The sequence below is a fragment of the Miscanthus floridulus genome, chromosome 19 (assembly GCF_019320115.1).
Source record: "Miscanthus floridulus cultivar M001 chromosome 19, ASM1932011v1, whole genome shotgun sequence".
Classification (NCBI taxonomy): Eukaryota; Viridiplantae; Streptophyta; class Magnoliopsida; order Poales; family Poaceae; genus Miscanthus; species Miscanthus floridulus.
In genome coordinates this window covers 112406490-112537498 of record NC_089598.1, presented here as the reverse complement: position 1 = coordinate 112537498, position 131009 = coordinate 112406490, and the positions used below count along the sequence as shown (strand labels likewise).

The following is a 131009-nucleotide window of genomic DNA, read 5'->3' as shown; positions in this document are numbered from 1 at the left end:
GCGTGTGAAGCCAATTAGCGCGTGAACCTCCAAGTGAGTGAATCGCCACAACGAGGAGTAGCTTGCCGACAAGCAAGTGAACCTCGGTAAAAATCATTATGTTCATCCTTTGATTCCGAGGTGATTGGTCTTCATTGTTATTCATCCTTGTGATTGATTGGTTCACTCCTCTACACGGCGGTATAACTATCTTGATCACTCTCTTTACATTATCGCAAACTAGTTGACAAGCTCTTTAGTATAACTAGTTGTGAGAGCTTGCTTGGTTGGTTGGTGTGGCTCTTTAGTTAGTCTTTGAGAGCACACTAACATAGGGTAGTGTCATACCTCTTATGTGAATCGACACTATCTAAACTAGAATTGTGGTAGGTGGCTTGCATTTTGAGTAGGCTAGCGCAACACTTGCTTCGCCTCATAATTGTCTAACCTTTTGTTAAGTGTTGTTGTAGAAATTTTTATTAGGCTATTCACCCCTCCCCCCTCTAGCCATTAGGACCTTTCAAGTGGTATCAGAGCCGAGGTCACCGTTATTTGAGGCTTAACAACCTTCGGTGTTAAAATGGCTCAAATCAACAACACTAAGAAACCACCCCAATTTGATGGTACAAATTATCCTTATTGGAAGTCAAAGATGACCACACATATCAAGTCAATCAATAGAAAGGTGTGGAAGGTGGTAGAAACCAAAATTGAGATTGATGATCTGGAGAATCCCACCGCCGCCGAAGAAGTGCTTCTCCAAAATAATGGCATTGCTCTAAGTGCCATTCATGATGCAATTGATGAAAGAACATTTGAGCAAATCAAGAATATTGAGATGGCACATGAAGCTTGAAACAAGTTGGAAGAATCATTTGAGGGCACTCAAGCCGTGAAGGGTGCAAAGGCTTACATTCTCAAAGAAAAGTTTGCAAGCTTCAAGATGAAGGATGATGAGAGTGTATCGGAGATGTTCCATAGGCTTCAAGTGCTTATTAATGATCTCAAAGCACTTGGAGAAGAGGTGAAGGACAAGGACTTCTCCCACAAGTTCTTGAGATGCTTACCTTCGAGATTTGGCACATTGGTCACAATTCTAGTGAGGAGTGGTTTGAACACCATGACACCAAACTAAGTATTGGCAGATATTATGACCGATGATACCTATAGAGATGATGATGAGAAGGAAGAAAAGAAGGAGAAGAAAGATGAGAAGAAGAGCATGGCATTCAAAGCCACATCATCCGAGGGCAAAGCAAAGCAAGAAACATCAAGTGAAGAAGATGAATCATGGGATGATGATGATAATGAGAAGATGGCTCTATTTGTCAAGAGATTTGGCAAGTTTATGGTGAAGAAGGGCTACCGTGCTAGAAGAAAGAAGTCTTCATCTAAGAACAAAGAAGAGTCAAGAAGATGCTTCAAGTGTGGAAACAAAGATCATCTTGTTGCTCAATGCCCATACAATAGTGACAATAATGATGACAACAAGAAGAACAAGAAGAAGGACAAGAAGGAAAAGAAAAAGAAGAAGGACAAGATGGCCTTCAAGAAGAAGGGTGGTTCATATGTAGTCACTTAGGATAGTGATGCTTCCTCAAGTGATGATGATGATGATAGTGATGATCACAAGACCACCAAGAAGAAGGTTCTTGCAAGCATTGCCATCAATGAGAAGCCTTCTCTCTTCGAATCTTCATCACGCTTCATGGCTAAGGCCACTAAGGTACAATCTTGTGATGATGAACATGATGAAGAACATGTTGATGATAATGAACATGAAAATAAAAATGAAAATGATAGTGATAGTGATGATGATGAACCTACTAAAGATTAATTAATTAACATGCTAGAAGATGCTAGAGAATACTTTGATATCAAGAGAAGGGAATGCAAAAGCTTGCGTAAGGAACTAAAAGCCCTTAAGCAAGCCTTTGATGAGCTCAATGCATCTCATGAGAGGCTAGAGAAAGCCAATGAGAAGCTTGGCAAAGCTTACAAAAAGCTTGAAAAGGCTCATTCCACTTTGCTTGATGAGCAAAATAAAAGGAAGCATGTAGAAACTTGCAATGTATGTTTAACTTGTGATATAATAGATGAATCACTATCTATGCCTATCATTATTGCTTCTACTAACCCTTCTTGTAGCACTTCCACTTCTACCTCATCTAGTAGTGATGGTCTCACTTGTGATGCCTGACTAGTGATTGAGAATGAGAACCTCAAGAAGGAGGTCACTAAGCTCACTCACACCTTAGCTAAGGCTTATGGTGGTGAGGACCGCTTGCTTATGGCCTTGGGTAGCCAAAGAGCTTTTCTCTACAAAGAGGGATTGGGCTATACCCCTAAGAAAGGCAAGGCAGCCTTTGCTCCTCATAAAACAAGTTTTGTGAAGAACAATGGTCAGTTTTACACTAGTTGCAAGCAAGTTGGTCATAAAGAGCATGAATGCACCAACAAAAGCAAAAATACTAATGTATCCTCCATTAAGCTTAATTCTTCCTATATGCTTGTTAAGGGTACAAATGATGTGAAGGCTAAGTTCATTGACAAACTATGGATAGACTCAAAGAAGAAAGTCATTTGGGTGCCAAAGAGTTTGGTTACTAACCTTCAAGGACCCAAGCAAGTTTGGGTACCTAAAAAGAATTGATCTTCTTTTGTAGGTCAATTACAAAGCCAGAGGATGGCATTGGGTTCTTGATAGTGGGTGCACTCAACACATGACCAGTGATGCAAGAATGTTCAACTCAATCAACACCAATGGCAATGATGGTTATGATAGTATCACATTTGGTGACAATGGCAAAGGCAAGGTCAAAGGGCTTGGTAAGATTGCAATATCCGATGACTTGAGCATATCCAATGTGTTGCTAGTAGAAAGCTTGAACTTCAATTTACTATCTGTGGCACAATTGTATGATCTTGGATTCAAATGCATATTTGAAGTAGATGATGTAGAGATCATAAGTGTAGATGGCTCTAACTTGATCTTCAAAGGCTTTAGATATGAAAATCTATACTTGGTTGATTTCAATGCTAGTGAAGCTAGATTGTCAACATGCTTGTTTAATAAGTCTAGCTTGGGTTGGTTATGGCATAGAAGGCTTGGTCATATTAGAATGAAACAATTGAGTAGATTGATTAATCATGACTTAGTTAAAGGCTTGAAAGATGTTGTGTTTGAAAAGGATAAGCTTTATAGCTCTTGTCAAGCCGGCAAACAAGTTGAAAACACCCATCCTAAGAAAAGCATGATGAGCACTAGTAAAGCATTTGAGTTATTGCATATGGATTTATTTGGGCCAACATAATACACTAGTATCGGTGGAAACAAATATGGATTTATAATAGTGGATGACTACACTAGATACACATGGGTATTCTTTCTAGTGGACAAAAGTGATGTATTTGCAACATTCAAATTATTTGTCAAGGGCATTCATAATGAGTTTGAAACAACCATCAAGACAGTTAGAAGTGACAACGGTAGTGAGTTCAAGAATACTAGAATTGATGAGTTATGTGATGAATTTGGAATTAGGCATCAATTCTCGGCCAAGTACACACCTCAATCAAATGGCCTTGTTGAGAGGAAGAATAGAACACTTATTGATATGGCAAGGTCTATGCTTAGTGAATACAATGTGAGTCAATCCTTTTGGGTCGAAGCTATCAATACGGCTTGCTATTGTAGCAACCGTCTCTATTGTCATCGATTAAAAGAGAAGACACCATATGAGCTCTTGAATGGTAGAAAGCCCAACATTACATATTTTTGGGTCTTTAGTTGCAAATGCTATATCTTGAAGAAAGGCACAAGATTGGGCAAGTTTGACAAGAAATGTGATTAAGGATTCCTACTTGGTTATTCCACTATAAGCAAAGCATATAGAGTTTGGAATTTTGATAGTGGTACTCTTGAGAAAGTTCATGATGTTGAATTTGATGAAACCAAGGGTTCACAAGAAGAAAAATGAGAACTTAGAAGATGTTAGAGGTATTCAACTTTCAAATGCCACGAAGAACATGGATATTGGTGAATTGAGGCCTAGGCAAGTGATTGATGATGAAGATGATCAAGTGCAAGTGCTCTCCAATTCAAATGTGCAAGATGATACAAATCAAGTTAGTGCAAGTGACTCTCATGACTATGAACAAGATCAAGTGGCTAGTACATCATCTCAACCCAATGATCAAACAAGTGCAAGCAATCAAGTTCCAATACTCCAACCAACAAGTATTGCAAGAGATCATCCTTTGGATACAATCATTGGTGATATTTCTAGAGGTGTACAAACAAGATCAAGATTGACATCATTTTGTGAACACTTCTCATTTATGTCATCCATTGAACCAAAGAAGATAGATGAAGCTTTGATGGATGTTGATTGGATGAATGCTATGCATGAAGAATTGAATAACTTCACAATAAATCAAGTATGGGAGTTGGTAGAAAGACCAAAGAGACACAATGTGATTGGAACCAAATGGATCTTTAGAAACAAGCAAGATCAAGATTGGATAGTAGTAAGGAACAAAGCAAGATTAGTAGCACAAGGCTATACACAAATTGAAGGTCTTGACTTTGGAGAAACATATGCCCCGGTTGCTAGATTGGAAGTAATTAGAATCTTGCTAGCCTATGCTTGTGCCCACAACATCAAGCTCTATCAAATGGATGTTAAGAGTGCATTTCTCAATGGTTATATCAATGAAGAAGTATATGTTGAGCAACCTCCTAGTTTTGAAGATGATAAGAAGCCCAACCATGTGTATAAGTTGAAGAAGGCATTGTATGGCTTGAAGCAAGCACCTAGAGCATGGTATGAGAGATTGAGGGACTTCCTCCTCTCTAAAGGGTTCACAATGGGGAAAATTGACACCACTCTTTTCATCAAGAAGATTGGAAAAGATCTATTTGTTTTGCAAATCTATATTGATAATATCATATTTGGATCAACAAATCAAGAGTTTTATAATGAGTTTGGAAAGATGATGGCTAATGAGTTTGAAATGTCCATGATTGGAGAATTGAGTTACTTCCTTGGTCTTCAAATCAAGCAATTAAAGAATGGTACATTTGTGAGTCAAGGCAAGTACATCAAGGACATGATCAAGAAGTTTGGAATGATTGATAGCAAAGTCATTAGCACACCAATGGGAACCAATGGCAACTTGGATAGTGATGCAAGTGGAAATATGGTAGATCAAAAGTTGTATCGGTCTATGATCGGAAGCCTACTCTATGTGACCGCATTAAGGCCGGATGTCATGTTTAGTGTATGCATGTGTGCAAGATTTCAAGCCTCACCAAGAGAAAGTCATTTGAAGGCTACAAAAAGGATATTGAGGTACTTGAAGTATACACCAAATGTTGGTTTGTGATATCCCAAAGGAGCAAAGTTTGAGCTAGTTGGTTACTCCGACTCGGACTATGCGGGATGCAAGGTTGAAAGGAAGAGCACCTCGGGCACATGTCAATTGTTGGGAAGATCACTTATTTCATGGTCATCAAAGAAGCAAAATAGTGTTGCATTATCAACCGCTGAAGCCAAATACATAACCACCAGTAGTTGTTGTGCATAAGTACTTTGGATGAAGGCCACTTTGAGTGACTTTGGAATCAAGTTCAAGAAAGTGCCATTTCTATGTGACAATGAGAGTGCAATCAAGCTAACCAACAATCCGGTGCAACATGCAAGAACAAAGCACATTGATGTCCGCCACCATTTCATAAGAGATCACCAACAAAAAGAGGATATTTGCATTGAGAGTATAGGCACCGAAGATCAACTTACCGATATATTCACCAAGCCATTGGATGAGAAAAGGTTTTGTAAGCTAAGGAATGAGTTGAACATATTGGATTTCTCAAATATGTGTTGATGCACCCCCATTTACATGACATGCCTCTCCTTCGAGCAATCCAAGGTAAAAGTTGATTGTCATGGCATACATCCTTATTAAAGACATGTTTAGTGCATCTAGTCATATTTTCAATCTTATTGGGACCTTTCAAATGGTTCTATTTTATTAGGCTCATTCATGCGAATCAAATGATTTTGATGTTTATATGATATCACTATTGCTTCTATGCTTGATTTGATCTAGTGATAGCATATGACATGTTTATGGGCTTGTAAACCTAGTGTTTAATCTAGAAAATGAGCTATAAGTGTTTAACTCAATATGGTACAAGATAACCCTTCTTTGGAGGTGTGAAGAAGCTTGTCCTTGGGTCAAACCGAGTTAAATATCTTTGGCAAATGATCTAGATTAAACCAAATTTGGGAAATGATCCTCACCCCATTGATTAACATTGATAATCTCAACCCTACAAGTAATACTATCTATATTTAGAACCTTTGTGGTCATTGATGACAAAGGGGGAGAAAAATGGGGAGAGAAACAAACAGAAGAGAAACAAAGATAGTGAAAAAGGGAAAGAAACATAAAGATATCTTGACATATGACATAGGGGGAGAGATATGAAAAAGGAAAGGGATCAACTAAAATTTTGAGCACACAAGTAGGGGGAGCAAGCTCATAAACTTGTATGGTGCATTTAAATGTGCATTTCATATGTTTGCTTGCATGGCATAAGTATTAAATTTAAAAGATTGAATGATGAAATGACATCACTAGATAATTTTTAGTTTTTCATGTAAGCCTTTACAAGTGGTATCTTTCTAAAGTATGTTTCCAAATGGTATTGAGCTAACCATGGTGCTAAGGATGGTATATTGGTGCACTTCGATTGGTATCATGCTTCAAAGGTCCATCTCTTATACCTTAGCATCATGTGGTAGACATTGACTCCTATATTTCCTATCTAAGCATATGTGCAAGCTACAATCCAAACTCTTAGCACATATGTAGGGGGAGAAATTGCTATCATTTGGGGTTCATGAAACTTGTTCATATCCTTTTACACATGGTAAATATGCTTGGGCAAGCAACATGGATTCAATTGAATTTCAATTCATATCTTTGTATAAGGGTTGTCATCAATTACCAAAAAGGGGGAGATTGAAAGCTCTAGTTTAGTTTTGGTGAATTAATGAAACCCTAAGTGCTAACCTAGTTTATCAAGTAATCATGAGATAGGTAGCACACTTCAAGTGAAGAAGCTAATGAAGATCATAACATGACAATGGTGATGACATGGCGATGATCAAGGGCTTAAACTTGAAAAGAAGAAAGAGAAAAACAAAAAGCTCAAGGAAAAGGTATAATCTATAGGAGCTATTTTGTTTTGGTGATCAAGACACTTAGAGAGTGTGATCATATTTAGGTTTTATAGTCATACTATTAAGAGGGGTGAAACTCGTATCGGAATACGGTTATCAAAGTGCCACATGCTCTAACTCATTGCATATGCATTTAGGATCTAGTGGAATGCTAACACCCTTGAAAACATTTGTGAAAATATGCTAACCCATGTGCACAAGGTGATACACTTGGTGGTTAGCACATTGAAGCAAGGGGGAAGAAGTTAGAAGTGAAAACGAGTTGGTCACGAAGACGCTGGTGTCGGTCAACTAACCGGACGCTGGGTCAGAAAGCACCAGACGCTGGCAGCTTGTGTCCGGTCAAACTGGTCGGTCAGCATAGTACCTAGGGTATTGCACCGGATGCTGGTCTGTGTCCGGTCAAGGTGGACCGGACGCGTCTGGTCGAAGAAATACGCCTTGGGGAGCTTACTAGAAATGACCGGACGCTGAGGCTCTAGCATCCAGTCAATTTTGTCGGAGCGTCCGGTCAGGTTCATAGCTGTTGAAATCTGACAAACAGCATTTGAAGCCGATGACGCATGAACCGAACGCTGAGGCCAGGGTCCGGTCAGTTGGACCAGAGCGTCCGGTCAGAGCGTAGTGTGCCCAGTGAAGGGGTACAACGGCTCTATTTCGTGGGGGCTTCTATTTAAGCCCCATGGCCGGCTATGGCTCACATCTTTGGTCATTTTCATTGACATAACAACCTTGTGAGCCTAACCAAAGTCCTCCCACTCATCTCCATCATTGATTCATCATCATAGTGAGATTGGGAGTGATCCAAGTGCATTGCTTGAGTGATTGCATCTAGAGGCACTTGGTGTTCGTGTTTCGCTGTGGATTTCGCTTGTTACTCTTGGTGGTTGCTGCCACCTAGATGGCTTGGAGCAGCGAGGATCATTGAGCGGAGGGTGGTGATTGTCTCCGGCTCCAATCATGGTGATTGTGAGGGGTTCTTGACCTTTCTCCGGCGGAGCGCCAAAAGGTACTCTAGTGAATTGCTCGTGGCTTGTGTGATCCTCATCTTGTGTTGGTTGTGCAGCACCCTATTGAGGGTTTGGCATGTGAAGCCAAATAGCGCATGAACCTCCAAGTGAGTGAATCGCCACAACGAGGAGTAGCTTACCGGCAAGCAAGTGAACCTCGGTAAAAATCATTGTGTTCATCCTTTGATTTTGCGGTGATTGGTCTTCATTGTTATTCATCCTTGTGATTGATTGGTTCACTCCTCTACACGGCGGTATAACTATCTTGATCACTCTCTTTACATTATCGCAAACTAGTTGACAAGCTCTTTAGTATAACTAGTTGTGAGAGCTTGGTTGGTTGGTTGGTGTGGCTCTTTAGTTAGTCTTTGAGAGCACACTAACATAGGATAGTGTCATACCTCTTATGTGAATCGACACTATCTAAACTAGAATTGTGGTAGGTGGCTTGCATTTTGAGTAGGCTAGCGTAACACTTGCTTCGCCTCATAATTGTCTAATCTTTTGGTAAGTGTTGTTGTAGAAATTTTTATTAGGCTATTCACCCCCCTCTAGCCATTAGGATCTTTCAAGTGGTATCAGAGCCGAGGTCACCGTTATTGGAGGCTTAACAACCTTCGGTGTTAAAATGGCTCAAATCAACAACACCAAGATCAACTGAACTAAGAAGCATATGGTCCTATATACCAAAATATATGTAGCTTTGTCCTCTGTTGTAGTTTGTAGGCCCTCTTTTTGTCTGCTTATACCTGTCAGGCTATCACCATAAGTTTGTTGCTATTAGCTATCCTAGAATGAAGTCAGTGTGTAGTGTTTTAAGCATAGTCAAGATTGTGCAGATCAACAACGGGAATGGAAAACTTAGTAGATCTTGCCTATACCTATTAACTTTTGTCGGTATCAATGGATATGAAAACTCGTGCTAGGAGCTAGTTTAATGACTATTGTGCACTTTTCTTAAGAAATATGTTTTCTATGCTCATTTTTTAAAGTTTTTGCATGTTCAACAATGCAGCCACCTTAGTTTTAAAGTTTGTCAACAACTTTATTTTTTGGAAACATTTACGTTCCCATAGTGAAAGGATCTAACAATGCCTAGAGGGGGATGAATAGGCATATCTAAAAATTTACTGCAAATGTTAAGTTCAAATATGTCAGTCAATGTCAGAAGTCCCAGCGTTTGGGTCAAAACTCCCGACGTTGTCAGAAGTTCCGGCGCAAACATCAGCAGTTCCGACGCCTACGTGAACTATAAAAACAGTGCCAAATTTAACTTTGCGCATAAATAATCTTACAACCTCACTTTCTAGAGGTTTGGTGAAGATGTTGAGTCACTCCCTTGACGCCGTAATGCTTCCAAACCGTAGATCAAGTCTAAACCCTAATATGGAAGTTTGGGAGAGAGAAAGAGACAAACAAATATAAGTAATCTCTAGCAATCACAACAACAACAACAACAAGCATGCAGGACATAAGGATTTATCCCTAGGTTTGGTAACCCCACAAAAGGAGCTCCTATGTCCTCGTTGTTGAGGTGACCACCAAGGTAGGAGTCTCTTTCACCTCCTTACCTCTCTCAAAGCGACCACAAAGGTCACTTGAGCTTTCCACTAAGAAATCGAAGGGTGATATAAACTTCCCAAGGCTCTTCCATAAGATGGAAGCTCTTGGGCAACGCCTAGCTGGCTAGGGGCAAAGCCCCAAGAGTAATAGATGTAAAATCAACCGGCTTGATGAAGAAATCAAGTGTTCAAGCTTGCCAAAGTGATGCTCTCACTTAATCCACTCTCCTTTCACTCAAAACCCTAAGGGAATCAAAGATTAGAGCAAAGAGGGAAGGAGAGGGGTGCTTTAGTTGCTTGGGAGCTGTTTAGCACAAAGTGGGTCAACTGTGAATGAGTCCATAATGGTTAGAAGTGAAGAGAGTGGTATTTATACTCAAGTGAAAATCTAACCGTTCAGATCTACGTCGGAAGTTTCGACACGGATCTTGGGACTTCCGACATTAACAGAAAACATTATTCACACAGGGTCAGAAGTCCACGTGAGTAAGTCAATGTTAGAACTCCCGACAAACGTCGGGACTTCCGACGATCAAAAGTTCCAACGTACGTCGGGACTTTCGACGAGTGCAGTTAAACAACCAGCCAACACCGCTGATGCCGGGACTTTTGGCTTAGGTCGGGAGTTCCGATAGTTAGAACTTTCGATGTACGTCGGGAGTTTCAACGAGCGCAGATAGCTAGCCAACAGAACCACCAACGTCGGGACTCCCAGCTTGGGTCGGGACTTCTGGCTCACGTTGGGACTTCCGACGTCCACAGTCATCGCGCAGTCTAAGTGACTGGGAGTCATAACTTTTGGCAAGAGTCATGACTTCCGACTGTCGGGAGTTCTAGCTTATGTCGGGACTTCCGACATCGACAGTCATAGAAAAATAATCTACATGCTCGTGGAGTGCTAGAGTGTCTCTCTTTTGATTTTATTATTATGCTTGAGCACTCTATCTTCCTCAGACCAACTAAATTTGTATCCCTCTTTATAGTGCGGTGGAACTTAAACTCAAAAACAAAATTAAAACCTTTGGAAAGCGTCTTGAGTTCGTCCGCCTTTTCAACTTCAAGAATTGAGGGATACCATTTCATCTTTATCAACTCTTTGATTCTTTTATGGGACTAATAGCTGCGACATGTCTCATTAAGATCACATTAGTCCATAATTTGGATGTCATCAATACACCAAAACTCACATAGGGGGCAAATGCACTTTCAATCTCTCCCTTTTTGGTAATTGATGACAACTAACTTAGGCTTTTATAAGAATGAAAGAATTTAAAGCTTTTGAACCCCAAAATTTATGAAGAGCTCCCCCTTGATGTATGCATGAATTTGAATATTAATTAGAATTATCTATACATGATTTGCATACCTCAAGACAAAAGCTCCCCCTAAATTTTGCAATCTATGGGGTGCAACAAGTGTGTGTGAACAAATAGATATCCGTGAAAAGAAATTGCAATATGACATGTTATTTCACACAACAAATAAAAAGAATACGATGGCCAATATTTCAAAGTAGAAATTTGAAGCAACACATGGCCATCAAAATTCATGCACCATCACAAGTAGAGATAAGCACAAATTAATAAGCTAGATAGATAATCATGACTTGTCCTACAATCATTTATCATAAACATATGTAGATATTTGTCCATCACAAAGTGGCCACCACATGACAAAATGCTTACATGCTAAGGGTTTAAAAAGTCTCCAAACAAAATAACCAACTAACTTATTACAAGATATCAAAGCCTAACACTCCCCCTTTGTCAATAAGTACCAAAAGGGGTAGGCCACATGAAAAAAAACAACTACACATCCTCATAGTCATCATCCTCATCGTGGTCACCGTCGTCACCACCGTCATCGTCTTCATTATCATCGTCCTCGATGTAATCCTCATGTTCTTCCGTTGCCTTGCCCTTTCCATGAGGGCGAGAAGTCGCATCATCTTCGTAGGCTGCACAAGCCTCATCATATAGAGCCAACGGATCATGGGGAGGCACAAACAATGGCGGAGGAGAAGAGACAATCCCTGCGTGCTGTTCCAACCGATATAGCCGCTCTTGCATATCGTGCTCACGTTGAGCACTAGCACAACACTATCCAAACATGTATGTCATTAGGAACTTGAACTTGTTGGCTTCTTTCTAGAGGAGGACAAAGAGGGGCTCGGCACTAGAAGAGCGAGCAGCAGCAACAGTTGTTGAAGCACCATGGCAAGAGCGAGAACCCGAAGCACCTTTCCCTTTAGCTTTGGCTGCATCAGATTTCTCCCTCAGTTCTCTAGCAGCAATGATGGAGGTCTTGTTGGATATCTTGAGGAGCTTTTACTAAGTGTCATAGGGAAATCGGATGCTGGATACTTGCTCAATGACATGCATAATGTACAGTACATAGGGAAGATGCTTTACCGGATCCTCAATAGCATCATGTATCTTGTTCCAAATGTATCTGTTGATGGAAAATTTCTAAAACTCATTGCCAAATCGCTGAAGCACCTTATGTAAATCATCACGACGGTAGGTGGAGTCACCTACCTTCAGATACAAGATCTGTCGCAAGATGTTATTCAGAACATAATAGTAGGGCTTCAGAAAACACTATCTATCCATCAGCTGTGTGTCCATCAAGATACATATGTTGGTACTCCTCCAAAGCAAGATCCTCATACTCAGTCAACTCAGTAGTAGTGCAGTCGCTGTGACTCAAACCAAGAAGGCGAGAGAAAGTGATGAAGTCCACCTTATAATGCTTGCCTTCAGTGGTCCAATGAATAATGTCAACAGCATCGGTAGGGTCCCGCTCATGATGATAAGAAGCATAAAACTGACATATTAGCTCGTTATTCCAACGCTTCCTAAACTCTAGCTGGTAGGACAACCCTATTGATTGTATATCCCGAACCATCTGCTCCAGCTCGGGTTCCTTGTACTTGCCAAGAGAGTATGCATCAATGCACTTCATTTGATGGACCGGTGGCTCCCTCTTCTTCAAAAACTTCCGATATAGAATGGAATCATAAAAGTCATAATGGAAGGGGTGCTAGAAATGATACTCAAGTCATAGATCCTTCTCGTCCTCAGCATAAAGGTTCCTGCCCCTCTGGGACCTGATGTCCTTAACCCAGTGATGATAGTCCACTAGAAGAGGAGGAGTCCATCCACCAGCAGGATTTAGAGCCATGGTGGGCTCCCGCATGATCGATGACACACTCGTGAATGGAACAAGCTGAGAGACAAACCCTGAACCACGAGTCGAGGTGTGAGTCGGTGGAGCAGCAATGGTGCATCCGGCATGGTCAAGTGCTTCCTCTTCTTCATCGACCATCGACACATCCCCAATAGGGGCAGGAGCAGGAGGAGGAGCGGCAACCAACAACCCTTGATCGACACAGCGACGGGCAGCACGGGAACCACCAGCACCACCACACTGCTATGACGCCTTGGTGCGACCAGACAGTCTAGGGACAGCGGCACGGTCCTAGTTTGTCGACGAAATATGGTCGGCAGTCTACCTAGGGGTATACCTAAGGTAGTAGATTGTCGGTAGACAGATGCGCAAGCTACAAACAAGACGGTGACGCAAGACAGACATGAGGTTTTATCTAGGTTCGGCTACCAAGAAGGCATAATACCTACGTCCTGCGTCTGATTTGTATTGCTGTATGTCAATGAGAGATATTTTTTAGAGGGGTCCCCTGCCTGCCTTATATAGTCCGGGGGGCAGGGTTACAGATCTGGAAACTAATCCTAGCCAGTTATAATTGCCATATGTGACCGGATAAGGATTCCTATTCTAACCGACTAGGATCTTGCCCGTTCGCCAAATCTGCCTTGACTCCTTGCGCGGGACTCCAAACAGGTTGGCCGAGCCGCGCATCGTCTTTTGGTGGACCAAACTCACCAATCCGAGCCGGCCCAAGCTTAGCCATAAGGGTATAGGGGTTAATACCCCCATAGCTAGTCCCCGAGCACCATGTATTATGCTGCGACACGCCATTTTAACCTTCTCCGACAAGTAAGGCTTGAGTCCTTGACATCTCTAACCACTGTTGTTGTAGGAGAAGTAGGTTGTCCGAAGAATGTATGGTGCTCTTAAGAAAAAAGAAAAAGATTTCTGTCCTGGGAAGTGTGCCCACTTGTATTTCTGAACAGAAATGTAAGTACGTCTTGAAGCGTAGCGCCCTTGATCATCAGAGGCATAGGAGTCGAAAAACAAACACATTCACCGCAAGGTGAAGTGTGCCCACTTAGTCCCCGAGCCTAGTAGTAGGTGACGTAGGCACGTGGTGCCAGGGTCTAAAAAGAATTCCCAGTTAAGTTGAGAACCCAAGTGTCGTACAAGCAATACGAGATGCACCGGTAGTTAAGTTGAGAACCCAAGTGGCGTACTGATGTAGTCCCTGAGCTTGCTGGAAGGTGAAGTATGAGCCTTGTAGCAAGGTCTAAATAAATGTCTCTCAACTGTATGTGAGTACAAATCACATGTAGTCGAGGAAAGCAATTTCCGAGCAGTGGTCAGGACAGTCCCTAAGCACGATAGTAATCCTTACAATCAGTCAAAGCATAAGGGTCGATTAAATAAACACATTCACTACAAGGTGAAGTGTGCCCACTTAGTCCCTAGGCCTAGTAGTAGGTGACATAGGCATGTGGTGCTAGGGTCTAAAAAGAAGAATTTCCATTGAAGTTAAGAATCCAATCATCGTGCAGGCGATACGAGATGCACCGGCAGGTGCATCGTATCGATGTAGTCCCTGAGCTTGCTGGAAGGCGAAGTATGAGCCTTGTAGCAAGGTCTAAATAAATGTCTCTCAATTGTATGTGAGTACAAATCACATGTAGTCGAGGAAAGCAATCTCCGAGCAGTGGTCGGGACAGTCCCCGAGCACATTAATAGCCGGAGCAATCCCCGAACACGGCAGCGGTCGGAGCAGTCCCCGAGCACGGCAGTGGTCTGGGCGGTTCCTGAGCACGACAGTGGTCTAGGTAGTCCCCGAGCATAGCAATGGTCTGGTCCATCATTGGGCACAAGACATGCAGCGAAAGGAAAAAGAACGCCGCTTGTATTATTATTTGGTGTATTTATTTATCTCCTTACTCTATCAAGTCCAAACTGCCACGTCTGGTCAAAAAAAGCAGACGAATATAACATGTCACTCTGCCTTATTACTCTTTCTAGCAAATAGTTGCTTGGCACTTGTATGGAGGTGCATTAGTGTGGGCCCTCTCACACTATCAACAAAGAGGCGCGTACACTGGTAACGAAGGGGCACGTTTATTGGCATAGATCTCGAGGTTGTGAAAACAACCATCTGTGTCACGTGCGCACGTCTCCTAAGAATCTTAGGTGGACAAAACGACGGAGCTCTTGGTTATTTATAATATAGAACTAGTAAGTTACTTTTTACCGATCCCCATTGTCATTCACCGCCGCAACCTTCTTCTTCCTCTTGCCGAATCCTATTCCTCCGAAAATCATCACCAATCCCTCCACCACCGCATCCACCCCCTTAGTAAGGACAGATTAATGGCAAAGAGAGACGCCTAGAAGAAAGGTGGAGTCATGGCGAAGGAGTGGTGGAAGTCAAGGAGCAATGAGCAGACCATCGAAGACCTTGTTGCCATGGGAGTGCTCCACAACAAGGCACTCGCGGGATGGCATGCGCCGGAAGGAGAAAGCTTCCCCGATCCACAACTAGGTGAGATTGTGGTTTTCAAGGATTTCTTCAAACGGGGTTTTGGGGTTCTAGTGCACCCTTCCTTTAGGGTCTCTGCTTGTATTACGAGATTGGGATTTGCAATCTGTATCCCAACTCGATTCTTCTTGTCTCCACCTTCATCCATCTTTGCGAGGCCTATGGTGGCTTCCAGCCCCATTTCGACCTCTTTCGCCACCTATTCTATCTGCGGAAGAAAGGGAGCAGCGGCTCAAATATAGCCGGAGGCGTCTACCTCAATCTGCATGATGGTATGAAGGCCCAGTACTTGCACTGCCCCTAGAACACCTCGCTGGACGAATGGTACAAGAAGTGGTTCTACATCCGCGAAGAGCCGAACACAATCACCCTGTGTGACATGGGGTTGATTCCAGAGAAGAAGAACAGCTGGTCGGAGAAGCCCGAGCACTTGGAGCAGATCACAGAACTGCTCAGGATGATCCCGTGGGGAAAGCTGGATGGTCCAAGTGTGGTTAGGAACTTCATCAGCCAAAGGATCCAGCCTTGCCAGAAGAGGGTACATCCTGGCTTCGAGTACTAGGGGAGCACAGATCCAACGAGGACTAGGAAAGAGGCACTCGACAAGATAGAAGTCAAGGCCAGGATTGGGGAGCTATTCAACCTAGCCGATCCCAATTATGTCAGGTTAAACGACATCGAGCACGCCTTCAAGCTAGCCCGACCTCCCCCAAAGGTAAATGATGCTTTCTTGTACCTGTAGAATCATGTTGTAACAAGAAATTAACTGTTGTCTCCTTTATGTTTCCTAGAGTAACGGTCGTGACTGGGCAGCAGTGTTCGTGTCTCCGCCCCCTGGTGTGGATTGGCCGCAAGTTGCTAGCCCAGCCGCCCAGACCAGTGCCAGGACCGAAGACGTCCACTGGGCGGCACTCAAGGTTGTGGAGGATGCATCGGCCAGAGCTGCTGGCAAGCGGCCGGCTGCCAACAAACATCGCCAGGCCATCTTCCCCCTTTCAGACGATGAAATAGAGGATGCAGACATCTTCCGACTCATCCCTCAAAAGAGGAGGAGACAAATGGGGTCGACGGAGCAGGGTGGCTCCTCTGTGCCAGCAGTGATCGCATCACCGACCATTGCAACACAGAGGACAAGCGGGGGAAGTGTCGAGCACCAAACCCCGTCGCTAGTACCGGTCATGGAAAAAGACCTGGTGGAACCCGCCGAGCACGTGGAGCATGCACGATCGAAGAGACACTCCTTCACCACATCATTCCGTGCTTCCAAGCTATAAGTATCTGTAACTTTGATGTAAGCTTATAATTTGTATTGAATACTATTGTCTTCTAAACTTTCCCTGGTATATTAGGTCGGCGTCCACCGAAAATCCTGACCAGCTAGCCGGGTGTGGCACGGCTTCGCCAGTACTGGCAGAAAGAACTGCTCAACAGCCGGTTGTGGAGGAACCTATAGAAGAAATTCCACCAAAACCTCAGCAGACGAGCAGCCAGACATCAGTCCCCGAGCAGCTGGTCGAGAAGACAGCTGAGCAAAGTACAAGTGCTCCGAGCACTAACCTTGCTGAAGCAGGTACCTTGGCGCCAATGGAACCGGACCAAGCCGAGGAGTAGCAACCGGAGTTGGCACATAGCACGCTAGCCGATGCTACGGCTCATGGGAAGGCCATAGTGGTCGTGGAGACTACAGACTCCAGACCGGCGCCACCCCCTGAACAAGAGGCTGAAGAGGACGAAGTAGAAGAAATCCTGGGCCATCCCCAAGATAAACGACAACATGTATATGTGTCGCGCTGGCGGAACGATGAGTGGGTTATGCACGAAGAAATCCTAGAGGTCGAAGTGTCGAGTACCTTAGAACGGGGTACCCCAAGCGAACATCAAAGGGGTCGCTAAAGTCCCATAAAAAAATAAAGCTAGAAGGTAAGCCGTGGGCCCCTCACCCGCCACGTCCGAGCCCACCAGGCCCTCCGCCTTGCCTCGAGCCTCACGTAGGAGGTCTCAGCATCCTGACACAATCTCCACCTTGCATGAGGCTCTCCATGGGAGGCCTCGGCAGGGAACACAATCTCCGCCTCATGCGAGGCTCTCTCGCGGAAGGCCTCGGCAAGGAGTCTGATCTCCATCTCGCGTGAGGCCTCATTCTCCGTGTCACTCGAGGCCGGTTCGTCCACAGCCCGTCGCCCCCCGCCTCGACTAACCCTCCCGACAACGCGTCATGTCTCATTAATACTTCAACCACTCCCGCAATCTCAGCCGGACGATGGCTCGACGCCACAGAATGGCCGACGGGACCCGAGGTTGCATCAGTGCCATACCGGCTGGGACAGGGCACGGCGGGGATTACCGGCCACTGTGTTCTGACGCTGTGCCCACGATCAGTGCCCACACTACACTATGTCCCACGATCCCCGCCTCAAAAACAACATCGCATGGACAACTTGGCCCGGGTCATCACCGCCTCCAAGCTGACACACCAGATCAGTCGCCCACTCGGGGCCTCGGCACTATGCACCAAGGTTTTGGCTATCTCGGGGTTTGTGCCCGTCGAGACCCCTCACTGCGGTGCAGCCTTGGCACCGACCAAGCCTCGGCCTCACGCACAGTCCGTCCACAGCGGCTTGCACGTTCACCGCCGCACCCACTCCGAGGCAGCCCAGGGGCTCCCATGACGCATAGGGTCAGACGTGACCAGCACGTCACCCCAATGCTCTAAGGACAGACCACTCCGACGACCACGCCACCATAGGAACAGGCCATAGGGCTTGGACACACCGCCCCTATTGGCACGACGCCATATAGTCAGCACATATACTGTCCTTGTCCTCCCTTCAACTATAAAAGGAGAGGACTTGGGCCACTTAGAGGGGGACGGGAAGAGGAGAACACCTTGTGACACACACACGCGCACATCCCAGCCACCTAAGAGCAACGTCTCAAGTGGCCCACACGACACCTTGCCAAGACCTAGGACTAGCTCCCTCTCTCCCCTAGCTTGTAACTCCCTACTACAAGCATTTTGGTGTAGGGAATACAAGATCGATCTCTCAGACTGGACGTTGGGCATCGATTGCCTAAACCAATATAAACCTTATGTCTCTTTGCATCATCATCTGGGATTAGGGGCACGTAGTTCAAATTCACTGGTTGGTTGAGGACCCCCCGGTCTAAAACACCGACACGAAGAGACCCTAAAAGTTGAACGAGCGGCAAAGCATCTAGTGACATAAGTCCAGGTATGTTTGGCTTGACCACTTGACCCTGTTATGTAGTCAATCTATCTGACTTAGCTTGTTTATATGCAGGACTTGATGAAGACCGCGAAGTACCGAAAGAGGTGCTTCGACCAGATTGAGGGAATCACGGCGAACAATATAGAACTGGCGGCCGAGGTGGAACACTTGCGCTGCCAACTTGAAGCCACTGACCAAGAGAGGATAGAGCGAGAGGCGCAGAACCAGAACCTGGTCGGCCAGCTCAATAACAAAGAGCAGGAAAAAACAAGTAAGTTGTCATTTTATCACAGCAAGTGTATAACACGTGTTGTTGGTAGTGACAGCTGTAATGCAGGCTTAGAAGCTGAAGTAACCCGCCTCCAAGAGGAGAATAGCCGCGTGACTATAGAGTGTGGTCATCTGAAGGAGGACAACGAGAAACTGGCATGCAACCAGTCTTAACTCCAGGACCACACCACCAAAATGAAGGAGGAACTGAAAAGTAAGTATTCCAGACCACCTTTCTCATTCTGTTGCTTGCCTTGTCTTGTCGTGCCATTACATTTGATGTCTTATACGGTGTGCAGTTTTAAAAGTCAATGCCAAGAGACATCTAGAAGCCGTGATCAAAGAGCGTGATGACTGGAAAGCATGATGCCTCGAGGCCACCGAGGATTGGGACACATGGAAGAACCGGTGCCAGGAAGTGGCAACTGGCATTTTGCCCGTCCTCGACCTTATCGACCCGGCGCTCACAGAGGAAGAGCCAAGGATGTCCTAGCTCGGACTGGTCAAGAGATACAGACAAGCATGGGGATGGTTCCAAGAGTTCGTGAAGGAGGCGGGTGAGTACACGGGTGCCCATGTGCTAAGCATGGTGCGTGCCCACTACCCCCTGATCGATCTCAAGCGCCTAGAGGCTGGATACCCGAAAGAGGTAGACCCAGAAAAGGCGGAGGAGCTTCGGATGGCCCAGCTAGACCTATCGTCAAAGATAATTGGTGACATTAATCTGTGTGGAGGTGGGACAGCACCTGTACAGGGGACGCCATCGACAAGTCAGCTAAAAATGCCATCAGTTGCAAACCAACCGACTAAGCCTACGGTCTCGACCAGCCAGGCATCGGTGGGGCCATCCCCTTTAGCTCAACTAGCACAAGAGTCCCTGAGACTCGAGTAGGATATCGGAAGCAGTGAGCAGTAGGCGCCGCGCGCCCCGACCATCCAATGTAATAGGCTTAGAGCTGTAGAAGGAGGACATAGTTGTGTTATTGTAAACTTGGGCCTCTTCAGGCAAGCTTGTAATAACGTAACTGTATATCATTATAAGCTTGTTTGCTTTGTATAAAACATTTTAAGCTTGAAACTTATATTGGTGTAACTAAGTGAGAACATGTTAACGTTCTGTTTAGTTGTACCATTTTGCTCGACACATCATTCCGAAAAGTTTGTACAGCCCTAGTTTGCCATGTGGTCGGAGTGTGAGGTGCGTGACCTATGCACACGTAGATGCGGACAAGTCAAACTAAGGGGGACCTACCGATCACCCATAACGTAGAGAGCGGATCCCATGCATGTGTTGGGAGGAACTGGAGACAAGGCCTATTCCGAAAATCATAGGAGTGGTGGTCGGCTTTTACCGGCTAAGTTAGAATAACCATAAAATTCGAAGTAACACATTAGAGTGGTCGGAGAAATCATAATAGATTTATTGAAGTAAATCGAAAGTACAAGAGGAGTACATGTCTTAGTAGTTAAGCATAGAAACGTCTAAGCTTGTCGATGTGCGATGAGTTTGGTACATCAGTACCGTCCAAGTGAGCTAACCTGTAAGACGTTGGTCGTGTGACTTCCTTGATCATGAAAGGACCCTCCCATGGGGTTGCAAGTTTATGGACACCAGCTTGGTTCGTCTTCCACTTCAGGACCAGGTCCCCGACCATGAAGAACCGCTCTTTAATGTTCTTATTGTAGTACCTGTGCAAAACAGCAAGGTATTTGGCCATACGTACACAAGAATTGAGCCGCTTCTCTTCTGTGCTATTCACTTCTAGTTCCCATACTTCATTGACCCTTTTTTCATCGAAGTTCTCTACCCATGTTGATCTAAAAGCTATATCTGCTAGAAGGACTGCCTTAGCGCCGTAAACCATAAAGTACGGTGAGACGCCGGTATTACGACTGGGCTGAGTTCTGAGGCCTCAAACCACGGCTGGTAACTCTTTGAGCCATCTTCCAGGAGCTTTGTCATTTTCTCTGTACATCCTCTTCTTCAATGTGTCTAAGATCATGCCATTGGCCCGCTCGACTTGTCCATTAGCTCTAGGGTGCACCACCGAGACGTATTTTACTACTATGCTCCTTTCATCGCAGAAGTCCCAAAAAGCGTTCCTGGTGAACTAAGTACCCAGATCAGTGATGATGCTATTGGGTATGCCAAAATGGTGGATGACCTGGTCGAGGAACATGACAGCCTTTTCTGAGGATGCCTGTACTAGAGGCATGTATTCTATCCACTTAGAAAATTTATCGATCAGCACAAAGACGCATGTAAATTTCCCTGGAGCCGGTTTGAAGGGCCCGATCATATCCAGTCCCCAGCAAGCGAATGGCCAAGAGGCTAGTATTGTCTGGATCTCATGTGCTGGTACATGGATTCTCTTGGAGAAGAACTGACAGCCCTCACAGTGGCGGACTAGCTTCTCTGCGTCGGCTACTGCTGATGACCAATAGAACCCTGCTCGGAAAGCCTTACTGACCAGTGTTCTTGAGGCCGTGTGGTTACCACCAGAGCTGCTCCTTGGATGGTGACATGAAAAGGACTCGTGCTCCCACACCGTCAATGTTGAGAGAGCCATCGAAGTACATCGTCCAATATTCGTCGGATCCTGGAGAAGCAGGCGTTCTTAAGTCTATCCACTCGACAATGAAATCAACGAGTGCCTAAGACTTGATTGTAGTATGGCTTGCAAATTCCAAGGAGAAGGGGCATAGCTCCATTGCCCATTTAACGATGCGCCCGTTCGCATCCTTATTGCTAATGATATCTCACAGAGGGTACTCAGTCATGACCACCATACGGTATCTATCAAAGTAATGTTTCAACTTTCAGGATGTTATCAGTATGGCATAGATCAACTTCTAAATCTATGGGTACATGGTCTTGGACTCATTAAGTACCTCACTGATGAAATAGATTGGCCGTTGTACCTTGTAGACGTGGCCGGGCTTGTCTCGCTCGACCACCATGGCCGTGGAGACCACTCGATTAGTAGCCGCAATGTAAAGCAGGAGTGTTTCGTCTTCTCTGGGAGCAGTGAGGACCAGAGGTGATGTAAGGTATTGTTTCAGCTATGTGAAGGCAGCGTCTGCTTCCTCCGACCACTCAAACTTTTCGGATGCTTTGAGTAGTTTAAAGAACGGTAATCCTTTTTCACCTAATCTTGATATGAATCGGCTGAGGGCGGCCATGCATCCGGTAAGCTTCTGAACATCCTTCACCTTTTTGGGTGGCTTCATGTCCAAGATAGCTTTGACTTTCTCTAGATTAGGGTGTATGCCATCATGACTGACGACATTGCCGAGTAGTATGCCAGAAGGAACACCAAAGATGCACTTCTTTGGGTTTAACTTCCACTAGAATGTGTTAAGGGCTGCAAAGGTGCATTCCAAGTTGTCAACAAGGGTATATGCTTCCTTGGTTTTGACAACTATATCATCAACATAAGCCTCGACGAGGTCGTCTTTTATCTCGTCTTTGAGGCAAGCTTGTATAGCGTGTTGGTAGGTAGCCCCGGCGTTTTTGAGCCCAAACAACATAGTCATGTAGTAGTAGGCGCCAAAGGGCGTGACAAAAGATGTCTTGATCTGGTCGTCCTTTTTAAGAGCGATCTGGTGATAACCAGAGTAGCAATCGAGAAAGGAAAGCAGCTCGCAACCGGCGGTTGAATCTACGATCTCATCTATGCGAGGTAAGCCGAAGGGGTCCTTAGGGCAGTGTTTGTTGAGATCAGTGTAATCAACGCACATTCTCCATTCATTATTCTTTTTGCGTACAAGAACCGGGTTGGCTAACCACTCCGGATGATACACCTCTTTGATAAATCCAGCTGCCAAAAGCTGTGTAACTTCTACCCTAATCGCCTCCTTTTTGTCGCGAGCGAACCACCATAGCTTCTGTTTGATAGGTTTGGCCTTGCCGTTGACATTTAAGGAGTGCTCGATCAAGTTCCAAGGTACACCAGGCATGTCAGTAGGTTTCCATGTGAACACATCCACGTTGCTCCTCAAGAACCCGACGAGCACGTCTTCCTATTTGGGATCCAGGTTGGCCCTGATAAGGGCCGTTTTGCTGGGATCACCGTCGACCAGCTAGATCACCTTGTGCTCCTTGGACTTGATGTTCTTGCGTGGGGCCTCGAGCTCTAGGATCTCCAGGTGGTTAGTCGAGGTCTTCTTGGCATCGAGCATGGTCTCGGCCATGTGAATAGAGAGGTCATGAGCCTTTGCTATTTTGAAACTGTCATCTTCGTAGGTATAAGCTGCGTATATGTTGCCTCAGAGGGTTAGAACTCCTTTCTCGGTAGGCATCTTGAGCACCAGATATCTGTAATGAGGTATGGCCATGAACTTGGTGAGCGATAGTCGACCAAGAATAGCATGGTAGGTGCCGTCGAAGTCAGCAACCACGAAATTGACGTAGTCGGTGCGAAAGTGGTGCGAGGTCCCAAACTGCATAGGTAGCGTGATCTGCTCGAGAGGTGTAGAGCTCTGTCTGGGGAGAACACCCCAGAACTGTGCCTTGTATGGCTTGAGGTCCGCCTAAGCTATCTTTAGGGCGGGCAGACTATTCTTGAATAGTATATCGATGGAGCTGCCGTCGTCGATCAGTACTCTGTCGAACTGAACCTTGTTAATACAAGGATCGAGGACCAGGGGAAAATGCCCTGGCTCAGGTATTGTGGCCCACTGGTCCTTTCTGCTAAAGGAGATTTCATGGTGAGACCACGGAGGGAGCCGTGGATCAGTGAGGAGGTTGTCGGTGTTGGCAACGTTCAAGCAAGCGCGAGCAAGCAGCTTGCGTTCTCGTTTGGTCTCGATTGACACTTTGCCTCCGATGATGGTGTGTACGTGATCGGTTGGCTTGATGTACTTGTGACGAGGGTCTGCATCGTCGTCGTCATTATCCTCGTTGCGTTGTTCCCCTACATCGTTAGGCTTGTTGGATGTATTCGGAGCCTGTTGACGCGTGTAGATAGACTTGAGAACACAGCAATTCTCCATGGTATGGTTTGACTTAGGATGGAGCTAGCAGGGCCCTTTCAATGCTTTGGCATAGTCATCTTCGTAGTTATGATGTCCGCCACCCTTTTTAACGGTATTGACCTCGCCGTCGTCTTCCCGAGCACGCTTGCTCCTGTAATCATCACAGCGGTTATGCCGCTGATTATGTTGGTCACGATGGTCGCGGGAGTCGTTGCGCTGGTTGCGGTGGTCAAAATTGTCATTCCAACCATGGTTGCCATGGTAGTCATTGTGGTGTGGGAGGTGGTCGGAGCGTGGAACCCTTGCTGCTTCTTCAATAATTATCTTTTTAGTGTCGTCGGCGTCCGCATATTTCTTAGCGGTGGCTAGGAGCGTTGTGACTGATTCCGGTCTCTTGCAGAGGAGCTTGTCCCTTAGGGCATCAGGGAAGCGGAGGCCAGTGATGAAAGCCTTGATTGCCTTGTTGTCGGAGATTGATGGGACCTTGATGCGCATCTCCGAGAAACACTGAACGTACTCGCGCAGTGGCTCGTCTTTTCGATCTCTAATCCATTGTAGATCATATTTGTTGCCTGGTTGTTCACAAGTTGCAATGAAGTTGTCGATGAGGGCTTGCTTGAGCTCCTGCCAAGAGTCAAAGTAGTTCGCCGGCAAGCTGACCAGCCATTGGTGACCTGCATGGCCAACAGCGTTTGGGAAATAGTTGGACATGACGTGCTCATCAGCCATGGCTGATCTGCACATAGTCTCATAGAGCATGACCCATAATTCGGGGTTTTCCTTGCCGTCGTACTTCTAAAGTTTCTCGAGCTTGAAATTCTTGGGCCATATGACTTGGCGAAGGTGTGGAGTAAACTGCTTCAAACCCGGCGGGCCGTGGGTAGTGTCATATTCCATACGGCGATAACTTTCGTGGGATGCTCGATCATTGGCTCTCTGGTTGATGCGAGCACGCAGATCGCGTCCACCGAGGTAATGGCGGAGATCGTTATTGCCATCACGGCAATCTCGATTGCCATCTAGATTAGCCCTGCGACCGTGGTTATCGTGGTGATTGTCACGGTTGTCTCGGCGATTATCGTCCCGGACGTCGTGGCGGTTGTCGTCCTAGCGGCGGTTATCATCCTAGCCACCATCATGGCCACCGTTTCTGCCTTGATGGTTGTCTGATGGGTCGTTGTTGCTCAAGCCACGTTGGTTGAGTGGCTATGAGCGACTTGGGTGCTGGCGGCTGTGGCTTGACTCGACCGAGACGGATGGGGCTCGGGCTTGGTTTACAATCTCTGTGGTCTGAGCCATAGCAGCCGTTAGATAGGCTTATATTTCATCGCGAACTGCTTGGGTTTCCGGGGTGTTGGGTAGCCATTGCATTGTCGCCATGGCGACGGCTATGTTGGCGCTTGGAGTCCTGAAGACCTATTTGTCCCCCACCCTATCGAAAGCATCGTTGAGATCACGTGGCTAGACCCTTATGCGTTGTGCCCCCTGGTCTGCTTTGGCTTCAATTTGTCGGCGATTAAACTGGTCAATATTGCGTGCTTCGCGTGTAGTCCTTTCTTGTTCTATTTCGCCAACCGCTGGCGGTTCATCATTACTGACAACATGGATCAAATCCCCTCATCTTGGCGGGAAAGACGGGAATTGTGAGTACCCCGGGGCATGGTCTGGGATATCTAGATCATACTTGATGCCTTCATCTTCGTGATGCTGAAGCTCGGTGTGGAAAGATGCATTAGATGCAATGCCAGACAAGGAGCTGGAGTCACCCTCTTGGACTATGTGGACAGATCCTTCTTGATAATCTTTAATCCGAATCATGTTGATGAAGTTGCGTTGCCTCGGGCGAGGTTGGTGCATAAAACATAGATCCAAACGGCGGTGTAGGTTATACGCATAGCTGGAGACAACGTTTTGCAGGCCGTAGGGCTGGACCTAGTGGTTCTCCATTGAGGCTTCATACTCGGAGAGCTGGATACCCGTCACGGAGGCTGGCCGGTGATGAGTGGAGCGCCCTTCAGGAGTAGATATGACCATGAGATCTATACCAAGTCATGTAGGGCGACTGGTCTGAGCTGGTTGGGTAGATCTGTTGTGGGGAGCGGCTACCTGCTCATTAGGTTGACTTTGAATCGTACTTACCAGAGCTAGGGTTTCAGCGAGTTTGGTGCCGACCCGATCGATGGAGTCGAGCAGGTCGGTGTTGTCGATCTGCTTCCCTTTGTAGTAGGGAAGCAGATGATGAGTTGTTGGTGTGGCTAAAGATGATGCAGGCATGGTCAGAGCTAGATGTACCATGGTCGGAGCCAGATCCATCATGGTCGGAGCGGTTTCTACCGTGGTCGGAGCCGTAGCCGATGCAGGTGAAGCAGTGGTCGGCGCGGACTGAATCCACGCCTTCTCTGGGGCCATGGCGATGAAGCCGTCAGAGCTAGTGGTCCAGGTGATCTGGCCAACGGTGAACGTGAGGCCATTCGGCATAGCCATGGAGCCAGAGATGATGACCATCTTGTTTGCTTGGAGAGCAGTACGCACACCCCCTACCTGGTGCGCCACTATTGACGAAATATGGTTAGCAGTCTACCTAGGGGTATGCCCAAGATAGTAGATTGTTGGCAGACAGATGCGCAAGCTACAAACAAGACGGTGATGCAAGACAGACACAAGGTTTTATCCAGGTTTGGCCGCCAAGAAGGCATAATACCTACGTCCTGCGTCTGATTTGTATTGCTGTATGTCAATGAGAGATGTTTTTTAGAGGGGTCCCCTGCCAGCCTTATATAGTCCAGGGGGCAGGGTTATAGATCTGAAAACTAATCCTAGCCAGTTACAATTGCCATATGTGACTGGATAAGGATTCCTATTCTAACCGACCAGGATCTTGCCTGTTCGCCAAATCTGCCTTGACTCCTTGTGCGGGACTCTGAATAGGTTGGCCGGGCCACGCGTCGTCTTTTGGTGGACCAGACTCATAGATCCAGGCTGGCCCAAGCTTAGCCATAAGGGTATAGGGGTTAATACCCCCACATGGTTCTTCTTGGAACGCTTCTCCTGATGATGCGAAGGACTTCCGCCATCCATGACTACGAAGAACATGAAGTGGAACTTAAGAAATAATATAAGGAGATGCGAATGAACATTGAGAAGTGAAGAAACAGGAATGGAGTGGCCACCCTAGGGTCAGGAGTTCTAGACACGGTCGGGACTTTTGACAGTCGGGAGTTCCGGTGAGGCATCGGGAGTTCCGACGGTCATAATCTCTGACGGTCTGTGGGACCTCCGATGCCTAAGGTGACCATCCCATTCATGGGGCTTCAAATCGTGACATGCATTCATACAAGGGAGATAGAGGAGTAGAAAGGAAGAAGGAATAGATTCAAAACGCAAGGTACATTGGAGTTAGGGTTAGGACGCCATGGTAGTACCTTGAATTGAGAAAGGAAGGAGACGAAGAGGAACTAAATCCGTAGGCCACGAAGAAATCAACGAACGTGAACACCTCCACCAACAGAATCTCCACCACACAAACTAAATGTCCACCATGATCCAAGGAAATAATAGGGCATGGGCGGTGGAACAGGGATGGGGAGGTCGGGACTGCCGGCAAGGCCTCTGACGGCGCAATGAGAAGGAATAGGGCCAGAGCTCCCGGTAGGGTAGAGGTGCAGGCAGGGCACGATGCGGTGGCACAAGGAGAGGCGATGACAGCGCGTGGAGAGAGATTGAGGACGACGGGAGGGAGGGAAGGGAGAGAATAACCGCAGGAGAAGGGACCGGGCTGAGTAAATGAGACGGTGAAACGGTGCGGCATAGTCAAAACGGACAATGCGGCAGTCAAAAATCTAGATCTGCGTCGAAACTCCCGGCTTACGTTGGGACTTCCGGTGGTCGGGAGTTTTGGCTCGAGCCAGGACTTTCGGTCGTCAGGACTTCTAGCGTATGTCAGGACTTCCGATGTAGGGAAACAGAAAAACACATCAACCTGCACTCACTCTACCATGTGGGGCAAAAATATGATGGACACTAACATTTTCACAAGTGACTAGATTTCATTCAACCAACACAAAGCAATAGTCACTCTTGAAAATTATAAAATAGATTTTGAAAGGGTCACACAATGTTTTCTTAATTCTTTTCTCCTAACTAGATCAAACAAAATGTGTGTGTAAGGGATCAAGCCACGTTACGAGAATCAGTGATATTTAATTCACTCCTCAAAGCACAAAATCTTGACTCGTCTAGGGGCTTTGTGAAGATATTGGCTAATTGCTTTTCGGTGCTCACATGATGAATGGCGATATCTCCTTTAGCTTCGTGGTCTCTCAAAAATGATGCCGGATGCCTATGTGCTTTGTTCGAGAGTGGTTTATAGGGTTGTTTGCCAACTTAATGGCACTCTCGTTGTCACACATAAGTGGAATCTTGGTTAACTCACATCCAAAGTCCTTTAGTGTTTGCTTTATCCAAAGTAGCTGGGCACAGCAAGCGCCGGCCGCCACATACTTGGCTTTGGTAGTGGACAAAGCAACAAAATTTTGCTTCTTAGAGCTCCAAGACACCAAGGATCGACCAATAAATTAGCAAGTCCTAGTAGTACTCTTTCGAGTTACTTTGCAACCGGCATAGTCCGAATCAGAATAGCCAAGTAACTCAAAAGTGGAGCCCTTAGGATACCACAAGCTAAGATTAGGAGTGTGCACTAAATACCAAAAAAATCTCTTAACAGCCATCAAATGACATTCTTTCAGATTAGCTTGAAATCTTGCACACATGCACACACTAAGCATAATATCGGGCCTAGATGCAGAAAGGTAAAGAAGTGATCCAATCATGGAGTGATATACCTTTTAATCGACGTCCTTTCCTCCTTGATCAAGATCAAGATGTCCATTGGTTGGCATGTGTGTCTTGATGGGCTTGGCCTTGTCCAAGTTAAACTTGTTCAACATGTCATTGGTGTACTTGGTTTGATTTATGAACATGCCATCCTTGAGTTGCTTGATTTAAAATCCAAGGAAAAACTTCAACTCTCCCATCATGGATATCTCGAACCTATTTATCATAATCCTACTAAATTCCTTACAAAAAGCCACATTAGTACTACCAAATATTATGTCATCGACATATATTTGGCAAACAAAGATATTATTATTGACTTTGCGAGTAAACAAAGTAGCATCGGCCTTTCCTATCTCAAAACCTTGTTTGAGTAGGAAATCCTTCAAATAATCATACCAAGCTCTAGGGGCTTGTTTGAGCCCATAGAGCGCCTTGTCGAGCTTGTAGACATGGTTTGGATACTTGGGGTCTTCAAAGCCCGATGGTTGCTCTATATACACCAACTCGGATAGGGGGCCATTGAGAAATACACTCTTCATGTCCATTTGATATAACTTGAAGTCATGATGAGCGGCATAGGCAAGTAGAATACGAATTGATTCTAGCCTAGCCACCGATGCATAGGTCTCCCCAAAATCCAAGCCTTCATTTTGAGTGAATCCTTGAGCCACCAACCTTGCCTTGTTCCTTGTTACCACGCCATGCTCATCTTGCTTGTTGCGGAAGACCCACTTGGTTCCAATCACATTTTGCTTGGGCCTTTCCACCAAGGATCAGACTTCATTTTGAGTGAAGTTATTCAACTCCTCTTGCATGGCTATCATCCAATCCGGATCATCAAGTGCCTCTTCCACCCTATGAGGTTCCAAAGGAGAAACAAACGAGTAATATTCACAAAAACTTGCTAAACGGGAACATGCAATTACCCCTCATTGAATGCTCCCCAATATGTTATCAACGGGATGATCTCATTGAATGGATTGATGCACTCTAGGATGTGGCACTTGAGTTGATCTTTGGATAGGGCCATCATCATCATCATCACGGTCATGATCGATAGGAAGATCACAATCATGAGCTTGTGGAGGGTTGACTTCACTTTTTTCTTCATTGTTGAGTTAAGGATGAACTTGCTCATTGTTGACACCATCTTCATGAGAATGACCTTGTGCTTCATTTGATCTCCCATCTTGATTATTTCTTGTTGTGGAAGCTTCACCATGTTCATTTGATGGAACATGATGAATAGTTGGATCAAGATCATCATGCACAACATGGTCTTCATCTTCATCTTCAACGGGCTTTACTTCACCAATAGCAAGCTTCTTGATTGCTTCGTGTGGAGCTTCTTCATTACCTACATTCTCAACATTGACTTGCTCTTTTTGAGAGCCGTCGGTTTCATCAAAAGTTATGTCTACCGCGATTTCAATCAAACCGGTGGTTTTATTGAAAATACGATATCCATATTCGTTAGTACCATAACCAAGCATGAAATCTTCATCAACCTTTGGTGCAAACTTAGAGCTTTTGGATTTCTTGTTAAGTATGAAACACTTGGATCCAAAAACTCTAAAATAGTGCACCTAAGGCTTTTTACTGGTTAGAAGTTCATAGGTGAAGCGACCCCAATTTCTGCGATGGGAAATCCATAGAGCCAAAGTGTAATAAGACCGTTGTAGATCATATTACCCAAATTTCTAGTTGAATACCATATCCATACAATGATAATATCATAGTACAAATAGTGCAAAATTATATAATTTATTACATCGCCGCATTGGCAGAATCATAAGTAGCATTCATTCAGAACAGCTTGAAAATAAGATCGCCAAACTCGAGCGTAGGCATGAACCCCTCAACAGTCAAACTCCTCGGAGCTATACTCCTCAGCAGAACCTGTGTGCCAAAATTTATAAGTATGATTTGTACTAGCCACTCCCACCCTATGAGCATTGCTTTGTGGAAATTAGATGCAAGTTGGATATATTCAAAAGGAACCTATAAGGCTGGGGTTTCCTATGTTTTAGCATATCAAGTATATAATAATAGTTGGTCAAGTTTTAACACCATTCCCACACACATTCCACCCTATTCCCTTTCCTGAGCCAGGTTTCGATCTTGGGATCGATGTACCACCATCTCCACTAGCACCATACCATCGCTCAGTCGACAGGCCAACTCCCTCTCGGCACTACCTCAAGGCCCATAGCCCCTGGCTACGACCGACACTCTCTCATGGGGGAAAAAGAGAAGGACTCATCTCACTATCTAGTTTAAGCGAAACCCAGGAAAGGTCCATTGCCAACAAGTCAGCACATGTATCGATCGATCAACCATACACTCTGCAGAGGTTTTACATAACCATAAGATCTGCCTTCCTCGCTGACCGTCGTCAACTAGGCTGATTCCGACCGCTTGCTAGCCTAGGATAATGCCACTCTACCATTCAGCCCTGGTACACCCCAAGTCTAGTCTGGGGTGGCTGAAACTGTGAGTCATGAGCTAGGTCCACAAGGTCTCCATGAAGTCTCGAAAGGGTGTGGGGGAAATCCTCTGTGCCCCGTACCTCCTTACACTATCCGCTATCAACCTAGCAGTAGTGGCAATATCCTACCAAGTAGTCCAGCCGTCCTGCACCATATAGGGCGAGTGGTACGTAAGGCTTCCTGGTGAATCTGAGTACTAGTAAGTCCTTAGGGTTGACCAAGCTAGAATGTCTTCATCAGGGTTTCCATTCATCGTGCCACCACAACACCTCCACCCCGGGCTCCTCCCATCATAGGTTCACACCCAAGGCCACCTCATATACAATTTACCCACCACAGGTATCCAATTCTAGGGGTGCCCAGGTAGCACCCTATGGCAAGACTTGCCCTAGGCTCATCGTATACTCCAACTTGGTCGACTCAACCCTCACCCTCCACACACCCAAGTCACACACGCAGCACTCTCCCCATAGTCCAGATAACGCATGAAGTATAAGCGTAGTAGAAGTATAAGTAATGAAAAATATATAGCAGTAAGCGTGTGTCTAGCCTAATAGCAGGGTATGTAGGGGTAAGGTTGCATCAAGGTAAGGTCTTCAAGTAAGCATACTACCATGCAAGTCCTATCATAATATGACTGTAGCAGTAAAGTAAAGCAATAGCAGTTCTATATTAGCCATGCGTAATAGGTGCTACGAGATTGGGTGGGATGTGGCACCTTTAGTGTAGTCGTCTCCGTACTCCTCACGGTACTCACGATCCTTGTCCGTCTGGTTCTCCTCCAAGTCTACAACGATCGTATTATAGTCGCGTTAGCGATGTCTATAGAATAGCACAAAGAAGCAATTAAAATTCAAAAGAGCCAAATACACTCAAACATGGGTTCATTGTGTAAAGCTCGATTTTAGATGAATTTTGGTCCTAGTTTCATATTTTTTTGAGGTCGTATGAATTAGTTATGAATTTTCAAAGTTTAAATCATTTCCAAAAATGGAAATGGCCGAATTAATTCTGGGCTGACACGTGTCATGCTGTGACTAGTCCACGTGGCATGCTGACGTCAGCATGACATCAGTATCTTGGTTCCGAGCTAGCAGGTGGGGTCCAGCTGACGTCAGTATGACGTCATCAACGTCATCAGTTCCGATAGGTGGGTCCAGGGGCTCTTAGGTCACTGACATGTGGGTCCAGTCAAAGTCAACGTCAGTCAACGGCGAGTCAACAGTCAATGGTCTACGGTCAACGGTTAGGGTCACTAACATGTGGGGCTAGGGCTACTGACGTCAGCAGCTGATGTCATCGTGATGTCAGCATGACATCACCTTGGCTGTGTTGGCTTCTAACATGTGGGTCCCGTGTGACGTCAGCATCTGACATGTGGGTCTAGAGTGTCAGTGCCACTGACATGTGGGGCCAGGTCAACGGTCAACGTTGATCGGTCAATGGTCAACATGGGCTAGGTCTCAAACAGGCTCTGGTGGGCTCGGGTTGGGCCGGTCTAGGCCAGGCTAACCCAGACACGTGGCAGGCTGTGATGCAGCCACGTCACAACCTTGGGCCTCCACTGGGCTGTGGTCTATGGCTATGGGCATGAGCATGGCTCACGGTGGACCAAGAGGCGCTGGTCTATGGACCTAAGGCAGGGTGCATGGTGGACCAAGCCTACCTCTCTTTCCTTGAGCATGGTCTACGAGCACTGGGTTCATGCGTGGGTGGCCAGCGAGGAAGAATCCTCTGTTTCCTCCCTGCATGCTCCCGCCGGCGGCGAGCGCTCGGTGAGCCTTGCCAGTGGTGCTGGTGCCCAATTGAGGAGGGGAAAAACTTCCCCATGCCATGGCGACTGCGATAGTGGGGTCAAAGTGGTGACCAAAGCTTCCTAGGTCTCTGGCCACGGCGAACGGCGGCTCGGCGTGGCGGTGCTCATCAGCGAGCCCCTTCCAGCGGTGTAGGTGTTCAGCTAAGGTGGGCAACAGCTCGGCCCTACTATGGCGAGTGCCCTGGTGAAGCTAGCAAGGTGGCTGGACGGCTCCAGTTAGCTGGCCACGATGGTGGTGCACGGCGGAGCTTCGGCCGAGGTCCGGTGCCCGTAGCTAGGGCACTGTGGCTGGCTATTGGGGTCTCAGTCTACACAGCAGTCCTCCAAGCATCATGGTGCTCCTCTACGGCTGCGTCCTAGTCTGGCGAGGTGGCTGGGGGTGCCAGCGGTGGCCACGCCATGACGGCGACGTTGTGAGTGCGGCAAGCGCGTGCACAGCGATGGTGTCCAGGGGCAAGGAGATGGTCTCAGCGGCGAGAAGCTCACCGTCGGTGTTGTGGAAGATGGGATGGCGGTGCAATGGTGGGTCATAGCCGTGTAGCTCCAGAAGTAGTGTAGCGCGGCGTCATGGCGACGTCTCCTGCTCCGGCGACACCGGCGGTGTCGCACGGCCTCGGCACTCCCCCTTCTTCTTCCTCTTCTCCCTCTGCTCTCTTCCTCTTCCTCTTCTCCCTCAGCATGACATCAGCATCTGACATGTGGGTCTAGAGTGTCCGTGCCACTGACATGTGGGGCTAGGTCAACGGTCAATGTTGACTGGTCAACGGTCAACATGGGCCGGGTCTCAAATGGGCTCTGGTGGGCTCGGGTTGGGTCGGTCTGGGCCAGGCTGACCCGGACACGTGGTAGGCTGTGACGCAGCCATGTCACAACCTTGGGCCTCCACTGGGTTGTGGTCTATGGCTGTGGGCGTGAGCGTGGCTCACAGTGGACCAAGAGGCGCTGGTCTATGGACCTAAGGCAGGGTGCATGGTGGACCAAGCCTACCTCTCTTTCCTCGGGAACGGTCTATGAGCACCGGGTTCATGCGCGGGTGGCCAGCGAGGAAGAATCCTCTGTTTCCTCCCCAGCATGCTCCCACTGGCGGTGAGCGCCTAGTGAGCCTTGCCAGCGACGCTGGTGCCCAATTGAGGAGGGGAAAAACTTCCCCACGCCATGGCGACTGCGACAGTGGGGGTCAAAGTGGCAGCCAAAGCTTCCTAGGTCTCTAGCCATGGCGAACGGCGGCTCAGCGTGGCGGTGCTCGTCGGTGAGCCCCTTCCAGTGGTGCGGGTGTTCAGCTAAGGTGGGCAACAGCTCGACCCTACTATGGCGGGTGCCCTAGTGAAGCTAGCAAGGTGGCTAGATGGCTCTAGTTGGCTAGCTGCGGTGGCGGTGCACGGCGGAGCTCCGGCTGAGGTCTGGTGCCCGTGGCCAGGGCGCTATGGCCGGCTATTGGGGTCTCGGTCTATGCGGCAGTCCTTTGGGCATCATGACGCTCCTCTACGGCTATGTCCTAGTCTGGCGAGGTGGCTGGGGGCACCAACGATGGCCACGCCATGACGACGGCATTGCGAGCGCGGCGAGCACATGCACAGCGATGGTGTCCAAGGGCTAGGAGATGGTCTCAGCGGCGAGAAGCTCACCGTCGGTGTTGTGGAAGATGGGATGGCGGTGCAGTGGTGGGTCATAGCCGTGTAGCTCCAGAAGCAGTGTAGCATGGCGTTGTGGCGTCGTCTCCTGCTCCGGCATCACCGGTGACATCGCATGGCCTCGGCACTCCCCCTTCTTCTTCCTCTTTTCCCTCTGCTCTCTTGGCTTGGGTGCACAGTGGATGTCCACCAAGTGGTGGCGAGGCGATGGGAGAGCTCTAGGGCACCCGGGGCCAGGGCTTTATAGCCGAACTCCAAGCTCCAATGGCGGACGGCTGGTGATCGGTGGATGGGGATCAAGGGTGATCAGAGGCGCGAGCTTGCATCCAACGGCCGTGAGTGGTTGCGTGGGCGGCGCCAAGGAGACAGGGCCATGCCCCGAGCATGACCCCCTGGCCTGCTCATGCCAGGGCTATCGGGGCTTGGTCGGAGGCATGAGCGGTCAAGGGAGGAAGACGACACTGTGGCTATCGTGTGGCTAACATGCGGGGCCCATGTGGCAGCGGCTGTAGGCGAGGTGAGAGCGGCGTGCGGGCGTGAGCGGCGTGCGGGCTGGTTGCTGGGCCTGCATGAGCTCGTGGGCCAGCCTGCTGCGGTGCGCTGGCGGGGCTGACCGGTTGCTGTGCGCTGGCGGGCTGAGCAGGCCGAGCCTGCTATGGGTCTGCTTTACTTCTTTATCTTTTTCTGTTTTATTTTCTTCTCCTTTGTTTGATTTCAAATTTGGTTTGAAATTTGAATTCCAAATTGGTGCACCGTATTCATTGGAGTTTTAGATATGAGGCCCACAACATACTTATATAAATATTAGGAATTTATTTAGCTATTTTGTATAACGTGTAGTTTTGTTATACAAAAATAGAATTAATTTTCTCTTTAAACCCTTATTCCTTGGTTTGAGTAATAATTACTTTTATGGTGTGTTTCTTTAAAGGAGTTGTTAAGCATAACACAAAGCAAATGGAAATCCAAATCATAATTTGAGTTAACAATGTAAGCAACACTTTATTTGTCAGTATTTAAATAAACATGATTTAACATATAGCATGCCATGCTTATGTGTGGACTTGGGTTGGGGTTAGACCTAATGCATCTCTTAGGTTGGGTTTCTATACATGACACTCATCATCACATGGGAGTTTTTAAGAAAAAATTTTGTAGTTGGTATTTTTAGTGTATGGATTTTTGGGTTATTACAGGAGGCGGTCTTTTCTCTTTTCTTGTGAAGATATAAGTGGTTGATAGCATGGCATGCCATGTTGATCGCTTTCGCCCAATAGTTGGTTGGAGTCTTGTATTCATCCAACATTGCTCTTGTGGCTTCTATGAGCATTCAGTTCTTCCTCTCCACAACACCATTTTGTTGTGGAGTGTATGAAACTGAAAACTCATGCTTGATTCCTTCTTCATCAAGAAACTCTTCAATGTTGGTGTTCTTAAACTCCATCCCATTGTCACTTCAAACTCTCTTGATTTTGACATCAAACTCATTTTGGGCTCTTCTTGCAAACTTCTTGAAGATACCTTGGACTTCACTCTTTTCATGCAAAAAGAATACCCAAGTGAAATAAGAATAATCATCAACAATTATAAAACCATATTTGTTACCACCAATACTTTTGTAAGAGACGGGTCCAAATATGTCCATGTGAAGCAACTCCAATGGCCTTTCGGTTGTCACAACATCTTGACGGGATGTTTAGCTCCAACTTGTTTTCCCGCTTGGCATGCGCTACAAATCCTATCTTTCTCAAAAGAAACATTTGTTAGTCCAAGGATGTGTTTGCCCTTTTGGAGTTTGGCCAAGTTCCTCATCCCAACATGGGCAAGTCGGCGATGCCATAACCAACACATGCTATATTTTGCCATTAGACAAGTCTCGAGATTTACTCTATTTGATGTGAAATCAACTAGATAAAGTTTCTCTTTTAAATGACCCATAAATGCAATAGAGGAATCCTCCCTTCTATAGACTTCCACACCCTTATCCATAAAGAGACAATTGTAACCCATCTCACAAAGTTGTGAAACGGACAACAAATTGTATCTCAACGAATTCACAAGTAAAATATTAGAAATGGAATTATCATTTGATATAGCAATTTTACCCAAATCAAGGACTTCTCCTTTTCCATTGTCACCAAACACAATATTTCCACTATGATCATGATTTGGTTGTGAAAGGATCAAGATGCCCAAGAGGGGGGGGGTGAATTGGGCTAATTCTAAATTTTCTTGCAATAAGTAAATCCTACGGTTAGCCTAATTAACCCCTTGTGCCTAGAAAAGTGTTTCTATCAATCTAACGAACAAAGGACTTGCAACCTATATTCTAAACTTACTCTAGCATGGCAATTCTATGAATGTAAAAACAAGTATTGAATTGCTCAAAGTAAATGCTCAAAGTAAATAATCAACGTAAATAGAGAGAGAGAGGAACGCTACGATGTTTTGCTGAGGTATCGGAGAGTCGCCACTCCCCACTAGTCCTTGTTGGAGCATCCGTGCAAGGGTGTAGCTCCCCCTTGATCCACGCAAGGATCAAGTGCTCTCTACGGGTTGATTCTTCGACACTCCGTCGCGATGAATCACCCAAAACCGCTCACAACTTGAGTTGGGTCACCCACAAGCTCCGCCGGGTGATCACTAAGCTTCCAATCACCACCAAGCCGTCTAGGTGATGGCGATCACCAAGAGTAACAAGCACAAACTCTCACTTGACCACGCGAAGCCTAATGAGAACGGTGGATGCACACTTTGCTACTCTTGATTCACTAATGAGGCTACTCTCTTGGATTCTCAAATCTCAATTACCTCACTAGGACCTTGCTCTTCTTGGCACTCACAAATGTGTTTCCCAGCTGTTGGAATGAGCAAAAGTGACTCCACATATGAGTGGAGCTTCTATTTATAAGGTAGCCTAAAAAACGAACCGTTATGTGCCTCTACGGGGTGACCGGACGCTCCGGTCATGTTGACCGGACGCTCCGATCAGTTCAACCCGCGCACTAGTGATTAAGTGTTGACCGGACGCTGGCAGGGTCTGATCACCACTGACCAGACGCGTCCGGTTGCATTAAACCCTCATTGGAACCTTACTGTACTCGGCCGGACGCTGAACCCCCAGGGTCCGGTCAGTACTGACTGGTCGCGTTCGGTCGCAGAATTCCTTCTCTAGAACCTTACTGGAGTCGACCGGACGCTGGCCCTCAGTGTCCAGTCACTCGACCACTCAGCGTCCGATCGCACCGAACGCAACCTCCTTGGTCAAATGAACTGACCGGACCCTGCAGCAACCGTCCGGTCCAACCGGAGCCAGTGTCCGGTCAGCATTTGACCCTCCATTCACTTCCAACTCTCAAACATATGTGAATGAAGTTTGCTCTATAGGATCATAGGGCTGTTGTGGAGCTACCTAGTGCTAGTTTTAACAAGTGTGCACCACACCTAACTCACTAGACTCATCTAGGTCAAGCTACCCATCTATACCCCCCTTAATAGTACGGCCAAAGGAAAAACAAAGTCCTAAACTACTCTAAGTGTCTTTCCAACTCCAATCAACACTTAGAACTAGTCATCCTTAACCTTGTCGTCCATCCTTTAAAAACCAAAATGATTTCTATCATAGGGGCATGACCACCTTGATTGCCCAATCGATCTCCATTACCATGACCTAACTTAATTGCCTCTGCAAAACACACATTAGTCATAGTAATCTTGTATTGTCATTAATCACCGAAACCCAACAAGGGGCCTAGATGCTTTTAGGTTGGAATGATGTGAACATGTCCTTCTCTCCGGTCATATGATTGGTGCATCCACTATCCAACACCCAACTTGTTCCACTGGAGGAATATTCCTACAAGGATAAATTAAGCTTTTGTTTTAGGTACCCAAAAAGATTTGGGTCCTAGAGGGTTAGTCACATAAAACTTGGGCACCCAAACACTCCTTATAATTTCCTTTCTCTTTTGGGCACCAACATACTTAACCACAATCTTTCCATCCTTACCCCAACAACACATATAGTCACTAGCATAGCACCGTGGAAGTGGTGCTTGTGGCTTGGGGCCATCGAATTCCTTCATCTTGATTGTCTTGTTACTTGTAGGTTGGATCTTTGGAATGTAGACCTTGTTGTTGGCCTTGCATATTAGCTCATCAAGAGCAACGCCCTTGTTGAACTTCACACAAGGCACACCATTGATCATGTTCCTTCCATTGGCCTTTCCATTATACCTATTGTAGCCAATGCCTTCCTTGATTGATGGGTGCCTTGATGACTTGTATATAGTCTTGTTGGATTGCTCTTGACACTTGCACCCATTCTTTAATATCATCTTCAACCTATGAATCTCATTGTCTTTCTTCTCTAACTCAACAAGGTTAGTTGTATATGCATCCACATTAATTTTATAGCATCTTTTACAACCATCACTAGTGGAGATATTAGAGTCTTCGGTTGCCTTAGGAGAAGTTGAAGTGCTAGCCCAAAGAGTACTATAGTTTAGCTCAAGATTTCGATATTTTTCTTCCAAGCTTGTGAGGCTTTCTTGAGCTATACTCTTCTCATTCTTGAGGCTAGCTACTTGATCATTAACCGAGGAATGTTCCTTAGTCAATTTCTCAATTGAGTTATTGGCTAAAGACAATTCTACGGTTAACTTCTCAACCTTCATCTTTTCCTCATCGATAGATGCTTCAAGTGCAAGATTTTTCTCTCTCTCTTGAGTGATTATATCTCCTTGCATCTCTAAGCATCTATCCCTCTTCTCTAATTTCTTCATTAACATTTTTGTTTTAGAGAAGGCCTTTTTACCAAATTTCTTTATCATAGTTGCTTCAATTTCTTCTATGTTCTCATCACAACTATCATTCTCATCACTAGAGGAAACATGTGTAGTATGTACCTTCTCCCCTTGTACCATGAGGCAAGTTGGGGTATAGTAGTCGTTGTCGATGAGGTTGGAGAAGAGACCCGATGGTGAAGATAGGTTGGAGAAGAGTTTTGGTGGTGAAGTTGAGTCAGGAAAGATCATGGTCAGTGAAGAAGAGTGGTGGATGGCGATGTTTGTGACTCCCTTCTTCTTCTTCTCATCATCACTTGAGTCACTATCACTTGACTTCCATTCTTCCCTAGGATGAGCTTCACCTCTCTTCTTGCCTTTGTTCTTCTTGTCTTCAACCTTGTCGTGCTTGTGCTTATTTTTCTCATTAGGACAATCGGTTATGAAGTGACCAGTTTGACCACATCCATAGCAAAATCTTTTTTTGAACCTTCTCTTTCCATCACCATAGGTCTTGCGGTTGCTTTTCTTCTTCATAAACTTTCTAAGATTTCTAATCACAAATACAACCTCCGCATCAGAATCTTCTTCTCCACTTGAGGAATCATCCTTCACTTTCTTCTTGTTTTCTTGGCTTAAACCTTGACCTTCATGTTGTTGAGTTGCTTTAAGGGCTGCACTCTTGTTGAATCCCATTGCATTAGGATTTTAATTGTGAGCATTGATTGCATCTTCATCTAGACACTCATGATGCTTGAGTTTTGAAAGAACTTCTTGAGGGGTCATCTCATCATAACTGGGCCTTTCCATGATCACGGACGCTAGCAGGTTGTTTTTGGCTCTATAGGTTCTCAACATCTTTCTAGCAACCTTGTTGTCATCCCATTTGGTGCTTCCAAGAGCTCTTATGCGGTTGACCAATGCCATGAACCTATCAAACATGGATTGTGTTGTTTTATTTTGCAAGAATACAAATCTTTCCAATTCACCATGAAGCAACTCAATGTTGCCTTTTCTCACACTTTTATCTCCTTCAAATGACACTTTCAAAGTATCCCAAATTTGTTTTGCACTTTCCATTCCATTCACTTTTCTAAACTCATCTGGAGCTAGGCTTGACACAAGCAATGCTACGGCTTGTGCATTTTGATGGAGGTTGTGCACTTCTTCCAGAGTTATCTCTCTATCTTCATTGGTAGAAATCATCACACCAACATCCATAACTTCCCAAAGTCTTGTGGCATTGAGATGCATCTTCATCTTATAAGACCAATCGGTGTACCTTGTTCCATCAAAGTGAGTCGGCTTGCCAATGTTAACGGATGGAGTATGTAGTGTTGAACCTTTCATGAGTTGTCCATAGTCAAAGCTCAAGTTTGAATATATTCCGTTTCCATGAGCATGCTCACAGGCTCCAAAATCACTAGCGACATCTTTGTTTGTTTCATTCTTGTCACTCGTATCATTCTTGCCACTTATTGCATCATCAACCTTCTTGCTCAATTCTTCCTTCATCTTGCTCATCTCATCTTGCATCTTTTTCATTTCATCTTGAAAGAGCTTGGCTTGAGTACTCATCAACTCTTTAGCTATTTTCTTGGCCATTTCGACGGCAATGGCTTTCATCTTATCGGACTCCGACATTGTTTCTTCTCATGAGGTGAAGCGCAAAGAGAAGACCTTGCTCAGATACGAATTGAAAGGATCTAACAATGCCTAGAGGGGGGTGAATAGTAGTAACTAAAAATTTACTGCAAATGCTAAGTTCAAATCTGTCAGTCAATGTCGGAAGTCCTGACATTGTCAGAAGTTCCGGCGCAAACATCAGCAGTTCCAACGCCTACGTGGACTACAAAAGCAGTGCCAAATTTAACTTTGCGGATAAATAATCTTACAACATCACTTTCTAGAGGTTTGGTGAAGATGTTGAGTCACTCCCTTGACGCCGTAATGCCTCCAAACCGTAGATCAAGTCCAAACCCTAATATGGAAGTTTGGGAGAGAAAGAGACAAACAAATACAAGTAATCTCTAGCAATCACAACAACAACAACAACAAGCACGCGGGACACAAGGATTTATCCCCAGGTTTGGCAACCCCATAAAGGAGCTCCTACGTCCTCGTTGTTGAGGTGACCACCAAGGTCGGAGTCTCTTCCACCTCCTTGCCTCTCTCAAAGCGACCACAAAGGTCACTTGAGCTTTCCACTAAGAAATCGAAGGGTGATACAAACTTCCCAAGGCTCTTTCACAAGATGGAAGCTCTTAGGCAACGCCTAGCCGGCTAGGGGCAAAGCCCTAAGAGTAATAGACGCAAAATCAACCGGCTTGACGAAGAAATCAAGTGCTCAAGCTTGCCAAAGTGATGCTCTCACTTAATCCACTCTCCTTTCACTCAAAACCCTAAGGGAATCGAAAATTAGAGCAAAGGGGGAGGAGAGGGGTGCTTTAGTTGCTTGGGAGCTGTTTAGCATGAAGTGGGTCAGCTGTGAATGAGTCCATAATGGTTAGAAGTGAAGAGAGTGATATTTATACTCCAAGTGAAAATCTAACCGTTCAGATCTACGTCGGAAGTTCAGACGCAGATCTCGGGACTTCCGACGTTAACAGAAAACACTATTCACATAGGGTCAGAAGTCCGCATGAGTAAGTCAATGTTGGAACTCCCGGCAAACGTTAGGACTTCCGACGTGCGCAGTTAAACAACCAGCCAACACCGCTGATGCCGGGACTTTTGACGTACGTTGGGAGTTCCGACGAGCGCAGACAGTCGACCAACAGAACCACCGATGTCGGGACTCCCGGCTTGGGTCGGGACTTCCGACTCACATCGAGACTTCCGATGTCTATAGTCACCGCGCAGACTAAGTGACTGGGAGTCATAACTTCCGGCAAGAGTCATGACTTCCGACTGTCGGGAGTTCCGGCTTACGTCGGGACTTCCGACACCGTCAGTCACAGAAAAATAATCTACGTGCTCGTGGAGTGCTAGAATGTCTCTCTTTTGATTTTATTATTATACTTGAGCACTCTATCTTCCTCAGACCAACTAAATTTGTATCCCTCTTTATAGTGCGGCGGATCCTAAACTCAAAAACAAAATTAAAACCTTTGGAGAGCGTCTTGAGTTCGTCCGCCTTTTCAACTTCAAGAATTGAGGGATACCATTTCATCTTTATCAACTCTTTGATTCTTTCATGGAACTAATAGCTGCGATATGTCTCATTAAAATCACATTAGTCCCTAATTTGGATATCATCAATACACCAAAACCCACGTAGAGGGCAAATGCACTTTCACATAGTACAAAACATTATAAACTAACACTTTCTGTTTCCGTTTTCTTCTAGGAACATAGCTGCTATGGATATAGCCATCTTAGAGGTGATAAGTAGTGTCCATGTGATCAGGACAATGTTGGTATAAGACTTAGCAACCATTTTCCCTAAACGACTAGGATGAGGAACATGATATGACTTCAATGAGACTTTTGCACTATGACGCTCGAAACATGGAACAACATGCTTGGAACATGGAATGGTGTTCTCAGAACGTGGAACTTGTCTACGTTCCTAAATGGTAAGGTTTTGGACCTAGGACTTAATAGACAACCACCCAATGACAACTCAGCTACATCTGGATTCAGTCCTCATCCGTGATGTAGCTTTGTTAACCTGTATTGGGCTAATTATATCGGGACAGATTGATACTTCTGCTTTTCGCAACTTTAGCCGATCTATGAGACATGTTGTGGGAAATCTTAACCTTCATTACAACGTACGAGCATTCACCTATCTTCTGATTGTCGTGGCATTATTGTGGTAATATTTTTAAATTTTTAGACCCCTTTAGCAACGCATGGGCATCTGCTAGTCTCCATAAAAGATAGTACATCTCAATAACCTAATTTATATGATCCCAACATGGATCCCGCATACTCACTCCCCTATGTACCCTCATCCTCTTAGATCACGTACTCACTTTTCCCACCTCTCCGGTCCTTCGTCCTCTCCTTATGCTCATACTTCTCTTTCACCACAGCGTTGGGTGTCCATATCCCATTCGCTCCACGCCACCAACGTCCTCCTCACGCTTATTCGTCCTTAATTGATGAAAGACGATGCACGCATAGGGCACCATCAATGGAGGCTAATACTCTTAGTGGTTCTAATATAAATAAAGTGATCATATAGACTAGGAATGTTGAGGTTAACATTCACACAATGCAAGCAATCACTACTTGTGATTTGCAAAGAAACTGTTTCCTTTCATCATGTCTCACATTTATTTTCTCTCCCTCTTCTTTTTTAACATGGATCACCTTCTCTCTCAGCATATGTAGCTTCTACAAACCATTATGACAAGTGCAGTACCTACTTTTTTTAAACGAACCTACATGATTCTTGGGGCTCCTAGTAAAAAATGCAATGTTGGTGAAGGCCTTATGTTAGTCGGACCCAGGTGGACTCATTAAAGTGCCCTAAAGGCAGCCCCTATGCAGGCAGCTAATGTTAGTTGCCTCAGTCAAAAATTAGCTGTCATGTAGATAAAAAATAGTTGAAACCATCTTTACATCGCTTATGGCTGATCTCACACATCTCACTACACCCAGACACTCGCTGGCTCGCCTGCATTTGCTCTCTCACAATCAGCCTCAGCTTCGGTTACGAAAACAGTGGCTCACACCTTTTGTCAGTTGAAGCATTCGCACCCTATGCTCTAACATGCTGCGAACCCTATGCTCTAACATGCTGCGGACCCACTATTCAAGATGACATGGATGATTAGTGCAGAGATGGAGGCCGGGACTATAAGCCACGGTGACATGTTGGATAAGGCATAAGAGACAACTGAAGAGGAAAAAAAGAGAGAAGGTAACATCTAGGCCCCGTCGCCAACAGTGTAAAAGAATGGCATAATCCCATCCCTCTCGATCCCACCAGCCAAAGAAATTTGGATGAACTTATCACCTCAACCAAACACAAAAATACTCGTATAACGATCCCAAAAAAAAAAAACAAGATCATTGCATCCCACCTTGTCCCTGAACAGAACACATGCTAAGATGATACTTCCAGACCATTTTCAGTGGTACATTTGTTGCGCTTTCAAGAAACCGAACAGCAAAAACAAAAGGGATCAAATAAGTAAAATCTTACTTCAAATCTACACAGGCGAAGATGCCACTGCCGCTCAGTTTAATAAAGACAGTAAAAATTAGTCTCGATCCTCAAGGGTGCTGATTGGTTAGATGGTGTAGAAGCTAGTACATGATTGCATATGGTACCCACCATGATCATTCGCTACATGATACCCAGCAATCAAAATGTGTCAGCCAAGCGAAACAGGTACGGGCAAATGCCAGCATATAGAGGTGCGACTGGAACTCCAGAAGTCCCATCTGCAGCTAGTGTATAAAGAAGCTGAGGGCATTTGCATCTTCTCAGGTGTGCACCTCATCTCGCTTTTGGACTACATCATTTGCAAGTGGATATCAGCAGCCTGTTGAGCCAGCTCATTCATCATGGCCTCGTCGAAGAATTTATTGATGCTCACATCTTCACTCATGCCCTGCAAATGTGATGGTGCATACAGTTAGCACTGTGGCTAGTCTAACACTGATAAGGATTTTTACTGTATGATAAAAGTTAAGAGTGAGCAAATTATATGGTTGCTCATAAATCAACTATGATAGAAGTTAAGAATATATGGTTGCCATAATAAATCAACTATATCCCTTACCTTCCTTCGCCTGGTCTTTACCATGAACTCACGGGCAAGGTGCTGTATAGGTGCTGGCTCTAGGGGGCGAAGGACAATACTCTTATCTAAGGGGTCACCAGGAACAATAGCCCAGTGATCGAATACTGACAGACAAAAGGCTTGTCCCTGGGTATGGTATCTGAGATCTGTCTCAAATCCAAAAGACTCTATAACAGGTAAAAATGCCTGGAAAACAAAGAAACAATATCATTAGTCAAAAACAAATAGTACCATCGGTAAGTAGATTGGTTCACTGGCATGCTATTATCACAAAGGTTTTCCAGAAGGAAGACAAAGGGTGAATAGAGATCACTGTGTTCCTTACCTTAACAATGTATATTGGAGTGCCTGGCTTGGGTACATCAGCTGTTACGTGACCACGCCGCCGGGATAGCACCGTATAAATTGCAGAGACACAGTCAATTGGTGTTTGGATCTGCCAAGTGCACACATAAGATCCTCACTCGTCAGACAAGGCAGCAAAATAGAAACCAGATAGCATTGAAATATGTGCATGTATCCGCATCCTTGTGTATATAGAGAAGCACTAGGACTAACCTCAACATAATACACAGGTTCCATAAGGCGAGGATTAGCCATAAGGAATGCAGAGTAGACAACACGACGTGCTGTGGGAATTATCTGACCACCACCACGGTGCAATGGTTCTGGAGCTATGTTTGCATTTAAGATCTTGAATTTCACATTCCTAATTGGTTCATCACACAAAGGACCTTCTCTAGCACCCCACTGGAACCTATGTATAGGTTGATAAATAAACTGGTTAAAAAAAAGGCAGTGTGGATTCCAATTGGACTTAGTTAACTGAAGAGTGCAGAGCCCTACCCTTGAACAATTGAATCTTTGACCGCATTGAGCAGGTTCTTGTCAACCTCAATTGAAAGTGTGTCATCCAGAAGAATGTTAGGACCCTGCATGTCAAGTAAGATGTATTCAGGTATTCAGTAGATGGAAATACAACTGATGGAAAAAATAGTATTAATCAAATGAAAAGGCTGATGAATTGTCGGATAATTCATGTAATAGGAACAAATCGAAGTCAACTGCAAAAACGAGCACTGAGATTGACTGTGGGTCAGAAACACAGTGGGTTCATTGATCTCCAGAAAAGGTGAAAAGGAATAAAGAATAACCAAGGTTGCAAGACAGATCAGTCAGCAGTTTATGGCATATTACCTGCTTGTCAGGTCCAAAAGCCCATATTGACCTTGCTGCAAGCACATCCCACTGGTAGCGTTGGCGAAAGAAGTCAGTAATTTCTTTCTGTCTTGAATCCAGGCTAACAAGACCATTCTCAATATCTTCCGCTAAGCCCTTCTCTAATGGTTCAGCAAGCTGCGTCATGCCATAAAGACCAAAGGTTCAATAACATATCAGTTGCTTGCATTTACAAGTAAAGATCAGCATGGGAAATGTCAAAAGCAAATACAAAGAGTGCACTCAAGAAAAGCTTACCATAGTAATTTTGTTCCTCTTGTTAGGTGTTTCAGCAAAACATTTCATAGAAGAAGTATCAACAACTGTTTCACAAAATGTAACAACAGGATCTGCTACCTGCATGCCAAAAGGTAACAAAGCAAATCAATTTGGTCCACCCTAAAAATCAATTTAGTTCACCCCCCCCCCCCCCCCCCCCCCCCCCCAAAAAAAAAAAGGGCAAAACTAGTGCATCATCCATACCTTCACCTCAACCTCTGAATAAAGCTCTCTGAGGTCCTTCATTATGGAATCCAGATATAGTTCACCAGTCCCCAGGATAGTGTGCTCTCCAGATTCTTCAACCTTGGTAATAGCAAGAGGATAACTCTTGCTAATTTTACGAAGACCTTCGACCATTTTAGGAAGCTCACTTGGGTTGAGAGGCTCAGCTGCTATCTTTACAACAGGCAAGGTGTTGAAACGTAGAGGTCTAAATATGTACACATCTTCATCAATATTCATAGGACATATAGTAGCAGTTTTCATTATTGATGCATCTACACCTTCAATAAGAACCCAAGAGCCAGCAGGGGCTTTACTAATTGCAACACGGTATCGTGCCTGATAAACCCACAATTTGGTCACCTCTTTGACAGTCATATCCTCTTCATCATCTGGAGAATAGCCTTCTCCAAGGACCCTCACAGTCTGTCCAGTCTGTATCGTGCCACTATAAACTCGTCCGAAGGCATCAAAGACGCTGCAATCAGACTTTGGATATAGTTTTGTTACGTTAACCATAAGGGGTCCATTGGGATCACATTTTTTCATAGCATCCACAATAGAGGAATCTTGTGGTCCAGTGTATATGTGGTCTATCTTCCTTGCAGCAGCATCCTTCACTGAGGGGATATGTTTCACTAACATGTCGGTAAAACCAGTAGCAGTGCCAAAAATTGAGCGGCAAGCTAACCTCAGCAAAGGTCTAACATTAAGCTTATAAGCTGCATTGCTCAGCGTGACACCCAATTCAGCAAGCTTTGATTCCACATTCCCCTTTTGCTCACCAACAACCAGACTATAAATTTTGTACAGAGGCTCAAGGATAAACTCAACAAATGATCTGTTAGCTCCTTCCTTTGGCGGCTTCTTTTTAAAGGTTCTAGAATCAGGGTGAAAATACAGGTCTCCCCATAGGCGAGATGCAAATTTCTCATGGTCAAATTGAATCCCATGAATCTTTAAGTAAAGATGGGCAAAAGATTGTAAGGTAAAAGACCAGCCAGCAGCACCACTTGCAAAACATACATTTCCAGCAGCAGGATCCACCAGCTGAGTGCCACCTACTGTAGTTGAACACGATGAGATAAGATCATTAATTGCCTCTAGAGTATGCCGCAGCTTGAAATATGCATCATTTGGGGGCAGCTTTAGTTCTGTTATCAATCTGTCAACCTGTAATAGCACACAGTAAGCATAAACTTCAATTTCATGTTTCTACTGGAACATAATAGAAAAGGGGCAGCAAAGATGCACCTTGTTAATCACAACAACGATTGGAAGCCTTTCTTGGATTGCATGACGAATTGCCCTCTCAGTATTAACCTAATAACCAATGGGGGTAAATAAATAACATAATACTTTACACTTCCATATATAAGAAAATAAAAGATACTCTAGCAGAGCATGCATGTAAACCAAAAGTACAAAAAACCCGCATAATTTCTAAAAAACGCGAAACTTGCAATTTGCTGTACAACAAAATCATTTATTCATGTTATCTGGGTACTTAAAATTCCGGGAATGTTGATTCACATGTGGCTACTTTACTCTGCCCATAATGGCTGAAAACCTACACGGTCAACTAAAAACTCATTTGCTACTATAGGTTCAAATGACGTTCCATAAGTCACATCATTACATGGCCTTTAATCCAATAGATGTAACCATATGATAATCAACATGCTCAATGCATCAGAATCCTCAAATGCACTGACATCTTAAACCCAAGCTAAACACAACTTACCATACAAATCCCAATATAATGACATCTGCCTAAACTGAGTCCATAAAGGCAGCACATGCGTAAACCTTGCATATGAAGCAAGTTTGTGAACATCATGAAGCATTAGTACACTGTTCTTAAGCACACAATAAAGTGTACTTAGACAAATCTAGCAAGCAAGGTATCACCATTTACCAATTGGACTCAAAACAGTAAACACAGAGATTAAATTATTCTAATTGCTATCTGACTTGATCTGTGGGTGAAAACAAAATGCTCTTCCTGGAATATGCCAACAGCTGAGACCTCTATCTTAGTATTTTCAGCAATGGCACCCATTGCTCATTTAGAATGCATGGGTCAGACATCTGGAGAAATTTCTGTGACGCTGAAAGAAAACTTTACTCCCTTCCAATCAAAATGGAGGGTGGAGTGCCCTAAGTTGGATGGGATACAATTGGATGGTGACTCTTTGTTGAAGTGAATTAGTTTGACCAGATTGTACTACACACAGATTCATCTCCTCATGATCCAATATTTTCTCTAAAATGTGCATTAAGACTAGTAATTTCAGCATAATGCATCATTATAGCAGAAAGATGACTACGAAAAACAAAAGGTCAATGCATTACCATTACTCCCTCAGCAGCATCAACAACGAGCACAGCCCCATCCGCAAGCCGCAGTGCCGCAGTCATCTCATCTGAGAAGTTGACATGCCCGGGCGTGTCCATGATATTGCACAGGTATGACTTGCCGTTTTCCCCCTCGAGAACAAGCGACATTGGCACAGCCTTGATGGAGACCTGCCTCTCCTGCTCGTCCACCCTTGTATCAGTGAACCGCACATGGCGCTCCCCCTCAGAGTCGAAGGTGTCCACTTCGTGTGTCTGCTCTACGAGCATGTCCATGAACACCGTCTTCCCGTGCTGGAGGTGGCCGACGAGGGTGACGTTGCGGACGAGCGCGGGGTTGCCCGCGAGGCCGAGGAGGAAGTCGGTGGACGCGTAGGTAGACGTGGCCGCGGCGCGGGTCCCGACCTCGAACTTCACGACGCGGGGCGGCGCGATAATGGGCATCTCGAGCGGCTGCTCGTCCTCGTCCATGACGAGCGCCTCCACGCCAGGCCCGTACACCTCCTCGGCGGTGGGGTAGTACTTCTTGTCCTCGGCGAGCACCACGGCCTGCTGGGACGGGTCGCCCTCGTCGTCGTCGATGTCCATGAGCGCGGCCGGGCGGGAGGGGGAGCCCGACGGGGAGCGTGCCGCGGGGGACGGCGAGCCGGACTCGGAGGGGGACGGTGAGGCGCCGCCGGCGTCGGAGTCGTCATCGGCGTCGGAGTCGGCGAGCTCTGGGCCTATGTAGTTGCCGAACTCGTCGTAGAGGCTGTCGTCCATGGCGGCGGCGGCAGCGCTGAGAAGCCCCTAGGGTTTTGCTCGGCGGCGGAGCTGGGAGCGGGTTTGGGATTTGGGAGGAGGGAAGAGCGGAGACGCGGCACTAAGGGAGTAGACAATAGAACGAGTTGTCGTGAGATTTCGTGGCCTTTTTTATTTTTTTTATTTTTTACCGCCTTAATGAGCCCAGCCTGATGATGCGAGAAGCCTCATTTAACTTAACCATCGCAGGTCACACCAATCACCTAGATCTCCCACCTCAGTCCTCAGGCATGCTTTAGCACTATTTTAAATTTAACAACGTGATTCGAGAATATGCGAGGCCTAATTAACCCAAATTCACGAATAGATTAGTTCAAAAAATTATAAATCTCTAGATTGCTAATCCGAGAACTTAAGGGGTTGTTTGGCAGGATTTCTCATGAAAGATTCCTCCAAAACAGCTCCGACTACTCTATTTTCTTTACTAAAAAATGGTTTCTCCTACGTAACGTTTGTAGAGCTCCTTCAGAAGAGCCGAAGCCGGAGCCAAGGAGAAACCCTATCAAACAGAACAGGTTATGCTACAATGAACCCAACAACCCATGGCATATGTTCTCCCCACTTGATGCGTTCTTAATATTTTTTTCAACTTGATTAAATGTGAACCCTAACCGAACATTTTGGATAGATTAAACTTCAATATCTTACGTGGAATCGGAATTCAAGTTTGAGATTGATCTAGGCCGGTTCATTTGATCGTTCATTTTTTTGAGCAAAATTTGGTCGTTCAACATAGCACAAATTTCAAACACCGAAAAAAGAGTGAGCTCCCCCTCCACGAGGTGGGATAGTAGTATTTCCAGCCTTGCGATTTCCACTTACACGCCCGACTGGGAAACAGACAGGCCCAGACTTGGCCCGGCCCTTCGAATAGCCAGACACCAGCGCGGGCTGTCGGCCCTGCCTTTGTGTGCCACGCGCACGCCACCCCCGACTCCCTGACGCCCGACTGATGACTGACTAAGGCCCGCTTCACTTCACTACTGATGTTATTTTTTTCTTCAGTTCTATGAATAGTGAAGCGGTTTTGATAAATTGTTTGATAAAATGACTTTTATGTGAGAGCATGTTTTTAGAGGCACGAGAAGAAGTCACTTTTTTTTTCTCTATCCCACCCAAAATCACTATAAAAGTATATTTTTAAGGGCTTTACAGGTGAAACTATTTTACTTTACATGTTCGATAAAAAAACGGTTTCAAACGACTCTAGAGCCGGTGCAAACGCAGCGTAAGCATAGCAAAGCAAAGCAACTACTCCGCGTCCCGCTACCCTTTTCCCCGTAAGAACCCACCGCACGGCGGAGACCACGATCCCCACCGGCCGGCGTAGCGGAGATCGCGAGTTACAACGGGGAAGCGAGGAAGCTCCCTCGATCCCGCGCAGGTATCTGACGTCTGTCAGGCCGATCGCCCGATAAATATTCAACCTAACAGCTGACCCTTGTGTTTTGGGCTTCGCGCAGATTCGTTTCGATCGGGGTCTTGGTGACTTGGTAAGAGGGGAGGGGAGGGGAGGGGAGAAGCGGCGATGTCGGGCGTCTTCGGCAGGGTGTTCGGGAAGTCCAAGGAGCAGAGCCAGGCCACCGCGCTGGCCTCGCTCGACAAACTCAACGAGGTGAAACAGATCGGCTGATATCCCTGCCTGTGTTAGATAAATTTACTTCGGGGAGTTCGATGTATTTCAGTTATGATGATGCAGCGATTAAGGCTAGAGGTTAATTAGTCGATGTGTAAATTATATGCATTCGGATTCGGGTCAGATTATCTGTAGCTTTTCTGTAATTTGAACCTGTAGCAGTTTTTATTGCAATCGAAACCCAGCTGTGGGGTGTAATCTCACGGAAGTGATGGTGGGCAAGGTATATTACATTAAGAAGATGGCTAGCTTTTCTTACCTCTGTTAGATTTAAAAAAAAAAGATATGGTTGCTGCTGTCTCCGAGATAAACAGATTGACTCTCTGTGTTATTCAATGTATAGAACGATTAAATCCAAACAGCAGATGATTTTGCAAACCTGTTTACTATAAAACCAAATGCCTTCAGTATTCTCTGTTACTTATATGATTTGTAGCTTTTAGTGTCACTTTCACTCTTCCAGAATAAGGATTTTCTTTCATATATCTTCTGTAACTATGTAAAGACTTAAGACTGTTCTTGTAGTCGGAATCTGTAGAACTAACTTTCTTAATATGCTTACAGACACTTGAAATGTTGGAAAAAAAGGAAAACTTGCTAGTGAAAAAGGCCAATCTTGAGGTCGAGAAGGCCAAGAATTTTACCAAAGCCAAGAATAAAAGAGGTACAGTATAGCAGTTTGCCAATTCCAAGAATTTACCTGTGGAGCCCCCCCCCCTCCCCTTTTTTTTTTTGGGGGGGGGGGGGGGGGGGGTGGGTATTGCAATGATGTTTTTTTGAGGGAAGTATTGCAATGATGTTGTGTAACCACTTAAATGCAATGATAGTATAGTATTATGATTACCATATTGATTTTAATTGTCCCTGTTTTGCATGATTCAGAATTTAGCTGTTGTATTCCTAGTTTGCTACTGCTAGTGACGACCTCTGAAGAATGTTCTGCAAGATTTTCAGTGGTCTGCCTTTTTTCTGAATATAGATTTTAATTGTCACTGACATGGAGATGTCTTGCTCGGTGTTCTATTTTCAATCTTTGGTTTCACAATTTTGCATCTATTCCCATTGAATATTGTGTTACTGACGACCTGCACTAGAGGACTCCATTTTTTGTAAACTCCAAACATGTTTCTGTTGAATTCCATCCTACAGTGTTCCTGATTATATCTTGCAATTCCATGGTGTTCTGCTGCTCCTCCAAACTGTAACTATATCAAAGAAAAAACACATGCACACTTTTTTATTAAGTCGTCGAGGTGCAGATTCTACTCATCATAGATGATGAGTTTTCTTTCTTCTGTGCATAATGAGTTTTAATGGGAAGAATGACTTAATTGTTAACTTTGAATTCGCATTGTAGCCGCAATACAGTGCTTGAAGAGGAAGAGGCTATACGAGCAGCAGATTGAGCAGCTTGGAAATTTCCAGCTCAGGATACATGATCAGGTGGAGGCACAAATAATCTTTTAGTTTGGTTTTCATCTGGGCCTTATTGTGCTTATTAGATTTATCATGGTACTTCACTTACCTTTTCCTTCTATAGATGATTATGCTGGAAGCCGCAAAAGCTACAACAGAGACCGTGGATGCATTGAGAACTGGAGCATCGGCAATGAAAGCTATGCATAAATCAACGTATGTAACATCACACAATACTATGTCTTTAGAATCAATTATCATGCTTTTGAGTTTTTCTTGGATTTTTACAAATGTATCTAACTCATTTATGTCTTCAAGATAATTTGCCAATCGGTTACATCAATCTGAGAAACTTAATCGCCACTCTCTGAACCCTGGATCATCTTATTTTTATTTCAGAGGTTTTCAACTATTGTACTGGTTCTTTACAAATGATGCAACAAAACTTGTCTAGTGATTTAACTTGCAGATGAAAATAGAAGTTGTTGGACTTGCGATAGAATATACTTGGCAGAAATCTTAGGAAGAGTTCACACATCAGAAATGATTATGCCCATTTAAACCTTGATAAGTTTGTTGATTTTTAGGTTGCATATCTGGAAATGTGATAATATGTGACAGCCTTTTCTATTCCTATCCTTTTCATCGTAACAAACTTCAGTACAATCTAGCATGCATGTTAGATTCATAAGTGGTTTATTCTTGTGTACTTTGTCTGTAGTATTTTAGCGCACACCTATGGTGGCGAGTCTAATATATATCAGAAGCGATCATTTTTACTTCCTGATTTCTGGGTATGCTATATTGTTTCCTCTTTATTGAAAGAAAAATCATGTTGCTTTAATGCTTTTACAGAAATATTGATGATGTTGATAAAACCATGGATGAAATCAATGACAATATGGAGAACATGAGACAAATTCAGGATCTGTTGTCAGCGCCTATGGGAGCAGCAGCTGATTTTGATGAGGTCTCTCTCCCTCCCTCCCTCCCTCCCTACCTACCTACCTACCTATGGGCACACATGCGTGTTTTTGCTTAACCTTTTCTGTTTTGAATAGGATGAACTGGAAGCTGAACTTGCGGATCTGGAGGGGGAGGAGTTGGAGGCAGAGCTGCTTGCACCTACCACAACAGCTCCGTCCACAGCTCCAGTGCGTGTACCTACTGCTCAGCAGTCCACTAGGCCATCTGCCCAGAGTAGCAAAGCTGAAGATGACGAGCTGGCAGCTCTACAAGCAGAAATGGCTATGTAATTATAGGTACTTCTCCATTTTTTTATCTGAGTCAGGTCCATAGTGTTGTTTCACTCTTTAGGAATTAGTAGTTTAACAATGAAACAGTTCACAAGTAGCTCAAGGTGTCAAATCCCCATGACATAAATTATTTTACAGATTACTAAAATCAATGGTTAGTTTCCTCATTGCCATAGGCTGTGTGGCCCCAATCAGTCATCATTAGAAGACTTATACATTGTATATTACAGGCATTGGCATGGTCATCTTGGATTCAGATTCTGTGGATATCTCGGAACTCTGGTATAGTCATGAGGATCGGCCTAGGAAGACCGTCAGAATTCAGAACCACAAATACAAGCTGCATACCAGCCTAACTACTTATGTATCATAGCATGATATGTTAGTGTTTTGTAATGAAATATTTCAGATGGGCTAATAAACATATTTCTACTAATAAATTGGGTTATGTCAGTAATTCAGTATTATGTTCTTCAGGTTTTGCCATATCTATCTCTGTTCTAGTGCAATTCTAATTGATGATGAAACTCTTTACCTACATGTTCGGTTGTTCCTGATGACGAAGTTGGTGCAGCATCTGGATTTTGAGCCCACACTTGTGGGCAAACATGACTTGCAGTGAAAAGACGGAACCTGTATATTCAGTTGTCTATTTTGTGCTGCAGACGGACAATTGTACTGCATCGTCAAAATTTGGCGTGGGTGAAGGAATTGCTAATGTTGCTGAAAATCCACCCATGTGTTGTGAAGTTGTCACTGTACATCTGTGAAAATGTTGCATCTGGTACTGTGGCCGGTTCAGCATCACAATACTGAAATTTGGGGAAATAAGTTCACAGAAAAAGATCTCTCTGATGTAAAGCGCCAAATTCTTTCATCAGACTCCAATGTTCCAGTGGAATAACTAGGATGATATCTATGACATTATTAGAATGCCAAGTAAGCAAAACGATTATATAATTTAGAATTAAGGAAGAGATAGAAGAAAATGGTTTCTTATATAATAAACTATATTTATATGAGAAATAAGATAGATGTGTGATAGGTAGATGATAGAAGAGAGAAGACAGTGGATTTGTTGAAAAAAGTTTTGTAGAAACGATTCATTAGGAATATAGTTTTATGGTAGTGTCAAAGTATGACAATTATCCTATAGTTTTTTTGGTTGGTACTGCCCTAAACCGCTCGGGTCTCTTTGGATGTTGCTAATTTTAGCAAGCTAACTATTAGCACATGCTAGCAACCTTTCATTTAATAATTTGTGCTAATAGCTCTATAGATGGTGACAAGGTCTATTGGCATATCTAGTTTGGGTACATCCTTCAAATCTTAGGGCACGTACAACTTGCTTGTACAATAAGTTTTTTTCCACCTCACACACATATGACTTATATAGTGGTCAATCTGTTTAACTAAATTGTTTAATGCTTTAATTTATCTATGATCAAGTATGAATATGATTTTTATATATCCTTGTTGATACAAAGCAGTCAAACATAAATAAGATGAAGATGGTTACCATATTATATAGAACCATCAATATAAAATGATATATTTATGTGTAAAGTAATAGAACTACTATTCAGCAGATGACTATAGAATAACTTATTCTGTGGCCACTTTGAGTTACGATAATTACTATGCTAATTTACGAGATTATAGTAACTTCTTAGTAAGTGATTTGCTATAACGTTACAGTAAATATCCCTATGTGCTGTAGTAAAATAACTATCGTAAATATGTATTCATTTATCGTAAATTAGTATAAAAATTATAGTAAATAGAGGTGGCTATAAAATGATTTATTTTGTAGCTGTAATTATATAATTATGTTTCTAAAAATCAAATAAAATGTAACAGGATTACATAAGTTTTGTCTAGCTTTTTTTTTGTTTCCGTAGCGCCGGCACTAAATCATAATATGATTACATTAGCTTACTATAAAATTTTATAACTTTTGAGCTTATACGTGGCCTACAATTTTTTTTAAGTTATAGGGCTAAAGCCCCCATCTTTCAACTATATAGTCAAAAGACGCAAAATCCATTACAGCGTACCGAATGCTTTTCATCCTGAACCAGTCACATAAAAGAAAACAGATCCACCTCTCAGAAACAAAAACAAAAAAATGTCCACCTCACAAAGACCGGAACACCTAAAGAAACTGCATCTCTCAAAGACAGGAACAACTAATGAAACAAAACAACTACTCCAAACTACTGTTAAAAACCTTCCACCCAAAACTCTGAAGCTGGTGACCACTTCTCACTCCCATCTTTTAACTTCGATTGCGCCTCTACCTTGGTCTTTCCAAACTTCTTAGAACTAAGACATTATCAGGGATGATCTTGAAGCTCTAGTTGCGCAGCCATAAGTCCCTTCTTGCTGAAATCTTGATCTCCTCCATCCAGAGTTTCGTAAGCTCTTTCTTTCATGGTGGGCGCACAATTATTCAGTTATGTAGAAACCCAGCTCATAAGCATCTCCATGCTTTTCCAGCCACTTTTCTAAAACACAAAGTTTATTTCTATCTTCTAAATACTCTAAAGAACTGCAGAGGTAACAATAGTAAGGGTACCATATTTTTAATTTTTTTACCCAAAACTTTCTTATTGCGTAGCCTACAAAAATATTATGACAGAAACAAAATCATTTTTAACTCCTCAACAAAAGCTTTGCTAGCGGTGGAAATTTTACTGTAGTGTCACCTGATATGAGTAAATTGCCATAAATTTGGCAAAAACTATTGAGCACAAAAAATTTCTACAGAAATATAAACTAAAAGTTTCACAAAATAACCTATATTATTAAATTAAATAAATATAAAAAAAACATCAGGCTTCGGCCCGCGGCCGGCGAATACCCACTGGCCACTGGCCCACTGCCATGCCTACATCGGCTCACACAGTCACACAGAGCCCCGCATCTCCTTTCTCCCGTCCCGTGCGCTTTTCTCCAGCCTTGCTCCCTCTGGTGCTGTGGGCCCGACATGCAGGCGTGGTTCTCCTCCGGCCCCGGGCCCTCCTCCTCGTCGGCGGCGTCCTCTTCGCAGCCGTCGCTGCTCGCGGAGTGGAACTCCTACGCTGCCGCCCGCTCCGCCGAGGACGCGGGCGATGGCTTCGGGATCGACATCGAGGCGGCCGTCCGCTCCGCCAACGACCGCGTCGCCGGCACCTTCGGCGTGTACGTAAACCCCAGGCTCTTCATCCCCCTCTCTCTTCTCGCCGCTCGGGAAGCGCTCAGTATTCTCCTCCGCCCTGCGCCATAGGATCAGAGCTAGTAGCTTAGTTCTGCTTGCAGCTGTGCTGCAAAATTGAAGGGATCGTAGGCAGTTCTCAGATCATCTCTGCGCGGAATGTGATGTATGGGTTTGATTTGAGTTGGTTAGTCCGAAATCGTGAGGAGAGCACGAATAGTTTGCCGCTCCAGAGCTCGAGATAGCATAGATAAGGTGCATGACAAGTTCCTGTTGGGCTCTGAAGGAAGGGATCTTGGCCAACATCTGTTTTGCTTTCCCATGGTAATCTCCAATTGCAAGTGGGGTTCTTGAACCAGCGAGAGAAAATTTCTTTAGGGCATGTACATTCATGGCTTTAGCCAATGTCACTGTAGGAATTTGTGTTTTGACAAATATTTCCTGAAGATTCATGTTCAGCTGCTTAAACATTTGAGCACTTCTGGCATTCGGTTTATTTGTTTTGTTAAGCTGGGAAACAGGAAAAGGCCAATATATAGGGTAAAGTAAAGTAAAGGAATATGCATAAAAACTGGCCTTGGCTAGCCTCTTTTTATTTAACCTTCATAAGGACATTTGCTTTGAACCTTGATTTTTTTTAACTAATTTGTTCTGCTATTCTTATCTGTCCAGGGTCTCAAAAGGTGTTAAAGGGTTGCCTGGCAGCTTTAAGTCCACAACAAGCAGTGTTCCATCTGGCAGATCTCTCATGTATTTCGGTCTGTTTCTTGCTAGTGGTGTATTCCTAGTTTTCATCGCATTCACGATATTTCTGCCAGTCATGGTGATAATGCCACAAAAGTTTGCAATATGTTTCACGGTGGGATGTGCCTTCATAATTGGATCATTCTTTGCGCTGAAAGGGCCTAAGAATCAGCTCTATCATATGATTTCCAAAGAGGTATAGCGTATTTTGTATTGCAAACTTTTTCATCTCATACTCTCATAAGCTTTGACTTCTCACTATGAATTATATGTTCTCCGAGACATTTCCTGTACTATATTTGTCCTGTTAATTTTTATTGCATTGAACTGGGCATACTATTATTCTTGTCATTCATTGGTCTCATGATGAAGGTTTGCCACCAAAATTTGCCTCACCAAAGATTTGGCAAGCAAAAGTTGACAAAGGTTGGGATTTTTTTTTTTTTTTTTTTTGCCAAACATTTAGTAAGCCAAATGTGTGATTTTGTCAAGTTTTGGAAGCAAACCATGGCAACCAAAAAGGCAAAAACTTAGCTTGCCTTGATTTTGTCAGCCAAAATTTGGCTATCAACCAATCAGGCCCTAAATTTTCTTGCACAAATACTATTTATAGCTATCTCATCAAGTTTGTATTGCAACATATTCAATTATTCATATCCTTGAATTATTTATAATTTGATAAACTATCAAGTTCGTGTCCAATTGTCAAACTGTTATGATCATGAACAGAAGCACCAGCCCTAGCATGCTGGTAGGCTCACCTGGTCTTCTTATCTTACCGCTACCAGTTATGCTCAATTTTGTGTGGCATAGCCTACACTACTTTTGTCTTGTTAAAAGAATTACACAATGAACTGAGCATATTATTATTCTTGGCATGTAATGATCTCGAAATGAAGAAAAAAGGGGGCAATATCTAATACGCCACTGAAATTTCTTGTAAAAGTACCATTTAGGTACCTCTCCAGAGATCATTGTACTGTAAAAAGGAATTCACATGACCAAGTTTCTTTGATATCATAGCATATCATATCCTTGGTGTATTGATAATTTGATCCCTTTGATAAACTATCAAGTGTTTGCCCAATTGTGGAACAGTTATGGTGGTTTACAGAAACACGGTCCCTAGCCTGTGGGTAGAGTTACCCAACCTTAACAGAAAGCCAAACCTGTAGATGCATCGACAATGATTGGTACCTCATACTTGATTTGGCAAAGAAATGCTCTATATAGGTCCTGAGTGTGCTTTGTTTTAAGTTAAGAGATATTAGCATGCATGGTACTAAGTTTCTGTTATATTAACATGCAACCGTAGTGAATTTATCCTTGTATTTACCTTGATGTGATTTTGGAGCGTAATATGCATCTGTTAGCTTTATCTTATAACCTGCTTCCACAATTTACAAGATCACTTGCTGACTCTTGGTGTACCATGTTTGTGGATACATTATTAGTTGATGACTTATATCATGAGTTCATATGCTGATCTTTCAATCTTCTGTCAAGAACCACACATTTGTGCTAAATTTCCTGGAATTGATTTCCTTATTTCACAGAGATTACCTTTCACTGTGGGATTTGTTGGGAGCATGGTTGCTACCATCTACGTGTCAATGGTGCTTCATAGCTACATACTTTCTGTTTTCTTCTCCGTGCTTCAGGTGATAACATCCTCTTTGCACTTTGCAATCCTCTTGCACAGTGCTATTAGACTTCCTTATGCGACAGGCACCTTCACCCCTTTCAGCATAAGTAGGAGTAGGACTCTGTTCTTCCTGCTAGCTGATAGGAACTAACTTTGAAGAGAAACCTTATTCTTTGAATAAGCCATAGAACTCTTATACTCAGTCTGGAGCTTTCTTGTTTTCTGGTGACTGTAGTTGTGAGCTTGACCCTGTGATGATGTATAATGGCTTTGAACTAAGAAACTTTTCTCTTATTTTTTTCAGGTCCTTGCTCTAGCATATTATGCCATCTCATACTTCCCTGGTGGATCTGCTGGAATGAAGTTTCTATCATCCGCCCTTGTGTCCTCAGTGTTGAGATGCTTTGGGCGATGAGTTCACCTGTTAGTTGCTTTCACCATCTATTTCATCCTGTTACACTTTTGACTTTTGTTCATATTGACTTAGAGATCGATAACAGTGACTGCAGGCAGTGTCTGTCAATATATTTGCATGTAACTTACCCACCATATTATATAATCATATTACATCCATGAATGCTCCTCCGATACCAAAACCTTTGTTGTTTGGATAGACTTGAACAGCTGTCAAGAAATTTAACTGTGAAAAAGGGTGCAACGCTTAAAGATAATAATCTGCCATTAGGTCATCTGGGAACTCTAGACAGGATTCTTTTTGCATGGCATGGCAAATCATTTTATGTAATGAGTATAACCATGCAATATTTTTTTTTCTTTCTAATTCTGATGCCATCTGTTAGTACTCATTTAGATGACTGTAATCTTTTTGCTTCTGCAGGACTGCATCTTTCCTGTGCTGATTGCAGAATTTCTAGTGAATGATCTAGCAGGACTGCGTATCGTTATAAATTGTGCAGCTTCATTACTTCCAGAAGTCTGATGCCATTTTGAAGCACTGAACTCAGCTATTTGGTAACTTGATGATTGTCAAGGGCGTCAAACCCCCGGCAGGCAGGGCCTCGGCTACGGAGCTCGTAGCCGTCGGCCGTCTTCTCCGGTGAGGTTATACCCCTCTACCGCAGGCTTAGGGTTTAGGAAAGGAAGAGGTAGGGGATAATAATCTTGCTTAATTCCTCAAGGTGCCGAGTACAATCTTAAATAGCCATGCGGTTGCAACTCAAAAGGAAACCAACCTCCTAGACATAAGGAAATAACTAAACTTAAGGAAATTGACTTGATCTATTTCTAATCTTGGCCACGCTGTTGCTGCGGCCCCTCTGCATGCGCGGCCTGCGCCTGGCTTGCGGCGCGCTCAGCGGCCCGACGCACATCACGTGCGCGCCTCCGCCTTGTGTACGGGATGCCGCACATGACATCTCTCCCCCCCTCGACGACCGGCTCGTCCTCGAGCCGGAAAGCAGGGTACTTGGTGATGAAGTCGGCCTTGTCTTCCCATGTAGCAGAGGATGCCGGTTCACCCTTCCAGCGCATGAGCACTTGCTGAACTCCACGAGCCAGACGGCCCTGAACGACCTTCTTTGGTTCTGGGACGATAGCGCCATGATGAACCGGCGGTAGAGGAGGTGGAGTATCTGGTGCTGGTCCAATCCACTTCTTCAGAAGGCTCATGTGGAAGACATCGTGGATCTTGGCGCGTGGAGGCAACTCAAGGTGGACAGCAACCTCGTTGATGAGTTCCTGGACGCGGTACGGCCCAAAATACTTGGGCTGGAGCTTCCCTTTGACAGCGACGGCCAGGGACGCCACTGGGCATTGACGAAGACGGAGAAGAACCCAGTCCCCCACGGCATACGCCACCTGCCGGTGTGACTTGTCGTAAACGCGCTTCTGGGTGGTCTGGGCTTGCTCCAGGCGATATTTGACGTCCTCCAGGAAAGCGGCGCGTTCAGCCATGGTCTTGGCGACCGCTGCCACGCGTGTGTCGCCTGGCTCATACGACCTGATGGTGGGGGGGTCGCGGCCGTAGACCACCCGGAACGGCGTCTCCCGCAGTGACGATTGGTATGCAGTATTGTAGGTGAACTCCGCCCATGGCAGCCACCGGAGCCAGTCGCGCGGGCGGTCGCCGGTGAAGCAACGGAGGTACATGGCGATGACTCGATTGGCCGCCTCTGTCTGTCCGTCAGATTGCGGGTGGAAGGCTGTTGTCATGTGTAGCTTCGCGCCCATGAGACGCATGAGCTCTCGCCAGAATGTGGAGGTGAAGACGGGGTCCCTATCCGAGACCATGGACTGCGGCATGCCATGGAGCCGCACGATGTCTTTGAAGAACGCCTCGGCGACAGACTCTGCAGTGTAGGGGTGAGCCAAGGGGAGAAAATGACAATATTTACTGAATCGGTCCACCACCGTCAAGATGACGGACTTCCCGCGCACACGCGGAAGAGCCTCCATGAAGTCGAGGCCGACGTCCGACCAGACCCCGGTTGGAACCGGCAGGGGCGGCAGCAGGCCGGCCGGCTGGAGGTGCTCGGTCTTGAAACGCTGGCAGGTAGCGCAGGCGCGTACGAAGTCCCGGACGTGCCGGCGCATCTCGGGGAAGTGGAAGTCACGCCGGAGGCGGTGGAGCGTGCGCTGGACTCCTTCGTGGCCATCATCATGCACGGCAGCAAGGAGCTCCAGTAGCAGCGTTGAAGATGGCGGGATGTAGAGCCGGCCATCAAACATGACCATGTCGCCATCGACCACAGACCACGGCGCGCCACGGTGGCCTGCTGCTATCTCTTCTCGGAGGGCCACCACGGCTGGATCCTCCGCTTGAACATGGCGAAGGCGGTCCACGAAGTCGAACCGAGGGGCCGATAGTGCCAGGATGGCCCCATCGTCTGTGTCGCGGCGGGACAAGGCGTCCGCCACGGTGTTAGCTGCGCCCGGCTTGTATTCCACCACAAAGTCGAAGCCAAGGAGTTTCCCCACCTAATGGTGCTGGGGGATTGTCGCGAGGCGTTGATCCAGCAGGTACTTCAAGCTGTAGTGGTCGGTCTTCACGGCGAAGGAACGTCCCCACAGGTACGGACGCCAATGACGGACGGCGTGGACGAGGCCGATCAGCTCCCGCTCATAGGCAGCGAGAGAGCGGTGGCGTGGCACGACCGGCCGGCCGAAGAAGGCGATCGGATGGCCGTCCTGGATGAGCACCGCGCCAAACCCATGTGAGGACGCGTCGCACTCGACGGTGAATGGCTTGGTGAAGTCCGGCATGGCGAGGACGGGCGCCGTCGTGATGGCGGCCTTGAGTGCCGCGAACGCCGCCGCCGCGTCGTTGTTCCAGGAGAACCCCTCCTTCTTGAGGAGTGCCGTCAGCGGTGCGGCGACGGTGCCGTAGTTGTGCACAAACTTGCGGTAGTAGCCCGCAAGGCCCAGGAACCCGCGGATCGCCCGAGCCGAGCGGGGTGGTGGCCAGTCGACGATGGCTTGCACCTTGGCCGGATCCATGGCAACGCCGGCCGCGGAGATGACGTGCCCGAGGTAGGCCACAGAAACCTCCCCAAAGGCGCACTTGCTGCGCTTGACGAAGAGGTGGTGCCGGCGGAGCTCCGAGAGCACTATGCGCAGATGACGAAGGTGGTCGGCCCACAAGCTGCTGTAGATAAGAATGTCGTCAAAAAATACCAACACAAAACGCCGAAGGTAGGGCCGGAGTACGTCGTTCATGAGGGCCTGAAAGGTCGCCGGCGCATTGCACAATCCGAAGGGCATGACCAGGAATTCGTAGAGGCCATCATGCGTACGGAACGCCGTCTTGTGGACGTCGGCGGGCCGCATGCGGACCTGATGGTAGCCCGACCGGAGGTCGAGTTTGGTGAAGAAGCGGGCGCCATGGAGTTCATCAAGCAACTCGTCGACGACGGGAATCGGGAAGGCGTCCTTGACGGTGAGCGCATTCAGCGCCCTGTAGTCGATGCAGAAGCGCCATGAGCCATCCGCCTTCTTGACGAGGAGGACCGGGGAGGAGAAGGCGGAGTCGCTGCGACGAACGATCCCCTGTTCCATCATGGCGGCGCACTGGCGTTCCAGCTCGTCCTTGTGCGCCGCGGGGTACCGGTAGGGCCGGACCACGACTGGGGAGGCGCCCGGCTTGAGGACGATGCCGTGGTCGCGGCTATGTGGGGGCGGAAGGCTGCGCGGCTCGGCGAAGACATCGGCGAACCCGGCAAGCAGCTCGTCGAGGAGTGGCGCGCTGGACGTTGCGGCACAGGTCTCCAGGGTGCTCGAGGCAGCCACCCCGGGCCAGCGGACCATGCTGCCGTGGCGTTGGAAGGAGACCGAGCCATCGACGAAGTCCCACACCAGGCGGCCGAGCGTGGCCATCCACTGCAGCCCCAGCACCAAATCGTGTCCTGCAAGGGGCATAACAAAGAGGTCGACGGCGAAAGCGATGTCGTGGATCACAAGGGGGGCGTGCCTGATGACTCCTGGGCACGGCACCTTCTCGCCATTGGCCACCATGGCCGTGAGGCGTGGTCTAGCTTGGATGGATAGACCGGACCGCGCCGCTGCCGTCTCGGCGATGAAGTTGTGGGTGGAACCGGTGTCAAGGAGGGCGATGAGCGGGGTCGAGCCCACCATGACGTGGACCTGCATGGTCCTACCCACGGGCACGCCAGCCACTGCGTGCAGGGAGAAGATCGGCGCCTCCTGCGCCACGGCGTCCGCCGCGGTGTCGGCGCCCGCGTCCTGAGCGTCGTCGATCTCTACGCCGTCGAGGAAGAACAAACGTCGGCAGAATCTGTTGTGGCCGCGGGAGTACTTTTCATTGCAGTTGAAGCACAACCCTTGGCGGCGTCGCTCGGCCATCTCCTCCGGGGTGAGGCGGCGCTGGTTGCCCTCGGTACGGCCCTGCTGGGCAGCCGCCGGTGGCGCCGGGAGTGCCAAGAGGGGCGGTGGGAGCGGCATGTTGGCCCGGGCCGCGGGGGGGGCGGCGGACCGCGCGGGGGCGCCCTCGGTGGAAGAGGCGCTGGACGCCCCAACTCCATCAACTCGACCTGTCGGGCCAGGCTTATGGCGGCGGCGAGGGAGTCCGGGTTGTGGAGGCGGACGGCGTTGCTGAGCGGCGGCATGAGCCCTCCGGTGAAGAGCTGGACCCGCTGCGCCTCGTCGAGCCGGCCGGCGCGAGGTAGGAGGGCCTGGAACCGGTTGGCATACTCCTCCACGGGCCCCGTGCAGCGGCACTCCGCGAGCTCGAACAGCGGAGCGGAGCGAAGGGGAGGACCGAAGCGCAAATTCAAGAGATCCTTGAAATTACCCCACGTTGGCGTGCCGTCATCGTCCTGCAGCTGGATGAACCATAACTGTGCGGCGTCGTCCAGATGATAGGACGCCATGCGCACGCGCTCTTCTGCCATGGTTCGGTGTTGGCGAAAGTAGGCCTCGCACTTGTTGAGGAATAGCATCGGGTCGGACGTGTCGTCGAAGTGGGGAAAATCCCACTTCTTGTGCTTCGGGTGGAAGTCCAGCTCGCGCGGCCCTTCGGAATGGCGGCCCCCCGCTGCTCTCGGCCGTCGAGGCCTTCATGGAGGCCATGTTGGCCTTTAGGGTCGTGATCTCGGCAGACATGTTCTTCAGCTCCTTGAAGAGATCGGCGATGGTAGGCTCGGCCATGGTGGCGGTGGGTTGCGGGGTGGGCGCGGCAGCAGTAGATGGCGGCGGCTGTTGGTGGGCTGGTGCGGCTGGAAGAGATGGATCGGGATGGGCGTGAGAGGATCGGCTGACGTGTGATACCAGGTTGTCAAGGGCGTCAAACCCCCGACAGGCAGGGCCTCGGCTACGGAGCTCGTAGCCGTCGGCCGTCTTCTTCGGTGAGGTTATACCCCTCTACCGCAGGCTTAGGGTTTAGGAAAGGAAGAGGTAGGGGATAATAATCTTGCTTAATTCCTCAAGGTGCCGAGTACAATCTTAAATAGCCATGCGGTTGCAACTCAAAAGGAAACCAACCTCCTAGACATAAGGAAATAACTAAACTTAAGGAAATTGACTTGATCTATTTCTAATCTTGGCCACGCTGTTGCTGTGGCCCCTCTGCATGCGCGGCCTGCGCCTGGCTTGCGGCGCGCTCAGTGGCCCGACGCACATCACGTGCGCGCCTCCGCCTTGTGTACGGGATGCCGCACATGACAATGATTTTGAGGAAAGGATGTTGCTGGACCCTCCCAGCACTTGTCAGGAGAAATAGAATGTAGCCTGCATATTGAATTATTGGGATGGCTTGTTCGGCTGGCTGTATAAGCCAGCTTATTTGCTGGCTTATAAGCCACGGTATAGTATTTTTCTCTCTCAAAAAACTAGCCATACAAACCAGCACAAGCGGCTTTTCGACCAGCCAAACACTCCAGAATATATCACTAAACACTGGGCCACAATCTATGCTCATGGCAGAGGAGCGAAATACATGTATGCTTCATGTTCTCATATTATAAACTGATCCTGGCCCTACATTCTCCTGTTCGGCTGTTCTTGTCTTGGCTTGTTTCAGCTTGTTTTACCTTATTTTCTCTCATAGAACACTATTGAATCATCCGGAACCAGCTGGTACATAGCTTTTGTGTACCAGCTGAACACCCTGTCCACATCGCTACCATGTGTTTAGTTCCCTGTCTTGTTTCTTTCACTGTAAAGAAAGAAAAAGAAATTGCGAGCACGATTTCGTCAGAATTTGAATTTGGGTGGCGTAGTGCGGCTCCCCTATCCGGGAACGGGTGATGGGGATTCCAAGGGCCCATGCGGCCATGAATCACGTATATCCCCTCACCGTGGACGGTTTGGTTTTATAAAAGGTGACCACTGGAAAAGGCGCTGCTCTCTCTGCGGCCACACGCGTTTGGATTTTGCTATTGCTCGCTTGATCCACATCCACTTCTGAAAAGGGTCACCATGTCTGCCTTTGTGGGGAAATACACAGGTTCTTGCTCGCACTGAATATACTTTTGTATGCCTTTTTAAAAGTCACACGTTGGTGACGCTTCAGTCTTAAAGATTATATTTTTGCATGTAAGAATCTGTTTGTGTAGCAGTTTGTGTCGTGCTGGTTCGCGCTGAGTTGTTTTTAACAAATTCTAGGCTGTTTCTAAGAAATTATACTGAAAATTCCTGTTGAAACAAGTCTTTATCTTTAGGTTGAAAAACGCAGTTTCGTCTGTCCATACAGCTGTTTGTACTACTATAAATGAAGGCGCATTTTGAATTGAAGTTCTGTATAAAAGAAACTAGGTCTTGGTTTCTGGACTGATAAGTTCGGCTGGTGCTGATTTGTTGTGAGAGAAAATCACTGTTGATTGACTGATAAGCCATGGCTGAAATCAAGCGAAAAGGCTGAATAGGCTGAACGTCGACTAATTGAAAAATTCTTTTTTCTTCTTCTAATGAGGTCTACTTATCAATTAGCCTCTATTAATTTTAATTAAATTATAATTAGTTCATGTTTAGGCTTTGCATCTCAAATAGGAACTAAAGTTTAGTTTAGTCTATCAAACACCCAGCAGGAGTTGCGGGCTCCACTGTGCCGGCATATAAACAGTTGTAAATAGTATTTGTGAATAGGAAGAAACAGTAGGTGTCGGTGTTTTCGGACCACCGACGAGTAAATTTGTATTTGCGCGTCTGGCTCAGAGGACACAAGGGTTTATACTGGTTCGGGCGGAACGTCCCTATGTCCAGTTTGCTGCTGCTTGTGTTACTGGCACTTGGTTTGCAATATGGGTTACAAGCAGGCGAGAGAGAGGGAGATGATCCCAAGTCTCTAGTGGAGGGAGTGAACGGGTGCTGAGAGCTCGATTGCTGCTCAACTGTGTGCTCGTGTCGTGCTCTCCGGTAGGGGCGCCCTGCTTCCCCTTTTATAGGCGAAGGGAAAGCGCGGGTTACAGAGGAGGAAAATGAGAAGAACGAGAGAGAAGAAGGCTTCCAGGATCGCCGGGTCATTCTTCTCCTTCATGTGGGTCCCGTCGATCCTGTAGATATCAACAGAGACGGCTCCATGTCGCGGCCCTGTTCGTTACTGGCGCCATACGCAAGCGTCATCTGTCGGTCATGGCATTCCACTCCGTCCTAGCGGACGTCGTGGTGAATTGACGTGCCTATCAGCGTCCGTACGAGGATTAGGCAGAACAGTACCGGCATGTCCGACACTGCTCTTGATGTGAATCGCTAGGTACGGCCCGTTATGGCCACGGGTTACATCGAGGCGTGCCAGCTTTTTCCCTAGTGTCAGAGTTTTAACCCAAGCCCATACGCTTGGACCTAAAGTGGTTGGCGGCGGTATGGGTCCCCGTTGAACGAGACGAAACCTACGTCCTTGGGGTTGGGCGAGACGGAGCACAAGCCCAAGAGGTTGGGCTAGACGGAGCCCACGGCCTTAAGGTCGGGCGAGACGGAGCCCACGCCCAAGGGGTCGGGCGAGACGGAGCCCGCGGCCTTGGGTCGGGCGAGACGAAGCCCGCTGCCTTAAGGTCGGGCGAGACAGAGCCCGCACCCGAGGGGTCGGGTGAGACCTTTTAATATATCTCGAGCCATCCGGGGAGTCAGCGTGGGCGCTAACTTCCTTGCTTTGGGTATCCCTAATAACGATACCCGACAGTAGCCCCCGAGCTTGCAGAGGAGTAGAATACTCCTTTGGAGGCTTTTCCGGACGGGAGGACTTTGAGGGCCTTGGCCTTCTTTTTGTAACCCGGACCATGTCCTAGTAGGACGACAATTCCCTTTAGCCGCGGTCGGTCTTGTTTGGGGGCATCCCTTTCCACCCCTCGCTCTAAGGGTTCCCTGAAGTGGCTGTGAACCTGTCGGTGGGCCAGCCTTCGAACTCCTAGGCCTAAATGGGCCGTAGGAGCGTTTTTAGCTCTGTATCCCTCCTTACCTACGACGGTTCATGGCCCATCGATCGGGCAAACCATCATCCGGCGTGTCCTTTGAGGGCGTGGCTAGAGATAGCGTGCGCACGATCTTCGGAGGGAGATGATGTGACGCGGCACAACGGGCACATGAATCTAGGCGGATGGTTCACCTTCTTGCCCCACTCCGTCCTATAAATAGCGGCCCCCCCCTTCATGTTTCTGCACACCAAAACCATAGCCTTACCTTCTCTGTTTCTCCAGCGCCGCCGTTTGGATCTGCCGTGCTTGCTAATCTACTGCTAGAGCCCTAGGTCTGTAGCTTTCGCTTCTCCGCCACCGCCTTTGTTTCTCCGTAGTCGCCTCCACCCTCCATGGATTTGTGGTACTGCTCCGATGTTACCCATGCGTGCATGGAGGGACTCGTCAAGTGTGGTCTTCTCCACGGGAGGACCAATGTGGTGGAGTGGCTCGTGCCCATCCATGAGGATGTGCCGGCACCTCCTGACAGCTACATCATCTCTTTCACGCCCTTCAACGAGCACGGACTCACGGTTCCTCCTCACCCGTTCTTCCGGGGTCTGCTGCACCACTATCAGACCAAGCTACAACACTTGAATCCCAATAGGATCTAGCACATCGCGGTCTGGGGATCGAGCCCTACTTCGAGCTGTGGAGATATTTCTTCTCCATCTCCTTGATTCAGAAGAAGGAGAGAGGACGGGAGAACCTGGTGCTGATAGGATGCATGGGCATCCACCTTCGGCGGCAGCGGGTGACCGAGTACATGCTCTGCTAGCTCTTCAGATCCAAGAAGGGGTGACACTCACATTGGTTCTACCTGAAGGATGAACCTACCACTCCCTTGCCTATCTTCTCTGGGCATCTAACTGAAGAGGTTCCACCGTCATGGCCGTGGGGGCCACCCATCAAGGAGAAGAAGAGGATGTGCGACCTCCTTGAGGCCATCGTGTTCCTAAAGACTCACGACCTCCGTGGGGCCAACATCGTTGGGGGTATCATGTGAGGAGGGTGGCGCCCCTTATGGCGCATGTCCTCCCACTGTATGGGATGACGCCCAACCCATAGCTCATTGGGATGACGCTCACCTAGGGGCTGCTTCATGACAGCGAGGTCACGCAGCACAACAAGGAGGCCACGGGGGAGGCCTACACCGTGTTCCCAATCCCAGGGCATCCTATGATGCGGCCGGACATGGGCTTCATCGAGCTATCGATGGAGTTAGTCTTCTGGGACTCTATCGCACCATTGCCAGAGCATGCGGCTGTGAGGACGACGAACCATGCCACAGATGAACAAAGGAAAAAAAGAAGGGCGATGAGGAGAAGAAATGGTAGTTGAAGCAGCGAGGGAAGCGGCGTCAAGGCTCATCGGAAGAAGGGGAGGAAAAAGAGGAGGATGGCTCAATGTTGCCCATTCCATGGATTGATCTGGCCGTCGGGGATGAGGACCTGCCTTCGCCGTAGGTGGGGCCCTTCCTGTGGCATGCCACGGGGCAGGAGGGAGAGGACGCGCTCCTAGAGCCGACGGAATCAAAATGCCTCGCCCCATCCAGACATTCGACGGTGGCCTCGGATCTGATAGAATCAGGCCGCCTCATCTCATCTAGGCCTTCAACGGCAGCCTCGGAGCCAGTGGAAATAGGTCGCCCCGCTCCATCTGAGCCCTCAGCGGTGCCTCTAGAGTCAGCGGGAGGTGGCCATTCTGACTCATCTGAGCCCTACGAGCCGAGGGAGGGCTCGAAGCGGCAAGCCGGCCCCAAAACTTCCTCACATGATGGCATCAGGGTGAGTTGAAAGTTTTTTCATCCTTTTATCTTAACAAATTTTTGCCACGAACTAACCGCCATGTCCCTTGCAGCGTCGAAGGACGTGGGACTCTCCTGTGGCTTGCTTAAAAAAAGATCCTCCTCTGGCAAATGCGCCATGAGCCGGCTGGCGCTGCGCTGGTGGTGAGCATGAGTGACGTCGGGGCAGCCACGACATCGATCGAGGAGGCGTAGCCGATGGCTGTGTCCATGGGAGAGCAGGCGGAGGAGGGCACGTCCGGGGCACTCATGGCAGGCGTGGCACGACTAGTCATGTCCTCGACATTGTAGGCGGAGGAGGCACGACCAAAACCACCGTCCGTGCAGGTGGCCGTGTCTATGGCGGGGCGGATAGAAGGGGCACACCCGAGGCATCCTTCGTGGATGTGGCGACAGGGCAGGCCTCCATGTCCATGTCACCCGCCCCTCTATTGCTAGAGGTGCCGCTCTAGAGGAGCCACCGCCGCAAGAGAGGTCGGCGCCACATGAGGTCGGTGTAGGGATGTCCTGGTCTCTGGTCCAGTGGCTGCCCTCGATGAAGCGGCAGAGGAGAGGGAATGGGGGAGCGTCCATTTGGAGGTTGGGCTTGCAGTTCTTGCCCTAACCACTATGCTGAGCTCGATGCGCGACATTGTTGCCCTGGTTGGCCAGGTATGATATGACCGTGCTTCTGACCCTCATGTTCTCTTTCCACACCTCTAAGTCTTATCTTCTTCGTAGATCCTTATGGCACACAGTTGGGAGAAGTCCTAATTCCTTGCTGAGGAGACATGGCAGAGTGAGGGGTTGGCCACATAGCTCGCTGCCGCCCATCAGGAGGTGGCTGAGCTTGCCCCTACCGCCTGGGAGGTGGCCAACCTCTAAGTCAGGGAGAAGGACGCTCGCGACGATGCCCGTGAGGCTGAGGAGAAGCTCGTGACCCTGATCGAGAGGGCACGCACGGACATCATGGAGACCGAGCGACTATGAAAGGAGCAGGACGATTAGCTTCGGGCCATAGAGGAGCTCTGCATGGGGATTGACCTAGCTCGCTAGGAGCGCACCAACACTCAGCAACGGATCGACCACCTTGAGGATGAGCTTTAGAGGGAGAGGGACCTAAAGGTTGCAGTCTAGGGCGTGTCTGCTGGGCTCACCGCGGAGGTCGGTCAGTGCCAAGAAGAGGTCTGGTTCCTGGAGGCCAAGGTGACCCGGTAGCGCGATGAGGTGCGCAAGCTTCGGGCAGACGTGGATGGTAAGTCCCCAGTTTTCCTTGTCTTTCTCCCTGGAATCCATTGTAAGCCTTCCAACACGGTCGATACAAGACTTGGGTAGGTCTCAATGACAAGCTTGGGGCGGAGGTGGTGAAGAGCCATGGCCCGGAGAAGGAGCTCAGCGAGGTGAAGGATGCCCTCCAGAAGGAGAGCGGTGGACAAAACAACCTATGCATCACCGTCCAGCTGGTCTACGATGAGCTCGAGCTGGCCCTAGAGTAGGACACAAGCTCACTCATGGTTCGCGCCACCTAGATCATAGACCGAGCATGTGATATGGCAAGGGGCGCGCTTCGCTTTGGCGTTCACCGATCATTTGCGATCGCCCGTTCTCATTATGATAACATCAATCTGACGACGATGAGCCAAGGCTTCACACCCGTCTATACTGACGCCAAGCTGGACAACATTGAGAAGGAGGTGGACCCCCTAGCGCATGACCTTTCTGCCAAGATAGAAGATGAAATCATCCCTCCGAGGGGTTTAGTTTAGTCAGATAGGTCAGGCGGCGCATTTGTAATAAGCGGACAAGCTTCATCCCTTTTGTTTGGTTTAAACAAGTTTGTTCTTTTCTCCCTTTTGATGTGTGAAAAAGGGTTAATGTGTTCTGACCCTTCCTATTGTTAAGACTGTAGAGCTCAAGGTGTGGACAAAAAACTCTAATCACGCTCGTAAGCAAGAGTGTCGTAGCCTCTGGGCCATAGGTTTCTTGCAGTCTGACCAGCTTTACTCAGCGTTCGTTTCCATAAACCTTGTCTCTAGGTTTTTAACATGAGAAAAGGGTTAGGAATGGTGACTATTTCAGAAAGGATATATATATATACCCTTATCAGCCCCCGAGTGAGGCCTAACCCCTTATTGTTGTCGGGGTCGGGTTTCACTAAAGATTGAGGAGACGTACCCCTCCCTAGGATCTGAGCCATCGTCCTACGACCACGCATTTAGTCTCTTTGCGAGTCCAACTTCCCTCGAGCCCCGCACATTGTAGGGGTCTAGTCAAGGGTCGGCTCGTCTTTATGATCGTCACCCCTCAAGCATTTTTTTGATAAAACGGAGGGGCTGAGCCGTGCCATGTTTTTCCTCATTGGATGAAACATGGTGCTCAGTGAGCTATCAATGGGCTAGTCTAAGTGGGGCCCCGACTTCCCATTCGCGGGGGTCCAGCATGGGTCAGCTGGTGACCGACTCTAGATACTTAGTGGCCAATCCATATAGTTCTCGGGTCTGTTCGATCGGTCTCAAGGGCTCGTTGCCTTTCTTCGAGGAAAAACCATGGACTGGGAACTGACCAAGACTCAAACATAGGCTGGGATGCCCACGACACTCGTGCACCCAGGTACTGGCTGCTAGTGGGCCCATCCTTTTCCACCCCTCACTCTAAGGGCTCCCCGGAGCGGCTGTGAACCCATCAGAGGGCTAGCCTTCGAACTCCTAGGCCTGCATGGGCCATAGGAGCGTTTTTAGCTCCGTATCCCACCTTACATGTGATGGTTCTCGCGCCTATCTATACCGACGCTGAGCTAGATGACATCGAGAAGGAGGTGGCCCCTCTGGCATAGGACTTACCTACCAAGATAGAGGATGAGATCATCCCCTAAGAAATTAGTTAGGTAGATAAGCCAGACGACGAACTTGAAATAAGTGGACAAGCTCTTAAATTTCGTTATGGCCAAACAAATCTTTAGCTCTTCTCCCCTTTTTGTATAAAAAGATTAATGTGTTCCGACCCTTTCCGTTGTTAAGGCTGTAAAGCTCGGGGTGCGGGCAAAAAAAATCTGATCATGCTAGTGAGTAAAAACACCGTAGCCACTGGGCCGTAGGTTTCTTACAGTCCGACCAGTTTTACTTAACACTCATTTTTGCAACCCTTACTTCTAGATGTTAATGTGAGAAAGGGTCGGGCACAACGAAACTTTGTTAGGTAGATATACTCTTTAATGTGTTCTGACTCTTTTCATAGTTCAGGCTAAAAAGCTTGGGGTGTGGGCAAAAAACTCTGATCACGCTGGTGAGCAAAAACGCCGTAGCTACTGGGGCGTAGGTTTCTTGCGGTCTGACCAGTTTTACTTAGCGTTTGTTTCCGCAACCCTTGCTTCTAGGTCTTAATGTGAGAAAGGGCCAGGCATAGAGAATGTCTACTGAATTGATATGCCCTTATCAGCCCCCGAGCGAAGCCTGACCCCTTGCCGTTGCTAGGGTCGAATGTCACTAAAGATCAAGGAGTTGATAGCAAAAAACCGATAAGAGAAAGCATGCGTAAATTAAGGGTAAAAGCGACGTAGCTGTTCGATATTCCAAGTGTTGACGAAGACTTCGCCGTCGATGGTCCTGAGCCCATTACCATTGCTGGAGTCAGGTGTCACTAAAAATTGTGGAGTTAATAGCAAAACCGATAAGAGAAAGCATGCATAAATTAAGGGTAAAAGCGACGTAGCCGTTCGATATTCCAGGTGTTGATGAAGATTTCGCCATCGATGTTCTTGAGCTTATAGGTGCCTGGTCAGAACACCTCCACGACGACGTATGGTCCCTCCCATGGTGGAGAGAGCTTGTGGTGGTTCTTGTTGCTCTGGACGAGGCGGAGCACTAGGTCCCTGACATTGAAGGCCTAACCCCGCACTCGACGGCTGTGGTACTGACACAGTGCTTGCTGGTACCTGGTCGAGCGAAGGAGGGCAGTATCATGCGCTTCATCTAGCTGGTTCGTGTCATCCTCGAGGGACACCTTGGCTCCCTGTTCATCGTACGCCCTAACCCTTGGTGCTCCATAATCGAGGTTGGTTGGGAGGATAGCTTTGGAACCATAAACCATGAAGAATGGCGTGCAACCAATGGCCTGGCTATGGGTCATCCTCAGGCTCTAGAGCACCACGAGAAGCTTCATGTCCCATCGTTTGCCAATCTTGTTCAACCAGTTGAAGATCCTAGGCTTGAGGCCTTGTAGGACCATGCCGTTCGCGTGCTCGACCTACCCATTCATGCGGGGTGCGCCATGGTGGCCCAATCGATGCGGATGTGGTATTCATCGCAGAATCGAAGGAACTTCTTCCCGGTGAACTATGTGCCATTGTCCGTGATAATGGAGTTTGAGATTCCAAAGCGATAGATGATGTCAAGGAAGAATAGCACGGCTTGCTCGGACTTGATCGCGGAGATCGGTCGAGCCTTTATCTGCTTTGTAAACTTGTCTACGGTGATAAGCAAGTGTGTATATCCCCCGGGCGCCCTCTTGAGGGGTCTAACCAGATCGAGCCCCTAGACCATGAACGATGACATGATGGGGATCATTTGGAGTGCTTGGGCCGGTAGGTGGGTCTGTCGTGCATAGTATTGACACCCTTCATAGATGCGCATAATCTGTTCAGCATCGACTACTATGGTTGGTGAGTAGAAGCCTTGTCGGAACACATTTCTGACCAGGGTCCTAGGCGCGGCATGGTGCCCATAGACCCTACCGTGGATATCACTCAACAACTGCTTTCCTTATTCGATGGGGATGCAGCACTGTAGGAGTTCGGTGTGGCTTCGCCTGTAGAGCTCGCCCTCAATAACAACAAATGACTTGGCACGACGTGCAAGCAGCCAAGCCTCCATTTTGTTCATTAGCAACGCCTCATGGAGAAGGTAGTCAAGGTAAGGCGTCCTCTAGTTGGCTAGAGGGTCAGGCTCTACCACTGGATCCTTGTTGATCTCCATGACTTTGGGGTCAGATGGAGACGCTGGCTGGTTAGCCCCCAAGCCCAGGGCAGGTGGCCCATCACTGGTTGTTCTGGCTCCTCGTAGTGGACCGAGGGCTTATACTGATCACTAGCGAAGACGCCCGTTGGCACCGGCTCTCGGTCGGACGCTGTTTTCACCAGCATGTCGGCCGCCTCAATGAGACGTCTCAGGATGTGATTGAGCTCGAGACTATCGAACTTGTCCTCTAGCTGATGGACTTCTCGGCAATATGCAGCCATCTTGGTATTATGGCAGCTTGATTCCTTCATGACTTTGGTCGATGACCAGCTGGGAGTCACCCAAATGTCAAGCCGTTGGATACCCAACTCGATGGTGATGCGTAGGCCGTTAATGAGTGCCTCATACTCGGCCACATTGTTGGAGGAGGGGAAGTGGATGCAAACCATATACCTCATGCGTACCCCAAGGGGCGAAATAAAGACTAGCCCCACGCCAGCGCCTTTCTTCATCAGCGATCCATTGAAGTACATCATCTAGTACTCTTGGTCGATGACTGCTGGCGACATTTGGATCTCGGTCCATTCTACAACAAAAATCAGCCATCACTTGGGACTTGATGGCTATCCGAGGGGCATATGAAATGCCTTGACCCATTAGCTCGAGTGCCCACTTCATGATTCTTCCTATAGCATTCCAGTTTTGGATGACCTCGTCGAGAGGGAAGGACGTTATGACCGTTACCAGATTCGACTTGAAGTAGTGATGCAACTTTCTCTTGGTGATAAGGACAACATACAAGAGTTTCTGGATTTGGGGGTAGCAAGTCTTGGAATCAGATAAGACCTCGCTAATGAAGTACATGGGACGCTGCACTTTGAGTGCGTGTCCCTCTTCTTCTCGCTATACCACTAGGGCGGCGCTGACCACTTGTGTGGTGGCCGCAATATAGAGCAGAAGCGGTTCCCCGTCGGTCAGGGGGACCAGGATTGGGGCCTTTGTTAGGAGTTGCTTGACCTTATCAAGTGCCTCCTGGGCCTCAGGCGTCCATTCGAAGCGGTTGGCCTTCTTCAGAAGTTGATAGAGGGGGAGACCTCATTCGTCGAGACGTAAGATAAAGCGGCTGAGCGTGTGTAGGGTCTAGATGGTGGACTAGATGAGGGGTGAATAGTCCTTTATTAAACTTAATTGTGCCGACTAACTGAAACAAATACGGAATTAAAACTATCACTCTAGCCAAGACTACACCCCTCTATCAAAGTTTACAAGCACCTTATAAAGATCCTAATTAGACAACAAAGCTATCGGGCTAGCTAGAGCTCACCTAACCAATTCTAGAAGCAAGGTCACGCAAACCTATGCCACTAGTACTTCAAGCAATGAGGGAGCTCCTACACATGCTAGTAAGCAAAAGCACAAAGCCACCTAAGCTCACTAGCAATGCTCAATAACAAGACAACCAATGCCAAATTAGCGAGCACAAATACTTAGCTATACAAACTACGCAATGTGACTAACAATGTTACACAAACTAAATTAGCCACGCACGGGAGCTACCTCTATGCTACACAAGTAAGAAGATAACTGTTGAGCTACACAAGCTAACTAATTACAAGAGCAACTACACAAGCACAATGTATATGAAAGTAATTATAAGCTTGTGTAAGGGGATTGCAAACCAACGAGAAGAATAATATTGACATGATGTTTTTTCTCCCGAGGTTCACATGCTTGCCAACACACTACATTCCCGTTGAGACAAGCTCCAAGGTTGCCACTAGTCCTCTTGCTAGTGGTGACCCACAAGTCACACTCTTCCACATGGAGTGCTTACCACAGCTCTAGCACTTCACCCGGTCAGACCACTTGTCGCCCTTCGCATCTCTTTCTACTAAAGTTGCTCTTCATGGCTCCCTCGGGGTGAGCATAATGCCTCTCACAAAGCTCTTCTCTGAAGCACCGCACAAGCTTCTTGCGGGCTTCGACGGAGACCACCACCAAGCCATCTAGGAGGTGGCAACCTCCAAGAGTAACAAGCACCACCGGCTTGCAAGACAACCACCTAGTGTCACTCAATGCAACCTCATGATGCAATTACACTAGAATCGCTCTCTTAAAGAATCGGATGATCACTATCAAGCATATGTGAGATGGAGGGCTCCTAAGCACTCTCAAGCATGGACACAAAGTCCCCCAAGGTGCTATGCATCATCCATGGCTAAGACACCCTTCTATTTATAACCCCTATGAAAATAGAGCTGTTGTACCCCTTCACTGGGCACTGCTCGGGGTGACCGGACGCAATAGTCAGCTCGACCGGACGCACCTGGTCCAGCGTTTGGTCAACGGATGCACACCACGCGTCGCCTCCATTCAACCTCAGTTGCTTGATTTCAACGGTCGGTAGCCATGCACCAACGGTCAAGTGATAACCGGATGCAGTACAGTGAGGATGACCGGATGCTGCTATGCCCGAGTTCGGTTGTTTCCAGAGAGCTCCCCGAGCCTCTATTTTGCGACCGAACACGTCCGGTCATAGGTGATCGAACACAGCCGAGTGTCAGGTCCTTACTGCCTCAGCTACCCACGCTACGTCACCATATGTCACACATGACCGGACGCAGGCCCTGGGCATCCGGTCACTTCTTCGCCTAGCGCTCAGTCGAAGATCGACGCCTGCTTGCTCTCTGCTGCCACTGACCGAACACGCCGGTCCTGCCGAGGCCAGCGTTCGGTCACTCACAGTGACACATTCTCACTTTCGTTTCTTCACTAAGTTGATCCTCATCAACTCTAACTTCTTCTCCCTTGCAAATATGCCAACACCACCAAGTGTACACCACCATGTGTATGTGTGTTAGCTTTTCACAAATATTTTCCAAAGGATTAGCCACTCAATCTTCCCCGCCACTCGATCCTAGCGATGATGTAAAGTTAGATTACTTGAGTGGCACTAGATGACCGATATGCAAACAAGTTTGCCCCTCTTGATAGTACGACCATCTATCCTAAACCTGGCCATCAACTGCTCTACACACCTATGACCGGTGAAATGAAATGTCCTAGGTTATACCTTTGCCTTGCGCATTTCATTCTATCTCCTCCATTGTTGATGCAACACATGCACCAACCAATCCCCAAATGATATGATCCACTTCATATCATCACATGACCCTATTGGTTCATCGATCTTGACTTCACTTGCTTTTTACCGTTGTCTTCGTCCATTGGCGCTAAGTCTTGCTCAAGCTTCACCGCCACACGATCCGTCGCTCCAAAGCCTCTGACTTGCCTTTCACTCTTACAACCGGTCCATCAAGCCAAGTCTTGTCTTAATCTTCTCCACCTTGATCATATGACTCAATGTCATGTCTCATGTGCAATGAGCTCCTTCATCATCATATGTGTGAGCTTTGCAACATCTCTGAGCCATTTTCACCTCAACGGCATATGTTGCTCACACACATGTACCTATAGACTAATCACCTATGTATCTCATATAAGCATAATTAGTCCACCTAGGTTGTCACTCAATTACTAAAACCACACAAGGACCTTTCAATCTCACCCTTTTTGGTAATTGATGACAACTCTACAAAGATATGGAAATTAAGCTCTTGTGGATTCATGTTGCTTGCCCAAGTAATTTTACCATGTGTAAATGATTTTGGACAAGTACCACAAACCCAAAATGGTAGTATTAGCCCCCCTTACATATGTGCTAGAGTGTTTGGTTTGAAGCTCGCACATATGCATAGATTGGAATTGTGGGAGAGTAATTACTACCAAATGATGCTAAGGTATATAGAATAAAATTTTAAAGTGTGATACCAATCGGAGTTGCACTTTTAACACCATCCTTAGCACCATGAGTAGCTAGACAACAAAAATACTAGAAACTCCATGAGATCAACATTATAAGCAAGGTTCTAGTATCACGTGTAGAAATACAAGTCTAGCTACTATCCTATGCATGCTTGTTATCAAATCATCATTCAAGTTCTACAACTAGCATACACCACACAAGCATGCATATCAAATTTAAGAAATTTATTCAATGCAAGCAAGCACATGACTATGCACATATCAAATGCAACCAATCAAAGTTCATGAGCTTGCTCCCCCTACTTGTGTGCTTCTCTTATCGAAGAATTTTGATCCATCTCTTTTCTTTAATGTTGCTCCCTCTTTGTCCATGTCCATGTCCAACCTCTATTTTTTTTGTCTCAATTTCTCCCAAAGCTTCCAAAGCTTTCATATCTTTGTACAATCTCTCCCTCTGTCATTAATTTCCATAAAATGTGTGCTTCTCATTGATGCAAAGGTTTGCATTTGGGGTAGATGGTTGAGGCTTGAATCTTGCATTTTTTATGGACATCACTTGATTGTTGGAATGACACCACTTGTATAGCTTCTTGAGATACCACACATAGGATCTTTGACCTTGATACCAATTTGTAGGACACCTTCCCCTATGTGATAGCATGGGTCATCCATTTGATACACTTGAGCTTTTGTAGGTGAGGGATGCATTCTTCATTTGATGATCACTTAAAGTTGAGGATCACTTATGGAACCATCATCTTGCATGATTGATACCATGTGTAGATGTGATACCACTTGAAAAAAAATTCTAGTATGGAACGACTTGTTGGATTTATCAGTAAAACCATTTCTTGAACCTTTGCTATCTTCATGAGTACTACTTATAGGATATCACTTGTGAGTTGATCTAGACATCACTTGTGAATTCTTGATGAAATACTTGAGTCTAGATGCCACTTGAAACAAACAAACTAGATACTCATTTGCATTGTTGTCTTGTGCTGTACTCTTATCACTATCATGAGCTTCTAATTTTGAATTGACTAAATTGATGTCTAAGCTTTCAAGTCCGGTTTGAACCAATGACAAGCTTCTTCACACCTCTTATAAGGGTTATCTTGTCAATATTGTACTTGCCACCTGTTATCAATCCAAATTAAATCAAGTACTTAGGTTCATTAGCTCATGAATAAACTCATATACTACCACTAGATCAATTAAACATTCACACAATAGTGGTAGGCTATGAATTAAAGCATTTCATTTGTTATGCATGATCCTATGAAGCATGTACTATATGCACTAATCGCATACTAGTAAGGGATGAAATAATCATGCACAATACAATAATACATTTGCTATATTGGAGTAGAGGATAGTCACATAGATTCCAATTCATTACTCCAATAGCAATGTGAAGTCCAATTATAAGCTTGGCGAAGACCAATAGATACCATTTTGAATTTAATTCTTCACTCATATGAAATGAATACCACTTATGATTAAGTGCACTATCTTGTTGTGGTTAGCTTGCTTCATCTTTTGATCAATGCTTGCATGAGAGAACTATTTGGAATACCACTTGAATTGCCATAACTAGCTCTCTTTTGGGTGTTGCTTGCTTTCTTTGATCAACCCTTTTGATTTCTTCAACTAAGCATCTCAAATGTCCCTCGGATCACCACTTTCATGTTAGCCTTCCAAGTACCACACTTGGTTTACCTACATGTAGGTAGCAAGCCCCTACACTTAGGGAGAAGTGATCTCTCTCCAAAGAGCCATCCTTGATACTCACTTAAAATAACTTGATTGATTAATCCAAGTGATGGACTTAACTTGATGAGTAACCTTGATTTCTTTCCTTAAGTCATTTTCTTTCTACTTGTTTAAGTCCTTTTGTTTCTACCAAATGATCTCCAATCATCACTTAGAACTTAAACTTCATCTTCATCTTGAGCTTAGTCTTGATCTTCAATTTGAGTACCAAATATATGCCAAGTACACTTCCATAATCAAATGACCTTGTACTCTTTTCTTATCATGCTTATAGATCATCTCAAAACCAAACTTAGGTGTCTTAATTACTTATAAACATATTTCCATCTTGAGGACCTTTCAATCAAAGTGACTCTAAATAAATTCAATAATTGTCACTTTTCTAGCAGATTTTGTACTCTTAAAAAAATGCATATCTCCCAAAGTATAAATCCAAATACCACAAAATTTGGTGAAGATGTGCTTCACTAAGTTATCTAGCAGATGTAAAAAATTTGAGCTTTATTTGACTTCTAGATTGCTAACATATTTTAATTCTTCCACCACTGTTATATGCTAAAAACTGCTGCACTATAGCTAACATGATCCACTCCAAAACTGAAGAATCTCTTATCCAATTCTTATGAAATTTGTACATCATCTTATACCATAAGTATAGAGCATGTACACTAATTTTTATGCCAATCCAATAAGTTTTGATCACTCAAACATGGCTAAGATCACAGCTAGCTCAGATTTTTAATATAGGACAGATTTCAATCACTTGAGCTATACTTCATCAAATGTGAATCAAACTTGAAATCAACTTGAATACTTTCACAAGACATAAATCCATTCAATTCACTTATTAAATATCATTTTATGAACATATCCAACACAAATCAATCCAAACTTGATTACTAAGCTATTTATCCATTCAAACATCTCATAGCAAGTAACATTGCATATTTATCCAATTCAATCAACTCATATGCATCCAAATGAAATAATCAACAAGAGGTATACCTTGGTTAGCTCATGATCATTCAACTAGCAAGCTTCACCTTAAATATTTTTGTAAGCCATCAAATAATCTAATAAATCACCACAACTTGAATATGACACTTGTATGTTGATAGCACATTTGGACTTCACTCAATTATCATGTCATTAGGTTTGGATGTGCAATAGGCTTCATATCTTGACTCAACATATGATGATCAAAATAAAATCAATTGAATCAAGTCTCCAATGCCGATGGTACCTACAATCAATCATCCACTTTTTGATGGTACCCAAACTAATTTGGGTCCTCTCAAGTTAGGAGCAACATACTTAGGCATAGCCTTAGTATGAGTAGCGGGATGTTTTGCAATTGCAACCAATGAGGTGCAATTGCCATCCTTTCTAAGCATATTATTATCAACAATTGAAATAAGCTTAGAATTGTTACCTAGGGGACATGAATGTGCCATGTGTCCCCTTTCCTAGCATGAGTAGCAAATTCTCTTTGATTGAGCCTTCTCTTCCTTACTCATGTGTTGCTTCTCATTGCCTTGTGCCTCTTCAATTTTGCTTGAATCTTCTTCTCAAGCTTGGTAGGACATCTCAAGGCAAAGTGTCCCATATCTTCACATATATAACACTTGATGTGAGTCAAAACTCTCTTCTCTTGATCTTTGCTCATCATCTTGGCATCTTGAATAATCATTGGATGTCTTGCTCTTTCACCCCTTCTTGTTTTCGTCTTCTTCTTCATCAAGTCACCACCATCTTTATGGTTGATCTTGATTTGAACTTGGGGTGTCTTTTCTTGCTCAACTTGTGGCTTTAGTTGAGGCTTTACTTGTTGCTTCACCAATTGCTTGGTTGGGCACATGGAGGTAAGATGACTCCAAGTGCGGCACTTGAAGCACTTGACATGCTTTAGCCTCTCTTCTTCCTTTATCTTCTTGAGCTTCTCAATGTTAGGGCAACCATTTGCAAGGTGTCTCGCTTCATGACACCGGTAGCACATGGAATAAGAGAGCTTTCTTTGTTGTAACTTCTTCATCTTTCTTTCTCTCTTTCTTTTGTCCTTTGTTATCTTCTTCTTGAAGCCAAGGCCACACTTATCACCATAGTTTCTTTGAGTCTTTAACATGTGCTCAAAGGTGACTTTTGAGTTATAGCACCTCTCTAACTTGTTGCTCAAATTCTTCACTTCATTTTTGAGCTCATTGTTCTCCTTCAAAAGGTTAGCCTCACAAGACATAGAAGTAAAACAAGCATCTATATATGAAGAACATAGCATTTCTAATAAATTATCACAAGAGGTGGATACATGCTTCTTGCCTACATCACAAGGGTTAGCAACAATATGTGATTGATCAATTGACCCATGTGATGAGCTTACACTAGTTTTAGTTTTTTCATTGGAAAGCTCCTTAGTGAGAAAAGCATGGTCTTGTACCAAGTTATCATGAGCAACACTTAGTTCCTCATGAGCCAATTTTAGCTCCTCATGTGAACAAGTAGTAACATAAAGTAGATGCTTTTGTTGTTCACATGTGTTCTTTAGAAAAGAGTTTTCATTTTTCAATTTCTCGATTTTAGCTTTCTCATTTTCTAAAGACATGGTTATGCTAGCAAGTCACTAACAAGCTCATCATATGAATCAACATGATCAACCACATTAGCATTTGATACCTTGGTGTCACCTTGTGACATGAAGCAATGTGGTGATATAGGAGAGCTTGTAGTAGCAATGTCATCTGGACATGATCCATCATCATAACCATCAAGTGTGCATGCGGTAGCATCATCATTTGCAGCACTTGTGGCATCATCAATCTTGTCAAGTGAACTTGTAGTGGATCGATCATCATCATCACTTGATCGTGAGGTGGAGCAATCTTCCACAATCACCAAGTTGTGGTCATGCTCAACATCCTCATGTGCCACTTTCTTGGGCTCATCCTCCTTGAACTTGCCATCATCCCATGTGGAGGAATCACCGAAGGTGCGCTTGATGGACTCCGATGTCTCACGAGTGGTTCCCGTGTAGTTTACTTGTTTCATCAAATCAAAACTCAATGCATCCATTAGAAAACAACAAGCATGTGCATCAAGTTCATAGAGAACTCTTTGAGCTTTGGTGAGATTTCTATGATCCAAGACATGAGTGAGACCACTAGTGATAATCCACCAAAACTTAGGTCCTTTTGCATGAAAATGATCAAGCATGTGATTTTTCCATTGTGCAAAGTTTGTGCCATCAAAAATTTGTCTCACAAACATCTAGCCCACTAGACGCCATCCTCTCGGGTCGGTGAAGACCACAAATGAGAGACCTAACTTTGATACCACTTGTAGGGTCTAGATGGCAGACTAGAGGAGGGTGAATAGTCTTTTCTTAAACTTAATCGTGCCGGCTAACCGAAATAAATATAAAATTAAAACTATCGGTCTAGCCAAGACTACACCCCTCTATCAAAGTTCACAAGCACCTTATAAAGATCCTAATTAGACAACAAAGGTGCCGGGCTAGCTAGAGCTCACCTAACCAATTCTAGAAGCAAGGTCACACAAATCTATACCACTAGTACTTCAAGCAACGAGGGAGCTCCTACACATGCTAGTAAGCAAAAGCACAAAGCCACCTAAGCTCACTAGCAATGCTCAATAATAAGGCAACCAATGCCAAATTAGAGAGCGCAAATACTTCGCTATACAAACTAAGCAATATGACTAACAAAGTTACACAAACCAAATTAGCCATGCACGGGAGCTACTTCTATGCTACACAATCAAGAAGGTAACTAGTGAGCTACACAAGCTAGCTAATCACAAAAGCAACTACACAAGCACAATGTTATGAAAGTAATTATAAGTTCATGTATGGGGATTGCAAACCAACGGAAAGAATAAAGTTGACACAATGATTTTTCTTCCGAGGTTCACGTGCTTGCCAACACGCTAATCCCCGTTGAGACAAGCTCCAAGGTTGCCGCCGGTCCTCTTGCTAGTGGTGACCTGCAAGTCACACTCTCCCACGTGGAGTGCTTACCTCAAGCTCTAGCACTTAACCCAGTGGGACCACTTGTCACCCTTTGCATCTCGCTCTACTAGAGTTGCTCTTCGTGACTCCCGTGGGGCGAGCATAATGCCCCTCACAAAGCTCTTCTCCGGAGCACCGCACAAGCTTCTTGCGGGCTTCGATGGAGACCACCACCAAGCTATCTAGGAGGTGGCAACCTCCAAGAGTAGCAAGCACCATTGGCTTGCAAGATGACCACCTAGTGCCACCTGATGCAACCTCATGATGCAATCGCACTAGAATCGCTCTCTCACACAATCGGATGATCACTATCAAGCATATATGAGATGGAGGGCTCCTAAGCACTCTCAAGCATGAACACAAAGTCCCCCAAGGTGCTCTGCATCAGCCATGGACTAGACCCCCTTTTATTTATAGCCCACATAAAAATAGAGCCGTTGTACCCCTTCACTGGGCACTGCTCGGGGTGACCGGACGCGACGGTTAGATCGACCGGACACACCCGGTCCAGTGTCTAGTCAATGGATACACACCACGTGTCGCCTCCATTCAACCTCAGTCACTTGATTTCAATGGTCGATAGCCACGCGCCAACAGTCAAGTGATGATCAGACGCAGTACAGTGATGATGACCGGACGCTGCTATGCCTGAGTCCTGTCATTTCCAGAGAGCTCCCTGAGCCTCTATTTTGTGATCGAACACGTCTGGTCACAGGTGACCAGATGTAGCCGAGCATCAAGTCCTCACTGCCTTAGCTGCCCATGCTACGTCATCATACGTCACACGTGATTGGACGCAGGCCCTGGGCATCCAGTCACTTCTTCGCCCAGCATCCGATCGAAGATCAACGCCTATGTGCTCTCTGCTGCCACTGACCGGAAGCACCAATCCTACCGAGGCCAGCATCCGGTCACTCATAGTGACACCTTCTTGCCTCTGTTTCTTCACCAAGTTGATCCTCATCAACTCCAACTTCTTCTCCTTTGCAAATGTGCCAACACTACCAAGTGTACACCATCATGTGTATGTGTGTTAGCTTTTCACAAACATTTTCCAAAGGATTAGCCACTCAACCTGCCACGCCACTCGATCCTAGCCATGATGCAAAGTTAGATCACTCGAGTGGTAGTAGATGACCGATATGCAAACAAGTTTGTCCCTCTTGATAGTACAACCATCTATCCTAAATCTAGTCATCAACTTCTCTACACACCTATATCCGGTGAAATGAAATGCCCTAGGTTATACCTTTGCCTTGCGCATTCCATTCCATCTCCTCCATTGTTGATGCAACACATGCACCAACCAATCACCAAATGATATGATCCACTTCATATCATCATGTGACCGTATTGGTTCATCGATCTTGACTTCACTTGCTTTTCATCGTTGCCTTTGTCCATCGGTGCCAAGTCTTGCTCAAGCTTCACCGCCACGAGGTCCGTCGCTCCAAAGCCTTCGACTTGCCCTTCACTCTTGCAACTGGTCCATCAAGCCAAGTCTTGTCTTGATCTTCTCCACCTTGATCACATGACTCAATGTCATGTCTCATGTGCAATGAGCTCCTTCATCATCACATGTGTGAGCTTTGCAACATCTTCAAGCCATTTCCACATCCATGCCACATGTTGCTCACACACAAGTACCTATGAACTAATCACCTGTGTATCTCACATAAACATAATTAGTCTACCTAGGTTGTCACCCAATTACTAAAACCACACAAGGACCTTTTAGCATGGCGAGGCACCTTGTAACTCACTGTACCCCCTTTATGTTCTTAATTGGGCTCATCCTCATGATGGTCGAGATCTTCTCTGGGTTGGCTTTGATGCCGCGCTCGGAGATGATAAAACCCAGCAGCATACCCCTCGGAACCCCAAAAACACACTTCTCGGGGTTGAGTTTGATGTCGTATGCTTGGAGATTCATGAAGGTCTACTCTAGGTCAGCTATGACCTAGTTAGCCCGTTTGGACTTGACCACGATGTCATCTACGTAGGCCTCAACGGTTTGCCCGATGAGGTCACCAAAACACTTGAGCATACAACACTGATATGTAACCCCTGCATTTTTTAGACCGAACCACATTGTGATGTAGCAGAATGATCCAAACGGGGTGATGAAAGACGTCGCGAGCTAGTTGGACTCTTTCATCATGATTTGACGGTACCCAGAGTACACATCAAGGAAGCAAAGGGTTCGCACCCTGAGGTCGAGTCGACTACTTGGTCTATGCGTGGCAAAGGAAATGGATCCTTTGGACACGCTTTCTTGAGACCCGTGTAGTTAACACACATTCTCCATTTCCCACTCTTTTTGTACAAGAATGGATTGGCTAACCACTCGGGATGGTATACTTCCTTGATGAACCCGACCACCAAAATCTTTGTAATCTCCTCACCGATGGCCCTACATTTTTTCTCATCGAAGTGACGTAGGCGCTGCTTCACTAGCTTAGATCTTGGCCTGATCTTCAAGGCATGCTCTGTGACTTCTCTCGGAATGCTTGGCAAGTTCGGGGGTTTCCACGCAAAGATGTCTCTATTGGCATGGAGGAAGTCGACGAGTGTGCTTTCCTATTTGGAGGAAAGCGTGGCGCCAATGTGTACCACTTTGCCCTCGGAGCCACTATAGTCTATGAGGACCTCCTTGGTGCCCTCAGCAGGCTCGAAAGACCCAACCGACCGCTTGGGGTCGGGCGCTTCTTCGATGACCTCCTCCCTGATGGCCGCAAGCTCTTTGGAGGTGACAATTGCCATGGCATGTTCGCAGCACATGACCTCCCACTCGTAGGCGCGCTGGAAGGAGGTGCTGATGGTGATGACCCCACATGGACCTGACATCTTCAACTTTAGATAGTTGTAGTTGGGGATGGCCATGAACTTCACGTAGCATGGATGTCCCAGGATGGCGTGGTAGGTCCCATGGAACCCGACCACCTCGAAGGTAAGGGTCTCTGTCCTATAATTGGTCGGATTCCTAAAGGTGATGGGCAGATTGATTTGCCCAAGTGGCATGACCTGCTTTCCAGGTATGATGCCATGGAAAGGTGCCTCGGTTGGCCAAATGCACGATTGGTCGATGCCCATGGCGTTGAGCGTTTCAACATACATGATGTTGAGGCCGCTACCTCCATCCATCAACACCTTGGTGAGCCGCTTCATGCTGATGATCAGGTCAACCACGAGCAGGTATCTTCCTGGTTGCAGGACGCTTTCTGGGTGGTTAGTCTAATCAAAGGTTGTGGCAGACTCCGACCATCGGAGGAAGGATGGCGCGGTTAGCTCGGCTATATAGACCTCACGGTGTGCCAGCTTCTAGCGACGCTTGGAGTCGTAGGCCACCGACCCTTCAAAGATCATGAGGCAGCCATCCAGCGTCGAAAATCCACCGTCCTTCCCCTCGGAGTTGTCTATGGCTGGCATGGGCTCCTTCCTATGCATCCCCTTGTTGGAGTCACCAGACAAGAACCGCTTCATGAGGACGCAATCCTTATATAGGTGCTTGATAGGGAAAGCATGGTTTGAGCATGGCCCTTTGAGCAGCTTCTCAAAGTGGTCTAGGGTACCCTTAGTGGGCTTTTGACCCCCCTTGCGATTGGTAGTGGCCACGAGCGAGCCCTTGTGCTGTTGCTTGTTCTTCTTCTTGTTGGGGCAGTTGGAGGCGCCTTTGCCGGCGTCCTCGTCCTACTTGGCCTTACCTTTGGGGCGGTCAAAAATTGCCCCAACCGCCTTCTCGCCTGAGGTGTGGCTAGTGGTGATGTCGAGGAGCTCCTTGGTGGTTTGCGGGCCCTTACATCCTAACTTGTGAACCAGGGACTCGCAGGTGGTCCTAGACAGGAAAGCTCCTATGACGTCGGCGTCGGTGACATTGGGCAGCTCGTTGCACTACCGGGAGAAGCGCCGGATATACCCACAAAGAGTTTCTCTAGACTTCTATAGGTAGTTTTTGAGATCCCATGGGTTCCTAGGACACACGTATGTGCTCTAGAAGTTTCCCCACAAAGATTTCTTTTATGTCCGCCCAACTTTGGATTTGGTTGGGCGAAAGGTGTTCTGACCACATTCATGCCGAATCGGCCAGTAACAATGGAAGGTTGAGGATAACAAAATTGCCACTATCCACTCCACTGGCTTAGCAAGCAAACCGATAATCCTTGAGCCACAATCCAGGGTTTGTTTCCTCGGAGTGTTTCAAGATGTTGGTCAGTGGTCGATACCGCGGTGGGAAGATGGCGTTGAGGATGTGTCGACCAAAGGCCTGAGGTCCTGGCAAGTCAGGGCTCAGGCTTTGGTCCTCACTGCTGTTGTAGCATCCACCACGACGAGGGTGGTAGCCATGGCTAGCCTCCTCCCTCTCATTGCCATGGGCACGTCTGTGGGCATCCATGGTGTCACGTGTGTCATGGTGGAGGTCGAGACGCTCATGCACCGAGACCTCAGCACGTGGCCTACCGCCTCGCTGTGCCTGGTGGACTGACATGTCCTTGTCAGGTCGCTCTAAGGGCGTGTGCTGGCTAGCGTCGAGCTCGCATCATCGGGACAGTGTGCTCTCGACGTGCTGTGCCGCCGCACGCTTGAGTAGCATGCGAATCTCAGGTGTTGTGGGCTCTAGAAGCCTCCAGAGTAAGGCCGCTACGACAGCGATGTTTTGGCTTACCCGGGTGAAGTGTGGAAGGGCTTGATCATCCTCGTTGATCCTCTGGTTCATGTCATCGGCCACGGCATGCGCACACCCACCATCTCCGTTGCGTTCGATCTCTCGCTCGAGCTTCGCGTGTTCCTGCTCGAGCTGGAGTCATGCTTCTTCGAGCTCTTGGTGCCATGCCCTCAGTTGCTCTACCCGTAGGTGAGGTGGGGCCCCAGCATCCCCCTTGACCTTGTCATCGAGGTCGTCTGTTAGGGTAGCCCCTCCCTCATGGATGCTTTTGACGTATCCCTCGGGAGTACCTGCCATGAAACATTCTCGCGAGGGGTGATGACTCCCCCTGCTGGAGTCAGAGTTGGAGGGCGACTCCGATTCTCCCACAAGGAGGTCATGGAAAGATTCCGTGATGTATTCAGTCATTCCCACAAACTCGTTGTTCATAGGGGATGGGGGCGTGCACTGCGCCACAAGGTGGCCAATGGTCTCTACGGCGTTGCACAGACTGAACAAGAGCACTGTCGGGGCGCTCTAGATGAGGCATTCTGAGGAGAGCGGCTCTCCTCCGGCAAACTACGTGATGACGTTTGCGACGACAAGGTGAGGCGACGTAGGTCCTCCTAGGACGGTCGGGGTCCTAGGAAGGCACTAAGCTGGCGCTTTAGCCTCCCGTAATCGAAGTCGAGGAGCTGGTCCCGGGGGCACGGGCTTCCGGTGCGTGTAGCTAGAGCTCCTCAAGCGCCTCGGCGAGCGCATCGAGGCCGGCAGAGTGGAGAGGCTTGACAACGGCGGAAACCTGCGCCAACTCTCCCTCCATCGTAACGATGAAGTCCAGGTTCCTGAAGCACACGTGCGCGCCCGGGACCTAGCTGACACTATGACTAGCCATCCGAGGCCTGATTTGGACGTCGAGACGCGCAAAAAGCCTCTACCTGACGCGTTAACTGTCGGTGTTTTCGGACCCCTTTTATAGGCGAAGGGAAAGCGTGGGTTACAGAGAAGGAAAGTGAGAAGAATGAGAGATTGAAGAAGGCTTCCAGGATCACCGTGTCCTCCTTCATGTGGGTCCCATCGATCCTGTAGATGTCAACAGAGACGGCTCCTTGTCGTGGCCCTGTTCATCACTGACGCCATATACAGGCGTCATCTGCCGGTCATGGCGTTCCACTCCGTCCCGACGGACGTCACAGTGAACTGATGCGCCTATCAGCGTCTGTACGAGGATTAGACAGAACAGTACCAGCATGCCCGACACTGCTCTTAATGTGAATCGCCAGGTATGGCCCGTCATGGCCACGTGTTACATCGAGGCGTGCCTGCTTTTTTTCTAGTGTCAAAGTTTTGACCCAAGCCCATACGCTTGGACCTAAAGTGATTGGCGGCGGTATGGGTCTCCGTCGGACAAGACGTAACCCGCGTCCTTGGGGTCCGGCGAGGCGGAACCCGCGACCTTGGGCAAGACGGAACCCGCGGCCTTGGGGTCGGACGAGACAGAGCACGAGCCCAAGAGGTCGGACGAGACGGAGCCCGTGGCCTTAAGGTCGGGCGAGACGGAGCCCGCACCGAGGGGTTGGGCGAGACGGAGCCCGCACCCAAGGGGTCGGGCGAGACCTTTTAATACGTCTCGAGCCATCCGGGGGAGTCAGCGTAGGTGCTAACTTCCTTGCTTTAAGGCCCAGTTTAGTTACCGAAATTTTTGGCAAAATGACATTGTAGCATTTTCGTTGTTATTTGACAATTAATGTCCAATCATAGTCTAATTAGGCTTAAAAGATTCGTCTCGTGGATTTCGTCTAAACTGTGTAATTAATTTTATTTTTTATTTATATTTAATGCTTCATGCATACGTCCAAAGATTCGATGTGACGAAGAATCTTGAAAAATTTGATGTTTTGAGGGGAACTAAACAGGCCCTAAGTATTCCTAATAACGAGTGTTGCCCTAGCTTTCAGATGGAAACAACAGGAAGAAACAGTAAGAAGCAGAGTTGAACAGTAGAAACAGTAGGAAACAAATGGCGTGTGCAGTGCCGAACAGTGGATGAACAGCGTCAGATGGCCTCGCTGTCCTCGGATTTTAAGTTATTATTAGTAATATAATATGGCGAAATGGTGCTTTTGTAGTTATAAATAGATGCAGTATATAGATGCACCGTTCAATCGCTTGAATTGTACATACAGTATATAATTCGCGCGCGCGCGCAGATGAGCTGATCAAGACCGCCAAGTACCTCGCAACGCCGGGCAAGGGCATCCTGGCCTCCGACGAGTCGACGGGCACCATCGGCAAGCGCTTGTCCAGCATCAACCTCGAGAACGTGGAGTCGAACCGGCAGGCGCTCCGCGAGCTGCTCTTCACGGCGCCCGGCGTGTTCGACTATCTCTCCGGGGTCATCCTCTTCGAGGAGACGCTGTACCAGACGACCTCCGACGGGACGCCGTTCATGGACGTGATCCGCGCCGGCGGCGCCGTCCCGGGGATCAAGGTCGACAAGGGCACCGTCGAGATCGCGGGCACCAACGGCGAGACCACCGCGCAGGGCCTCGACTCCCTGGGCGCGCGCTGCGCCAAGTACTACGAGGCCGGCGCGCGCTTCGCCAAGTGGCGCGCCGTGCTCAAGGTCGGCCCCGCGGAGCCCTCCGAGCTCGCCGTCAGGCAGAACGCCGAGGGCCTCGCGCGGTACGCGCTCATCTGCCAGGAGTTCGGGCTCGTGCCCATCGTCGAGCCCGAGATCCTCACCGACGGCGGCCACGACATCAAGACCTGCGCCGCCGTCACGGAGCGCATCCTCGCCGCCGTCTACAAGTCGCTCAACGACCACAAGGTCCTCCTCGAGGGCACGCTCCTCAAGACCAACATGGTCACCCCCGGCTCCGATAGCCCCAAGGCATGTCGCCATGATCGTCATTCTTGCAGTCTTTTACTACCAGCCCATGCCCGATCATCCTATCATTCATGGATGCATATATCTTCAGGTTGGCGCGGAGGTGATAGCGGAGTACACGGTGGCGGCGCTGCGGCGCACCGTGCCGCCGGCGGTGCCCGGGGTCGTGTTCCTGTCGGGCGGGCAGAGCGAGGAGGAGGCGACGCAGAACCTGGACGCGATGAACAAGCTGGAGGTGCTCAAGCCCTGGACGCTGTCCTTCTCCTTCGGCCGCGCGCTGCAGCAGAGCACCCTCAAGAAGTGGCTCGGCAAGAAGGAGAACGTCGCCGCCGCGCAGGCCACCTTCCTCGTCCGTTGCAAGGCCAACTCCGAGGCCGGGCTGGGCAAGCACACCGGCTCCGGCGCCGGGGACGCCGCCGCCTCTGAGAGTTTGTACGTCAAGGGGTACAAGTACTAAGGCGCCACTGCCTCACCAGTGGAATCCACCAATCCTTGTGTCCCACATGGTAGCGCTAAATTATCTCTGTCCTACATGTGTGTTTGTGTACTAAAAATTCTCTTCCCTTCATCCGGCTCCTATTTGAGCCAAAAAAACACGTTGATCTATTTGCAGCTCCCAATGTACAGTACTAATACCGGAAGATAAGTGCAATATATGGATGTGACCAGACCATCTTACTGAAGCTTTGATTCACGGGGTTAGGTGGTCTCCAACAGGAGACCCAAATTTAAAATGGGTCTCCAACACAAAACCTACACCTCCAACAGAGTATCTATATGAAAGACTCATTTTTGGTGTTAGGAGAGGTATAACCAAAATCTGAGTATCCTCTTTCCTGAAGACCCATTTGCAGAAAGGGTTCTTTTTTAGTTTTATTATTGGAGAAGACAAAAAATAGGTATTGAACCTATAGCGCTACCCAAACATGAAATTGGTCTGGTATCTTGGTTAACGGTTATTGGAGACAGCTTGCATACAAAATGCATATTCCAGAGCTCAGAAATGCCAATATTTTTGCTTCACAATATCCATTATCTCATCCAGAACTTTCCTGCTGTTAAACTTATTTACTTAATAACAAAAGATATAAAGGAAAATATGTACATTATTTTCTGGTGCGTTTTCTTTTGGCACAAGTACTGTAGCGAACAGTGACACCAGCACTATAACTAATAGGAGTTCTTATATGCCGGTGCAGTAAGACTAACATACCAATTACAAAATGAAGCACAATAGCAACAAAGCTGGTTCTGAACATTTTGCAAGGGAGTATGTTCCAACATTTTCCAATCCACAGGCTTCAAATCAGTAGAGCCTGATCCTTGTGGTTATGTGCTGCTGGCATAGAGGGCAGCGCTCCAAATTTTCCCCGCATTCATAGCAAGTCTGTATGCACATGTATGTTAACAGCCTAGAATGCACAACAGCAAATGTCTAGTAAGAACATAGAGTATAGTTGGCTAAAGGTTCCCGCACCTGATGTCCACATCCAAATGCAAGGTCCTTCGATTTATACATGCAGATGGGGCACATCTGCAGGTAAAGTGCGTCAGGCCTCTTAGTTTGTAGTGCACAAAGAACATATGGTGTAGCGCATATTTCATCAGTAGATAGAAACTCAAAACCTCGAATACCCTTTGTTTCAGTATTTGGAAGTCATTATTATGGCCGCAGAATGCAAATATACATGTCCAACAACTTAACTACAATAGCAAGCTTATGACTATTATGGTTGGTAGATCAATGGAACATAAAAAGTTACAAGTGAACTGAGAAAAAGTCAAATTAGACTAGGCATCGTACTCTATGGTAGAAGTTAAAGCAACAAAATGCAAGGGCCCATATAAATAATCCTAATAAGATGCGAGAGCACAGCTAAAGATCAAATCTCCAGTATTGCAGTTTAGCTTTGCATTTGGGCATGAAATGGTGGAGGATGGTCAAAGTAAGAAAGATATACGTACAATTCTGTCCTCTAAAGCTCTTTCTGATGCATAAGTGTCAGGTCTCTTTGGGGCTGCAGGCTGCTGCTGTTTCAAGCTCTCCGAACGTTGTTGAAAGCCACTTGTCTGTTGGTCAAAGCTACTTGATCGCGAATAAACACCAGACTGTTGGCTAAAGCTAGTAGACCGTGAATAAGCAGTCCTTGTCGGTGGTGGCAGAGCAATTCTTGGAGTTATTCTTTGGCGGCGGCTGAAGCAGTAGAAAAAAAAACAATAAAGTGATCAAATAGCACATTATTGCCCAAAGCTCAAAAGATAGTTCTAATGATGTCAGTATAGTATTGGGAAGCTATATTAGATACCCTAAGAGTTGGAGATCAAGTGTTGCTTTGTACTGTGTAGGGATTTCCATCAGCGCTGACAATGCAAATTCTGCCTCCTTTCTGTCAGCTGCTATGCTCTTTGACATAATCTCCATGAAATTCACAAACTGCATAAAATGAAGAATTCTTCCATGCATATTAATTTTTTGAACAAGAACATTTTGTTGTGTATTATAAATAATCGGTAGAACAATCACCTGGAAATTGTCAAATGACCGAGCAGGTATATTGTCATCAAACTGGTGCATCATGTCCCATGGTCCATCACCAACCCCGACAAGAACAATTGACAAGGGGAACTGGCTGATTTTTTTCAAAAGATAGATGTTATTCTGTGTTTGCCTTATTGTGACAGCAGACAAGGTACAGCGTGAAGGTATTATTTTCAAAGCCCCAATAAGATACAGTACCTTGCTCTTACTATTGCATCAATAGTGTCCCGCTCCTGTGGACTTAATTGTCCAGATTGTGTATCGACACTTCGGGTAACCTATAACCAGAAGTTTTATCAAAGCGAAAAAAGGATAAACAATCAAAATGTTACACTAGAAAAGAGCTTTGCTGACAACCACTTAATGATAAGAAATAAGAGGTGACTAAAATCCTTGTATATAAAACTCTCCCTCTTAATTGATAGGCAGAGCTCCTGCCCATTTGCGTTAAAAAAAACAGGTGACTGAAACAAAGGCAAAAACAAAATGATAATGTGTTCGCCAACCTGTCCATCCGCGATTATCAGAAGAACATGATATTGACCACCAGTGCTGTCAACAATTCCAATTGCTGTCTCAATTATTGGAGCGAAAGATGTAGGTCCTGTTACAAAATTAAAACTATACATACTTTAGCATGCACTTCTCTCCCTGATAAACTACTAAAATTTTAGCTACCATGCTTTAGACCTTTAGTACCATGTAATAAATAGCTAGTTATAATATGAGGTAAAATAGCAGCTCTGCTCCTTTTCTCTCTTTTATGAAAGAACAAACTTGGTTTTGGTTCAGAAAAAAAAAAACAAATGAGAGAGAAAAGCCATCTATATTAAATCTTCACTAAACAAACCTGCTAATCGAAGAGTTGGAACAATTTCTCTGTATCTGTCTAGTGCCTCTTCAAATCCGTTGCATGGGCGGTTCTCTGGGTAAAAGCTGAATACCTCCTGATCATGAGTTGATGCTGCTCAGAAGAAAACAGAAGCACAAGATCAACACTGTGCTTTAAACATGTTATTGAAAACTCATCAACTGATCGTCAGAAAAAGGCAACTAAATGATTACCGTCACCAAATCCGAAGCAGGGAATCAAATTATCTTCATCAAATGCTGAAAGTGTCCTTCCAATAATAGATATAGCTTGCTCATATGGGTTTGGAGTGTTTCCAATATCATGCAGGCAGCGGCGATTAAAGGAAATTTTACCTAACATAGACTTTTTTGTAAGTTAAATGAAAACTGAAAAGTATTATGATCCAACATGGAACTTTTTTTGCATGTTTAAACTGAAAAATAGTATGATTCTACAATTGTTGTTTTCATGTTTAAACCGAAAAGTAGTATGATTGAACAACAAATAAAGGCGTCAATTATCAGATCAAAGCAACATGAGTTTTGTTGAGGCATCCTTTCTATACTGAGACAATACTAATTGTTAGCTTATCCTTTTCTTTTGAAGAAGTCCTTTCCCTAACATGGTTTCCTTTAAACAACAGAAGGGAAGTTAGCATGACACTATCATTACAGGTAAAACCGATGTGTTCAATAATAGTAAACCACAAGCTTTGCCATATAGGCAAAGGCAACTAGATCTGAAAAGAAGGTTTGCCCCCAAAACCAGGCAAATCAAGAAATAGTCTGGTAGCTTAGTGTCTAATGTGTACCAGTGCAGCACAGAGTAGACATAGAGAAGCACAAGTATGCATCTAATTAAGTTAAAAAAAAGGGAAATGTCATCTGCTAACCTGTCCATTCATTGCTCTTTGTAAAATCAATGCCTACAATAAGATTTGAAGATTCAAGACCTGCTTGTGCCAAAGCTTCAGTCACCTGTAGCAGTACAGAACCATGGAAAAATTGGTGTAGTTACAACCTCAGGTTCACAGTACTCAGAGAGGAGATAGTGCGCAAGACTGTAATAGATGTCCTATCTCACTGGGCAGTGAGCACTGAAGGAACTGAAGCAAAGTATGAAATTGAATACAGTGACAAGCATACAATCTTCATATTACTTAATACATGGCAGTAACAAGTAGCGAAGAGAGTGCGGAAATACAGCCCTTGTAGGAGTATTTTTTAAACATAGTTTCTTCCAAAGTTCACAAAGAATGATTGAACCAAAAGATGAACAGTGCCATTCTATAGATAAGAGAAGCAGTAAAAGACGAGGCCATGCCATTGCCATCAAGACATACCTGACTCAAAGAACCATAGTCATCCCCAATCCTGGAATACTTCCTCTGCAACCTTGCGGTTGTTTCTGGCTGTACATTGTTCTCTGAAGAAGGTGCATACCTCGAGCTATAACTGGAGGACGTATTTCCAGTGTTTCTCGAGTTATATCCCGATGAAGTACTCCCGTAGTCATAAGAGTAGCCATATCCATATGAAGGCTTGGAGTCCTTTTGCCCCATTCCTCAGCTTGTGCCTCTGGACGAGGCCAACACCCAGATGCGCTTCCTGGTAAATGAGGGACAGAAAAACATCAATGAACTCAGACACGAAAGTAACTGGAATGATTCGCCAAAAAAAAAAAGGTATCCGGAATAAAGCATGCAGTAGCTTATTTAGGAAAAACAGCTTTCTCAATAATTTTCAACGGAACTTTACCCATCAATTTACAAGGAAACCTTTTGAAAGATGCCTTCATGGATGGGATTCCGTTGCCAATAAGGCATACTTCCTAGGAGTACCCTACAGCATCATTTACCTCATTCCATGGTCAAAAATTTTATTTTTCGAACTTTCCATGGCCAATATGCCATGTCGAGTATCGACCATCATAATAGATTGAGAAAAAAAACGTGGGCCAGTTCCTATACAAACATTGACGATATCGAAGGGCGGCTGAATGAAATTCGATTTCGGCATGGCATATAATAAAAATCAAATACTAGTTAGGAAAGAACACAGGACGAACTCACCACTCCACCAGACTCGATTTGATCCAAAAACTGCCTAAGCCAACCGACAATTCGGCGTCCTCGCCAAGAGGAAAGAAGAAGATATGATGCCGGAGGGGATGAGAGAAGTGGGTACTGGGGAGGGGATCAGGGGAGGTGGGTGGATTGGATGAGGACAAACTGCTGGCGTGAGATATCGGGACCGCGTAACAAGAAAACCAAAGCTACTCCACAAGATCCGACCACCGAATCAGCAATCCACGTGGGGCTCGGGCTCGGGCTCACTCACCTCCGCTCCGCTCTTGTCCCGTGCCGTCCAGGAACGCGCGCCTCCACTCCGCTCCGCTCCGCTCCGCGACGAGGGCGAGGAGGAGGACGGGAGTGAGGTGGGCAGCGCACCGGATGAAGCGAGGCGCAAGGGGGCGGGCAGTCACACCGCACCCGCAGCGGATAGCAGACTATAATCGGAGGAAAAGCCCACGGTGAAGTGAGGTCAAGTCAATTGCTCAAGCCGGAGGAAATGCAATGCAATACTGCGTCGGCGGAGGTGGAGTGGTTTCTTGTCCGCCGTGTCTCTGACGCCGCTGCTGGGAAAACGACGCACGACGGAGGAAGCTTCGGCGCGGGAGAGGGCAAGACGATGATTTGGTAAAAGGGCAAAGCTTGTCGCGATCACCAGCACGAGCTCAAAACGTTTGCTGGCGAGTGGTGTTACTGGTGAATCATTATCCACTGACACAGAAAGTCAGTTGCGAGCTGCATTAAAAGCTCGGCTCGCGATAAAGCTGTGAAGCTCGATTGAGCTCGGATTGAGCCTTATTTCCAGCCGACCTCGAGCTTATTTCTGGGCTCGCGAGCCCAATCGAGCCGAGTTCGAATGGTTAAGCTCGTCAACTATTATTATATAATGTATTTTATATGTTTCTATTAATTCATTATAAAATGTTTACTAGTATTATATTTTTCTGATCACGCCATGTCATATTTTTCATTAGAAGTAGTATATAGAGTATAAACCGTCTCCTGAGCCGAAGTCGTTTTCCTGTTAGGAGAGGGAGTTGTGAAAATATGGTTTCTCCTAAGGGCTTATTTGGTTCGGAAATGATAGGACGCGGCGTCCATCCCGTCCGGACGTCTTGTGCCTGGGCCTACGGACCAGCCGGCCTAATACACCTCGTGTCTGTCCCCTTCCGTTGCTCCTGCCGTACGTCTCGTGCAGCTTCTTCTTCTCCCGCCGCCCCCTTCCGTTGCTCCTACCGCTCGCCCCGCGCTGCTCCTGCTCCTCCTCCGCCCGCCCTGCTACTCCTGTCGCTGCTTCGTGCTCCCGCCCCACTGCTCTTGCCGCTGCTCCTACTCCACGTGCCCGTCTTGCTACTCTGCCGCCCGCCCGGCTGAAAGCTCTAGTTTGGTTTTGGTGAATTGATGAAATCATAAGTGCTAACCTAGTTTATCAAGTGATCATGAGATAGGTAGCACACCCCAAGTGATGAAGCAAATGAAGATCATAGCATGATGATGATGATACCATGATGATGATCAAGTGCTTGGACTTGGAAAGAAGAAAGAGAAAAACAAAAAGCTCAAGGCAAAGGTATAAACCATAGAAGCTATTTTGTTTTGGTGATTAAGACACTTAGAGAGTGTGATCACATTTAGAATTGATAGCCGTACTATTAAGAGGGGTGAAACTCGTATCGGAATACGGTTATCAAAGTGCCACTAGATGCTCTAACTCATTGCATATGCATTTAGGATCTAGTGGAGTGCTAAGACCCTTGAAAATGTTTGTGAAAATATGTTAACACATGTGCACAAGGTCATACACTTGGTGGTTAGCATATTTGATCAAGGGTGGTAAAGTTTGGGAGCAAGGATAAGTAACTCCATCGGCGCCCTAGATAGAAAAGACGAAGGTCACTGGGAGTGACCGGACGCTGGCCACGGTTGGACCGGCGCGTCCGGTCAGGTGTAACAGCGAAGACGCTAGTGTCGATCAAATGACCGGACGCTGGGTCGCTCTGCAACTAGACGTTGGCAGGGTGCGTCCGGTCAGTGCTGACGTACGCTGACGTAAGGCACACAAAGAAAACATCTTCTGACCGGACGTTGGCATGGTCCGGTCAAGCATGACCGGACGCGTCTGGTCGGTAAAAAACACGTTTTGGACCCTTACTGTGAACGACCGGATGCTGAGGGTCCAGCGTCCGGTCAACATTTCGACCGTTGAGATCAAACGATCACCGTTGAACGTAGGAGACACGTGGCCGCCATAGGGCGACCGGACACTGAGGAGCAGCGTTCGGTCACCCCAATCAGTACCTAGTGAAGGGGTACAATGGCTCTATTCGTGGGGGCTTCTATTTAAGCCCCATAGCCAGTTCAAGCTCACTCTCTTGGCTATTTTACATTGACATAGCAACCTTGTGAGCTTAGCTAAAGCCCTCCCACTCATCTACATCATTGATTCATCATCTTTGTGAGATTGGGAGAGAATCCAAATGCATTGCTTGAGTGATTGCATATAGAGGCACTTGGTGTTCGTGTTTCGCTGCAGGATTTGCTTGTTACTCTTGGTGGTTGCCGCCACCTAGACGGCTTGGAGCATCGAGGATCGTTGAGCGGAGGTTGGTGATTGTCTCCAGCTCCGATCATGGTGATTGTGAGGGGTTCTTGACCTTTCCCCGGTGGAGCGCCAAAAGGTACTCTAGTGGATTGCTCGTGGCTTGTGTGATCGTCATCTTGTGTTGGTTGTGCGGCACCCTATTGAGGGTTTGGTGTGTGATGCCAATTAGCGCGTGAACCTCCAAGTGAGTGAATCGCCACAACGAGGAGTAGCTTGCCAGCAAGCAAGTGAACCTTGGTAAAAATCATTATGTTCATCCTTTGATTCTGAGGTGATTGGTCTTCATTGATATTGATTCTTGTGATTGATTGGTTCACTCCTCGACACGGAAGTATAACTATCTTGATCACTCTCTTTACTTTACTGCAAACTAGTTGACAAGCTCTTTAGTGTAGCTAGTTGTGAGAGCTTGCTTGCTTGGTTGGTGTGGCTCTTTAGTTAGCCTTTGAGAGCACACTAACATAGGGTAATGTCATAGCTTTTGTGTGAACATACACTATCTAAACTAGAATTGTGGTAGGTGACTTGCATTTTGAGTAGGCTAGCGCAACACTTGCTTCACCTCATAATTGTCTAACCTTTTGTAAAGTGTTGTTATAGAAATTTTTATTAGGCTATTCACCCCCCCTCTAGCCATTAGGACCTTTCAAGTGGTATTAGAGCCGAGGTCACCGTTATTTGAGGCTTAACAACCTTCGGTGTTAAAATAGCTTAAATCAACAACACCAAGAAGCCACCCCAATTTGATGGTACAAATTATCCTTATTGGAAGTCAAAGATAACCACACACATCAAGTCAATCAATAGAAAAATGTGGAAGATAGTTGAAACCAAAATTGAAATTGGTGATACGAAGAATCCCACCGCCGCCAAAGAAGTGCTTCTCCAAAACAATGACATTGCTCTAAGTGCTATTCATGATGCAATTGATGAAAGAACATTTGAGCAAATCAAGAATATTGAGATGGCTCATGAGGCTTGGAAGAAATTGGAAGAATCATTTGAGGGCACTCAAGCCATGAAGGGTGCAAAGGCATACATCCTCAAAGAAAAGTTTGCAAGCTTCAAGATGAAGGAGGATGAGAGTGTACCGGAGATGTTTCATAGGCTTCAAGTGCTTATCAATGATCTCAAAGCACTTGGAGAAGAGGTGAAGGACAAGGACTTCTCCCACAAGTTCTTGAGATGCTTACCTTCAAGATTTGGCACATTGGTCACAATTCTAGTGAGGAGTGGTTTGGACACCATGACACCAAACCAAGTGTTGGGAGACATCATGATCGATGATACATATAGAGATGAAGATGAGAAGGAAGAAAAGAAGGAGAAGAAAGATGAGAAGGAGAAGAGTGTGGCATTCAAGGCCACATCATCCAAGGGCAAAGCTAAGCAAGAAACATCAAGTGAAAAAGATGAATCATGGGATGATGATGATGATGAGAAGATGGCTCTATTTGTCAAGAGATTTGACAAGTTCATGGTGAAGAAGGGCTACCATGCTAGAAGAAAGAAGTCTTCATCCAAGAATAAAGAAGAGTCAAGAAGGTGCTTCAAGTGTGGAAGAAAAGATCATCTTGTTGCTCAATGCCCATACAATAGTGACAATGATGATGACAACAAGAAGAACAAGAAAAAGGACAAGAAGGAAAAGAAAGAGAAGAAGGACAAGATGGCATTCAATAAAAAGAAGGGTGGTTCATATGTAGTCACTTGGGATAGTGATGCTTCATCAAGTGATGATGATGATGATGATAGTGGTGACAACAAGATCACCAAGAAGAAGGTTCTTGCAAGCATTGCTATAAATGAGAAGCCTTCTCTCTTTGACTCTTCATCATGCATCATGGCTAAGGCCACTAAGGTACAAACTTGTGATAATAAAAGTGATGAAGAATATGATGATGGTAATGAACATGAAAATGATAGTGATAGTGATAATGATGAACCTACTAAGGATGAATTATTTGACATGCTAGAAGATGCTAAAGAATACTTTGACATTAAGAGAAGAGAATGCAAGAGCTTGAATAAGGAGGTAAAAGCCCTTAAGCAAGCCCTTGATGAGCTCAAAGCAACTCATGAGAAGCTAGAGGAAGCCCATGAGAAGCTTGGCAAGGCTCACAAAAAGCTTGAAAAGGCTCATTCCACTTTGCTTAATGAACAAGATAAAAATAAGCATGTTGAAACTTGTGATGTAGGTGTAAGTTGTGATTTAATTGATGCATCACTATCTATACCTATCATTGTTGCTCCTACTAATCCTTCTTGTAGCACTTCCACTTCTACCTCATCTAGTAGTGATGGTCTCACTTGTGATGCCTCACTAGTGGTTGAGAATGAGAACCTCAAGAAGGAGGTCACTAAGCTCACTCACACCTTAGCTAAGGCTTATGGTGGTGAGGACCGCTTGCTTATGTGCTTGGGTAGCCAAAGAGCTTCTCTCTACAAAGAGAGATTGGGCTATACCCCCAAGAAAGGCAAGGTGGCCTTTGCTCCTCACAAGACTAGTTTTGTGAAGAACAATGGTCGGTTTTGCAATAGTTGTAAGCAAGTGGGTCATAAAGAGCAAGAATGCAACAACAAGAGCAAAAATGCTAATGTATCCTTCATAAAGCTTGATTCATGCTATATGCTTACTAAGGGTACAAATAGTGTGAAGGCTAAGTTCATTGGTAAACCATAGATGGGCTCAAAGAAGAAAGCCATTTGGGTACCAAAGAGCTTAGTGACTAACCTTCAAGGATCCAAGTAAGTTTGGGTACCTAAAAAGAATTGATCTTCTTTTGTAGGTCAATTACAAAGCCAGAGGAAGGCATTGGGTTCTTAATAGTGGGTGCACTCAACACATGGCCGGTGATGCAAGAATGTTCAACTCAATCAACACCAATGGCAATGATGGTTATGATAGTATCACATCTGGTGATAATGGCAAAGGCAAGGTCAAAGGGCTTGGTAAGATTGCAATATCCAATGACATGAGTATATCCAATGTGTTGCTAGTAGAGAGCTTGAACTTTAATTTGCTATCCGTGGCTCAATTATGTGATCTTGGATTCAAATACATATTTGGGGTAGATGATGTAGAGATCATAAGTGTAGATGGCTCTAATTTGATCTTTAAAGGTTTTAGATATGAGAATCTATACTTGGTTGATTTCAATGCTAGTGAAGCTAAATTATCTACATGCTTGTTCATTAAGTCTAGCATGGGTTGGTTATGACATAGAAGGCTTGGTCATGTTGGAATGAAACAATTGAATACATTGGTTAAGCATGACTTAGTTAAAGGCTTGAAAGATGTTGTGTTTGAAAAGGATAAGCTTTGTAGCTCTTGTCAAGCTGGCAAACAAGTTGGAAACACCCATCCTAAGAAAAGCATGATGAGCACTAGTAAAGCATTTGAGTTATTGCACATGGATTTATTTGAGCCAACACAATACACTAGTATCGGTGGAAATAAATATGGCTTTGTGATAGTGGATGACTACACTAGATACACATGGGTATTCTTTCTAGTGGACAAAAGTGATGTGTTTGCAATATTCAAATCATTTGTCAAGGGCATTCACAATAAGTTTGAAACAACCATCAAGAGAGTTAGAAGTGACAATGGTAGTGAGTTCAAAAACACTAGAATTGATGAGTTATGTGATGAATTTAGAATTAGACATCAATTCTCGGCTAAGTACACACCTCAATCAAATGGCCTTGTTGAGAGAAAGAATAGAACACTCATTGATATGGCAAGGTCTATGCTTAGTGAGTATAATATGAGTCAATCTTTTTGGGCCGAAGCTATCAACATGGCTTGCTATTGTAGCAACCGCCTCTATTGTCACCGATTGAAAGAGAAGACACCATATGAGCTCTTGAATGGTAGAAAACCCAACATTGCATATTTTTGGGTCTTTGGTTGCAAATGCTATATCTTGAAGAAAGGCACTAGATTGGGCAAGTTCAACAAGAAATGTGTTGAAGGATTCCTACTTGGTTATTCCACTACAAGCAAAGCATATAGAGTTTGGAATTTGGATAGTGGTACTCTTGAGGAAGTTCATGATGTTAAATTTGATGAAACTAAGGGTTCACAAGTAGAGAATGAGAACTTGGAAGATGTTAGAGGCATTCAACTTTCAAATGCCATGAAGAACATGGATATTGATAAATTGAGGCCTAGGCAAGTGAATGATGATGAAGATGATCAATTGCAAGTGCTCTCTAACTCAAATGTGCAAGATGATACAAATCAAGTTAGTGCAAGTGGATCTCATGATAATGAACAAGATCAAGTGGCTAGTACATCATCTCAACCCAATAATCAAGCAAGTGCAAGCAATCAAGCTCCAATCCTCCAACCAACCAATGTTGTAAGGGATCATCCATTGGACACTATCATTAGTGATATTTCAAGAGGTGTGCAAACTAGATCAAGATTGGCTTCATTTTATGAGTATTTATCATTTGTGTCATCCATTGAATCAAAGAAGATAGATGAAGCATTAAAGGATGTTGATTGGGTGAATGCAATGCATGAAAAATTGAATAACTTTACAAGAAATCAAGTATGGGAATTAGTAGAGAGACCAAAGGGACATAATATGATTGGAACCAAATGGGTTTTTAGAAACAAGCAAGATCAAGATGGGATAGTAGTAAGGAACAAAGTAAGATTGGTAGCACAAGGCTATACACAAGTTGAAGGTTTTGACTTTGGAGAAACATATGCCCCGATTGCTAGATTGGAAGCAATTAGAATCTTGCTAGCCTATGCTTGTGCCCACAACATCAAGCTCTATCAAATGGATGTCAAGAGTGCATTTCTCAATGGTTACATCAATGAAGAAGTATATGTTGAGCAACCTCCTGGTTTTGAAGATGACAAGTGAAAGCATCTAGGCCCCTAGTTGGGTTTCAGTGATTAATGACAATACAAGATTACTATGACTAACGTGTGTTTTACAGATGCAATTAAGTTAGGTCATGGTAATGAAGATCAATTGGGCAATCAAGGTTGTCATGCCCCTACGATGGAAATCATTTTGGTTTTCAAAGGATGGATGACAAGGTTAAGGATGACTAGTTCTAAGTGTCGATTGGAGTTGGAGTGACACTTAGAGTAGTTTAGGACTTTGTTTTTCCTTTGGCCATACTATTAAGGGGGGTATGGATGGGTAGCTTGACCTAGGTGAGTCTAGTGAGTTAGGTGTGGTGCACACTTATTAAAACTAGCTTTAGGTAGCTCCTATGAATGCCTAAGATCCTTTGGAGCAAACTTCATCACATATGTTCGAGAGTTGGAAGTGAATGGAGGGTCAAATGCTGACCAGACGCTGGCTCCGATTAGTTCATTTGATCAATAGACTACGTTCGGTGTGACTGGACACTGGAGAGGTCAAGCGACCGAACGCTGAAAGGCAGCGTCCGGTCGACTCCAGTAAGGTTCTAGAGAAGGGAATCTACGACCGGACGTGTCTGGTCAGTACTAACCGGACCCTGAGGGTTCAATGTCTGGTCAAGTCTAGTAAGGTTCCAGTAAGGGTTTAATGCAATCGGACGCGTCCGGTCAGTGGTGACTAGACCCTGCCAGCGTCTGATCAACACATTTTCACTAGTTCGCGGGTTGAACTGACCGGAGCGTCCGGTCACCCCGCAGAAGCTCATAACGGTTCATTTTTAGGCTGCCTTATAAATAGAAGCTCCACTCGTGTGTGGAGTTACTTTTGCTCATTCCAACAGCTGAGAAACACGTTTGTAAGTGCCAAGAAGAGCAAGGTCCTAGTGAGGTGATTGAGATTTGAGAATCCAAGAGAGTAGCCTCATTAGTGAATCAAGAGTAGCCAAGTGTGCATCCATCTTCTCATTAGGCTTCAAGTGGTCAAGTGAGAGTTCATTCTTGTTACTCTTGGTGATCGCCATCACCTAGATGGCTTGGTGGTGATTAGGAGCTTGGTGATCACCCGGCGGAGCTTGTGGGTGACCCAACTCTAGTTGTGAGCGGCTTTGGGTGATTCGCCACGACGGAGTGTTGAAGAATCAACCCATAGAGAGCACTTGATCCTTGCGTGGATCAAGGGGAAGCTACACCCTTGCACGGGTGCTCCAACGAGGACTAGTGGGGAGTGGTGACTCTCCGATACCTCGGCAAAACATCACCGCGTTCCTCTCTCTCTATTTACTTTGAGCATTTACTTTGATCATTCACTTTGAGCAATTCAATACTTGTTCTTACATTCATAGAATTGCCATGCTAGAGTAAGTTTGGAACATAGGGTGCAAGTCCGTTGTGCGTTAGATTAATAGAAACACTTTTCTAGGCACAAGGGGTTAATTGGGCTAACCGTAGGATTTGATTATTGCAAGAAAATTTAGAATTAGCCCAATTCACCCCCCCTCTTGGGCATCTTGATCCTTTCAATTGGTATCAAAGCCTCGTGCTCACGTTTTTAAGCTTAACCACTTAGAGCAAGATGTCTCACAGGGATGGACCTCCTCCTATCTTTGAGGGAGATGACTTTCCATATTGGAAAATCCGCATGGAGGCGTACTTAGAAGCTCTAGACGTTGGTATTCTTAGAGCCGCCTCACAAGGCTTCCCAAAACCTTGGGATGCTACTAACCTACAAGGCGATGAGGTTAATTATGAAAAATGGAATGCAAAGGCTCGCAACACCATCTTTAGAGGCCTTTGCAAAGATGTGTTCAACCGTGTAAGGAACCACAAAGACGCCCATGCACTATGGTTGGATGTTTGTGCGCTCCATGAGGGAACCAAGAGTGAGCGTGAGGAACGCTATCATCTTGTGATTAAAAAGCTAAATTCCTTTGAAATGCTTCCCAAAGAAAGTGCTAATGAGATGTATTCTCGTTTAAATGTTCTTGTAGAGAAAGTCAATGGGCTTAGACTTACTCAAATGTCACCATCTGACGTTATGAGAAAGATCTTGAGTGTCCTCCCCATTGACAAATATGGGCATATTGTGACCGTGCTACATCAAGGTGATCTTTCCACCGCTACACCAACACAAATCTTGGGAAAGATCAATGCTCATGAGATGTACATGCACATCACGCCACAAGATGGCTCATCCTCTACAAAGAAGAAAGAGAAGGACTTAGCATTCAAAGCTAGCCAAGATAAGGGCAAAGCAAGACTTGAGTATGAGAGCTCAAGTGATGAAGAAGATGATGAAGAAAGTCTTGCTCTCATGGTGAAGAAGACCGCCAAGATGCTAAAGAAGCTAAACAAGAGTGGCATCAAGTTTGATGGCAAGAAGAAGTTCTTCACTAGCTCAAGAAGAAAGCCAATCTCCGAGATGGATTGCTACAATTATGGCAAACTTGGCCATCTAGCTCATCAATACACAAAGCCCAAGAAAGACAAGTTCAAGAATAAGAACAAGGGCAAGAAAGATGACTCAAGTAATGAAGATGAAGATGAGAAGAAAAAGAACAAGCCATACAAGAAGAGAGATGGCAAAAAGAGAGACTTCTACAAGAAAAAGAAGAGTGGAAAGGCCTACATTGTCGGTGATTGGCTCATGGACATTGATTCATCAAGTGGATCATTCGATGATGATAGTGAAAATAAGAAGGTGGCCACCATTGCTATTGATCTTACATCTTCACTGCCACCATCGCCATTATCCTCTACACACCTATGCCTTATGGCGAAGGGTGAACGCAAGGTAACTAAGAATGATGATAGTAGTGATGATGAGCAAGCTAGTGATGATGATAGCGATAGCGATGATGATGATTCACCTACATATGATGATCTTGTCAAAATACTAAGAAAATACACTAAGATCATTAGAAAGAGTAGAGCTACAAATAAAAAGCTTGATGCTAAAAATGATTCACTCTTAGCTAAGTGCGATACATTGGAAAAGGCTAATGATGAGCTTAGAGAAACTAATTATGCTATATCATCCAAACTCAAGGAGCTTAAATCTTCTAAGAAAGAGCTTAAAGATAAACATGATAAACTTGAGTGGGTGCACAATGAGCTCATTACTAGTCACAACAAGCTAAAAGATGAGTATACAACTCTTAAGATCAATCATGATACTCTTGTCATTGCTCAAGAATTCCTACCAAATGAGCCACATGATGCTACTAACCATGTTGTTAAGATTGATATAGCTACATCATGTGATGATTTGATTGATGAGAGCATTGAGCAAGGATCTAGTGGCAAAGGCAAGCAAGTGGTTGAGTGCAATGACTATGATGAATATGTCAAGCTCAAGAACACAAATGAGAAGCTCATGAAAGATCTTGAAGAAATGAAAAGCCACAACACCATTGTGCTAGAAACTCTTGATCATGACAAAGAGTTGATTCTTGAGAATGAGAAGCTCAAAGAAGAAAACAAGAAGCTCAAGGAAGAAAAGAAAGATGATGCTCTAAAGGAAGAAAATAAGAAGCTCAAGTTGGAGAAAGAGCATCTCAAGATTGGATTGAGCAAGTTTGCTAGAGGCAAGCACCTCCAAAGTGAGCTACTCATGAACACCGTCATGAAGATGGATAGAAGTGGCATTGGATATGTGGCACATATAGAGAAGAAGAAGGCTCAAGTTCAACAACAACAATCAAAGCCAAAGCCAAAGCCAAAGAGATGTTTTGAGTGTAGACAAGAAGGCCACTTTGCTCATGAGTGTCAAACTCCACCGCCACAACCCTTGCCCAAGCATGCTAGACCCTTTGCCTTCAATGCTCACTACATGCTTAGAAAGGACTCTAGTGGAAAGATGAAAGTCATGTTCTTAGGTTCCCCTAACAAGAATAGGCCTAAGAAGATTTGGGTGGCTAAGTCACTTGTTGAGAAGGTGAAGGGCCCTCAACAAGTTTGGATTCCTAAAGCTTGAATCTCTTGTGTGTAGGTGAACTATAAGACCGGTGGAAGTCATTGGGTTATTGATAGTGGTTGCACTCAACATATGACTAGTGATCCTCGTATGTTCACCTCACTAGATGAAGAGGTAGATGGACAAGAGAAAATAACATTTGGAGATAACTCAAAGGGCAAGGTTAAAGGATTGGGCAAAGTGGCAATATCAAATGATCATTCCATCTCCAATGTGCTCTATGTTGCTTCATTGAGCTTCAACTTGCTATCCATTGGATAATTGTGTGATCTTGGCTTCCAATGCTTGTTCATCGAGAAGGAGGTTGTTGTATCCAAGGTAGATGACAATCAAGTGATATTCAATGGATTTAGATACAACAACTTATATCTAGTGGACTTCACCTCTAAAGATGCAAATTTGAAGACTTGCCTATTCACCAAAACAACACTTGGGTGGCTATGGCATAGAAGACTTGCTCATGTTGGGATGAGCTCACTCAAGAAGCTTATGAAGAATGATTTGGTGAGAGGGTTGAAGGATGTGAAGTTTGAGAAGGATAAGCTTTGTATTGCATGTTAAGCCGGCAAGCAAGTTGCAAATACTCATCCAACCAAAGCTTTCATGTCAACCACAAGAGTGCTAGAACTCCTACACATGGACTTATTTGGACCAACAACATATAAGAGTTTGGGAGGGAATCTCTATTGTCCTGTGATTATTGATGACTATTTAAGATATACATGGGTATTCTTCCTTTATGACAAATCCAAAGTTGCATATTGCTTCAAGAAGTTTGCCAAGAGAGCTCAAAATGAATTTGAAGTGAAGCTCAAGAAGATAAGATGTGACAATGGCAAAGAATTTGACAACACAAATATTGAAGCCTATTATGATGAAGTTGGGATCAAGCATGAAGTCTCCACAACTTATACTCCTCAACAAAATAGTGTAGTTGAGAGGAAGAACCGGACTTTAATCACTCTTGCAAGGACAATGCTAGATGAGTACAGCACCCCCAAAGCTCTATGGGTGGAAGCAATCAATACCGCATGTTATGCATCTAACCGCCTATTCCTTCAAAAGTTCCTTGGCAAGACTCCTTATGAGTTGCTCAATGGGAAGAAGCCGGACGTCTCCTTCTTTAGGGTGTTTAGTTGCAAATGCTATATCTACAAGAAGCGGCAACACCTAGGGAAGTTCCAAAGACGTTGTGATATTGGTTTTCTTGTTGGTTACTCATCAAAGTCCAAAGCATATAGAGTATTTAATCATACCACCGGTTTGGTTGAAGAAACATATGATGTGGAATTTGATGAATCTAACAGCTCCCAAGGAGCACATGAGAATCTTGATGATGTAGGTGATGAACCATTAAGGGAGGCTATGAAGAATATTCTGGTGGGAGACATCAAGCCAAAAGATGATGAAGATGATGTACAAGTCATTGATCAACCTTCTTCATCAAGTGTGCCACAAAATGGTGAGAAAGATGGGAGAGTAGAAAATGAAGATACTCATATCTCCCATGAGCAAATGGTGGTACAAGCACAAGATGTTGATGCTCCACAACCTCCTCCTCAAGTGGTCAATAGAAGAAATACACCTCTCCTACAAGATCATCCACAAGATCTCATCATAGGGAGTCCATCAAAGGGTGTAATGACTCAATCTCAAAAACTTGCTTCATTTATTGCTTATCACTCTTTTGTCTCTTGCTATGAGCCTACCAAGGTAGAAGAAGCTCTTAAAGATCTGGATTGGATCAATGCCATGCATGAAGAGTTGAACAACTTCACTCGCAATGATGTTTGGACTCTTGAAGAGCAACCAAAAGGTGCAAGAGTCATTGGAACAAAGTGGGTGTTCCATAACAAGCAAGATGATCATGGTGTTGTTGTGAGAAACAAGGCAAGACTAGTTGCAAAGGGGTTCTCCTAAGTTGAAGGTTTGGATTTTGGAGAGACCTTTGCACCGGTTGCAAGATTAGAAGCCATCCGTATCCTTCTTGCATATGCATCACATCATGAAATGAAACTATATCAAATGGATGTGAAAAGTGCATTTTAAATGACTTTATTAATGAACTAGTCTATATTGATCAACCTCCTGGGTTTGAAGACCCTAGATATCCTAATCATGTTTATAGGTTGTCCAAGGCACTATATGGGCTTAAGCAAGCCCCAAGAGCTTGGTATGAGCGCCTTCGGGACTTCCTCATTGAGAAGGGCTTCACCATTGGGAAGATCGACACCACACTATTCACGAAGAAGCTTGATGGGCATATCTTCATTTGTCAAGTGTATGTTGATGATATCATCTTTGGATCATCAAATGAAGACTCATGCAAAGAATTTGGTGAATTGATGTCGAAGAAGTTCGAGATGTCCATGATTGGTGAACTTACATTCTTTCTTGGTTTTCAAGTCAAGCAAATGAAAGAAGGCATCTTCATCTCTCAAGAGAAATACACAAAAGATCTTCTCAAGAGATTCAAGATGGATGAATGTAAGCCAATCAAGACACCAATGCCTACCAATGGACATCTCGACCTAGATGAGGGAGGTAACCCGGTTGATCAAACTCTCTACCGTTCCATGATTGGTAGCTTGTTATATTTAACTGGATCTAGGTCTGACATCATGTTTAGTGTATGTATGTGTGCTAGATTTTAAGCTAGTCCTAAGGAAACCCATTTAATTGCCGTAAAAAGAATCCATAGGTATCTTAAGCACACACCAAGCATTGGCCTTTGGTATCCCAAAGGAGCTATATTTGAATTAGTTGGCTATTCCGATTTGGATTATGCTGAATGCAAAGTGAATAGAAAGAGCACATCCGGAGGGTGCCATTTGCTTGGTAGATCACTTATGTCTTGGTCCTCCAAGAAACAAAATAGTGTGGCTTTGTCCACCGCCGAAGCGGAATACATTGCCGTGGGTGCTTGTTGTGCACAAATTTTATACATGAAGCAAACTTTGCTAGATTATGGTGTAGTTCTAGAAAAGGTACCTCTTTTGTGTGACAATGAAAGTGCAGTAAAACTTGCAAATAATCCAGTTCAACACTCTCGCACCAAGCACATAGATATCCGCCATCACTTTTCTAAGAGATCATGTTGCTAAAAATGATATATCACTAGAAGGTGTAAGAATCGAAGATCAATTAGCGGATATCTTCACTAAACCACTAGATGGGGCTACATTTTGTAGATTGCAGAATGAGCTCAATGTACTTGACTTTAGCAACTTCACTAAAAATTGAGCTTGTGTTGTCCCTTGCATTCATTGTAATATACAACATGTTTAATTTTTGGCAATGCATATAGGGCTTGTCTAACATGGTTAAGATAACCGCCGAAAAACATGTGAAGAAGCTTAACCTTGGATCAAACTTGACAAGCAACTAGATTTACTTACAAAGTATTGCATATGCATGGATGTTGTTTTGTTGTTTTGTTCCATTTGCCCTCTTATTGCCTATTTTCTTAAAAAGAATTATATCTTAAGGCAAAATATTTTGAAAAATATGAGAGTTTGAGAGAGGTCACTCACATCAGTCCCAATTGGTGTTTATTTGAATCTTATTCAAGTTGGGACTTGATTGGGAACAGGCAGCGTGAAGGAACTTTGAAGATTTGCTGGAAAAGGACCACCGGACGCTGCACCGGACGCTGCTGTTTATCGTCTGGTTAGTTCACAGGAGGTGAACTGCTGCTGAAGGAGTGACCGAACACTGTGTTTGAGCGTCCGGTCAAGAAGGGATCAAGCGTCTGGTCATTTGAAGAAGGAATAGGCTGTACTGACCGGACCCTGCCTGCGTCTGGTCATGGACCACCGGACGCATCCAGTCATGATTCCAGAGGAATTGGACCTCTCTAGAATCGATCGGACGCTGGGTGGTAGAGTCCAGTCGCTACCACCGGAGTGTCCGGTTAGTGGATCTCGTGTGGCTTCAGGACTCTTTTCCTGTCTCCTTTCTTGTCGCGTTGGGGGACCTATTTAATCGCAACTGCCGTACCTTTTTGCCCCGCATCTCGCCATGACCTAGCCCGTGTCCTTGCCGCCGCGCCACCACCACTCCACCATGCCGCCAACCTTTCTTGCCACCGTTCATCTCCAGCCGCCCACGCTCGTCACCGTCCATGACTGCCCGTGCCATGCCCCTTGTGCCACCGCATCCGCAGGCCTCCCATAACTGAGCTGCCGTAGCAGAGCCCACACGCCGAGCACCTCATGCCAGCCTCACACGCCACCGCGCCTCTCCACGCGTCCAAGCCACCGTGCGCCACCACCGTGATGCCTGCAGCGCCATCCAAGCCGTAGCCCTTGCCTCCTTGTTGGTTGGTAAGGCCTAACCCTAGCTTTCTATTTGCCTTGCTTGTGATCTAGATCGATTGCAAATCACTAATTTCAAATAATCCAGGGCCACCGGTTCATCGAAGTTCTTCGCAACCCTAACCCCAGTCGGTTCCGACATTTCCCCCGCGTGACACGTCTCTTCTTCTCTCGGATCGACAGTTCATCAGGTAGAAAGCCCATCATCTCAATTTTGTACCTACATTGCTTGCTTCCTAGGGTTTTCGCATCTATTAGATATATTGTATTTATTCGTATATCCATCTATTCTATCGTGCAGCGAGTCGGTGCCGTTAGATTCTTGTGGCAGTTGTCAGACAACTCGAAGCCAAGCTCGTGAGTACGGATCGAGGCCAAGCCTCGAGAGTGTTAGTTTGATAGTTGATCTTCATTAGTGGCAGTTCATCTTCTTGTCAGATCAGATGGCTCGCACGAAGAACGTTGGTTGTGGTCCAAGAGATGATGATCGGAGGCCCCCGCCTCACCAGCCTATAGGATCAAAAGGCAAGGCAACGAAGCAGGTGATATCCAAGAAGCGCAAGTACCCCGACGCAGAGACAGCGAGAGCAGCAGCAGTCGCTGAGGCCGTAGAGCATGCCAAGAGAGGAGGTACCCACAGTGGTGTTGTCATAGCAGATCATCTAGCACTAGATGCGTAGGGCAGACTGAGAGAGATTAAGCAACTTCATGGTAGTCCACCTGGGACTATCATGATGGTAGGACGTCGTCTGGCTATTGAGGTGCCTCAGCATTAGGGGGAGTCCCAGTAGGAGCCACAGTAGCAGCCCCCACCAGCAGAGCCTCAGCCAGCTCAGGAGACTTAGGAGGGCCAGCAGGCCAAGGAGACTGAGCCAGCACCCTAGCTACGCTGCTCTAGTCATACCATTGCTACTGTTCCACCAAGGCCAGCTACATAGCATAGGGGTTCATGCCCACTGCCTAGACCACAGGGTCTGCCTCCAGTGGTACACCTTGTCTTGAGGGCCACCACAGCCAGACAGGTTCGCTAGCTAAGGTTTGTTGAGTTTGACGTATGGTTCCCTTCGAGGAGGGATGAGAGAGCAGCAGAGGGTTTCTATACACCATTCTAGGAGGATTTCTATAATGCTTATCTTAAGAGTGGGGCAGTGTTTAGATCTCAGAGAGTCTGCAGTATAGAGTCTATTGTGGCAGCAGCCGGAGAGCATATCCGCCCCTACTTGTCATATTTGCTAGGGCTCACAGATCTGATTGGCCAGATAGGAGTATATGTACCATCTTGGGTTCAGCGGTTCTACGCATCGCTCTATGTTGACCCACATCATAACTTCATTCACTTTGCATTCAACGACAGAGATTACAGGGTGATGAGTTTCAGGGCCTGGGAGATACTTAGGCTATAGGATTAGCCTGTCAGATTGCATGAGGTATGTTATGGACAGCAAGAGCCTCCCAGGCGTCCTCATGGAGGGTTGGTGCCCCCTACTGATCTTATGCACCATTGCTTCAAGGAGCCCTTTGGTGAGGGGTCGAGGAGGAACCCCAGTGACCTAACTCCTATAGCTCGAGTACTAGAGGCTATTATTAGGAGGACACTACTTCCCAGGTTGGGTTACAGGGAGGGTCTGACTCGCTTACAGCTCTGGCTCCTTAATGCCCTGATGCAGTAGACCGTGTTTGATATTTGGGACCTCCTTCTATCAGAGATGGAGGATACTATAGCTGAGGGCTTTAAGGGTCACAGACAACTTCTGTATGCACATTGGATTAGATTCCTGATGCTCTAGTCTATGTAGGTTAGGACCCCAGAGATGGTTGCCAAGTATAGAGATGCCACCATAGAATTTCCAGCCTATAACATGGCATAGAGGATCAGGCACAGCACACCACAGGCACCCACTCGGCCTAGTCATTGTTTAGATGTTCCAGAGTCAGTAGCTCAGCAGGACGAGATCATGAGAGGCATAGCCGCTACTGAGGAGGAGTAGCTTGAGGCACAGCAGGAGATGTCCGAGTCTAGTGACAGTTCGGATGATGACTATCAGCTGATTCCTTAGATGCCTCCATGTAGACATGATGCAGAGGCCAACAGTTCCAGCTCAGCTCCACCTACACCATAGACGGACCCCACGTTGATTGCTATTCTTGAGTGGATGCAGTAGGATCAGGCACGTTAGGCTTAGGAGATGGCTACCAACTTCGCATAGTTTCAGGCTCGTTAGGACAAGTTCCAGCGGTAGCAGCAGCTCCTCTAGCAGTAGCAGCAGCAGCAGATGCATCAGCAGCAGTTACTCATGCAGCAGCAGCTTATGGGATTTATGCAGCATGTAGTGATAGCACTTGGGGCCCCACAGCCACAGCCTTTGTCCTAGCTTGCTCAGCCTGCCACCACTTCGACGACTCTAGCTGTACAGCCCAGCGGGCTTCAGAGTCAGGGATAGCCTCTAGCTCCATTTGCTTCACCCACAGTTCAGGTGTCCTAGTGGTTGTCCTCACTAGTGGTAGCCCCATAGTTCACTCCATATCACACGGGCTTCTCACCAGAGCAGTCACCCTCACTATTCATGCCTGACACGTCAGTCTCTAGGAGTCTTGGAGCATCCTTCAGCAAGTTGACCAGCATGCCTACACTGCCTCACATGCATACCATCGGTCCTTCTACAGCAGCCCTAGTCGCTGTGACTACTCAGAGGCTCCCCTCGTCTATCGCCTCATTAGATCCTATGACAGACGTCTCAGCAGCATCATAGGTAGCACCTGCCCTAGCTTAGACCTAGACCGCTTCAGAGACTTTGCTAGCCATAGAGGGTCAGTCAGTTCAGAGCTTAGGGTCAGATGATGATGGCGCCCAGTTTCAGCTTGCTCCTCGTACCTTAGCGCCCGGCTCGTCCGCTGCAGCCCCGCCGACCAACCCTTAGGTTTTGGTGTTTGATGCCAAAGGGGGAGAGGGTTCGAGTATGTAGACTCAGGGGGAGCGACTTTTAGGGGGAGCTAGGAGCTAGTTATCTATTATTAGCATACTAGCGACTTTTAGGGGGAGCTAGGAGCTAGTTATCTATTATTAGCATACTATATACATTTAGAGTTCTATCTGTGTGATACACTATTACTTTTATGCATTCGTGTGTTACTTCCATGCATATTATTATATCTATGTGATAGTGATATCTACGTGATTGTGATATATGACATGTGTGCTCTCTACTTTACACTATTTATATGTCATATCACTTGTGTTATGCTCATTTGCCTTTGCTTCCGTTTTTATACTCCGATGCAAATGAGCTTTGTTACTCATACTCATGCTTAATTCATATCCTTTGAGTACATTATGTTGGCTTGGGTCATATAAGCTTGACTAACACTTTTGTTCTTATCGACAAAAGCTTATATGAACCAAGCCCGTCAAAAACCTCACTCTTTTACATACTCGAGGTGGTATTGTCATCAATCACCAAAAAGGGGGAGATTGAAAGCATCTAGGCTCCTAGTTGGGTTTCAGTGATTAATGACAATACAAGATTACTATGGCTAACATGTGTTTTACAGATGCAATTAAGTTAGGTCATGGTAATGAAGATCAATTAGGCAATCAAGGTTGTCATGCCCCTACGATGGAAATTGTTTCGGTTTTCAAAGGATGGACGACAAGGTTAAGGATGACTAGTTCTAAGTGTCGATTGGAGTTGGAGTGACACTTAGAGTAGTTTAGGACTTTGTTTTTCCTTTGGCCATACTATTAAGGGGGGTATGGACGGGTAGCTTGACCTAGGTGAGTCTAGTGAGTTAGGTGTAACACCTCGGGTGTTAGCCTTGCATAACTTGGCTTGCATAACATGAGCATGAGCATCAAGCATTCATAAATCATCAATTACAACTGAAACATTTGATCGAAACACATGAAACATTACTTGTTATCGCGTGTTTCTTAGAACATATGCATGTGATCATGTACAAATGAATGCTAGTGGGTAATGTTGGTCACTAAAACACCTTAGCTATACTTAGGTTAACAAAAGGAATCTTGTTCATGAAGGCCACATTTCATGATCCAGCACTTAAGTGATATTTCATGTGTTGACCTGAATAGCTATATGAGTGACTACTACATGAAATGCTTAAATGACCTTGCAAATTGTTTTAACATGCTTAGGATATCATTAGGAACAACTTTGGTATTTAGTGCTAGGGCTAGTTTGGTCATTTAGCCATGGTTTGAATGTGTATCATGATTTCAAAGTGACATGTTTGACTAAAGTTGAACTAGGTGTTAGGGACCTTGCATGGAGGAGTTCACTAAAGCAAAGTTGTAGTGTTTGACATAAGGAACAACTTTTATTTTTGGGTCATGGACTGATTTAGCTTCTAACATGTTTGAAATTGGATCACAAGAATCATCAAAACCTTGACTTCAACACTTAAGAAATTTTTCTAAGTGGTTGATCGACTGACCGACTGACAGCCAAGGTTGGGCACGAGATTACTCTGTCTCTGTTGCGAATTAGAACGAAGTGCTTGAACCAAAGTTGTAGCTGGTACTTTGGGCTACAAAAACCATGTAGATCATTTTCGCTGAGAAGCTACAGATTAGCGGTTAAGGGAGTGTCAAAACTCGTCGTCAGGCTCAGCCATCGCGTTTCTGACTAACTGAATCACGATGTCAATGGCCGACCGGCTTCAGACATCGCGCGCCGCGTGTCCCCGGCGATGGCCGCGCGTCGCCAGCGCTCTGTCCGCACAGGCCACGCCGCGCCCGAGCGCACCTTCATCACGCCAGCGCCCGCCCGCACTTGGCTGTGCTCCCATTTCGTTCCCGACGCCCTTTCTTCTCCGCTGCAGCAGCCGCCGAGCGCCCACAGCTCCGCCATCGCCATAGCCGTGCGCAGCCCGCGCCTAGCCACTCCAGCACCACCACCAAAGCTCCACCGTCTTCTCAGCAACCCACTGCTCCCTCCCATGCTCGCTGACCAAGCTTGGTAAGCCGCAGCAACACGCACGCTCTCACCGGAGTTCGCCGCCGTGATCCGTCGTAGTGGCCACACCGTTGTAGCCTACCATTCCCCGCGATAGCTGGTGCGCTAAATCCACCGTGGTACCCCGGTGCTCGTCCGAGCCTTAGATCGGGCCACCGAGGTCGTCACCAGCGTTTCACCATCGACCCGCGCCTCCACCCCGCCATGGCCGCCGCCGTAGCCGCTAGCTCCGACGAGAAGGCCACCCACGTAGCTCAATCGATGCGCGAAGTCGAGTAGATCATCGTGTGATGATGTCACCGCCGGCGAGTTCGCCGTCGGCGAGCTCTGGCCGCGCCCGCAGCGTACAGCGCCGCCACTCTGCTTCGGTGTCGATGACATGTGGGGTCCCCTGACCAGCGGGTCCCACCTGTCAGCGACAGCAGTAGTGAAGGCTAACTCATTTTGAATCCAGTTTTTGATGTGTTTTGTTATTTTTGTATCTTTAGTTTGGTAGCTCCTAAAATTGTGAAATAAATATGATTGTGTTGCTTAGGAAATGTAGTATTTAAGAAAAATATGTTCTTGGGTTCAACAGTAGAAATATTTGGGGATTTAAATTAGGAATTGAAATGTGCTTTTGAATGCATTCAAATTTGTTTATTTTATATCTAGAGTTCCTGTGCTCCAAAAATTATGAAATTTTTGTGGTAGGCTATTCTTGTCATACATGAGCTTGGGTAAAAATTTGAGGACCAGTGCATGGGTAGATCTATAGTTATAGATTTTTCTTTTATAAATAGTTAATCCTTGCATGAATTTTTATAAATTAATTATGAGTCCAAAATTCATGAAATTTGTTGGAGGTGATACTAGTACCATATGGATGTTAAGAAAAATAAGAAATCTATTTCTTGACACTTTTCAATAGGATTTTCCATTTATGCTATTTCAAGCCTTGCTTCCTTATTATTTTTGTATAGAATGTTCTACTTAGTAAAATAACATGAAATTTTTATAGTAGTCCTTTGATAGCATTAGTAAGACTCTGTAAAATTTTGAGAATTTATTAAGCACATTTGATATATATTTATTATTTAACCTAGATATCTAAATAAAATAATAAAGGCAATTTAATAAATAGTTTGGGCTTCACCATTATATCATCTTAACTGTATTTGGTATGCTGAAACTGTTGGTAGGTTCTAGGTTGTCAAATTTTGAATAATTACCTGAAGTAGAAGTGTTATTACTTTATATTGCATGTTAAGTAGTTTCTGGACTGATTCTAGAGTGTAATGAGTTACATGTTGAAACAAGTGTAGACTGTAAAAATGGTTAATAACAAAGTTGTAGAGAATTTGATAAGCTTTCTAGAAAGTCTAGGATCACTATTTTTGAATTTGTAGAACTCTAGTTATGAGTGAAACAAGTAGCTGCTGGTTATGGTGTAGTCGATGCATTGTAGAAATAGTTAAGTAGTAATCGAGAAGAGATATGCACCTACTCAAACAACGCGATGCACTTGTTAACATTATGCATTCGTAATACTCATACCATACTCATGCATCTAGGATCGAAGGAAGAGATCACGTTGCTGGAATTCGAAGAAGCAGAGGAAGGGAACCCGCAGGAGAATCCGCAAGCCCCAGCTCCCGAAGGCGTGGAGCAGAACCCTGAAGAGCTTCCGGAGTGCCCTGACCACCACCCTACTTCCTTTCTGCGAGGCAAGTCCCAGAGCATTATAAGTCTCCCAGTAATTTAAAAATGTTTACTTAAGTATTTATGATTGATGCATTAGGTATAAGAGTTGAATGAAACCACTTGATGCATGTACATTCCTTGTCCAGATATTAACCCTTTAACCGGTATAGGTCCAGGATCGAATATATGCTTAGCCATGCTTAGACCGGTAGAAGTCGGGTGATGTCCTGTCACCTGCGAGAGATAGTTGGATACCGGAGCACGGTTGGCTATATCTGCTATCGTGGAACAGAACCATGTGGTAAAAGTAAATTGAGACCGGACGGGAGGTCGATAGGGAAGCAACAAGGCATGGAGGTCTTGGGTGTGGACTTATCCCCGTCTGTGTCGATTAAGGACCGTACCATTGTTGGCGCTTCTGACAAGATTGAACGCATGCCTCTCACTTAGCTGGCCAGATAACTCGTTCCGACCGCGAAGCCGAGTAATTCAACTCAGGCCGGGAACCGTTCTATTGTGCGCTCCTTCCGGGGAACGATCAGACTGAGCCCAAGGGCAGGCTTGGCCTGAGCATCCTGGCATCTGGTGTTCCAGATTGTGCGGCGCGGTACAGACCCGCGAAATGTGTACCTGAGTTGTACCAAAGGTGACCTAAGACTATCGTGGCTGATAGATCTGGGTTTGTGTTAGGAATAAATTCCCAGCTGGTTGAAATCGATTCGAATCGCCGTCTCTCCCGGATAGTGAGAAACTTGGCTAGTCCCAACATCGTAGTAACCATATTATGAAACATGATGGTTCAAATGAATATGGAATTACAATACCTGCTATGGTTACTATTGTATGATTCTAAATAATATACCACATGTTTGGCATAGGATAGTTGCTAATCTAGAAATGGATAGTTATAATTAACTTGATAAAAGAATCACAATTGTACAACGGTTAATTGCCTTTTTCGCAAAATGTTGTCAAGTTACGTCCACTTATACAGCCTTGCATAATCCTTGGAGTCATTTTATTTCTGGTTCATGACGGGTAAGTCTAGCTGAGTACCTTCTCGTACTCAGGGTTTATTTTCCCATTGTTGCAGATGGCACTGTGTATCATGGTTATTGCAAGAGTTGCTTCTATCCCGCTGTGGATGAGGAGTAAGCCTTGGGCAGGCTTCTTTAGTAATTCCTATCTTTGCTTTTGTGGACCGTGATCTGGCTTGGCACTATATCAAACTATGTTGGAAACTTTATCTTCGAACTTATTTGCTTCCGCTTTGTTTACCAAACTCAGTTTGTAATAACTTTTATTTGTACTCTGATGATGAAAAGTATCTGCGAACTTTATGTAATATGTGGCTTGTATGTTGAATCCTGTACGATCTTGGTTGTTGTAAATCGTTTATCGAGACCCGTCGTGGTACTCGACGGACTACCGGGTTTATATGGATTCAAGTATGACAGTGCGACCGCTTGCGGATTGCCATTGTACTTGTATTCTTATAAATTGGTCGGTTCTGCGACAGCTGGTATCAGAGCAGGATTCAACATTAATGGTCACAAGTGTATTTAAAACAAAAGTTTTTGTGTTCCAAAACCCTTTTCCAGCAACTAATAGTAATTAATAGGTATTTGAAATCTAAAGTGTGCCAATGATCACTTTCCTTATGCCCAGATTAAGGACTATTAGGTGGCTATTTAAGTACTAACATGGGGGTTTTTGCTTCGTTGTCCATACGGCGTGCTATAGTATAGATGCCATTCACTTGAGTGGTAATGTATGGATCAAATGCCTCTACGCCAAGGTAAGATGAGTGTATGACTGCAAGATAAGAGTGTGCGGTCGGGAAGAGTTAGCTTTGGTACGGCTATGTATGCATGCTTGCATGTGTACATGGTACGTATTTAATTGTGGGTTTAAATTATTGTTGGGTAGATTGATACGGAAGTATATGTATGGGGATACATATATGAAAGTATTTACAATTACATTCTGCATATTTCATTATGGGTTTAGGGCTGAAATGAAATTTTATGCAGGTACACTAACAACGAAACGTGTAGTTCGACTAGTTACGATCTATATGAGAGAACGTATGTATGCCACCGTGTCTACCGTTAGAAACAAATTTTTCCTAAGTTTGTAAGGACGTACGGAACGGGCATGCATCATGTTAAATTACCATTCACAAAACTACCTGGTTCCTCCCCTTATAAAATTCTTACTCGGTTATGTAACTCTTATCCATTATGGCATTGTCTCACAAAAGGGTACATGTTGATGGTGCAGATGGCACGCACCAAGCAGACTGCTCGCAAGTCCACCGGAGGCAGAGCTCCTAGCTGTCAGCTTGCTCCACGTACCCGTCAACGTCACACGTTCCTTGGAGAGTTTGGGATGCCTACACTCTTGTGGAGAGTGCTCAGCTATGTAGGTTATCCCGATGGAATGGAACCCCGCTACTTTTGGGCAAATGAGCGGTTGGGAGAAGGTCTCTTAGTTATAGTGGAGGCCATTGTCCGTCCCCGAGGTGACGATTCTGAGTGGACAGGTTGGTGTTATGAGTCGACTGGCAGGACTGCTGAAGAAGCAGCTGGCAGGGCAGCCTTTGGGATCCTGAGGGATATCATGGATCGTTTTCCTCAGGAGCTAGCAGCCGCTTTGGTTGGAGTCTTTCCAAGAGGTAATCCCTCCACTGACTCATGGCAGCAGGAAAGAGGAAGATCTTTGGAGATTGGTGCAGCAGAAGGGCAGAACAGCGATAACCCTACCATGAGTGCCATGTTCGTAGTGATGAGAGTGTTAGAGGGAGTTGAAGGTAGCCTCAGACGTGTGTTTGGTGCTCTTGGTCATGCCCGCGAAGACCGACGTCAGCTTTAGAGGGAGCACGACACTGAGATTGAGAGGCTCACTGAAGAAATGACTCGGTTAACTCACCAGCGAAATGCAGCTTGGTCCAGGGAAGATGTCCTGAGAGCTCGACAGTTTGAGCTAGGACAGCAGCTGGCCAATGCGGAAGAATACAACGATAATCTGCATGAAGAGGTTCATCTACTGCACAATCAGCTCCACCCTTATGTCCCACCTGGAGCTGCAGAAATGGATCTAGAAGGGTACGAAGAAGAAGAAGTGGCACCTGAAGAAGAAGTAGAACCTGAGGAAGGAGGTGATTCTGTGTCTGACCTCGATAGTGATCATGATGAGGATTAGATCGCTTAGCGTGTAGTGGGAAGACTAATGTATCACCTTTATTTATGTAATGGACCTGTAGTTCCAAGTTGGCATTAGTAACCAAACTATCATGTAATGTTAATCGCATGTTTGGGTAAACGTTAATGCAATTCCAGTTCCTTGTCGGTAATCACGCTTTAAATTGCATGCGTTATGAGCACGATAAGTGGTCAAATTGGCGATGTTATGTTGCGAGAATGAATTATTATGCCTCTGTTTTTATTGTGTTTTTGAGAATTTTCTCCAGTAATTTCAGTTTGGCATGAGTACCTAATTCATCTACAATCTCTTGGCATCGACCAATAATCGCTTATTGTTGCAACTTCGTAGATGACGCGCACCCGTGCTGGAGCTAGCAGCAGCTAGGATGGCAACCATGATGACTTGCCACCCCCACCACCACCATTTGCTCAGGAATTCTTTACCCAGTTCCTAGGGAGCCAAAGGACAATGGAGGAAGCCTTGCGCCTTATCGCGCAAAACACTGCTCGTGGCCACCCACAGCAACCAGGGGCCGAGCCAAATCAGCACAGTTCATTCAAGGAGTTTCTGGACACGAAGCCTCCGATCTTCAAGGTGGCTGAGGAACCACTGCAGGCCGATGAGTGGCTGAATACCATCGAGCAGAAATTTCATCTGCTAAGGGTCACAGAGCACCTGAAAGCTGAATATGCTTCTCATCAGCTACAAGGACCAGCAGGAATCTGGTGGACGCACTTCCTGTCGTCTCTGCCTGCTGATGCGAGAGTGACCTGGGATCAGTTCAAGCTGGCTTTTAGGGGACACCATATTCCCCCGGGCCTGATGCGCATGAAAGCAGCCAAATTTATGAGGCTCACACAGGGAACCAAGTCACTCACAGAATATATGCACGCATTCAACAACTTGTCAAGATATGCTCCAAGTTTTGTGGATACTGAAGAGAAAAAGATTGAGAGTTTCAAGCGAGGTTTGGGTACCAAATTAATGAAGACTATGGCAAATTCTTGATGTGCCACGTACAATGAGTTTATTAGTGATGTCTTGACCCAAGAAAACCACAACAACATGCATGCAGTTGCTAAGGGTCGCAAGAGGGCATATGAGGCCGGTGCATCCGGATCTTTCCAGTCAAAAGCGCCTATCGCAGCTAGGCCACCATTCCGTCCACCTGCATCCAAGTTCAGGCCTCCACCACCGAAAGCTCAGAATAACAGGCCACAGAAACCGTTTCGTAAGGCGTTCACTATTGCCTTACCAAAAGGAAATGGCAATCAGGACAGCTCCACCGGATTCAAAAGTAATCAACCTTGTTTCAACTGCAACCAACTGGGTCATTGGTCCAAGGAGTGCCCCCACCCCAAGAGGAATAGTAACTCAAATTAGAACAATCAGAGGCAGGTGAATGCCAAGGCACGTCAGGGACAAGTGCATTATACCGCTGTGGAGGAAGTGCCCGCCGGAGAAGTTGTCACGGCTGGTATGTTTCTTGTCAACAAGCATCCCGCTGTTGTTTTATTTGATTCAGGAGCTTCTCATTCATTTATGAGTCAAGCATTTGCATCTAGACATGATCAAGAAATAATAGAAGTAAGTAAAGGGGGTTTTAACATAAGTTCAGCAGGGGGTACTGTTACTACCAAAAAGATAGTCAAAAACGTACTCATCTTGATACAAGGGAGAGAGTACACAACAGATTTGATAATATTGCCGGGGTTGTCGATAAGTGTAATCTTAGGCATGAATTGGATGAAGGATCATGGTGTTCTTATTGACACTAGCACCCGTACTATTATGTTGAGAGAACCCTCGGGAGGGAATGCTTTTCTAGTTCCACTCTCCCACGATTTCGAATCCCAACATTTAGCCTGTGCTATCCAAACCACCACCATATGTGATATTCCAGTGGTTTGCGAGTTTCTGGATGTATTTCCAAAGGAATTACCAGGTCTACCACCGGATAGGGACGTGGAATTTAAGATTGAATTAGTGCCAGGTACCGCACCCATATCCAGAAGGCCCTATCGAATGCCACCCAATGAGTTAGCAGAACTCAAGGTTCAATTGCAAGATCTATTGGACAAAGGTCTTATCCAACCTAGCTCATCTCCATGGGGATGCCCAGCATTGTTTGTGAAAAAGAAGGATAAGTCACTAAGAATGTGTGTAGATTACAGACCACTCAATGCTGTGACCATCAAGAACAAATACCCATTGCCCCACATTGACATCTTGTTCGATCAACTAGCGAAGGCAAAGGTATTCTCCAAAATTGACTTGAGATCAGGGTACCATCAAATAAAGATCAGACCGGAGGATATACCTAAAACCGCTTTTTCTACTAGGTACGGCTTATACGAGTATTTGGTTATGTCTTTCGGACTAACAAATGCCCCAGCCTATTTTATGTACCTAATGAACTCGGTATTCATGCCCGAACTGGATAAGTTTGTGGTCGTGTTTATCGATGACATATTGATTTATTCAGAAAATGAGTCAGATCATGAAGAACATCTGAGGATTGTCCTATCCAGATTGAGGGAGCATAAGCTATATGCTAAGTTTAGCAAATGTGAATTTTGGATGAGCAAAGTACCTTTCCTAGGTCACATTTTATCGAGAGATGGAATCTCAGTAGACCCATCAAAAGTACAAGAGGTCATGGAGTGGAAAGCCCCAACTTCGGTTCATGAAGTTCGGAGTTTTCTAGGGTTAGCATGATACTATCGTCGGTTTATTCCAGATTTCTCAAAAATAGCTAAGCCTATGACCAGACTACTTTAGAAAGATGAGAAATACAAGTGGACACCAGAATGTGAAACAGCTTTTCACACCCTCAGAACTTTGTTGACTACAGCACCAGTGCTAGCACAACCAGACATTGAAAAGCCTTTTGATATATTTTGTGATGCATCAGGGATAGGTGTGGGATGTGTACTTATGCAAGAAGGGAGAGTAATTGCATATGCCTCTTGGCAATTGAGGAAACATGAAGTCAACTATCCTACACATGATTTGGAACTGGCAGCCATGGTCCATGCATTAAAGATATGGAGACATTACTTGTTGGGCAATGTATGTCATATCTATACTGACCACAAAAGCCTCAAGTATATCTTTACCCAGCCAGAACTGAACATGAGACAACGTAGATGGTTGGAATTGATTAAGGATTACAATTTGGAAGTGCATTACCATCCGGGTAAAGCAAATGTAGTAGCTGATGCACTTAGTCGGAAGTCCCATTGCAACACTATGGAAGCACTATTGGAAGATGGATTCAACTTGCTACATCCTGCCGTACTCCACAATATCACAATCAGTTGTTCGCTTGAGGGCAGAATCATAGAGCTACAGCAGACAGATGTAGGAATAAGTCACATCAAGAGAAAAATGCTAGAGCAAGAAACTAAACATTTTAGATTGGACGAAAGAGGTGTATTATGGTTTGAGGACCGACTAGTGGTGCCAAAAGACCGTGAGCTAAGGAATCAAATCTTAGAAGAAGCTCACTCGTCCAAATTGTCTATCCACCTGGGTAGTAGTAAGATGTATCAAGATTTGAAAACCCGTTTTTGGTGGACTAAGATGAAGAAAGAGATCGCAGCCTATGTTGCAAGGTGTGATAACTACAGTAGAGTGAAAGCCGTCCATATGAAAACCGCTGGATTACTTCAGCCACTGCCTATTCTAGGATGGAAATGGGAAGAGATCAGTATGGACTTTATTACAGGCCTTCCAATAACGCCACAAGGTCATGATTCAATCTGGGTCATTGTTGATCGTCTTACCAAGTCAGCACACTTTATACCCATGAACACGAGGTATATAGTTGGGAAATATGCTGAGATATATGTATCCCAGATCGTGAAGTTGCATGGAGTACCCCGGACCATAATCTCGGATAGAGGGCCGCAGTTCATAGCTCGTTTCTGGGAACACTTACACCAAGCTTTGGGAACCAAGCTAATCAGGAGTTCAACTTATCATCCGCAAACTTTAGGGCAGACAGAGAGAGTAAACCAAATCCTAGAAGATTTACTTAGAGCTTGTGTTATATCTTCAAAAGGGTCATGGGAGAAATGGTTACCTTTAGCTGAATTCTCCTATAACAACAGTTATCAAGCGAGTATCAAAATGGCTCCATTTGAAGCCTTGTATGGCAGAAAGTGTAGAACTCCATTGAATTGGATTAAGCCCGGTGAAAGGAGATATTTTGGTATTGATTTTGTCAATGAAGCCGAAGAACAAGTACGTATCATCCAACAACACATGAAGGCAGCTCAATCAAGATAGAAAAGTTATGCCGATAGAAGAAGAAGACCACTAACTTTTGAAATAGGTGACTATGTGTACTTAAGAGTATCGCCCATGAAAGGTGTGAAGAGATTTGGGATGAAAAAGAAGCTTTCACCAAGATATGTAGGGCCATACAAAATTTTGGAACAAAAAGGAAATGTTGCATATAAGCTACAACTACCACCAGAGATGAGTGCAATCTTTGATGTGTTCCATGTTTCTCAGCTAAAGAAATGTCTTCGAGTGCCGGAAGAAGCTATTGCACCCACCAACGTGCAACTTCAATCGGATTTGACTTATGAAGAAAAGCCAATTCGAGTATTAGAAGTGATGGAGAGAGTAACAAGGAGTAAGATCATTAAGTTTTATAAGGTGGTGTGGAACAATCATAGTGAACAAGATGCTACATGGGAAAGAGAAGATTATCTGCAAGAAGTTTATCTCGCCTTTTTCCAAGAATGGTAGGTCTTGCAAATCTCGGGACGAGATTTTTATAAGGGGGAGGGGCTGTAACACCTCGGGTGTTAGCCTTGCATAACTTGGCTTGCATAACATGAGCATGAGCATCAAGCATTCATAAATCATCAATTACAACTGAAACATTTGATCAAAACACATGAAACATTACTTGTTATCGCGTGTTTCTTAGAACATATGCATGTGATCATGTACAAATGAATGCTAGTGGGTAATGTTGGTCACTAAAACACCTTAGCTATACTTAGGTTAACAAAAGGAATCTTGTTCATGAAGGCCACATTTCATGATCCAGCACTTAAGTGATATTTCATGTGTTGACCTGAATAGCTATATGAGTGACTACTACATGAAATGCTTAAATGACCTTGCAAATTGTTTTAACATGCTTAGGATATCATTAGGAACAACTTTGGTATTTAGTGCTAGGGCTAGTTTGGTCATTTAGCCATGGTTTGAATGTGTATCATGATTTCAAAGTGACATGTTTGACTAAAGTTGAACTAGGTGTTAGGGACCTTGCATGGAGGAGTTCACTAAAGCAAAGTTGTAGTGTTTGACATAAGGAACAACTTTTATTTTTGGGTCATGGACTGATTTAGCTTCTAACATGTTTGAAATTGGATCACAAGAATCATCAAAACCTTGACTTCAACACTTAAGAAATTTTTCTAAGTGGTTGATCGACTGACCGACTGACAGCCAAGGTTGGGCACGAGATTACTCTGTCTCTGTTGCGAATTAGAACGAAGTGCTTGAACCAAAGTTGTAGCTGGTACTTTGGGCTACAAAAACCATGTAGATCATTTTCGCTGAGAAGCTACAGATTAGCGGTTAAGGGAGTGTCAAAACTCGTCGTCAGGCTCAGCCATCGCGTTTCTGACTAACTGAATCACGATGTCAATGGCCGACCGGCTTCAGACATCGCGCGCCGCGTGTCCCCGGCGATGGCCGCGCGTCGCCAGCGCTCTGTCCACGCAGGCCACGCCGCGCCCGAGCGCACCTTCATCACGCCAGCGCCCGCCCGCACTTGGCTGTGCTCCCATTTCGTTCCCGACGCCCTTTCTTCTCCGCTGCAGCAGCCGCCGAGCGCCCACAGCTCCGCCATCGCCATAGCCGTGCGTAGCCCGCGCCTAGCCACTCCAGCACCACCACCAAAGCTCCACCGTCTTCTCAGCAACCCACTGCTCCCTCCCATGCTCGCTGACCAAGCTTGGTAAGCCGCAGCAACACGCACGCTCTCACCGGAGTTCGCCGCCGTGATCCGTCGTAGTGGCCACACCGTTGTAGCCTACCATTCCCCGCGATAGCTGGTGCGCTAAATCCACCGTGGTACCCCAGTGCTCGTCCGAGCCTTAGATCGGGCCACCGAGGTCGTCACCAGCGTTTCACCATCGACCCGCGCCTCCACCCCGCCATGGCCGCCGCCGTAGCCGCTAGCTCCGACGAGAAGGCCACCCACGTAGCTCAATCGATGCGCGAAGTCGAGTAGATCATCGTGTGATGATGTCACCGCCGGCGAGTTCGCCGTCGGCGAGCTCTGGCCGCGCCCGCAGCGTACAGCGCCGCCACTCTGCTTCGGTGTCGATGACATGTGGGGTCCCCTGACCAGCGGGTCCCACCTGTCAGCGACAGCAGTAGTGAAGGCTAACTCATTTTGAATCCAGTTTTTGATGTGTTTTGTTATTTTTGTATCTTTAGTTTGGTAGCTCCTAAAATTGTGAAATAAATATGATTGTGTTGCTTAGGAAATGTAGTATTTAAGAAAAATATGTTCTTGGGTTCAACAGTAGAAATATTTGGGGATTTAAATTAGGAATTGAAATGTGCTTTTGAATGCATTCAAATTTGTTTATTTTATATCTAGAGTTCCTGTGCTCCAAAAATTATGAAATTTTTGTGGTAGGCTATTCTTGTCATACATGAGCTTGGGTAAAAATTTGAGGACCAGTGCATGGGTAGATCTATAGTTATAGATTTTTCTTTTATAAATAGTTAATCCTTGCATGAATTTTTATAAATTAATTATGAGTCCAAAATTCATGAAATTTGTTGGAGGTGATACTAGTACCATATGGATGTTAAGAAAAATAAGAAATCTGTTGCTTGACACTTTTCAATAGGATTTTCCATTTATGCTATTTCAAGCCTTGCTTCCTTATTATTTTTGTATAGAATGTTCTACTTAGTAAAATAACATGAAATTTTTATAGTAGTCCTTTGATAGCATTAGTAAGACTCTGTAAAATTTTGAGAATTTATTAAGCATATTTGATATATATTTATTATTTAACCTAGATATCT

The 131009-nt window shown here is 45.8% G+C and overlaps 5 protein-coding genes across 7 annotated transcripts; 3 read left to right on the top strand and 2 right to left on the bottom strand.

Annotated features, from left to right (window-relative positions):
• Positions 1-44592: 44592 nt before the first annotated feature.
• Positions 44593-50271, bottom strand: LOC136527005 (110 kDa U5 small nuclear ribonucleoprotein component CLO-like). The gene is made up of 10 exons (XM_066519598.1): positions 49375-50271; positions 48274-48342; positions 46999-48192; positions 46774-46872; positions 46495-46653; positions 46144-46229; positions 45856-46054; positions 45623-45733; positions 45277-45483; positions 44593-45105 (listed from the first exon to the last, which is right to left on the bottom strand). Exons 1-10 carry the CDS (start codon positions 50137-50139, stop codon positions 45007-45009), a joined length of 2988 nt encoding a protein of 995 aa, XP_066375695.1. The 5' UTR covers positions 50140-50271; the 3' UTR covers positions 44593-45006.
• Positions 50272-51411: 1140 nt separating this feature from the next.
• Positions 51412-54947, top strand: LOC136527738 (vacuolar protein sorting-associated protein 32 homolog 2-like). The gene is made up of 8 exons (XM_066520556.1): positions 51412-51562; positions 51642-51793; positions 52379-52478; positions 53172-53257; positions 53355-53446; positions 54086-54200; positions 54292-54492; positions 54717-54947. The coding sequence occupies exons 2-7, from the start codon at positions 51707-51709 to the stop codon at positions 54484-54486; spliced, it is 675 nt and encodes a 224-aa protein (XP_066376653.1). The 5' UTR covers positions 51412-51562; positions 51642-51706; the 3' UTR covers positions 54487-54492; positions 54717-54947.
• A 2419-nt stretch (positions 54948-57366) lies between these two features.
• LOC136525250 (protein transport protein SFT2-like) lies at positions 57367-61061 on the top strand. The gene is made up of 5 exons (XM_066518254.1): positions 57367-57669; positions 58355-58622; positions 59983-60087; positions 60376-60494; positions 60910-61061. The coding sequence occupies exons 1-4, from the start codon at positions 57476-57478 to the stop codon at positions 60484-60486; spliced, it is 678 nt and encodes a 225-aa protein (XP_066374351.1). The 5' UTR covers positions 57367-57475; the 3' UTR covers positions 60487-60494; positions 60910-61061.
• Positions 61062-66831: 5770 nt separating this feature from the next.
• Positions 66832-93504, top strand: LOC136525249 (fructose-bisphosphate aldolase 5, cytosolic-like). Of its 2 annotated transcripts, none has more exons than XM_066518253.1 (3): positions 66832-66990; positions 92142-92824; positions 92913-93504. In XM_066518253.1, exons 1-3 carry the CDS (start codon positions 66963-66965, stop codon positions 93276-93278), a joined length of 1077 nt encoding a protein of 358 aa, XP_066374350.1. In that variant the 5' UTR covers positions 66832-66962; the 3' UTR covers positions 93279-93504. The 2 variants fall into 2 exon arrangements, with proteins under 2 accessions (XP_066374350.1, XP_066374348.1); XM_066518251.1 differs by having other exon boundaries at positions 66948-66990; positions 92118-92824.
• A 309-nt stretch (positions 93505-93813) lies between these two features.
• Positions 93814-98875, bottom strand: LOC136527974 (E3 ubiquitin-protein ligase RGLG2-like). Of its 2 annotated transcripts, none has more exons than XM_066520844.1 (12): positions 98285-98875; positions 97556-97820; positions 97106-97190; positions 96426-96566; positions 96211-96324; positions 95867-95964; positions 95559-95638; positions 95346-95451; positions 95128-95255; positions 94787-95015; positions 94299-94355; positions 93814-94208 (listed from the first exon to the last, which is right to left on the bottom strand). In XM_066520844.1, the coding sequence occupies exons 2-12, from the start codon at positions 97772-97774 to the stop codon at positions 94128-94130; spliced, it is 1338 nt and encodes a 445-aa protein (XP_066376941.1). In that variant the 5' UTR covers positions 97775-97820; positions 98285-98875; the 3' UTR covers positions 93814-94127. The 2 variants fall into 2 exon arrangements, with proteins under 2 accessions (XP_066376941.1, XP_066376942.1); XM_066520845.1 differs by having other exon boundaries at positions 98553-98874.
• Positions 98876-131009: the final 32134 nt, after the last annotated feature.

Bases quoted from the DNA above. Each gene is read 5' to 3' on its own strand.
- LOC136527005 (XM_066519598.1), bottom strand. From the start codon at position 50,139: ATGGACGACAGCCTCTACGACGAGTTCGGCAACTACATAGGCCCAGAG. The intron at 46,654-46,773 runs GTAAGCTTTTCT...GGCATGACGCAG, and splicing joins AGAGGAACAAAATTACTATG to CTTGCTGAACCATTAGAGAA. The intron at 46,230-46,494 runs GTAATATGCCAT...CTTGACATGCAG, and splicing joins CTTTTGGACCTGACAAGCAG to GGTCCTAACATTCTTCTGGA.
- LOC136527738 (XM_066520556.1), top strand. From the start codon at position 51,707: ATGTCGGGCGTCTTCGGCAGGGTGTTCGGGAAGTCCAAGGAGCAGAGC. The intron at 52,479-53,171 runs GTACAGTATAGC...TTCGCATTGTAG, and splicing joins CAAAGCCAAGAATAAAAGAG to CCGCAATACAGTGCTTGAAG. The intron at 53,447-54,085 runs GTATGTAACATC...ATGCTTTTACAG, and splicing joins AAAGCTATGCATAAATCAAC to AAATATTGATGATGTTGATA.
- LOC136525250 (XM_066518254.1), top strand. From the start codon at position 57,476: ATGCAGGCGTGGTTCTCCTCCGGCCCCGGGCCCTCCTCCTCGTCGGCG. The intron at 58,623-59,982 runs GTATAGCGTATT...CTTATTTCACAG, and splicing joins ATCATATGATTTCCAAAGAG to AGATTACCTTTCACTGTGGG. The intron at 60,088-60,375 runs GTGATAACATCC...TATTTTTTTCAG, and splicing joins TTTTCTTCTCCGTGCTTCAG to GTCCTTGCTCTAGCATATTA.
- LOC136525249 (XM_066518251.1), top strand. From the start codon at position 66,963: ATGTCTGCCTTTGTGGGGAAATACACAG. The intron at 66,991-92,117 runs GTTCTTGCTCGC...TTGTACATACAG, and splicing joins CTTTGTGGGGAAATACACAG to TATATAATTCGCGCGCGCGC. The intron at 92,825-92,912 runs GCATGTCGCCAT...ATATATCTTCAG, and splicing joins CCGGCTCCGATAGCCCCAAG to GTTGGCGCGGAGGTGATAGC.
- LOC136527974 (XM_066520844.1), bottom strand. From the start codon at position 97,774: ATGGGGCAAAAGGACTCCAAGCCTTCATATGGATATGGCTACTCTTAT. The intron at 97,191-97,555 runs GTATGTCTTGAT...GTACTGCTACAG, and splicing joins ACTATGGTTCTTTGAGTCAG to GTGACTGAAGCTTTGGCACA. The intron at 96,325-96,425 runs GTAATCATTTAG...TCTTCTGAGCAG, and splicing joins CTGCTTCGGATTTGGTGACG to CATCAACTCATGATCAGGAG.